Source organism: Euleptes europaea, chromosome 14 (genome assembly GCF_029931775.1).
Source record: "Euleptes europaea isolate rEulEur1 chromosome 14, rEulEur1.hap1, whole genome shotgun sequence".
In the NCBI taxonomy this organism is placed as follows: domain Eukaryota; kingdom Metazoa; phylum Chordata; class Lepidosauria; order Squamata; family Sphaerodactylidae; genus Euleptes; species Euleptes europaea.
Window position 1 is genome coordinate 4,746,658 of NC_079325.1, and position 116,468 is coordinate 4,863,125.

Here is a 116,468-nt window from a genome sequence, read left to right on the forward strand (position 1 = left end):
AGGTGTGTGTATACAGAATGGGTGGGCAGGGTGGAAACCAACATGAATTTTCAGCCTGCCTTTCCCATCTCTTCCCCATCTGTACTTCTAATCTGCTCATGCTGCTAAAAATACGTAAATGCTATTTATAAGCGGCTTTGATTGCCAGCAGGTGAGCACAGGTGCGTTACTACCAGCCAAACTATTTAGCAGAGTTTATCGTAGCATTCTAAGCGCCGCTTCCGGGAATGGAACCAATTTTGTTTTTCACTTCACTGGATGGGACTTTCCTAAGGTTGCCAACCTCCAGGTACTAGCTGGAGATCGCCTGCTATTACAACTGATCTCCATCCGATAGAGATCAGTTCACCTGGAGAAAATGGCCGCTTTGGCCATTGGACTCCATGGCATTGAAGACCCTCCCCTCCCCAAACCCCGCCCTCCTCAGACTCCACCCAAAAAACCTCCCACCCGTGGCGAAGAGAGACCTGGCAACCCTAGACGCTCTGCACCTGTTCTCCTGGCGCCAGGTGGCAGAAAGGGGAGAAGAGGAAGAGGACTTTCCCATTTTTAATTCAGCCTCAGAGCAGATTGCAACCAATCCCATGTAAAGCTTCAGAAACAAAGGTTGCATAGAAGCACCGGCTTGCGCTCTGCATTAATTAATCCAAAGAAATGATCCCTCTCCCATTTCATATGTTCTATTCCTTCGCTGCTGTTTGCAGGGCCAATGAAAAAGGCACTGATGTCCCCATCTGGGATTCAGTTCCCACCCGGCCATTAGAAGAAGAGTCAGTTTTTATACGCCGGCTTCCAAACTGGCTTACGATCACCCTCCCGTCCCCACAACAGACAACCTGTGAGGTAGGTGGGGCTGAGTGTGACTAGCCCAAGGTCACCCAGATGGCGTCAATATGGAGGAGTGGGGAAACAAATCCAGTTCACCAGATTAGTATCTGCCACCCATATGGAGGAGTGGGGGATCAAGCCCTATGGCATTGAAGTCCCTCCCTTCCCCAAACCCCACTCTCCTCAGGCTCCTATCCCAAAAATCTCCCGCCGGCGGTGAAGAGGGACCCTTCAACCCTATTCCACATCCCTAGGTTTACCATCGAAGGATGGAGCAGGCTCAGGGGGCCACCCATGTCCCCACCTCCCTATAGGGGCAATAAAACAATTGTTGTTTTCCACTCTGCATGGATCTCGTTTTGTAATTCTGTCTCCTGAGAACCCCCACCCCACACACCCAATGTCTTCCTCTCCATAATAATCCTGGCACACCTCTGTGGCTGGGACCTGGGAATGAGTGTCAACCACTTCTGCTTCTCTTCTTCCTGCTCTGGAACGCCGCAGAGATGACTGCGTGGACAGTTTGGTAGCTTCTCAAGCAAACCCCCTGCACCCAGAATCTGCTGACCAAGTCCTCCATGGCAAGAGCTACTGGCCTGTCTTCTCCCAGTTGGCAGCAAAAGGCAGAGCAAACCCCGCCAGCTCTTCCCGAGTGCCTCGACAGCTTCTGAATGTGTCAGACCGTGCGCTGGTATGCCTACTTTAATTTTAACCTTGCTGGATTAGGCCTAAGGGTTCCCACCCCGGCCCCCTTTCTGGATTTTTTTTACAAGAAGAAAACCATAATATAGAAGAAGCCAATTGCTATTTGCTACATGCTTCACACAAAGTGGGCAGAGAGAGACCTGGGACCCATTTGGAGGATTTGGAGGAAACCAACCGGGTTGAGAATCGCTGGAGTGCCAGGACCGACGGTGGGTTCTCAGTTTGGGGCCGGGATGCCAGTGGACGTTGGCAGCAGGGCTGGTTTGTGCGGCTTGTTTCAGTGTTATGCCGAGGTCTTCTATATACTGTTGGATTTCACATATTAATAAAAACCTATATTTATACTGTACAATTCTCTGTTGTTTGTGAGTCCTCCTGTCAGGTGAGGGCATCTGTCTTGGAAGGATGTCTGTTTGGATGTGTGATCAGCCAGCACCTAAGAGATAGAAGGTTCTTCGCACAACGCATAGTTAAACGGTGGAACTCCCTGCCCCAGGATGTTGTGATTGCTGCCAACTTGGAAGGCTTTAAGAGGGGAGTGGACATGTTCATGGAGGAGAGGGCTACCCATGGCTACTAGTCAAAATTGATACTAGTCATAATGCATGCCTATTCTCTCCAGGACCAGAGGAGCATGCCGAATATATTAGGTGCTGTGGAAGACAGGCAGGCTAATGCTGCTGCCGTCGTCTTGCTTGTGGGCTTCCTAGAGGCACCTGGTTGGCCACTGTGTGAACAGACTGCTGGACTTGATGGGCTTGGGTCTGATGATCCAGCATGGCCTTATGTTCTTAAGGGTCTGGAATGGAAGCCTTTGACAGGGTCAGTTTTTTCATAAAGAGATTACTGGAGATACATGGCATTTTTCTGCTGATTTTGCAAATAAGTTGGGGTGGGGGAGCAGCCAGGCACCAAGACAGATGAAGAAAGCTATATGCGTCTTGGCCATTAAGTGAAGAGAGGATCTTTTCCTACTAGTCTTTTGTTTCGTCCCCAAATTTCTGACCTCCAGACATCTGAGTGTATGTGCCACAGGGCCCATGAAGCTGTGATGCAAAGCATTCATCAATATCTATCATAATCTACTTCATTTTGCCCCAGCTTTCACCCCAGTAGCAGATTCCACCATTCTCCTCTCTTCAGTTTTATCCTCACAACAACCCTGTGAGGTAGATTAGGCTAAGAGGGTGTAACTGGCCCAAGGTCACCTAGTGATTACCTATGGCAGGAGCTCCCCTGGTGGTTGGCAACCCTAATTGGTAGCCAGAGCAGCTGCCGCAAAGTTGGAGTCATGTGAGCTGACCATGGTGTTCCGGTCACCCAGAGGGACAATGCTGAGGTCCATCTTTCCTGCAGGTAGCCAACACTGCTGGGAATCAAACCAGTTTTAATTGTGGCCCAAACCAGAATGGCTGCAATGAGATCATTTCCAAAGGTCTGGAGTCACCGGCACAATTGTTTTGCAACTCATCATGTTGCAAACACTGGCTACGTATGTGGGTGGGTGGGGTACTGGGCTGAGATGTCGCAAACAAGAGCTGAATCTCCCTGACGATGAGCGAAAGAGGTTCTTTATTGCATGCGCATAGGGTTGTCAACCTCCAGGTGCGGCCTGGTGATCTCCCAGAATTGCAACTGATCTCCCGACAACAGATATCAGGTCCCCTGGAGAAAATGGGCTGCTTTGGAGGATGGACTCTGTGGCATTATACCCTGCTGAGGTCCCTCCTTTCCCCAAGCCCTCGCCTCCCCAGGTTCCACCCCCCCCAAATCTCCAGGAATTTCCCAACCCAGAGTTGGCAAGCCTTCCATGCACATCTGCTCCCTGGCAAACTACGTCCTCTTCTCAACCAGCACTAAACTTTTCTCTGTCTGCATTCAGGACTGCAGATGGAGCAATGCTCGTAATCGCTAAGGATGGAACCTCCATCGTCAGAGGCAGTATACCACTTAGCTTCTAGTTCTAAGGGCAAACTGCAGGGGGTGCCTGTCACCATGAGACCTTCTTGAGAGTTTCTAGAATCCTAGCCTAGAATGAACTTGGGGAGGGGCTGTGGCTCAGTGAGAGAACATCTGCTTGGCATGCAGAAGGTCCCAGGTTCAACCCCCGGCATCTGCAGTTAAAGGGACTAGGCAAGGAGGTGATGTGAAAGTCCTGGAGAGCCGCTGCCGGTCTGAGTAGAAAATACTGACTTTGATGGATTCAGTAGAAGGCAGCTTCATGTGAACTTGTGCTAAACCCAGCAAGATAAGCCTTATTTTTTTTTCTCTTGATAGCCAACACCACCATCTTTTCTGGGCAAAGAGCAGGAAGGAAGCCTTCTGCCACATCCCCTTTTTGTTTGTTAAGGTCCTTCTTCCTGTATTTCCAGTTCAGCGCTCAGCTGCACGGGGAGCTAGGGACGATCTTTTACAGACCTGCCTTAAAGTTGCCTGACTCGTTGTTGGAGTGTTTGTTTATTTATTTACTTCATTTATATCCTGCCTTTCTCTCCAAAGGTGACCCACAGCAGCTTACTTCCTTCTCCATTTTCTCCTCACAACAACCCTGTGAGGTAGGTTAGGCTACAGTGTGTGATTCATCCAAGGCCACCCAGCAAGCTTCCATGGCAGAGTGGGGATTCGAACCTGGGTCTCCCAGACCCTAGCCTGACACTCTTACCACTACACCACACTGTTTCTCTAAAAGTGGAGCTGGGCCTCAGACCTCTATGGCAGCCAGAACCTCTCCTGTAAACCCAGATCTGTGGGAGGGAGACACTGGCTGTGGTGAGAAAAATGCACTCTGCCTATGCTCAGAGGCACTTCAGCAATACATCCCACATCCCAAGATTTTGGCTGAAATTGCACCCGTGGACTATCGATAAAAGAGGCAGGGAGAGAGAGTTACCACTTTTCTTTCCAGGCAATGCCTTTAGCAGCTGCAGGGCAGGCAGAAATTCAACAGGTGCAGACTCCCTAGCATGCAGATGCTCTGATGAGAAAGCTACACCTGTCCCTGTAATCTCAGCCTACCACACATCAGCCACTTCCTACATTTCTAGGATCAGGCTGCTTGCCTTCCAAAGCTGAAAGCTTCACCCACCATCGGAAAAGATTTTGTTTCTGGAGACAGCTCAGCATGATCTCTGACCCCTTTCGGCAGCTGGACCAAAAAATCTGCAAGCCTCAAAAGCCTCGCCTAGCAGCCTTGCTTAAAAGCGATAAGCCATTGCTGCTTTCCCCTAGTAGGGCTCCTGCCCCTTAACTTCAGTGGGACAGGCAGTAATCCAACTGGTGTAGTGCTGACCTCCATGCTTGCATTTGCTGTAACCATGGAGGCGGGGGGGAGGCAAACCCAGAAGGGCTGCAGTCGAGCATTGGTGTGCACCAGAATAGCTGTTTGCCCTGTCATAATTCCCAGCCTGCGTGCTCCCAGACACTCTGAGAGCTCTGCCTTCCCCGCCCGCCTTGTCTGCTTTTTTCCGCCTGTTTTGAAGATCTGCCAGCGGGGAGAGCCAGTGGTAGAGCTGATGGGGAGGGCCAGCCTCGCAGGAAGTTACGGTTGCAGAGAGGCTGTCGGAAGAACAGAGAGATCCCTTGGCCGAGACCGAAATAAACCACTGAAGAGAGCAAAGAGAGCAAAGAGATAAACGTGCTGCAAGAGACAGCTGACAGCCCCAGAGAACCGCCAATGGAGCGCAGGGCCCTGGACTGCCCACTATCAGCTGGGAGCAATTTTCACTGGAGGTAACCTCTGGGGGTGAAAAAAGGGTCCCCACGTCCAGGTTTGGCCATCAGGCTTCCTGGCAAGGGGGTGTTCTCAGGTTTCAGCTCTACCCCGCGGTCTCCAGCGGGCTGCGATTTTCTAGTGTTGTTTTCATCAAGGGCTGGGTGACTTTGTTCAAACAAAATAGGAATGAAAATGCGAACAGACTGGCCAGTCGGCTGGAGTGTGGCTGGAGACATGTCGGTTCTTCTGCCGAGCGGAAAGGGGTAGAGCAAGCTCAGTGGTTACAGTTTTCTTAGGACACTTTCTTGGCAGTTGATAAACCTATGCACAGTAGTTTAGGCCTGGGGGCTCGGGAAGAATTGTAGGATTATAAAAAGATTTTTTTTAAAGCTCTGTATCATTTCTCCCACTGGCATCTTTCAAACTGGAGCATTTTTCGCTTTTTAAAATTATTTTATTATTGTGTGTGTGTTAAGTGCCGTCAAGTCGCTTCCGACTCATGGCGACCCTATGAATGAAAGTCCTCCAAAATGTCCTATCTTTGACAGCCTTGCTCAGATCTTGCAAATTGAAGGCTGTGGCTTCCTTTATTGAGTCAATCCATCTCTTATTTTATTATTATTTATCTGTTATTCCTTGGTAAGGAAGTTGCTCCTATAAACAGTTCCAGTAAGGTATCATTTCAACCATGTCAGGAAACCCAAGCGTGTCTTCTCTGTCATTAATCTGTGCATGCATATTTCTCTAGTTTCACACTCGATAAGATTTTTGTCATACGCTCGCTCTTTGGATCAAGGGCACTTTATTTATTTAATTAATTCATTTGTAATTCTGTGAGATCTCCAGGCCCCACCTGGAGCTTGGCAACCCTAGGTGGGAGAAAGGTTTCCGGGACACAAAATTTCATTCAGTTCCTTTGGCTATGTTCCTGGTCACCAGGACAGGTTTTATTTGGTATTTTATAGGGAGCGGGTAACAACCTACATGCTTTGGATTGTGGTTTTGGGTTTTCTACCTGCCCCCCCCACCCCCAGATCTTGGCATGGGGAAAGCTACAAAATTATTCAGACTCTAACATATCAACACACTGCTTGGCTGCTTGGATTAGCGTGCTTGGGGCCTTTCCTAGGGTTTTGCCAGAGATCCACTTCCTTGTATAGGAACCACTTTGTACTCCAGAGGCTCTGTATGTCTACATTGGAGTAAATTAATCCACCACAAATCTGCTGTCTTCAAAGGACTTCTCTTGCTGTGGTCCTTAACACTCCTTGTTCATTTTAACTCCATGCAAGTTCTACATAACTCAACTCCTTCGGACAGGGTCTAAGTGAAATTGCAAAATTACGAGGGGGTAAAATACAGTTCTTCTTTCGTTTAAAGAGAAGGGAGTTCCAAGTGCAACCCCTGATTTTTAAATCTGGAAATCTGAATTGAGCATCCCGGTGTATATTTTTTGTTAATGTTGAAGTGGTTGGTTTCAACTGATCAGGAGAGTGGTGGAGCCTGAATTGAATTTGAGATAAACACTCCCTCGGCGTTGAGCTCCAGAATCCACTGCCGGTGTTTTGGTTGAGGACTTGAAACTGTGAAGTAAGAATAATTGAGAGGGCCTCTGAACATGTGCAAACTTCATTTTAATCTTGTATCAGGACTGAAGCCTAAGGGGCTAGAATTCCATCTCAAGGGAGTGGCTTCCAAACACCTATGCTTTGAGAAATTAACTATTAACTTCCAATTAATTTTCATCTGATAGTTTTCTTTTGTATTCAGAACAAAGTGCCCATTTAACGCTGCCCATTTTTATGCTGATATTAAATATAAACAATATTTACTGTAGCATATATAGGTCCTGTCCATCTGAATCATATCTAGTACATATCTTGTGTATGCAAAGTGCTGTTAAGTTGCAGACAATTTATGGTGACCCCACAGGGTTTTCAAGGCAAGAGATGTTCAGAGGTGAACACATGAAGCTGCCTTATACTGAATCAGACCCCTGGCCCATCAAGGTCAGTATTGTCTACTCAGACCCGCAGCGGCTGTCCAGGGTCTCAGGCAGAGGTCTTTCACATCACCTACCTGCCTAGTCCCTTTAACTGGAGATGCTGGGGATTGAACCTGGGACCTTCTGCATGCCAAACAGATGCTCTACCGCTGAGCCTCGGCCCCCTCCCCAATGGTTTGCCATTGCCTGCATCTACCTAGTGACCCAGGAATTTTTTGGTGGTCTCCCATCCAAGTATTAACCAGTACCCACGCTGCTTAGCTTCTGAGATCTGACGTGATTGGGCCATCCAGGTTTAGTTCCATGTTTTTCTTCCTTTTTTCATTTTCCTGTGCCATTTTTCTTACAACTTTCTCCTTTAGATGTTTCTGTTTCTAGATAACTTGATCAGTACAATCTAAGTGGTGCAGCGGTTAGATTAGAACCGGGGAGACCGGTCTTTAAATCTCACCACAGCTCTAGGGTTGCCATCTCCGGACTGGAAAATTCCTGGAGATAAGACAGTGGAACGTGGGGAGGGTGGGATTTGGGGAGGGGGGAGACGCCAGGGGGAGGGGAGACACCTCAGCCATTTTCTCAGTGGAACTGATCTCTGTCATTTGAAGATCAGTTGTAAGTCCCGGAGAGCCCCAGGTCCCACCAGGAGGTTGGCAACCCTAGCCAAGAAGCTCACGGAGGAGAACTTGAGTGAGTCACCCTTCCTCAGTCTAACCTGTGTTACAGGTTTAGCTCACCAGAGGTGCTTGGAGAAAGGGTGGGATTACCATGCATAGATGACAGGCTTGGGTAATTATTCATTTAAGCTTCTTTCCTGCCCTATCCAAAGGGCTGAAGGAGAGTTACAATGCCTCACTATCTGTTTTATCTTGACAAATAATCCAGATGTTAGTCAACGTGAGCAACACTGCTTGGTCTAAGGTCACCTGTGATGCTCCATGGCCGCGCTGAGGATTGCAGATACATTTGAGGTGGGCAGATGTACTAAATTGCATTTTGCTCTGGGCCTGTATCTTGTTCTTCGCTGTATCACTAAACTTGTTGTTTGGTTGGAGGTGGAAAGAATCCAGGTAACCAGAAAGCCATTGCCTTGATCTGGCCCAGGTTAGCCCCATCTGATCAGATCTTAGAAGCTAAGCAGGGTTGGCCTGGGTGAGTACTTGGATGGGAGACCACCAAGGAAGACAAGGGTTTTTATGCAGAGGCAGCCAATGGCAAACCACCTCTGTACATCTTAGCCCTAGCCTGAATGGCCACGGCTTGCCCGATCTTGTCAGATCTCTGAAGCTAAGCAGTGTCAGTCCTGAACACATGAAACCGCCTTATACTGAATCAGACCCTTGGCCCAAAGTCAGTATTGTCTACTCAGACTGGAAGTGGCTCTCCAGGGTCTCAGGCAGCGGTCTTTCACATCATCTACCTGCCTAGCCCCTTTAACTGGAGATGCCGGGGATGGAACTTGGAACCTTTTGCATGCCAAGCAGATGCTCTACAACTGAGCCACAGCCCCTCCTGGTTAGTATTTGGATGTCAGATCACCAAGGAAGCCCAGGGTTGCTCCACAGAGGCAGACAATGGCAAACTACCTCTGAACGTGTCTTGCTTTGAAAACCCTACGGGGTCGCCAGAAATAGCCTGTGACTTGACAGCACTTTCCGCCACCGCCACCAAAGAGCCATTAAGAGCAACAGACACAACTCCTTAGAGACGAATCTGAATCTATAGGTAATAACAGGGGTGAAGAGACCATCGATTTGTGCAAGATTCTCTGATCTTAACTCATCAGCGCCTGCTGCCAAAAAATACCTCTGCATTCTTAGCTATAGCCAACAACAATGACGAAGCTCTTCAGATGCTAGGGTGTTGTTTCCATCTAATAAATATCAGAGCTGGGGAGGGGCTGCGGCTCAGTGGAAGAGCCTCTGCTTTGCATGCAGAAGGTCCCAGGTTCACTCCCTGGTACCTCCAGTTAAAAGACCTCTGCCTGGGGTCCCAGAGAGTTCCTAACAGTCTGGGTAGACAAGACTGACTTTGATGGACCAAGAATCAGATTCAGTGTAAGGCAGCTTCATATCCCCTTGGCCAGGGTTAGATGGCGGGGTATAAAATAAACAAACAAACATGCATTCACAGATCTCCCAGTGTTGTGTCCAATTGGGGCTTAATGTGATGGAAGTCATGTGTAGTCCTGAAGTGGTAAACCTGTGTTTGGGTTGTACCATTTCAGATTGTGGGCTAGGGCTCACATGATTCGATGCTACTCTGTTAAAAGAAAATCTCCCTGAGGGCAGAAATCTAGCACCTCAGCAAACCCTTTTCCCTGGCATGCTAGTTTTCCATGTGCAGTCATTTGGGGGGGAGGATACAGAGCAGCATGTTAAACCTTGTGAGTCCTGCAGTCAACAGTTCCTAGACTCAGGCTTATCACCTCTTGAGAGCAACGCCCAGGTTCGCTCTTGGCTATGGGAGGATCCGGTTCTGCGTCTCTTAGATTTTAACCCACATTTCAGTGACGGTGCTGCACTGACCTTCCCTAAAGCCTGGCATGTGCCAATGCTTGTAAAAAAAATTAAAAGCGAGTTTGCCCTACCTTTGCAAGTATTGCCTCGAAACAAAACCTGTACAAAATGTACCAGACCTTGCAGGCACTGATTGCAGGATTAATCATGAGAGCAGGCATTAAGCTTCTGCTGCAGAAATGTGGACTTTTTATTTGGCATGCTGCAGATTTTGAGCACAATGCAATCTGTCCCTGTGCCAGGAATTACTTAGAGGTATTGCTGTTTCTCAGGGTTCCTCCTGGCAAGCCCCAGGCCAGGCCTAGGGTTGCCAACCTCCAGGTGGGACCTCGAGATCTCCTGGAATGACAACTGATCTCAAGACGAGATAGATTAGCTTCCCTGGATAAAAAGGACTGCTTTGGATGGGTTCGACAGCATTATACCCTGCTGAGGTCCTTCTCTTCCCCAAACCCCACTCTCTCCAGGCTGCATCCCCAATCACCAGCAATTTACCAACGCAGAGCTGGCAGCCTTTCCAGGCCTCTGGAGCAAAACTAGCCATCCAAGCCTCACTCTTGCTTGACCAGCAGCGGAAGCTCTTCCCCAGCTTGCAGCTTTAAGGGGAGGAGAGAGGGCTGGATTTGTTTCCTGCCTGCTACGACTTCGCCCACTGCTTGGCAGGGGAAGCACAAAGCAGCGGGCAGAGACTCAAGGGCACGGAACAGCTGGCAGAGTGATGACGCGCCGTGGGGCCGGAGAGGGAAGAGGGATGCTGGAGGAGCTGGTGGGATCTCTGGGGGGGCCAGTGCCCCCCTCAGCCAGGTCAAAACGGCTCTTCTCTTTGCTTGGTGCTCCCAGCTTTGGATGTCAGACTGAAGAAGGGCCATCCGGGAAAATGCTGCGGCCCAAAAGGTATCTGGGCATTGGGGGGGGGGGGAGGTTGCAAAAAGAAGTCCCTCCCCAACTTTGCCCTCTTCTTCCTTCCTTTTATCTCTCCTTCCCTCATTCCCCTCCTCTCTCTCTCTCTCACCTTCCTCCATCATAGGAGGTCTTGCCGGCCTTTGATCCCAGGGCCAAGACTCAGGTTTGGGGGCTCCTTTGCAGCACCAGACATCTCAGGGCTACCTGCCAGCTCAGCTCACCTGATATTTTCTTCTAAGTCCGGGATCCCTGCCCGCTTGTTGCAGCTTCTGCGCATGCAGATAGGAGGAGGAAGCCAATAGCCTGTCACCGACAGCTCAGCTGTTTTATTATTTATTATTAATTAATTATTTTTTCAACCTTATATCCCGCCCTCCCCAGAAGAATAATTTGCATTTAGCACATAGTTGGTGCACATTCATTTCTTTCTTTCTTTTTAATTGTATGTGATAAACAGCCCATTGTCCTGATCTGGATGTAGGGATGCCAACCTCCAGGTGGGGCCTGGGGATCCCCTGGAATTACAGCTCATCATCATACTACAGAGATCAGTTCCCCCTGGAGAAAATGGATGCTTTGGAGGGTGGACTCTATGGCATTGTACTGAGGTCCCTGTCCTCCCCAGCCCCCCCCCCCCAATCTCCAAGTGTTTCCCAACCTGGAGCTGGGAACCCTACCTCTAGGGCTGCCAACCTCCAGGTACTAGCTGGAGATCTCCTGCTATTACAACTGATCTCCAGCCAATAGAGATCAGTTCCCCTGGAGAAAATGGCCGCTTTGGCAATTGGACTCTATGACCTTGAAGTCCCTCCCCTCCCCAAACCCCACTAGGGTTGCCAGGTCCCTCTTGGCAACCGGCGGGAGGTTTTTGGGGTGGAGCCTGAGGAGGGCAGGGTTTGGAGAGGGGAGGGGCTTCAATTCCATAGAGGCCAATGGCCAAAGCGGCCATTTTCTCCAGGTGAACCGATCTCTATCGGCTGGAGACCAGTTGTAATAGCAGGAAATCTCCAGCTAGTACTTCTAGCTTGGCAACCCTAAACCCCACCCAAAAATCTCCATGTATTTCCCAACCTGGAGCTGGCAACCCTAGACCTGTGGACACTATAACATCCACATTTGGCAACTGGACCCTCACCAAACCCCGACCTCTTCAGGCTCCTGCTGGTGGCGAAGAGGGACCTGGCAACCCTACTCCAGCTAGTACCTGGAGGTTGGCAACCCTATGAGCATTCCCCCCCCCCGAGCCTCACAGTTTTAAGGTGGGGAGGCGGCAGGAGAGGGAAGAGCCAGCCCCATCTTCTGACCTTGTGTGTACGTTTCAGTTGAAGGGAAGCATCACCAGCCCCGCCATGCACTGCAGGAGATGTTTGCCCCAAGCGGGGAGCCACTGGAAGAGGCTGAAACGACTGGAACCGAAGATGCAGGTGGATGTTCTGCTAGGTAAGGAAGAGCTTGGTCCTCCTCCGAGGCACCTGACCAGGTGGGTGGAGCAAAGTGCTGGAATATGAAGAGCGCCTCTGAACATGTCTCTTCTCTGTGCTGGCTGTAGGGTTGCCAGCCTTGAGTTGGGAAATATCTAGAGATTTTGGAGATGGAGCCTGGGGAGGGGAGGGGAGGGGAGGGGAGGAACATCAGTGGCATATGATTCCATAGAGTCCACCCTCCAAAGCAGCCATTTTCTCCAGGGGATCTGAATCACTGTTGTCTGGAGATCAACTGTAATACCAGAAGATCTCCAGGCCCCAGCTGGAGATTGGCAGCCCTAGCTGGCTGTAATATTCCTTCTTTCTGCCTCTGGTGCCTGGACTCTGCCCTGGGCCACACTCTTCTTCTCTCTCTTTTCCTCTTTCAAATCCCTTCTCCAAACACAGCTGTGCTGTGACTAGGATTGCCAACCTCCAGGTACTCAGCAAACTAGAAACAGCACTTCACAAGCTAGACACAATGATTATAAAGTAGTGGTATTTAATAACATATCCACCACTGATAGTATATAGGCAAAAACATGTATTGTTGATTATTGCCTTAAAAGTAACACCAAAGAGAGGACTATGCCTTGTTACAAACAAATAGCAGTATTATAGGTAAGTCCATGAAAGGGGGTGCCAACCTCCCTTTCTTCCACAGATATGCTTCTTGAGAGTAGCAATTCAGTAGTGCAGTTGTTCTCAACAGAAGCCCGGTGATCTTTCTGTTTCAGCAATTAATGCCTTCTTCAGGGACCACTATATCATAAATTAGTACATAATGCTAATTAACAAATAATAATTAATATAAATATGCTAGCAATTGGCTTAAACAAGGGAGAAAATAGAGAGAAGATAGAGCATCATACTCACACGCTGGCTGTTATTAACATTCTCTGCGTTGGCAATTTACCAAAGATACTGCCCTTAATTTTAAATGGTGCAGTCACATGTAAGAATTAACCATTAAAGAGACAGTTACATTTTGCATTACAGAAAAACTGAATTCAATTAAAGAGACAGCTGTTACATAAATTATGTTACAAATAGCATGCTAAATCCATCGAGGTGTTCAGTCCTTTAGGATACAAAGTATCAAACATGTGGATGTATTTAGATTCTTGACGCCTTAATATGAGATCCACATCAGACCTATCATATTTCTGTTGATTGAATCGCCATAACACAAAAAATGAAAGATCCTCATCAGTGTGATTATTGTCAAGGAAATGCTGTGTTAGTGGGGCCTCCAATACACGTTGCCTAATCCTGGACCTGTGTTCACTTATGCGATATTTGAGTTGTCTATGGGTTTTTCCAATGTACCAAAAATGGCAAGCACATTTTATCGCATAAATTAAATGTTTGGAATCACAGTTATTAAAACTCTCAATCATGAACTTTTGGCCAGTAGCTGGATTAATGATTTCTTTGACTGTTAGCATGAACCTGCAACTTTGGCAGGAACCGCATTTGAAATTACCCTTAGGTAAGTTGGCAACTGACTCCTCACATGCTTTATTGCTTATTAGAATGTCTCGGAAAGACCTGGTTCTTTTATATGCCATTCGTGGTAAAGACTGGCAGCCAGGCAAATGTTGGACTAAATGCCAATGTTTGTGAATCACCTGTCTAATTAAAGGAGATAATGAAGTGTACTGCAACACACAAGTAACGCGATCCGAACGTTGTGCCATTGATTGAGATAATAGTTGAGTTCTAGATCTATCTCGTGTTCTGGACATGGCTTGCTTAATAATTTTATTCGGGTACCACGTTGTTGTAATTCAACACTAAGCTGATTTGCAGCCTGTGAGAAATCTTCATCATTTGTAGAATTCCTTTTAAGGCGAAGTAACTGGCTGTAAGGTAGGTTATCCCTTAAATGGGGTGGGTGAAAAGATTCATAATGCAACAGAGTGTTGCGTGCCATTTCTTTTTTATAAGGACGGACTCCCAATTTACCGTCCTGTGTCTTAAAGACACGCACGTCCAAAAAGGCTATTTCCAAGCTGTTGTTTTCTCCACTGAATTTAATATTCGGATCACGCTCATTGATCCATATAAGGAATTCTTTGAAGGATTCTGCATCCTGCATCACCAAAAAAACATCGTCAACATACCTAACGAAGAGATGGATCTTATCACTGAATGGGTTATTATGATAGATATAGGTGTTACTTTTAAGGCAATAATCAACAATACATGTTTTTGCCTATATACTATCAGTGGTGGATATGTTATTAAATACCACTACTTTATAATCATTGTGTCTAGCTTGTGAAGTGCTGTTTCTAGTTTGCTGAGTATCCTACAGCACGCTAACCTTTGTTTACCAAACCTCCAGGTACTAGCTGGAGATCTCCCGCTCTTACAATTGATCTCCAGCCGAAAGAGATCAGTTCACCTGGAGAAAATGGCCACTTCGTCAATTGGAGTCTATAGCATTGAAGTCCCTCCCCTCCCCAAAACCCGCCCTTCTCAGGCTGCGCCCCAAAAACCTCCCCTAGGGTTGCCAACCTCCAAGTACTCAACTTTTTAACCTCCTTTCTATTAAATTTAATCATAAATAGACTATCTTTAAGTAGACTATCACGCCAGTCTATGGACTTCTTTTGGAACTGATGAGCGTAAACTTTATGAATTTATGAATTAATAAGTTGACTGTTTTGGTTTGTATATACTGGCAGCATCTGTTGCATATGAATTCTCATTGTTTGGAATTTTGTGGATAAGTACAATGTATGTTATTGGAATGTGGGAATTTTGGAAGTTTAGGCATGATGTTTAATGCCTGAATCCTTAAAGATAGTTTACTTATGATTAAATTTAATAGAAAGGAGCTTAAAGAGTTGTGTAATTTGATACTGAAAATTGTGGAGTCTACGTACTGACTTTTGTCTTGAGTTTATCCTAATTGCAGTACAGGTTGTTGGTTTGCATAACCTCCAGGTACTAGCTGGAGATCTGCTGCTATTACATCTGATCTCCAGCCGATAGAGATCAGTTCCCCTGTAAAAAATGGCCACTTTGGCCATTGGACTCTATGGCATTGAAGTCCCTCCCTTCCCCAAACCCCGCCCTCCTCAGGCTCCGCCCCAAAACCTCCCGCTGGTGGTGAAGAGGGACCTGGCAACACTAGCTATGACCTCTTTGTCCTCTGCTGTAACTAAGGGTAACACCCGTAGACCCCAAGACCAGTTTAGAGCTGAACTCGGCCATTTGAAATGCCACAAGGCCCTGACCCTTAACCCAGATAGCTTCTCTGACTCAGATTTCTTGCATGTCTTATCCCTTTCTTGCTCAGTCAGCCATTAGGATGGTAAATGCCTTGGGGCAGAAGAAACCTGCCTTTGTCAGTGATGAACAGAACAGCTTATGCTTTGCAGACATTAGGTTTACAACAGCAAATGCCATTTAAATAGCAATAGAAGGACGATGCACTTGAAATCAATGCAATACAATAACTGCATCCTCCCTGCTGGATTTCCCAGGTGCGGAGAGCAACCTCATCCTCAAGAGGATCCTCCACATGGACCGGACTTGGAACTCCTTAGCACCACCCCTCAGGTAACACCATGCTGCCCAGGCAAGCAGAAGGCACAAATCTCCAAGCCTGGCAGGAATGTGGCATGCATGCCCACAACTACCAGCTTGGCAAATAAAATCAAGGCTGACTCTTGCCCAGGCAAAGCCCAAACTGGTCCCGGGTGCTTTTCTAGCCCTTCCAGTCAGAGGAAACCTGGGTGGGGTCAGCAGAAACCCAGGAAGAACTCAGCATGAGCCATGGGTATTTGAGGCCTTCGCTCAGAGTTTCTTTCCCCAAGAGTAGGGTTGTCAGCCTTCAGGTATAACAGCCTCCTGCTATTATAACTGATCTCCAGCTGATGTAGATCAGTTCACCTGGAGAAAATGGCCACTGTTTGCAATTGGACTCTATGGCATTGAAGTCCCTCCCCTCCCCAAACCCCACCCTCCTCAGACTCCACCCCAAAAATCTCCCGCCGGTGATGAAGAGGGACCTGGCAACCCTAGCAATTGGACTCTATGGCATTGAAGTCCTTTCCCTCCCCAAAACCCACCCTCCTCAGGCTCTGCCCCAAAAACCTCCTGCCGGTGGCGAAGAGGGACCTGACAACCCTACCCAAGAGGCTCTGCAGCACAGTTCCAGAGCTTCTCAGCTCCAGCTGTTGATCTGCTTGCTAGATATGGGCCCAGGGGTACAAGGACTCTGGATGAATGTCTGATCCCATGCAGAAGCCTGACTTCGGCATGGGCGCTAGCAAGGTGGTCATGTTCTTGGAATCTGAAGACCATTTAGCAGCTCCAAGGGGCCTCAATATATGTCACTAGAGATGGTGGGCCCAAGGTCCTAGCAGTTCCCATGGTTCTGGGAATTTGGCCACGCCCTTCTCTGGCAGTGGGTCACCTACATCAGTTCCCTACCCTAGGCATCTCCCTTTGTTCTCTTGCAGGGGCTTTGTCCGTTGTCAAGGAGGATATCAGGGGGGACCGTCTCAACCCACCTCCGCCCGGCCAAGCCAGATGGCACTGAAGAACGTGGCCACTTCTGGTAAGGCCCTATGGACTTTATGCCTCAAAGGGGTACCTGTTGCTTTGCACGGCCCAGGTTGGTGGTCAGCAACTGAGACCGGCCAGGAGGCCAATATTTTGCACTGCCAGCGGGACTGGAGCCAATGCCCGGTCTGTTTTCTTACCCGGGCATAGGGAGGTCTGTTTCAGCAGTTCTTTGGATGCATGGAATTCGGTACCGGGTGCAGAAGTAAAATCAGCTTTCCTTTTGCTTATTTGTAAAGCAAGTTTCTAGGTCAGGGGTGTTGAACTCAATTATTACATGAGGCATATGTGACATAAATGTCACTTGGTCAGACCAGGACATGCCTTGTCAGCTAGGGTTTCCAGCCTCCAGGTGGTGGATGGAGATCTCCCGCTACTACAACCAATCTCCAGGCAACAGGTAAGAAAAGTGGGGTATAAAAACCAACTCTTCTTCTCCTTCTCTCTCGTCCTCAGAAGCCATTGAGAAACACAAGAAGTATCTGGCCCATTGGTTCCGCCAGCAGCCCAATGAGGAGAGGCAGTTCGGGCCGTCCTTTTCGCTGGACACCACCCACGTGGACCCCGTCATCCGAGAAAGCTCCCTGGAGGAAATCCTGAAGCCCTCTCCTGAGATGACCATCCAGAACCAGCTCCAGGCCCCTTGCACCGACATCATCGGCCTCCAGAACCTCTTTGACGTGGACGCGTGTGGCCGCCAAGTCAAGAATGTGGTCCTGTATGGCACGGTGGGCACTGGAAAGAGCACTCTCATCAAGAAGATGGTGATGGACTGGTGTCACGGGCGACTGCCCCGCTTCGAGCTGCTCATCCCCTTCTCCTGCGAGGACCTGTCCCAGAACAATGCCCCCATCTCTTTACGCCGTTTGATCACCAAGAAGTACCTGCACCTCCGGGAGGTGGTACCTGTGCTGGGCTCTGCCAACCTCCAGGTGCTTTTCATCCTGAACGGCCTGGAACGTCTCAACTTGGACTTCCGCCTGGCCCACACGGAACTCTGCTGCGACCCTAATGAGCCAGTGCTCCCTTCTGCCATTGCGGTCAATTTGCTGAGGAAGTACATGATGCCAGAGGTGTGTGTTGCAGTATTTTAGGAACTGGCAGTTGACAAGGGCAGGTATATCTGCTCCCTGGTCTGCTAGCTCTAGAGAGCCAGCGTGGTGTAGCGGTTAGTTTGGAGCGGTGGACTCTAATCTGGAGAACCTGGTTTGATTCCCCGCTCCTCCACATGAAGCCAGCTGGGTGACCTTGGGCGAGTCACAGCTCTCTCAGCCCCACCTACCTCACAGGGTGTCTGTTGTGGGGAGGGGAAGGGAAGGTGATTGGAAGCTGGTTTGATTCTTCCTTAAGTGGTAGAGAAAGTCAGCATATAAAAACCAACTCTTCTTCTTCTCTGAGTATGCAAGAGGCAGACCAAATATTATCCTTGAGAGGCACAAGAGTTTGTTGACTCAATGTGGAATTTAGATGGTTTCGACAGCAGGAAGGTTGCCCTTCATTCAGTGAAAAAATCTGTTTCTATTTGCATGTGTGAATCTGTTAAATGAATATGCAAATTTATAATAGCATACTGGCTATTGTTGTCAGGCCTAGCCTGGTAACCAGTGGGAGACCAGGTGGGGTGGGGACAAGGGGGTGGTCGTCAACAACCCAGAAGTGATGTCATGCCTCTATAGATATTGTCAGAAACTCCTTGGTTTTTACCTCCCCTCGCCATGCACATGGCAACCCTACTACTGGCTAGCATTGGGGCAAAATAAAAAACTGATTAGCTAACTAGCTACAGCTGTGTAGGGGGCTTGCATAATAGGAATCTGGAATCTGGTATTGAATTAAGCAGCCTGAGAATTAAAGCTCTAATTTCCTTCCTTTCTTGTTTCTAGTCCCTATTACTGTAAAGAAAAAATGTGGAGATGTGTAGGCAATACTCTCAGAAGCTGAAACTAGATTGGAAATGAGTCCATACCTTTGTGGTCTGTCCTACACAGCTGGTGTTTCTTAACGTTACTAATCATTTTCAGCCTACCCATCTCCCAATCTCTTTTAATTCTTCTGTTCTCAACATTCTTTGCTCCCCAGATTGCAAACTGGAAACAGAATTAGTTTTTCAAAATATCCAGATACCTGTAGGTTTTCTAAATCTGCAGAATCTGATCTGGCCCTGGCATTGATGGAAGCGTCTTGGGCAGAGGCTCGGCTGATGGCAGGTGCCCTCTTCACAGTGGAAAACTCACAGATTATTATACTGAGCTAGATTCGAGTCCAGTAGCACCTTAGAGACCAAAAAGATTTGGGGGTCTAAGCTTTCGAGAGTCGAAGCTCCCTTCATCACAGAGAGCTTTGACTCTCAAAAGCTTAAACCCCAAAATCTTGTTGGTCTCTAAGGTGCTACTGGACTCGAATCTAGTTGTTCTACTGCAGACCAACATGGCTACCCTCCTGAGATTATTATCCTGTAGTGTGTGTGTGTGTGTGGGGGGGTCTCTGCTCAGTAGCTTCCTCGGTAGAAGGTAAAGGTAGACCCCTGTGCAAGCACTGGGTCATTACTGACCCATGGGGTGACGTCATATCCCTACATTTACTAGGCAGACTATGTTTACAGGGTGGTTTGCCAGTGCCTTCCCCAGTCGTCTACACTTTACCCCCAGCAAGCTGGGGACTCATTTTACTGATCTCGGAAGGATGGAAGGCTGAATCAACCTTGAGCCGGCTACCTGAAACCGACTTCCGTCGGGATCGAACTCGGGCTGTGAGCAGAGCTTTTGACTGCAGTACTACAGCTGACCACTCTGCACCACAGACCTTCCTTGGCTCACTCATTAATCCAGGCCCAATTGGGGTTGTAGGGAATTGCATTCCCCTATTGTGACCATCAACAGTGGACAAGGACCAATGCTTCCCTTGTCTGTCCTTAACCTTCCCTGCCCTTATCTGCTCCCGTTCCCCTAGGCGAGCATCATCGTTACCACCCGCCCCTCCGCTGTGCGCCGGATCCCCAGCAAGTTTGTGGGCCGCTACGTGGAGGTCTGCGGTTTCTCCAATGTCAGCCTTCAGAAGCTATACTTCCAGATGCGGCTGAGCCAACCGGACTGTAGCGGAGCTTCGGGCCCCGCCACAGCAGAAGAGACGAGAGAGAGGGACAACCTGGTGGAGATGCTTTCAAGGAACTTGGAGCGGCACAACCAGATCGCGGTGGCGTGCTTCCTGCCTTCCTACTGCTGGCTGGTCTGCACCACCTTGCACTTCCTCTATTTCACCCGGTCGGTGCCTCCTGCTCAGACTCTCACCGGCATTTACACCAGCTTCTTGCGGCTCAACTTCAGCGGTGAGGTGCTGGACAGCACCGACCCCTCCAACATCTCCATGATGAAGTACGTGGCCAAAACGGTGGGCAAGCTGGCCTACGAAGGGGTGATGTCCCGGCAGACTTCCTTCTCGGAGGAAGACCTGCGCCGCTGCTTTGAGATCGAGATGAAGGTGGAGAGTGAACTCAACCTCCTGAATGTCTTCCGCAGCGACGTCTTCCGCTTCTTCCTCACTCCCTGCGTGCAGCCGGGCAAGGAACACACCTTTGTCTTCACCATCCCGGCCATGCAGGAGTACCTGGCGGCCCTTTACGTCATCCTGGGGGAGAAGAAGACCCTGACGCAACGGGTGGGCAAGGAGGTCTCCGAGGTCATTGGCAAGGTGAGCGAAGACGTTGCAGTGGTCCTCAGCATCGTCTCCAAGTTCCTGCCCTTGCGCATCCTGCCGCTGCTCTTCAACCTCATCAAGATCTTCCCCCGCTACTTCACCCGCTTCAGCAGCAAGGACCGTGACACCATCGCGCGCACCATGGCGGTAGAGATGTTCAAGGAGGAGGACTACTTCAACGATGACGTGCTGGATCAGATCAACTCCAGCATCCTTGGGGTAGAGGGCCCGATGCGCCATCCGGACGAAGCCTCCGACGACGAGGTCTTCGAGCTCTTCCCTGTCTTTATGGGGGGGCTGCTGTCACGGCGGAACAGGGCCATCTTGGACCAGCTGGGTTGCCCCATCAAGAACCTGGCAGCCTTTGAGATCGCCAAGGCCATGAAGAAGACGGTCATCCGCAACAGCCGTAAGGGCCTGCCCCCCTCGGAGCTCATGGACTACCTCTTCTTCCTGCACGAGTTCCAGAACGAGCGCTTCACGGCTGAGGCCGTCCAGTCGTTGAGGACCATCAACCTCTCCTCGGTCAAGATGACCCCACTCAAATGCTCCGTCCTGGCTTCTGTGGTGGGCACCACGAGCCACGAGGTGGAAGAACTGAACCTGACATCTTGCCATCTCGACGTCAGCAGTCTGAGGACTCTTTCCCCTGTCTTCCTACGATGCAAAAAACTCCAGTGAGTGTTGGGGTCTCCTTGGCTTCATCTTGGCACCTGATGGGGGCCATTTTAAACTAGAGGGGCTTAGAGCTGTGCATGCCACCCTGAGGTCCTTGGTAGAAGGGGCAAGAGACCTGTACTAAAGATAGGTAAAACCATGCATACAATACGTACATACTCAGAACGCTATAGCTGAGAGACAGAGCTCATGTGGAACATACAGACACATGATGCAGCCTTATACTGAATCAAGGTCAGTATTGTCTACTTAAACTGGCAGTGACTCCCCAGTGTCAAAGGCGGAGGTCTTTCACATCACCTCCTGCCTGATCTTTTTAGCTGGTGATGCCAGGGATTGAAGCTGGGACCTTTTGCATGCCAAGCAAATGCTTTACTTCTTACATGCCCCGGGTAATGCCGATCACCACTTTGGGGGCAGGAAGCAATTTTCCTTCAGGTCAGATTGGCCAGGGATCTTGGAGGGTTTCCCCTCCATCTTCTGGGCACAGAGTAGGGGGTCACTGGGGGTGGGGGGTGGGGAGGTAGTTGTGAATTTCCTGCATTGTGCAGGGGGGTGGACTAGATGGTCCTGGTGGTCCCTTCCAACTCTGTGATTCTATTATTCTACTGAATTATGAATTCCTGTGAGAGCATTGATGGACGACTCCTGAATCTCCAGGTGCCGGAGTGGGCTTATATTTTGCCCACAATCCATTTGTGAGCTTGTGGAATACACTTTTAAATGCTCCTTGGACTGTTGTCTCTCCTGTCACCAGAGGGTGGCAAACTATGATCAAGAATGGATGAGATGGGACGGGACGGGAAATACAATGTCTGCACTAGTATAAAAACACTGATCTGTTTTCTCCCTCTCCCTCTGCCCCCAGCTTGCAGCTCAATAGTTTGGGGCCAGATGCTTGCAAGGAGATCCGAGACCTGCTCTTGCATGAGAAATGTATGGTGAGCACATTAAGGTAAGTGTCAGAGGGGGCTGTCACTCCCATTTGGGAGGACAAGGTCTGGGCCCTTCCGATGCCATTCAGTTAGCACCCACTCTGATGGCTTTTTAGGTGCCAAATAGAATTGTGTTTAGGCAGGCTTTGGGTGGTAATTAATGGCTCAGGTAGTCGGTTTCACTGCTTTTAATGGCTTGGTTGGTCAGTTTCACTGCTGCAGGGGTTTGTGTGTGCCTGTAGTTGGTTTTCTTTCTTCTTATCAGAGGTTTTGTAGTTGCCATTTTTAGAAAGAGAGAAAGTTTCATGGTAATGTTGGAAGTTAAGATTTCTGTCAAAAACAAGGTAGAAAAGTTTGTAACAAATAAATATATTCATATAGGGTGGGTGAAGTTGGGGGGAATTCTGGCTTGCCACTTGAGTTTGTGGCAGAGAGCACATTTGCAGCCACTACACTGGGCAATTTGTTAAAAATTAAACAAACAGACATCGAGCTCCGCAGCTTGAAACCTCAAACCATGCAACTGCAACGATAATAACTTATGCAGATAAGGCAAACTTTCCTCAAAAAAACTGATATCCTACCAGAAATTTTGTTAGTCTTTAAGCGGCTACTGGACTCTTGCTCTTTTCCTCGAAAAAGTTTCTGTAGCACTATTTAATATGCAAACGTGATAAGTGATGACCTGGAAATCCTACCTGCAGGTTTGCAGCCCTGCCTGATGCTCACGGCCTGCCCTCTTGGCACCTTCTTTAGGCTCGCTGACAACCCCGTGACTGAGCAGGGGGCCCGTTACCTTGCGGAAGCTGTCGCTGGCAACACGTCTCTTAGCCAGCTGTCGCTGCTGCACACCTCGCTGGGGAACCAGGGCGTGGAGGTGATCACTCAGCACCTGGCCCAGAACAAGCACCTGCGGGAACTGGATGTGGCCTACAACTCTGTGACTGACGACACCGCGCTGGCCCTGGTGGAGGAGGCCAAGAGGCACGCGACGCTGGAAAAAGTGCAGTGAGTCTCCGCTTCTCCCCAGTCGTCCTGCATGCTGCCAGCTCTGGGCTGGGAAATTGCTGGGGATTTGGGGGTGGAGTCTGGGGAGGGGAGGGTCCTCAGCAGGGTACCGTGCCATAGAGCCCACCCTCCAAAGCAGCCGTTTTCCCCAGGGGAACTGATCTTGGCCATCTGGAGATTGACTGTAATAGCGGGAGATCTCCAGGCCCTACCTGGAGCTTGGCAGCCCTCTGCTTAATTTTCTTGTGCCTGTGCGCAGGCATTGGGTATGCTGCCAAATTGCACAACCCCGCCATTCCAGCTTGAAAAATCTCTGCTTTCACATGAACACATGAAGCTGACTTATACTGAATCAGACCCTCAGTCCATCGAAGTCAGTATTGTCTACTCAGACCGGCAGGGTCTCAGGCTGAGGTCTTTTACATCACCTACTTGCCTAGTCCCTTTAACTGGAGATGCCGGGGATTGAACCTGGGACCTTTCTGCATGCCAAGCAGATGCTCTACCACTGAGCCACAACCCCTAGCCCATTTGACTCATGCAAATCAACCCCCAGAAGTCTTGTTGCCATGCCAGTTTGTGTTTCCATTAAATGCACATGAATTTTAACAGATTTTTGTCAGCTGTGCATGGGTATAGAGCAACTGCTTAAGTCGGTGCACTGTAAAACCTTCTGTTGTAGTTGTGACTTAAAGACAAAACGCAGGGAGCAGGTTGTTCCTTAGTGGGAGATGCCCCCACCTACAACGGGAGGGGCTGTGGGTCAGTGGCAGAGCATCTGCTTGGCATGCAGAAGGTCCCAGGTTCAATCCCCGGCATTGCCAGTTAAAGGAACTAGGCAGGTAGGTGATGTAAAAGACCTCCGCCTGAGACCCTGGAGAGACGCTGCCAGTCTGAGTAGTCAATGCTGACTTTGATGGACCAAGGGTCTGATTCAGTATAAGGCGGCATCATGTATTCATGTGTTTATTGAGGGATGGTTTGGAGCAGGGCTTGGATACAGACTGTGGGAAACAAACATAGAAATAGAAATACTAGAGTAACAAACACCTCGTGGTTTCTGGTTTGATTTGGGAAATCCCGGTGTCAAAAAGAAGAAATAATAATGGAGGGACCTTAGTGGAGTATAAAGACATATTGTCCATCCCTCAAAGCAGTCATTTTCCCTAGGGGAACTGATCACTGTAGAGTGGAGATCAGTTGTAATGCCGGAGATCTCCAGCCCCCACCTGGAGGTTGGCAAGCCTACACGAGTAGACAATATTGAGTTTGATGGAGCACAGCATTAAAAGGGAGTAAAAGAAACAAACAAATCTGCCACAGAATTGGGCTAAACACAAAGGATCGCTCCAAAAGCTAGGCCTGCTGTTAGTGGTTACTAAGGTTTGCCAGTTCCTCGATCGGGGTGGGGAATCCTCCACCCCCAGCTCCTATTGTCCAGCAACAGGAGGAAAAAAAATTGATGTCATGCATGCTGGTATGTCCCTTCCAGGAACAACCTGGAAGTGATGGAAGGTAGCTCTCAGAATTGCCAGAAACTGTATGGTTTTACCTTAACACCTCTAGCGATTCCTAGAGCTAAGCTTTGTCACTTTGGGCTCGTCCCTGAAAGTGACATAATAGCACACACAATGTTGTGCCCCCATGTCCCCCAAGCACTGCCTGGCAACTACCCCATATCGAAAGAAGGAGGAGGAGGAGGAGAGTTGGTTTTTATATGCCGACTTTCTCTACCACTTCAGGGAGAATCAAACTGGCTGACAATCGCCTTCCCTCCCCTTCCTCACAACAGACACCCTGTGAGGTAGGTGGGGCTGAGAGAGCTGTGACTAGCCCAAGGTCACCCAGATGGCTTCATGTGGAAGAGTGGGGAAACCAACCCAGTTCACCAGATTAGTGTCTGCCGCTCATGTGGAGGAGTGGGGAACCAAACCTGGTTCTCCAGATTAGAGTCCACCACTCCAAACCACTGCTCTGAACCACTACACCACCATAGCTCCTCCCATGGGTTATTTTATCCCCAGTCTTCTTTTGCTTATTGGGCACAAAGGCCTCGGCTGCTGCTTTAACCTTCCTCCTTCCTTTCCCACCAGTTTGTACTTCAACGAGATCAGCGAAGAAGGCAAGCAGGCCCTGCACGGGTTGCGCAAAGACCGCGACGGCGTCAAGGTGCTCATCTTCCTGACGATGGGGGCCGACGTGTCCGACTACTGGGCCATCATCCTGAACGTGGTCCAGAAGAACTTGCCCATCTGGGACCGCGAACGAGTGCAGCAGCATCTGGGCCTGCTCCTGAAGGACCTGGAGAGCAGCCGCCGCCAAACCGCCAACCCTTGGAAGAAGGCCAAGTTCATGCGGGTGGAGAACGAGGTCAAGAGGATGCTAGGCGAAATTCAGCAGGGGGTGCTGTAAGGCCGCGGCAGGCCCTCTGCCCCTTGCAGGGAGCCACGTTCGCCATCGCCATCCACCAAAAGAGCCACGCGGACTTCTATCCAGCCAGTTTGGTGTAGCCAGCTTGGTGTAGTGGTTAAGAGCAGTGGTTTGGAGCGGTGGAGTCTGATCTGGAGAACCGGGTTCGATTCCCCTCTCCTTCACATGAGTGGCAGAGGCTCACCTGGTGAACTGGATTTGTTTCCTGGGTGACCTTGGGATAGTTACAGCTCTTAGAGCTCTCTCAGCCCCACCTACCTCACAAGCTGTGGGGAGGGGAAGGGAAGGTGATTGTAAGCCAGTTTGATTCTGCCTTAAGTGGTAGAGAAAGCCAGCATATAAAAACCAACTCTTCTTCTTATCCCTGATATTAGGCTCTGTAACTCAGGGAGGCTGGAAGCTTACCTGTTCCTTTGGCAGCAGCTGTTTCAAGGTTGTAACCAACCACCAAGTACAGGCCCCACCAGGCAAGGCTCTTGCCTGCTTTCCTGAAACCGGGGTCAGGTGCCATATTGGGAAACCAGAAGAGCCACAGGTGTCTCTCGAACCACCCAATGAATCTCACTGTTCTAACCTTCTGCTCCCTGATCTTCTGGAGATGGCGTATCCCAGTGCCAGCCAGGGAGAGACAATTGGGGAAAGGGGAATAAGCCATAGGGTAGAGGGGTCAAACTCAATTGTCACGAGGGCCGGATATGACATAAATTCCGCTTGGTTGGGCCGGGCCATGTCTCGCCAGAGTGGGGCTGGCTCGCTGGCTAGAAAAGAGCCGTCAAGGGGCCAAATCTGTAGGGTTGCCAGGTCCCTCTTCGCCACCGGTGGGGGTTTTTTGGGGCAGAGCCTGAGGAAGGTGGGGTTTGGGGAGGGGAGAGACCTCAATGCCATAGAGTCCAATTGCCAAAGTGGCCATTTTCTCCGGGGGAACTTATCTCTATCGGCTGGAGATCAGTTGTACTAGCAGGAGATCTCCAGCTACTACTTGGAGGTTGGCATCCCTATAGATCAAGCCTGTGGGCTTTATGTTTGACATCTCTGCCATAGGGTGCAGAGAAAGGGAACTATTGAAAACTGGAGCTGCTGTAGACTTTCTCCTGATCCCTGGGCCTCGCTTCCAGCTGCCTCTGCAAAGGAGAATTGATCATGAATTGAAATGCATTCCTTTGTCCTGCACCTCCCACTGTCCTTCAGGCAAGGTGCCTGAAGCACTGTTCTTTTTTCTTTTCTTTTTTTAATCTGTGAATGCTTGAGGACCCAGGCGCTAGCCAGCCCGTGTTTTGCCCAATTGGCTTCTGCTGAAAGCTCTCCAAATCAGTCTTCCAGGAGCACACTGGGGTGCAGTTCTGCCATGCAAATGATTGGTAACCTGCTTGCACCCATAGACACAGGCTTGGGGGGGCATGGGATAGGGTTGCCAACTCCAGGTTGGGAAATTCCTGGAGGTTTGGAGGTGGAGCCTGGCGAGGGCAGGGTTTGGGGAAAGGAGGACCTCAGCCAGATATGATACCATAGAGTCCCCCCTCTGAAGTTGCTGTTTCCTCCAGGGAGACAGATCTCTGTAGTCATTCTAGGAGATTTCCAGGCCCCACCTGGAGCTGGAAGTTGGCAGCTTGAAGCCTGCTCTCTTATGTGCTCCCTTTGCATTAAGGCAGAAGGACGTTGTATATCACCAGTGAGCAGATATATCACCATCTTGACCTGGAATGAACCAGAACACAGAGCAATGAGATAAATTGGACCATTGAAAAGGGAAAGGTGAGATGGAACTGATGAAGCTGAGATGAAACGGAGGGATCCATCTTGTGGTTCTGTAGCCCAGGCTCACCAAACTGGGTCTCTTCCCCCCTCTCCAATCCAGACACAAATACCTCACAGGGTTTGCCTTGTTCTTCAAACGTTCTTCCCTCACTAGAAGGCCATGTCATCTCCTGCAACCACGTTTGGAGCCAAGAGACCAAACAGCTTCTCTGTATTGCGGAGGACTTCATGTTGGATTTGGTGCTCTGCTGTTTTAGTCCCTTGGCTGGCCATATTTTCTATCTTTGCTATATTTCTAATCGTGGGGAGGGCTGGAGCTCGGTAGTAGAACGTCTGCTTTGCATGCAGAAGGTTCCAAGTTCAATCCCCGGTATCTCTAGTTTAAAAAAAAAAAAAGTAGGAAGTTATGTGAAAGGCCTCCAATTGATACTCCAGAGAGCAGCTTCCAGTCAAAGCAGACAATACTGATCTTGGTAGATAAAGGGTCTGACTCAACAGAAAGCAGCTCCATCACATAATTTGTCATGTCTTACGTTTCCTCCAAGGTATCTTCTGGATAGTTGGTTGCCTTCTCTTGAAAAGGCAGCAGAGAAATTGGGCTGTGTGGTTGAGTTGTCCTTCCTGCCTTGAATTTTAATTATAAGCACTCTAGGGCAAGAGGCTAGTTATTGCTAGGTCTGCATATTTACTCCATACGTTTTTCAAAACCATGAGGATTTTCAGTGCCTTTCTAAACAGAGCTAGTCCACTGAAGTTAAAGGGCTTAGAAGGGTGTAACTTGGCTTAGGGTGGTGCTGGTGGTGGGACGTGCCGTCAAGTTGCAGCTGACTTAGGGTGACCCCATAGAGTTTTCAAGGGAAGAGACTCTCAGAGGTGGTTTGCCATTGCCTGCCTCTGTGTAGCGACCCTGGACTTCCCCAGGTGGTCTCCCATCCCAGTACTAACCAGGGCTGACCCTGCTTAGCTTCTGAGATCTGACAAGATTGAGCTTAGCCTGAGCCATCCAGGCAACGAATGTCTGGGCAAGGATTTGAATTGAGAGCCAGCGTGGTATAGTGGTTACGAGCAGCGGACTCTAATCTGGAGAACCGGGTTCGATTCCCCACTCCTCCACATGAGTGGTGGACTGTAATCTGGTGAACCAGTTGGTTTCCCCACTCCTCCACATGAAGCCTGCTGGGTGACCTTGGGGTAGTCACGGTTCTCTCAGAACTCAGCCCCACCTACCTCACAAGGTGTCTGTTGTGGGGAGAAGAAGGGAAGGAGATTGTAAGCTGCTTTGAGACTCTTTTCGGTAGAGTAAACCGGGGTATAAAAAACCAACTCTTCTTCTTCTTCAAGTCCTTAAAGACAGGAGTAGACTAATTAATTATAAGGGAAGAGAATGGACAGGGAATTTCTTTGCCGCTGTGCCTCCACAATATTAAAAGCACTTTGTTCCAACTTAACACATACAGTTCCTGTGTCTTTCTTTTACTGTCAGAAAAGTTCCTATGGTTGTTTTCTCATATGGGTATATGGAAGCTAGCTTCTAGAGGAGTGGCAGCTTGAGAAACAGCCCCCCAAATGTACTTAATGCAATGCCTAATACATTTTAGGAACTCGCTGCCATGAGACGGCTGGCGTGGATGGCTTTTTTAGAAGGCAAATTCATGGAAGACAGATTCGTCAAGATGGTTAGCTGCGATAACTAAATGGAACCGCCAAGTCCAGAAGCAGTATACCTCAAAATACCAGCTTGTGGGCTTTTATGGTATCCTGCTCTAGGTTGGGGAAAACCTGGTGGTTTGGGGCAGTGGAGCCTGGGGAGGGGACGCACCTCAGTAAGGTTCAATCCCATAGAATCCACCCTCCAAAGCAGCCATTTTCTCCGGGGGAATAGATCTATGTGGTCTGAAGATTAATTGTACTGCTGGGAGAGCCCCAACTGGAGGTTGGCAACCTTAGTGGGCTTCTCAGAGGCGCCTGACTAGCTCTGTTGGAACAAGGATATTGGGCTAGATGGCCTGATCCAGCGGAGCTCTGCTAAGGAAGGAAGGCATGTTTTGCAGACTTAAAAGGTATAGCCCATGCCATCCAGTGTCTTCAGGCAAGTTGCAAATGGAGGGAAAGCTATTTGACCTATGATAAAGATCTGAAAATCTGCATAGGAGAAATTAAAAAAAGAAAAGATAACAGCTCTAGTCCCAGAACCTGTTCTTGGAACTAGCGCTCCACCCTGGGGCATATTTCTTTCTGTTGTTATGTTTTCTTCAGTACCCTTTTTAATCTGGTTTCGTTAAAATTGTGCAAGGCCACAAACCATAAACATGAAGTCAGGGTGGACGCAAGCGTGCCTCTGAGCACGTGCCTGGTGTAGACAACACTTCCCTTGCCAGGCATCGGCCTTCCAGCGCTGCGGGCTGTTGCTTCTCATCGACGTCCCATTTTTAGAACCGTATCCTGCCGATCTCCCTTCCGAGGCTGATGTTTATTTCCTTGATCCGCTCCTGGGATGGGAAGGAGGCAGCCCGGTTGGGCCAAAGACTCCTGTCTTGTTTAAACATTAAACTTCCGCGATCCCTTCAGGAAGGCGGGGTCTGGCCGCCAGTTTAAGCTGCCTCTTCATGCTGGACCTTGTCCCTAGAACACCGAACCTGCCATGAAGCAGAAGGAAGGTAAGCCTCTGGGAGGGGGGGCTCCCAGCCTGGCATGCAGGAGGTCCCAGGTTCAATTGCCAGCAATGAGCAAGGCTTTGGTGGGGAGGGGCTCGATTGCACAGTGGTGCAGGGATTCCAGCAGCAAAGGCATCTTATCTGGGGGGATCTTACCTGCAGCTTCCAGATGTTGGAAGGACCCTTCCAAAGTGAGGCTGTGTGTGTGTGTGTTTTTTTTGGGGGGGGGTCAGGTTATGTGCAAGTGGGGCCCAAGGATTTGAAGGCCTTAATTCTAGGTGTCAAGCGGCTGGAAGAGCTACGCGCTGTACAACATTTACCCCCAAGCCTCTCTAGAGCGCCAACAGTGCGCTAGAAGCTGCCCACAGCCCAAGGGCTGAAGGAGGCTTATTGACTGATTGATTTAAAACATTTCTTCACACAACGCATAGTTAAATTGTGGAACTCCCTGCCCCAGGATGCGGTGATGGCGGCCAGGTTGGAAGGTTTTAAGAGGGGAGTGGACATGTTCATGGAGGAGAGGGCTATTCATGGCTACTAGTCAAAATAGATGCTAGTCATGATGCATACCTATTCTCTCCAGGATCAGAGGAGCATGCCTGTTATTTTGGGTGCGGTGGAACGCAGGCGGGATAAATGCTGCTGCAGTCGTCTTGCTTGTAGGCTTCCTAGAGGGACCTGGTTGGCCACTGTGTGAACGGGCTGCTGGACTTGATGGGCCTGGGTCTCATCCAGCAGGGCCTGTCTTCTTATTTGTTAGCTCCCTTTCTACCTTGCGGAACTCAAGGCAGCTGAAGACATAAATCAAACAACGATAAAAACACATAAAAGCCCACAATTTAAAATTGCCAATCAGGGGCTGCCAATCGATAAAAACCAAAAGTAGTCAAATGCAGTCCTAAATAAAACTGTCTGCAGCGGCCTCCTGAAGATTGACAATGAGTGGGCCAGGCACAACTCCTTGGGGAGGCTGTTCTATAATTGTGGGGCTGCCACAGAAAAGGCCCTCTCTCGTGTGTCCACCAAATGAGCTTCTTTGATTGTAGGACAGTCAGCAGGGTTTCTCCCTGCAATCTTAATTCTCGAGCATATGGGACCGCGCGGTCCCTCAGTACCCCTGTTCCAAGCCAGGGAGGGCTTGCTGCCTTTTGCACCGAATCCTGCCCCCATGCCGCCCGAGAGGAAACTTCCCCCACCGTGGCACCCCGATACCAGGAAGCATCCTGCATGTTGACTTTCTCTGCTGTTGTGCAGGGGGAGAAAGTAATAGGCTGATCGTGAGCCAAACACGTGGAGGTGCGTCCCAGTTCCCCAGCTCTCCTCCCTCCCTTCCTCCCTCCAATCCAGAGGTTGATGATTTTTATAAGAGGGCAAGTGCCGAGACTTGCTCTGGAGTCATTCCAGCTCACCTGGGAAGGCTTGGCCGATTGCAGTGGAAACCCTTCCTGCCATGGGTCCACAACAAAGAACTGCACTGAATGCACTTGAAATGCGTTAACGATGTGCCATTTTTAAGTGTAAACTTTAAGGGTTGAGAGCCAGCGAGGTGTCGTGGTTAAGAGTGGTGGTTTGGAGCGGTGGACTCTGATCTGGAGAACCGGGTTTGATTCCCCCACTCCTCCACATGAGCGGCGGAGGCTAATCTGGTGAACTGGGTTGGTTTCCTACACTCCTGCACACAAAGCCATCTGGGTGACCTTGGGCTAGTCACACACTCTCAGCCCCACCTACCTCACAGGCTGTCTGTTGTGGGGAGGGGAAGGGAAGGGGATTGTAAGCCGGTTTGATACTTCCTTAAGTGGTAAGAGAAAATATAATGTGGTGGAAAGTGCTGTCAAGTACCCGCAATACAATTATTGTCCATTGTGATGATTATTCTAGGTATTATCTTGCTTTTAGTGCATTGTCCTCTATGTGGTGTAGTGGTTAAGAGTGGTGGACTCTAATCTGGAGAACCGGGTTTGATCCCCCACTCCTCCACATGAACGGCAGACTCTAATCTGGTGAACCGGGTTGGTTTCCCCGCTCCTTCACATGAAGCCTGCTGGGTGACCTTGGGCTAATCACAGTTCTCTCCGAACTCTCTCAGCCCCACCTACCTCACAAGGTGTCTGTTGTGGGGAGGGGAAGAGAAGGAGATTGTAAACCGGTTTGAGACTCCTAAGAGAAAAATGAGGTATAAAAACCAACTCTTCTCCTTATTGTACTACTAAACCACAGCCCCTTGCTTGGGTTGCCAACTCCGGGCTGGGAAATTCCTGGAGATTTGGGGTGGAGCCTGGGGAGAGCAGGGTGGGGGGGGAAGCTCAGCAGGAATGTAATGCCACAGAGTCCACCCTCTGAAGCTGCCTTTTTCTCCAGGGGAACTGGAGGGGTCATGGCTCAGTGGTAGATCCTCTGCTTGGCATGCAGAAGGTCCCAGGTTCAATCCCCAGCATCTCCAGTTAAAGGGACTAGGCAAGTAGGTGATGTGAAAGATCCCTGCCTGAGACCCTGGAGGGCTGCTGCCGGTCTGAGTAGACAATACTGACTTTGATGGACCGAGGGTCTGATTCAGCCCAAGGCAGCTTCATGTGATCTCTGTGGTCTGGAAATTCCAGGAGAACTCTGGGCCCCACCTGGAGGTTGGCAACCCTAGCCCCTTCCTAATGTGCAGCCTGGCTGGCTTCACAGCCTCCTGCTTTGGTCAAACTCTCAGTCCCAAACTGGAGTGGGTAATAAATACCCGATTAACCTGGCTGGTTAGAGGAAGGTGAATCTCTGTGCTGCCATTTCAGCCACGCGTCACCGGTTTGTCCACAAAATGCTCTGGAAAGGGTCACTGGGCAGAGTAGGGTCAATGAGTGTAACTGGACCGGGTTCTCCAGCCAAGAAGCTACCCAAGTGAGGGGGAGTGATGCTCCACAGGGGATCAGCTGACGCCCAGCCTTCATTGAAGTGGGAGAGGACTGGTACACTGGGTCCCTCTTCGCCACCGGCGGGTGGTTTTGGTAGGGGGCCTGAGGAGGGCGGGGTTTGGGGAGGGGACTTCAATGCCAGAATGGCCAAAGCAGCCATTTTCTCCAGGTGAACTGAATCTCTGTCAGCAGATCAGTTGTAATAGCAGGAGCTATTACCTGGAGGTTGGCAACACATTGGCACACCCATCTGGGCCCATGCTGCCACCCCCCCAGCTCCAAGTCAAGCCCTGCTTGGACCTGGTAGATTGCAGCTAGGGTTGCCAGCTCCAGGTTGAGTTGTAGGGGGGAGGAGCCTGGAGAGGGACCATAATGCCACCTTCCAAAGTGGCCATTTTCTTCAGGGATGCTTCAGGGATCTCTGTTTCCTGGTGATAAGTTGGCATCACAGGATATCTCCAGCCACCACCTGGAGGCTGGCAACCCTACCAACAGGAATCTTTTAGCTGAAGATGCTGGCTGTTGAACGTGGCATCTGCTGGCCTGCCTGTGAGTGACGTCGGCTCCTCTCTCCTCTATCCCTGTAAGCTTGCTTGAGACTGGAGTCCCCCTGAGCATGCACAGAGAGTGTTTCTCTCACTAATATGTAAGCCTAGGCTGATTGCAGCAGGGTGTCAAAGCCAGACTGAACTCCAAATGCCTCTACTTCTACCATTTACATTCTGGATGCTGGACAGCTACACCCCAGGAGCAAATCAGAGGCGCCTCTGCAGAAAGGGCAGAGAGGATGTGAGTGCCTTTCGGATAAGAGAGAACCTCTGCCTCCTAGGGTGGGTGTTTGCACACTAACCCCCAGGTCCTTTCTTTTACAGGACTTCCAGACACCACAGAGTTTACCCCGTAAGTGCTACGGGCCTTCCTCTCGTCACTGCGCAGAAGATGAGCATGTATGTGTTGCTTTGTCCATTCCAATGCATGCACACGTAACACTAAAATCAGGAAAGGGCCAGCTCATGTACAACGGGCATGTGGGAGAGACGGGTTCATAGCATGACGTGCACGGCACAATAGCGGTGTGCTGAGACTGGGGCAGAAGGGGTTTAATCGGTCCAATGGTTAGAAGGCAGATCATTAACCGGAGCTGTGGGGTTTGGTTTGGTTTGGTTTTGAAACAGCAACCAAAGCTTAATCAGTCAACAGCTCTATGTGATTATGGCATCTTGATAAAGCCTGTCCGGGAAGCAAAACCTTGCCCGCCCCTCCGCCTGGGTGACCCTTCCCCTTTCTTGATCTTGCAGGAAATTTGAATTTAACCCGAAAGATGGGATCGACAACCCGGCCCTGTCACTGGCGGAGGACTCGGGTAACGGGGCCGGCCGGCTGTGTGGGTGGGAAAGGAAGCACCAGCTGTTTCCTTAGTGGTGCCTGTCGAGAGGAAAGGTTGCTCTTTATTCCATGGGGAGGAGGGATTCAAGCACTGTGGGTGTCTTACTTGGCCCGGCACCAGGCTGATTTCTCATCCCAACCTGCCCCCCTTCCTGGTCCATATCAGGGTGGGATTTACAAGAAGCTGGGGCAGTCATTTCCAAACTTGGCTGGGCACAGGACACATGAAGCTCATGTTCATGGAGGAATGGGCTATTCATGGCTACTAGTCAAAATGGATACTTGTCATGATGCATACTGATTCTCTCCAGGATCAGAGGAGCATGCCTATTATAGTAGATGCTTTGGAACACAGGCAGGACAATGCTGCTGCAGTCGTCTCGCTTGGGGGCTTCCTAGAGGCACCTGGTTGGCCACTGTGTGAACAGACTGCTGGACTTGATGGGCTTTGATCTGATCCAGCAGGGCCTTTCTTATGTTCTTACATTTTAAGCTGCCTTATACTGAATCAGACCCTCGGTCCATCAAAGTCAGTAGTGTCTACTCAGATGTGCAGCAGCTCTCCAGAGTCTCAGGCAGAGGCCTTTCACATCACCTACTCGCCTGGTCCTTTTTAACTGGAGATGCTGGGGACTGAACCTGGGACCTTCTGCATGCCAAGCAGGTTTCTACCACTGAGCCACAACCCCTCCCCCAAAGGTTGGCCTTGGTTAGTATTTGGATGGGAGACCACCAAGGAAGTCTTGGGTTGTTTTGCAGAGGCATGCAATGGCAAACCACCTCTGTTTGTCTCTTGCCTTGAAAACCCTGTAGGATGCCATCAATTGGCATGGCAGCACGAATTCTGGCCACAGGATGTCCAATTTTGTCCTCCTCAGAGCCGGAGGGAGCTTTGCAGCTGCGCTTCTGCTTTCTGAAGAAAGAAGAGGGTGAGAGCTTTGGCTTCTGGCTGCGTCAAGAGGCGGGCAACGGCGGGCATCTCATACGGCAAGTGAAACCAGGGAGCCTGGCCCACCGCAAAGGGCTGAGGGAAGGCGACCGGATTCTCGAGGTGAACAGTGTGTATGTGGATGACATGGAACATTTTAAGGTAAGGCTTAGCGATGGGTACATGGGATTCATTTGGGCATTTGCTGCCAGATTGGCATAGACCCCTACAGGGATCTGGCCAAAGACTGGTCTCGGGAAAATTCCAGTCTAAAATATAATGTGGTGGAAAGTGCTGTCAAGTACCTGCAATACAATTATTGTCCATTGTGATGATTATTCTCTCTTGTTTTTAGTGCATTGTCCTCTATGTGGTGTAGTGGTTAAGAGCATGGTGTTGTGGTTAAGAGTGGTGGACTCTAATCTGAAGAACTGGGTTTGATTCCCTACTCCTCCACATGAACGGCAGACTCTAATCTGGTGAACTGGGTTGGTTTCCCCACTCCTCCACATGAAGCCTGCTGGGTGACCTTGGGCTAAACACAGTTCTCTCTGAACACTCTCAGCCTCACCTACCTCACAAGGTCTCTGTTGTGGGGAGAGGAAGGAAAGGTGATTGTAAGCCGGTTTGAGTCTCCCTGAAGTGGTAGAGAAAGTCAGCATATAAAAACCAACTCTTCTTCTTCTGGCTTTTTATTACTAAAAAAAAGGTTTAATAGAAAGTTTAATCTCATGGTGCAACTCTCATTGGCATCCGTCACCACCTGTTTTCACTTTGAGATGAAACCTGGAAGTCTCCCAGGCTTGTGTTTGCATGCTTACAATTTTCGTAAAACACATCCTCAGCATTTCCTCAAAAGGTAAGATAGGCACAGTGACTCACCAGGCAAAGGTGCCAGGAAAACCAGGAGTATCCCTGGGCAGATGGAGCAGTTGCTAAGAAAAGTAATATTTAGCTGTCTCAGCCCCTTTCCACTGAGTGCAGAGTTTGGGTTTGGGTTGCCAACCTCCAGGTTGCACCTGGAGATCTGCTATTACAATTGATCTCCAGGCCATAGAATCATAGGTCTGGAAGGGGCCATACAGGCCATCTAGTCCAACCCCCTGGCCAATGCAGAATCAGCCTGAAGCATCCTTGACAAGTGCTTGTCCAGCCTCTGCTTAAAGACTGCCAGTGAGGGGGAGCTCACCACCTCCCTAGGTAGCTGATTCCCCTGGAGAAAATGGACACTTTGGAAGGTGGACTCTATGGCTTTATACCCCATTGAAGCTCCTCCCCTCCTTAAACCCCACCTTCCCCAGGCACCACCCCCAAAATCTCCAGGTATTTCCCATCCCGGGACTGGCACCCCTATCTGTCATGCTCTGGCTTTCTCTTGCAGGTGGTATGGAAGATCCGGAGCAGCGGCATGCAGATCTTGCTGACCGTTCTGGATGGGAATGCCTACAGCCTGGCCAAAGCCCTTGACTGGAACCTGGCTCAGCTCTTGCCCTCTTACAACAGGCCACGGCTGTGCTGTGTGGCCAAGGACCAAAATGGTTTCGGCTTCAATGTTTCCTCTCCAGAAGGTAGTGGAGGATGCCCTTGCTGTACTTAACAGTCTGTCTTTTTCACCAGAAATAGCAAAATTCAGCGAGAAACTCTCCCCCCAACATTTGGCAATCGGGATGCATTATGTAACATCAAGGAGGTCTGGATGGGTTGCCAACTAGGGTTGGGAAATACCTGGCCATGGCTCAGTGGTAGAACATCTGCTTGGCATACAACGTGTCTTTGGTTCGATCCCCAGCATCCCCAGTTAAGGGTCACATAGTACGTGATGTGAAAGACCTCTGCCTGAGACCCTAGAGAGCCGCTGTCAGTCTGAGAAGACCACTGACCTTGATGGACTGATGGTCTGATTCAGTAGAAGGCAGCTTCATGTGTTCATGTGATGGGAGACCACCAAGGAAGACTGGGGTTGCAGTTCAAGGATCAGATAGAAGGTGTTGTGAAAGACGTCTGCCTGAGACATTCATTCATTCATTAACCTTTAATAGGCATAGTTCAAAAGACATCTCGTACAAATTCTCACGATTAAAATCAAATCACACCAACCCAAGATGAACAAACCAGGGCCCCTATCAGGCTCAGAAATATACAGAATATATAAAATACAAATAAATATGAAATATATAAAATATACCACATTATTGAAATTAGGCAAAAGGTTAAAATAATCTGCCCATCCAGCCGCTGTGATATAATACAATAAACAATAATAGTCATAATCATTGACCATTCATTAGATAAACCGCAATCACAACAGCAACTTAAAATATTAGATAGGCTTCATGGATCCCCGTCTCAATAATGTTACCAAAATTTTTGCAACCGACGCAGTTGTCTTAGTATCAGACAATAGAGCAAATAACATTCGACTTTTATTATTGACTATTTCGGTATCAAGCAGATCTAATAGACAGTCATTACGAGGGCCCTAACCCAGGTGACATATCAATATAATATGCATAAGCGAATCTGGAGATCCTGAACCGCAGGGGCAGAGTCTCTTCTGATACGGAATGTGACTAAATCTACCTAGTAGGACCTTCGATGGAAAGACATTCATACGAGCTAAGAAAAAAGCTCTTCTTTGGTCTGGATCAACTAAATTATGAAAATAATGAACCATAGTGCTTAGCTTGCTAGAAATGCCAAAAAAAGCAGGTGAACATATATACGCCTTAGTAGGGAAAAGGGTTTGCAGCTCATGATCCAGAAGCCTTTGCTTGATTACTCGAAAAGCGGATCTTTCATCAGAAAGTAATAGAGTCAAAATCAATTCCAATACAAGCCAACTTCTGAAGAATAGCTTGGGACCACTGCGGGCTATGAGGATCACTTTTCAAATAGGTTAGAAGACTGTCAGGTACAGATCTAAAATGGATTTTAATCCAATATTTAAAAGTGGCAATCCAAGGCTTGGTATTAATACAGATTTGGCCTAACTCTGCACAAGTAGCTAGGTAGGAAATGCATTTAGGGGCTCCTAGAATTCGTCTTCGAAAAGAGGCTTGAATGCTCTTAATAGTTTGATTGAGAGCTGTGATCCAAATGGGACAACCGTATAAGAGTTGCGGCAGCACCTTGGCATTAAAAATTTTAATTGCCACCGGAACATATTGATTACCATTAGCAAAGAAAAACTGTGATATCTGAACAGCTGAATGTTTGGCCAAATTAATTGCACGAGTTCAATGAGAGTTCCAGCTTAAAATATGCTGAAACGTAACACCTAGATACTTGAAAGTTTTAACCTGTTCAATTTCTATACCTCCAATAGACCATTTCTGTGTGCGCCAACTTCTAGAGAAAACCATTATTTTAATTTTGGCATAATTAATTGCCAGCTTAGCCTGAGACCCTGAAGAGCTGCTGCCAGTCAGAGTGGACAAAACTGACCTTGGTGGACAGATGGCCTGATGCAGAAGGCAGCTTCATGTGGGACAACGGCCCAGGGCAGGCTGCTGGTCAGAGAGCAGCAGGGGCTTGCAGATACTGCCTAGGGCTTGGGCTTTTCCTCGAGACGGCTACCCCTAATGTCATGCTCTCCTTTGGAGGTGTAAAAGGCATCTTCCGAGTATCTGTGGTGAGAAACGGGCCAGCCGATAAGGCAGGAGTGCCGGATGGTTCTTGGCTTCTGGAGCTCAACGGAATGAGCGTGGAGAACTGGACTTATGCCAGGCTGAACAAAAAGGTACCAGAGATCTCACACACTGTTCCACATCCAAGCGGGCCTCATCCAGTTGTCTGATCGATCCAGATAGCTTGGCCCTTAGGGTTGCCAGGTCCTTCCTGGCCACTGGATGGGGGGTAGGGTTCATAGAATCATAGAGTTGGAAGGATCCACCAGGGTCATCTAGTCCAACCCCCTGCACAATGCAGGAAATTCACAACTATCTCCCCCTCCCACACACACACAGTGACCCCTACTCCACTGAGGAGCCGCTCTAACTGTTAGAAAGTTCCTCCTAATGTCTAGACGGAAACTCTTTTGATTTAATTTCAACCCGTTGGTTCTAGTCCCATTTTCTGGGGCAACAAAAAACAACTTGGCACCCTCCTCTCTATGACAGCCCTTCAAGTACTTGAAGATGGTTATCATATCGCCTCTCAGTCTTCTCCTCTTCAGGCTAAAAGGTTGCCAGCTCCAGGTTGGTAAACTCCTGGAAATTTGGGGGTGGAGCCTGGGGAGGACAGGGAACTCAGCAAGGGAATAATGCCATAAATTCCACCCTCCAACGCATCCATTTTCTCCAGGGGAACTGATCTCTGTGATCTGAAGATGGGCTGTAATTCCAGGAGATCCCCAGGTCCCACCTGGAGGCTGGCAACCCTAAGTGGAACTTCAGAAGGGTGTACTGCCATAGAGGCCACCCTCCAAAGCATCCATTTTCTCCAGGGGAACTGATCTCTGTAGTCTGGAGATACGTGTAATTCCAGGAGGTCCCCAGGTCCCACCTGGAGGCTGGCATCCCTACTGGAATTGGAAACCCTAGCTCAGAGCTTTCTGGATGTGGCTTCTTCTTTCCAGAGGAGTACCCCATGGGTCATCTGGGGGCTCGGCCCTTCTTCTCTCATTCAGCGCTCTTCCTTTCTTCTTCATGCTTCTGTGTCTGTCTCGAATCCAGCTCAAACAAAGCAGCAGCCCCATGGGGCTCCTGGTGATAGACGCAGAGTCCGAGGAGTTCTACCGACAACATAACATCAAAATCACAGGCGCCCTGGCTGACAGCTCATGGCTTCCCTTTGAAGTGCGGAAGCTGCAGATGACCAGAGGGCCAAACGGCTACGGGTTCCTGCTGAAAGAAGAAACTTATGGCTCAGGAAAGAGGGGTAAGGCAGCCCTCCGGGCACCTGGGTTGGGACGAGGGTTGTGCATATCGATAAACCCGAACCGAAAATAAACCCCAAATTAGCCATTTTGGCAAGGTATGGGTTTTGGTTTTACCGAATACCAAAACTTGGGAATAAAGCCGAAGCTGGATAGCCGATTGCCGAATCAGACAAATAGGTATTTGCTTCTCTATGGAGGAGGGGGGCAACCCCTTCAAGACCTCATAAAATTGGACCCCCTGACCCAAACTTCACCAAACGTCAGGGTTAATTCAAGGAGAGTCCTTTTATGCCACCCTGAAAATTTGGGAACTCTACCTCTAAAAATGCCCCCACAAGAGCTTTAAAAAAAATCCCCATAGACTATAATGGACCCAATTTTTTTCCAGTAAACCCAGAAATAAAGCTGAAACGCCCCTTTACTAGTATGGGTATTTGGCTTATTCCAGGTTTACAAAAAAAATTGGGCTCAATAAACCCAAACCCGACATTTACCAAATTTTTTTTTTTTTTTTTTTTGTACAACCCTAGTTGGGACTGTTTTACCCTTTCCCCTCCTGCCCTTTGTCTGCTCAAGCATGCCAACTACGGTGGCCAACTCCAGTTTTGCAAGAGAAACAGCAAACCCATTTTTCCTGTGCCCATGTGAATGCAGCCCGCTTGTGATTTGCAGGCCAGTTTCTGAGGGAGGTGGATGCCGGCCTGCCGGCTGAGAAGGCAGGGATGAGCGATGGCGATCGCCTCCTGGGAGTGAATGGAGAGAGTGTCGAAAATGTCGATCACCATGGAACGGTGTCTAAGATCCGTGCCGACAGCAAGCAGGTGACGCTGCTGGTCATCGATGCAGAAGGAAGCAAGTTCTTTGACTTGGTATGTGTCGGCTTGGGAACTGGGGGAGCGCTGAGGGGGTGGGCTCCAAAAGAAAAAATGTCCATTCCCGTTCCCCACCTTCTACTCTGATTCCCTTTTAGGGAGGGGACATGGCTAAGTGGTAGAGCATCTGCTTGACATGCAGAAGGTCCCAGTTTCCATCCCCAGCATCTCTAGTTAAAAGGACCAGGCAGTAGGTGATGTGAAAGACCCCTGCCTGAGACCCTGGAGAGCCACTGCCAGTCTGAGTAGACAATCCTGACCTTGATCGACCAGTGGTCTGATTCAGTATAAGGCAGCTTCATGTGTGTTATGTGTATCCTAAAAAACCCAACCATGCAGAAGATCACAAAGATACCATCACACCTGAGAACTGGGCGGGATTGTCTTGAACTTCTTCCAGCAAATACATACCCTATAGGCAAAGTAGATTAATAGCCATTCCCTCTCCCCATGTAATCATGGCTGCCAGATGTCAGAAGGAAATGGGGTGGGGGTGGGGGGTGGGGAGAGAATCATATAAAATATTCAGGATTTTCTCAGACAAGCTATGGCAGAGTGGAATCCTTTGTGCAGTTACCCCATATGGACCTTAGTGAAATAAATGGGCTTAGATTGGAGTAACTCTGCAATGGGGTTGCCAGCGTGGTGTAGTGGTGAGCAGCGGATGCTAATCTGGTGAACTGGGCTGGTTTCCCCACTCCTACACATGAAGCCAGCTGGGTGACCTTGGGCTAGTCACAGCTGTCTTAGAGCTGTCTCAGCCTCCCCTACCTCACAGAGTGTCTGTTGTGGGGAAGGGAAGGCGATTGTAAGTGGTAGAGAAAGTCGGCATATAAAAACCAACTCTTCTTCTTCATCATCACTGTTGAATGAGTATAAAGCTGATAGAAGTTTGTAGTGTGGATTTGTTTGAATGAGGATGTGTTCAATCGTAAGTTGGCCCCCCAGTAACCTGCAAGTATTGTTTTGGGACCTCTACTTTGGGGCAAGATGTGTTGGTGTGAGATGATAGCTTTATTCCCTGAGAATATTAAGGCATCTGTGGGGGCCTGTTAGATTGCCCAAACGTGTTCCAACCCTGTTGTCTGGGGTTTCTTTTGCTTTCCCAGGTTGGACTATCGCCTCTTGTTTTCTACGATAACCAAGATGCTCTGTCAGGATCGCATGCCACCCATGGCTCCTCTTCTCCCAGCATGCTTCAGGAAAACCGCACTTCCGGTTTCGCTCCTTGTCATCTCGCTATGAACCTCCATTGTAATGCGCGACCACCCAGAGATGATTCACAGGACTCCTCCAAAGAGGTAATTAAGTCCTCTGTGGAATTTAGGGTTGCCAACCTCCAGGAAAAGCCTGGAGATCTCCAAGGATTACAAGTGATCTCTTGGCAACAGAGCTCAGTTCCCCTGGAGAAAACAGCTGCTTTGGAAGGTGGGCACTTTGGCCCCTGATAGAATCCATGCTAGAGTTGGGTTTGACAGGAGATACAAAGACTGAGACTCACAGGCCAACGACGGGGGAGGAAAAGTTATGAAGTTGGACATGCCATCCAACAGTTCTTGTTCTTCCTCAGAAGTTGTATGGGGATTATAGTCTGTGACAGCCATACGGTGTAGTGGTTACAGTGTCAGACTAGGATCTGGGAGACCCAGGTTTGAATCCCCGCTCTGCCATGGGAGAAGAGTTGGTTTTTATATGCCAACTTCCTCTCCCACTTAAGGAAGAATCAAACCAGCTTACAATTGCCTTCCCTTCCCCTCCCCACAACAGACACTCTGTGAGGTAGGTGGGGCCGAGACAGCTCTAAGAGAGCTATGACTAGCCCAAGGTCACCCAGCTGGCTTCTTGTGGAGGAGTGGGGAAACCAACCTGGTTCTCCAGATTAGCCTCCGCCGCTCATGTGAAGGAGAGGGGAATCAAACCCAGTTCTCCAGATCAGAGTTTGCTGTATGACCTTGGGCCTCTCACACACTCTCTGCCCAACCTACCTCACAGGGTTGTTGTGAGGATAAAGTGGAGGAGAGGAGAATGGTGTACTTAACTTTGAATCCCCATTGGGGAGAAAGGTGGAGTATAAATGAATTAAAGAAATCACATAAGATTTGGCAGAGAAATGGATGGTTTTGGGGAGCTGATGTATAACTCAGAACTCCCCCTAGGTAAAAGGTGGTATAAGCACTGTCAAGCATTTCTGCAGCTTCCACTCATGTCATTGGAGCTTAGCCAAGAGACTTTCCTGGCTGGAACCTGGTGTGAAGCTCCATTTGTCCATTTCTTACTCTCCTGCCAAAAATCTATCATCCAAGGTATATGCCTCATCTAGATGCAGGGCAGAAATCTCGCATACGCTCCACCACTCCAAAATATGTGGTGGTGTGCTTACAAAAGTCACTAGTCCACATAATTCTTCACTAGCCTGCCTGCTGCTTACCAATGAGACTTACTTTTGGCACATTGGCGGCCTTAAAATAGAACAAAACTTCCAATGCACAAAAATGTCTGTGCTTGCTCAGTTGGAGACAACTTCTGTGTTGCCACATGCGATCGAGATGAACACATGAAGCTGCCTTATACTGAATCAGACCCTCAGTCCATCAAAGTCAGAATTTTCTACTCAGACCGGCAGTGGCTCTCCAGGGTCTCAGGCCCAGAGGTCTTTCACAAGACCTACTGCCTGGTCCTCTTTAATTGGAGATGCCAGGGATCGAACCTGGGAACTTCTGCGATACCAAGCAGATGCTCTACCACTGAGCTACGGCCCTTCCCCAATTAGAGACTTGAACACATGAACTCATGAAGCTGCCTTATAGTGAATCAGACCCTTGCTCCATCTAAGTCAGCATAGTCTACTCAGACAGGTAGCGGCTCTCAGGCAAGAGCTATCTCCTCTTGGGGGCCATATTCCTCTGCGCCACTTAAAAATGCTTTTCTGCCCTTCTCTTGCCAGCGGTTGGTCTGCAGGTGAGAAGCAGAAAGGCAGTTCCAGAAGTGCTTTCACAGACAGGGTTTGGGATCCACCAATGGTAACACGAGCAAGGTGGATTTAGAGCTGCGTCCCAGCCACCCTGCACTTTGCAATATTTTTCTTTGTTCCACGCAGGAGCAGGATGGACTGAGCCAGCCCTTCTAGGGCCTGTGAGATCATCACGACCACCAGCACCGCCCAGTCTCGGCTCAGCCAAGGCTCCTGATGGTGGGAGAAGCAAGCGACTTTTGCACAGACACTGCCAACTTTGCACTTGGATTCCTCCCCAGCCCCAGCCTGACTTTTCCCATCCCTCTGTCACCTCATAGACGGCTCCATATTCATGCTCTGTAAAAGCTTCATGCGGATTCTTACAACTGGACCCTGGATTGAAGGCGGGTGGGGAGATGGAGTGGAGATCAGTTTAGAGCAGAACCTGCAAGACTCCTTGGAAGCCCATGACATCTGAAGAGGAGGGTGCCCTCTTGGCTGTATTAGGCAGCAAAAACGCTCCAGGTCCCATTTTGCAACACAGAGATGAACTTTCTCTCCTAGAATCATAGAAGGGTTTTAGTCATGAGTTTTAGTGAGAATAGTTATGATTTTTCTCCAGGGATAGCTAATGCCTGTTGTTTGAAACAGAGGTTAAGGGAGATGTCAGTGCTGCTAGATGCAGAAGTATTTCTTCACGCAATGCATAGTGAAATTGTGGAACTCCCTGCCCCAGGATGTGGTGATGGCTGCCAACTTGGAAGGCTTTAAGAGGGGAATGGACATGTTCATGGAGGAGAGGGCTATTAATGGCTCTGCATGGACTGAGCTGTGGAGTTATTGGTGCCAATCAGATGACCTGGCTCAGCTTCCCCCTGGCAGTCAGTGGCTTTCCAGGCCACTGAGAACTTGTCCTTAAGCTGCCAACTTGGAAGGCTTTAAGAGAGGAGTGGACATGTTCATGGAGGAAAGGGCTATCATGGCTACTAGTCAAAATGGATACTAGTCATGATGCATCCCTATTCTCTCCAGGATCAGAGGAGGTGCTGTGTAACACAGGCAGGATGGTGCTGCTGCAGTCGTCTTGCTTGTGAGCTTCCTGGAGGTACCTGGTTGGCCACTGTGTGAACAGACTGCTGGACTTGATAGACCTTGGTCTGATCCAGCATGGCCTTTCTTATGTTCTTATGTTAGACGCTCTTCTCACAAATCTAAGTTATGCAAGGGAGGGGATTTGTTCTCTGCACATGGTTAGAGGCACACCCTTTATTATTGCTTTGTATGGTCCTGAGGCTGAGCACAGTTTAAGCGGCGATGCTAAACTGTACGGATGGTAGTGAGGGCTTGGCAGCACGCTCTGGTGAGTGCCCCTTCTAGATCTCCAGGGGGTTGAGTCCAAACTCTTTCAACTGGTCTTTATACTCCAGGTGGAGGGATGTAGCTTCCTTCTCCCAGCCGAATTTGGCGGCCTCCAGCTTGGACAGCACAAGGTCTAAGCTGCCCTGAGGAAAAGCAAAGCAAAAGGCAGTGAGGGGAAGGCGGTGTGAATTCTGGGACTGCCTAGCAGGAATGCAACATAATTGAGCGGGTGCAGAATGGCTGTCAGGCCGTAACTTTGCAGAATCTGCTGCTTGATGAATGTCTGTTTGCAAACGGCCCTTGGTTGGTCAAACAATTAATGGTCAAAATGCTGGCTGGCTAGCTTTTAAGTTACACAGGGGTCTTTTGCAGGTATATGCACTGAAAGCAAAACCTAGGTTTGCCAGGTCCCTCTTCGCCACCAGCGTGAGATTTTTGGGGAGGGGTTTGGGGAGGGGCTTCAATGCCTGAGAGTCCAATTGCCAAAGCGGCCATTTTCTCCAGGTGAACTGATCTTTATCAGCTGGAGATCAGTTGTAATAACAGAAGATCTCCAGCTAGTACCCTAGCAAAACCCGTTCTGCAAATAAATTTTTTGAAATGGCTGATTAATCTGACCAGCTTGTATGCGTGAGAAGAAATAGTCTGCCGCTAGGGATCCCAAAGACACATCTAGCTTGTGCTTAAGAGATTTCTCCCTAGATGAAATGGATGATTTCTCCCTGACCTGGGCCAAGAAGGTTTGGTGCAGCACACCAAACGTGTCCTGGAGGCAAATATCAGTCACGTGTGGGAATGAGGGTTTCCTCCTTCCGACGCTTCTGAGGATGAGACCTTGCCAGAGGTCTACTTGAAATCTACCCATCCCCAAACTTACATGCAGGATTTTTTCATATTCTGTTTCCATCTCGTCAATCTTGCGTTGCATCTTAGCGATTGCGTCTTCCTTCTCTTCCTGCATCTTTGCCTTATCAGCTCGGCTTTGCCGCACATCCTCTTGGCAAGCGGCTGCCAAGCAGAAGAGGGGGACATATAATACAAGTGAGGAAGGAAGGAAAGCTGCACACGTGACAGAAAATAAGACAGCACATCAGGGTCAACTCAGGTCATTTGTGCATGGGAGCTTTTCCTGAGGTTTGTTTTTCGCTGGACCCACACTTTCCTGTTGGGAATTTATGCACCAGCAGTCTCCAAGCTTGAAAGAAGTCCCCACCCCTTGAAATGCTGCTTCCTAATTTGCTTACTTGTAGTGCTTGCTGTGAGAGAAAATCCCGCCCCCCCGCAAACCCAATTGCCACATAAAAAAGCATTTTAAGAACAACAACAAAAGGAGCAATCTGAAAGGAAGGGGGAAATCCAAGCCTTGGTTTTAAAATAACTTTCTTTTGCTCAGCAAGAGTCCCGGGGAAGCAGGAAGCATTTGAATCCCCGCCTCGTTACACACTGCTTTGTGATTGGCTGTGAGAGAAGGCAAGCTTCTGGGTCCAGTGCTTTGTCTTCTGCATGGAGATTTCAGCCTGGCTTTGTTCAGGGAAGATGGAAGAGTCGGGTTAACAGAGGAATGGGAAGACCCAGACACTGCGAGGGCCGGGCACGAGGTCATCTCTAATGGATGGAAAACTCATGCATAACTCCAAGGAACAACCAATTCAGACTGGGGGTGAACGGGAGTGAATGTACTCATGTATAAACGACCTCAGAAAGAGAGTTATTCTGAGACTCTAAAGACAAGCTTTTGAGAGACCATGGGGGGCAGACCACTACACCACAGAGAGATGCTTTCCTACTGTCTTTAAAGCAAAGCTGGAATGCTTTAGGCAGTGGGGAAAGGGGATAGCTTCCCAGAGCCCACAACCTTCAGAGACCCACTGTGTATGTAAGAGAGAGGGAGACAAACCCTGAGCATGCAACATATCCATGTACAGGCAATGCAAGTAAATGGGAAGTGGGACCACACATGCTGGCCCCATTTGCGACTGAGCACCCTGGCCCTGCTCATCTGAATATGGACACAGGGCCTACTTGTGTATCACTCCGCTTATAGGGGTTCCCATTCCCCTTCTATGCACATTGGCCCATTCATGAATATCGGGCTCCAGTGATCCTCGGGAAAACATTTTGCCCAGCCCCTCTCCTCCAATCTGAGAGCCGGCTCTGCTTCAAAGTGATACAGAGGGCTGAATTCTGTATGGTATATATCCCAATTACATCCCTAGTAAGCCGGGCCAGAATGTCTCGGTACAAACCAAGGCCGGCGTTGGGGGATAAACCAAATCAATTTGCCATCTCACACATCGACAGCGGGGGTTAACTTTACTTCCTCCTGGCAAATCGGACTCATTCCCTCTTCTGCAACCAAGATAATTGTCTGCTGGACAGAGCCCCTGTGAGTTCTGCAATGGGTAAGCAAAAATTCTGCAATTGGAATAAACGTTATGGTTCATGGTTGACAATTTGACAGTTTTTATAATAAATACTGTTGGGTAAGGATCAGTTATGCGGATATCTTTGATGAATAACAGTTGGTGGTGGCATCAACTGTTAACTGCGTGACGGTGTGTGTAAAAATTACCAAGTTGTTCCTGAAGGCTCTGAGTCTCTGCTTCTAGGCGCTGTATTCGAGTATCAGTCTGATGTTGAAGTTGCTGGAACTGACGGATCATCTCTGGAATATATAAGTCAGGGGAGATGGAATAAGGCTACAAGGCCAGGGACAGGGGGAAGCCGTGACCCCCACATTTCTGCCTTGGGCTGAAAGTCCTAAGAAGGGTTTGTTTTGTGCATCATCAGCGCACCTGGCACTGGAAAGCGTAAGCTAAGAAAACAGACAGGTCCCTGCCCCAAGGAATATGCAACCTAAATTTGACAGCGAAGGGAGGCAATGAAGAGACAGGAAAGAAATGGCAAGCCCTTTTTGTAGAATGAAGAGCTGCATTATTGGCACCGCTGGGATTCCTAGCCTCTTTTTCGAAAGCCACTGTTCTGTATTTCTGAGCCCGGGAGAGTGGGAGAAAGGAAATAACGGGGCTCCTTCGTTCACGCCACCTCTAATCAGGGCTGTCCCAAGACCCTTAGGAGCCCACTGCAGAAAATCCAAAAATGCCCCTTCCTTGTGTGATGGCGACCACAAGGATGCTGCTGCCATTTTAAAGTCATTTAAAAACGCCACATGGCAGCCTCTTCTCTCCCCCACCCAATATCAAAGCAGGCACGGAGGGGCAGCTGGTTCCTTTTGGGATTGACATGGTGTGGGGGAGCAAGAGCACCATGCTGTGGGGCCAACCATGATCAGGACTTTGTGGCATTTTGAGATGGCAGCGGCTTCCTTGGGTTGGCCATAGGGTTGCCAACCTCCAGGTAGTAGCTGGAGATCTCTTGCTATTACAACTGATCTCCGGCTGAGAGAGATCAGTTCACCTGGAGAAACTGGCCGCTTTGGCCATTGGACTCTATGGCATTGAAGTCCCACCCCTCCCCAAACCCTGCCCTCCTCAGGCTCCGCCCCAAAAATCTCCCGCTGGTGGTGAAGAGGGACCTGGCAACCCTAGTTAGCCACGAGGACACCGTCTCGGCTAGTTTGGCCCTCGCCTTCCCTAATGATCAGGTTTGCCTCTTCCTCCAGGAGGAGGGTCTGCCCCCCCCACAAACACACCTTCATAAATATCTTGTTTGTCCCCCTGGGCCTCCTCCAGTTCTTGCTCCAGCTCCGCCAGCCTCCGCTTGAGTCCTTCGCTGTGGGCCATCGCCTGCCGGGCGGCATCCCTGCGGAGAACTGCAGGCCGGGAGATACAAAAATAGCTCGGGGGGAACTTTGTTTATTGGACCAGCACTTGTCGAGACAGAAAACATGACAGCTTCCAAGTTACACAGAACCTTTCATCAGATGGAAGAGAAGGAGAAGAGTTGGTTTTTATATGCTGACTTTCTCTACCACTTAAGGAAGAATCAAACTGGCTTACAATCTCACTCCCTTCCTCTCCCCCCAACAGACCCCCTGTGAGGTAGGTGGGGCTGAGAGAGCTCTAAGAGAGCTGTGACTAGCCCAAGGTCACCCAGCTGGCTTCATGTGGAGGAGTGGGGAAAACAACCCGGTTCCCCAGATTAGAGTCCACCGCTCCAAACTACTACACCACACTGGCTCTCTTTCATATTTACTATAAGGAACTCAAGAGCTACAGTACGTGAACATAAAAAGCTGCATCGTACTCTCTGGCCATTGATCTTCCTAACCCAGTACTACCTACTGACAAGGTCTTTGATAGGGGTTTATTTCTAGTCTCATTACTGGGAAGGTGAAAGACCTCTGCCTGAAAGAGCTGCTGCCAGTCTGAGAGAGATGCTGCCAGTCTGAGTAGGCAATACTCACCTTGAAGAACTAAGGGTCTGATTCAGTATAACGCAACTTCATGTGTGTTCTTGTTTTCCTTTAAGTAAAGATGCCATGGATGAAAGCAGAGGCCTGGTGCATGCAAAGCATGTCCTCCACCACTGAATTGTGTCCTCCCCCCAGGGAACCATTTAAAATCATATCCTGCAGATTAGAATACATGGTCCTCTACCCATTAAAACAGGAGTGTCAGACACATTTGTTACTAGGGCCGGATATGACATAACTGTCACTTGGTCTGGCCAGGCCATTCCTCACCAGCCCAGATTGGGAGTGGGAGTGATGCTTCGGTTGGCAAGCCTGCAGCGAGCTCTCCAGCTCAGATCAGGACTGGGGGGTGGGGGCTGCCTTGGCTGGCTCATGGGCCAGATAAGAGCTCTCAAGAGGCCGAATCCGGCCTGCAGGCCGCATGTTTGACACCCCTGAATCAAAACAATCACCCTTCTGCTGTTCATTAAGGCCTAATGAGTCCAAGCCTGCAGTAGGGTGGCTGGAGAGCTCCTGCTATTTCAACTGATCTCCAGGCGACAGAGATCAGCTGCCCTGGAGAAAATGATCACTTTGGCCATTGGACTCTATAGCCTTGAAGTCCCTCCCCTCTCCAAATCCTGCCCTCCTCAGGCTCCGCCCCCCCAAATCTCCCAGTAATTCCCAACCCAGAGCTGGTAACCCTAACCTGCAGCCCATCTGGGCAGAATCATCTGCATTGACAGGATACCCCGAAGCTCGTAAAGGAGTAAGACAGGGGTACGCATAACACACATGGAGCTGCCTTATATTGAATCAGACCATTGGTCCATCAAGGTCAGTATTGTCTACTCTGACTGGCAGAGGCTCTCCAGGGTCTCAGATTGAGGTCTTTCACATCACCTACTGCCTGGTCCTTTCAACTGGAGATGCCGGGGATTGAACCTGGAACCTTCTGCATGCCAAGTAGATGCTCTACCTCTGAGACATGGCCCCTGCCCTGAGTAGGCGACAATCACTCTGCTTGCTCTTGTCCTTGTGGGTTATGCTTTGTTATGCTGATGAGAAAGGGTTGGGTGGGTTGACAGACACTCCTTTTGAGTGCCTCTATGGCTCAGGAAAGAGCAACCAGACCGTCCTTGCCAATTGGCACAGTACCGGTCTCGAGGGCCCAGCAACCCTTCACCCCCACCCTGATGAAAAGTTTCAAGGCTTGCCCCTCCCTTTAAACCCCTCTTCACTATCCAAATAAAGTTCCCTCACCCAGGTGCTGTTTCAGAGTCTCAACCTCCAGCGTTGTCTTTCTGTATTTTTCTTCATCTGTATGGGGAGAGAGAGAAAATGCGAGAAAGAGATCTGGACTGGGGGCTGATTTGTCCCTGGAATGTGTACACAATTCGGAGGGGGAACTTGGGTTCCAGGGGTTGTCATGCTTGCATAAACTGGCCCTTGGCTTGCGAGAGAAATGCAAGGAACCCAGAGAGAGAGATAAGCAACAGCGGGCTAGCAGAATCCCCAGCCCCACTGCCCAAATTGTAGCTGCCACAGCTGTCTTCTTCTGTTTTCCTCCTTTTTTGCCTTTTCCTTTCCTCGTGGGGCTCATTCTGGTATGTTTTTTGCAGCCTGCAAATTGGAAAGGATGTGAAAGATGGCAGTTGACATGTTTGTTTCGCTCTCCCTAGTTCCCAACAGGTACTCGGCCAACACCTGCTGTTTAATCTGCTACCAGCGGAAAGAGACAGGAGGACATTTACCCAGGGGTACCCTAAACTGCCTCTGCCCATCTCTTGAGCTATTTATAGGAACACAAGAAGGCCCTTTTTGCAGAAGAGCAAACTGGAGAAAAGTACCTGGAAGGAAACTGCCGATGTCTTCAGAGGTCGCTGCCAGTTACCCAGCAGGAAATATTAAACTATTTTTGCAGGAGTGTCGTTCCAAGCAGCCAATCGGCAAAGAGGAGGAATAGATGCCTGGGTTTCCAGGAGCCTATCCCAAGCGGCACAAGGCAGGGATCCTTGCATTGCTAGGCAACAAGCCCCGTTTGCTGCCATGGTTACTGAAGGAAGCTTGGCAGACACCAGCTCTGGAAAAAAGCCTGTGAAGAAACTTTGCATCCAAAAAGAAAGCCTGCAAAAAGAAAGGTTTCTTTCCAAATAATTCCAACAGTTTCCCCCACAGACTTGAATCAAAGAGGTTGCATCAGTGTTTGGCTCTCATGGCCCTTTCTTACATGCCTGGGGAAATGCCGATCGCCACTTTGGAGTCAGGAAGCAATTTTCCTCCAGGCCAGTTTGGCCAGGGATCCTGAACGGTTTGTTTTCTTTTTTGCCAACTTCTGGGCATGGAGCATGGGTCACTGGGGGTGTGGGAGGGGAGGTAGTTGTGAATTTCCTGCATTGTGCAGGGGGTTGGACTAGATGACCCTGGAGGTCCCTTCCAATTCTGTGATTCAAATGGCTGCAGAATTCTCTCATTTGCAGAAGTTGTTACAACAAGCCCCCCTTTGGGAGGAAAGTGTGTCTTCCTCCCCAAGTGAAACAGTTCAAATGACATGTTGCCACATGCATGCTGTTTATCCTTCCTTCCTCCCTATCCCTCCTCGTCTTATCTGACATAATGCTGAAATTTGCAGCTTGGAGCACAAATCTGGGGAGTTGTTTTTTGGAGGGGGGGGGGAAACTACTCCCCAGATTGCACTGTATTTTTGAAAGCATAATTGTGGGCTTCCTAGAGGCACCTGGTTGGCCAGTGTGTGAACAGACTGCTGGACTTGATGGGCCTTGGCCTGATCCAGAAGGGCCTTTCTTATGTTCTTATGAGGTTCTTCCGGCTGCAGCTGCTTTTCTCCTTCACAGCTACTGTACCTCAGCTTCCCTGTCCACATAGCCAGCTGTAGAGACCACAGCTAGTACGTGAGAAATAGCAATCGGGATGCTGTTATGCAAAGGACAGGGCATCTCTGTGGCTGCTGGGGAAAAGAAAGTGTAGAGCTCCTGCTAGGATTTTTTGTGTATCTCTAGGCAGAGAGGTTGGGGCAGAGAGGGCAGGAGTGCCTTTGATAAGAGGGTCTCCCACTTAAGGCATGTCCATTAGGCCATCTTTGCTCCGAGTCTTGCAGAAGGACTCCTAATATGTCCATATGCTGTCCAATGCTGACCTCTGACTCTGAGGAAGTTACACCGGCCTGCAGCAAAAAACCAGGCCCCACCACTGAAACCTGTGGGAATGAGTCAGGCTGGCTCCCCGCCACAGAACCTCCTTACTCTGCTTGCCCCAGTCCCTCCATTGGGACTCCTGTGGGCTTAGAGGAGTGTAGTTGCCACGGTTACTCAATGAATTATTTCAAAACAAAAAGCTACCCACCCCCTTCTCCTTTTCAGTTTCCCTATTCAGGGAAATTTCTTTAGCTTCCTTGCCTGCATGGTGGCAGGTCTCTTTTTTATTTTTGTCAGTTCCACTTTTATTTTCAGGCCTTTCTGCGCCTGTTGCAGTAATAAGGGAACATTCTTGAGCATCCCAGATTGCAAAAGAATACATCTGCCCATGCAACTCGATGCCAGGACAAGGAGTTCCAGACCCTCCCCACCAACTCTTTTCTTTGCACCCCTGCCCACTTCTAGCAACGATGCCCCCCCCCCTTCAGTGCTTGGCATTCACCGCTCCCAAAGGCTACGGCTACTTGCAGCTTCCTTGGTTTTGCCACAGTGCCTCTTTCAAAATGCAAGCAGCAGCGCTTGCCAATAGGGACAACTTGATATTTGCATATGCATATACGACAATCCGTGGAGCGCCTTTGCGATGAGCCTTTTGCCCTTTCTCTAGAATAGAGTTCTACCCAGGCTTGCCCCAAACTGTCATGGCCACTGTGGCTGCCTTTCGCCACAATGCGCATGCTTGAGCTCGGCTCCCTCTGGGAGCATGCGCAGCAGGCCAACACGCTGCCCAGCACAGCTAACATGAAGAATTAAAGGAGGAAAAAGGACCAGGGGCGTGGCTATGCTAATGAGAAACCGGCTGGGCGGGGCTTTCTCTTTCTAAGCGAGAGGCTGCTTTTCTTCCTCCCTCAAAGGTTGACAGGCGGGAGCGCGCCTGCGCAACCCTCTTCCCCCATCCAGGCTACCATAGGCGGCGAGGGGAGGGGGGAGAAATAATTTATGCACGCACCCCAAATACGCCAACCAATCCCAGCCGAGCGTGCCGCCTTTTAAAGCCGCCCGTCGGCCGCGCGCGCCTTCGCGCGCTCTCCCGCTCCCCGTCCTTTTCCTCTCCTCGGGCCGAGGGGCCAATGGGAACGCACCTCCCCTCAGGGAGGCCGGCGAGAGCGCGGCCAATCAGAGCGCGTTTCCTCTCCGGGGGGGGGGAAGCCGAGAGCCGCGCGGAGGAGGGCGCCGCCCCTTTCCCCCGCCTCCCCGCCCCTTCCCCCCTTGCCCAGCCAATCGCGACCCTCCGCGGAGGGAGGCTCGCGCGGTCCTGTCACGCGCGGGCGCGCGCCTGCCGCCCCCCTCCCCTCTCCTCCGGCGCGCCCCCGTGGAGCCGCCTCGGCCGCCGCCGCCTCCTCTCGTCAGTCGCTCGGCGAGCCGGCGAAGGAGCGGCCCGGCCTGGCGGAAGGGACACGCCTGGGCTCCCCGCCGCCGCCGCCGCCTCCGGGCCCCCGCCACGGGCCCCGCCGCCCCCCATGTCGGCCCCGCTGAAGAAGGGCCCCGGCGGGCTGATCGGCCTCATGAAGGATGCCTTCCAGCCCCACCACCACCACCTCGGCCCCCACCAGCCCGGCGCCGTCGACAAGAAGATGGTCGACAAGTGCTTCAAGCTCATGGACAAGGTGGGGGGGGGGGCTGTGGGCCGGGAGGCGGTTGAGAGGAGCCCCCCCCTACCACCACCACCTCAATGGGGGGAAGGAAGGGAGGGAGGAGGCGTTGTTGAGGGGGGGGGCTGAGAATTAATAACCACAACATGGAGCCAGACCGTGGGGGCGAGGCTAGGGGCTCCGGGCCGTGCAGGGAGGGGTCCATAGGCTGAGGGGGGGCTGGGCGTCGCGGCCAAGGGTCTGGGAAGGCAGGAGGGAAGCGGAAGTGGGGGGACGGGGGGGGTGGCCCTGGGCTAGGACTGCCGGGGACGTATTTTTTTTGGGGGGGGGGTGATGATCAGGGGACTGGAGCAACTGCCCTGTGGGGAGCGGTTAGGACGCTTAGGGCTGTTTAGCCTGGAAAGAAGGCGGTTCAGGGGAGACCTCTGTAAAATTATGCATGGCGATATGGAGAGAAGGGGACAGGGAGAAGCTTTTCTCCCTCTCTCATAATACTAGGGGTCATGGGCTGAAGCTGGAGGGTGAGAGATTCAAAACAGATGAAAGGAAGTATTTCTTCACGCAACGCATAGTGAAATTGTGGAACTCCCTGCCCCAGGATGTGGTGAAGGCTGCCAACTTGGGAGGCTTGAAGAGGGGAGCCGACATGTTCATGGAGGAGAAGGTTATCCGTGGGTACTAGTCATGATGCATACCTATTCTCTCCAGGATCAGAGGAGCAGGCCTATTCTCTTGGGTGCTGTGGAACACAGGCAGGATAATGCTGCTACAGTTGTCTTGTTTGTGGGCTTCCTAGAGGCACCTGGTTGGCCCCTGTGTGACTCGATGGGCCTTGGTCTGATCCAGCATGGCCTTTCTTATGTTCTTACGGTATTGGGAGGGGCAGAGTTGGTGACCAGGCCTGCTTGTAATGATAGGGCTCTTTGGGATGGGGAGGAAAAGCGATGACTAAAACGGTGAGGGGGGGGGACAGGAATTAGGCTGGATGCTTTGACAAAATCCTGCTGCTGGGGATCTATTTACTAAAACATTTATATCCTGCTTTTCCTCCTGGTTCAAGGTGGCTTGCGATAATAGTTCAAACATCCCCAGTTAAGGCCAAAGGTGGAATCATCAAGTTGGAAGGGGCCATATTGGCCATCTAGCCCAACCCCCTGCTCAATGCAGGATCAGCCTAAATATAGCAAGATAATATATAGATAATATAGCAAGCACCAAATCCCTCCTCCCCTTTAAAAGGACGGAGAAGGTGGGTGAATGGATGAATGAAGACAATATTATTAATATTGTGTATTAATATGACAGTTATCAGCATTAATACCACTCCCCCCCTCCGGAAAATGTTCTGGAGTGCCGGTGACGTACACCATTGATAAACACTATCAGAGAAGGGTAAGTGTGGGTGGAGGCTTTCTGAAATTATTTGAAAAGGCTTAGATGGTTTAAAAATGTTTTGAAGGGTAAGGGTCATTGTTGGTTTCTCGCCACCTTAAGCAAATGGAGCCTCTGAGTGCAGAGGCAGAATGCTTCTGGTAGTCCAGTGTTGAGGAGCAGTTGGCAGGACAGAGGGCACGGCTTATGGGCTCCTCTGGGCCCTCTATCTGGCCACTGTTGGGAGCATGATGCTTATCTAGCACCACTACTCTTACATTCTTGAGACTGAGGCAGGCAGGGTAATCTTGGCTGGGATATGTGAGAGGACGAGGTGGAAAGAGTTTGGGAAGGGGCTGGACAGTAAGGAGTGGGGAAGAGGTGTGTTGACTTGATGGACACAGATATTCAGTATGCTACGGGAAATGAAGTGTATCAGTTGCCACTCTGGAAGGTGTTTGAGATGATCTCCAATGTATTCATATACTACGAAGGGGAGGGGCTGTGGCTCAGCTTGTAGAGCATCTGCTTGGCATGCAAAAGCTCCCAGGTTCAATCCCTGGCATCTCCAGTTAAAGGGACTAGGCAAGTAGGTGATGTGAGAGCCTGGAGAGCCGCTGCCAGTCTGAGTAGACAATACTGACTTCGTTGAACCAACGGTCTGATTCAGTATAAGGCAGCTTCAGGTGTTCATGTGTGTGTACCATCAGCATAGGTTGGTGCTATACATCTATGCCAAGTAAAAGATGGGTCTCTGCCCTGCAGAGCTTGCACTTATTGTATTTATTTATTTACTTCATTTTTTTACCCCATCTTTCTCGCCAATAGGGACTAAAGCTATTGACATCATTTTCCTTTTCTGCATTTTGTCCTCACAACAAGCCTGTGAAGTAGGTCAGGCTGTCAGTGTGTGGCTGAACCATGGTTGCCCAGCAAGCTTCCATAGTGGAGTGGGGATTTGAACCTGAGTCTTTCACATCCTAGTCCAACACTAACCACTACACATGCTGGATCTCAAGTTGGGGTGGGGGACATAGGCAAGCAAAGAGAATACGGCGTGAATACATACAAGTGAACTTAGAGGGTTGATGGGGGCAGGGACTGAATTGGGCAGTCTGGGGGGCAGTCATGGGGAGGCAGATGTCATGGAAAGGTACCCAGGGACTGAGCTAAGTAGCGACTAGAAGTTGGGGTGAATATAAGCTGTTGGGAAGACAGGGTGGGTCAAGACTGGTTAAGGAGGTGGGGGTTTGAGGGAGGGCCTGCTTTGGATTGGAATCTGCAAGACTAATAGGGCTGGCGGTGTGTGGGGTTGATCGCCTTGGTCTGGGCAAGAACTTGAAGACAGTGTGTTTGTCAGTTTTGGAAGGGGAAGAAGTGGGAAGATGGTTTCTTGATCAGGGAGAGCAAAATAATAGTAAATTCCGTAATGATGAAGTGGGACAACTCTTGGAGTACTTCAGATTCAAGTACCTTAGCATCTTTATTATCACGTTACCAAATAGTAAAAAGTGGAGAGGCAGGCTGTCACTGGTATAATCAACCATCACAATCTGGAGGTTGAAACAAAGCTCATAAGCATGTTTGTATTTGCTGAGATATTTGAGAGAGAGTGACATGGGGAGACAAAAATGGAGACGGTCCTAAAAATAGGGTAGGTGGTGGGTGGTGGAGGAGGAGGCAGGTGGAATTAGAGGGACTGGTAACCATGGTGCTGATCTTATTGGATATTAAAGGGAATTGAACAGTAGGAGACTTTGGAAAATGCTGCTTAGAATTATATTTGTAGGAATGAAGGGCAGTGGCAGGAAAAGTGGGACTACCTGTGTAGGTTCTTTGGCGGTGTGTTCCAGCAAGAGCTGTTCTTGCTGTTTTGCTCTTTTTTTTATGAATGTGAAGCCCAAACTCAATGTCTGGCTGGAAGTTGTTTGCAGTGATACCATGGCTTGGAGTACAACTTTGTTACCTTGGATGTTTTCATAATCCTACCTGACAAACATGGATATGTGATACAAGCTAAAGGAAAGTGGAGCCTCAGGATTGTACAGTACTTGGATCAGTTTGCATTCTTCAGCCTTCCAGTCCAAAAGATGGATTCACTGCATGCTTTCTCCATTGAAGCTTCAGTTAATGACTAACTCTGAACTTCAGATGTCGGTGTAGATGAATTGATAGATTGACCCAATGCATCACTCAGTGTTGGTAGATGGAGAACAGAGATTAAAAATAACGTTAAATATATCTTGTAACGAGATAAATGCGATATACTAATTTGAGACTTCCTAGATAGCTGAAAAAGCCAATGATGCTTTTATGTTTAATGTCATGAAGATATAAGACTGACTCATAAGTTAGTATGGTACTCTGTCTCGGGCAGTAAAATAAAAAGTTAGTGGTACTACACTTGCTTCCTTTTAAGAGGACATGGAACCCTGTTATGGAAACATCTGAAACCCCACAAAGTAGTAAGGCATTATTTTACAGCTTGCTTGAGTACATGGGTGAGTGGGACAATCAGATTTATATGGGATTGAGGTAGCTGAATTTAGAAATATCTCAGTGCTGGGTAATCGCGAAAGATAGAAACAGTGGTGGTGTACTTGAGCACTTCCTGTAAATGTTCCTGTTATGTATCATCACTTATTTTTTCCTTCAGGAAAATAACGACATGCATTGCTACATACACACACCATCTTGCTGTTCTTGAAGCTTACGCTCACCATCTCTTCTTCCTCTTTTTTAGCAGCTATATATAGTTTTGCTTTGCTCAGTTAATGTATTTCTTTGGAACTAGAAAGGGAAGTAAACAGTACATAACACTTTCAGGCCATATGAGATCAAGAGGCCATCTAGAAAGCTCTAAAACAGGAGTGGTGATAAGTGTCAGATGCACTCTTCTAGGATTATGAGAGAATGTCACCCATAACCTTAAAATGGCAAGATGATCTGAGATGTTCATAAAATAATAATAAATGGCAGTGGTTTTCAAATAAATGGTATGGTATATAATCCAGCATCATGTATTACTCTGTGTGATGTACCATCTGAATCTGTGCATGTTTGCTTGAATCTATCCCATAGTGTTCAGTGGGACTTACTGCCAAGCAAGTGTGCATAGGATTTGCTGCCTTAGTTACATGGATTTCAGGCTTTCTTAAAGTCTCATGTGCTGGTGGGAAGTGGTGTGTGTTCCCATTGTTTCAGGATTTTTCACCTCACGGAAGCAGTTGTGCATATACATTATATTGGACATACCCATGTTTGCTTACTTAAACTAGGAAAGAGGAATTTGTTCAGCAGGCAGAATGATCACCACCACAGTTGCTTTGCATTGCTTAATAAAAAATGGGAAGTGTGACTGGCAGGTTGACAATTCCCTTGCTAGCTGACTTCTTTTCCATCAAGCTGAAATGACCAAGAGATTTTGCCGTTAATCCAAATATGGCACACTGCTGTCAAATTTCAAGATTGTCTCTATAAACACAAAGGAGTAGGTACTGAAGCATTTCACATGTTAATGAAAAGTACCTCTTTGGCCCTAAGACCACTAGCAGTTACGAAGGAAACAGCAAAAAGGGTACAGAAAAATGGTCATGTTTATACCATAAATAAACTTTGGTCTGGTTTCAATCTAGTTCCACTGCTGTGGCTTTTTCAAGAGAGCCTGGGAATTGTAGTTCTGTCAGAGCAAAGACAATTCTATTAGCGTCCTAGGGCGAAAACGCATGGTCGTTTTATCCTCCTTTAATCCCTGTTTTAGCCAGGATCGAACGCACATTAGGCGAAACGCATGCGTTCGATCCTGGCTGAATCCTGGCTGAAACAGGGATTAAAGGAGGATAAAGTGACCATGCGTTTTCGCCCCTAGTCTCCTCACCTAATTATAATCCCAATGGTACATTGGCGGGATGGCATGACAGAGGGCTGGGACCTGACTTGGAATCTGAACAACTAGATGCGAGGGCTATGCTTGAACTCCCAACTTAGGTTTCTTAGCTGAGTGTTTGTGTGCCAACCCATCACTTTAATGATCTCCAATAGGGTTATGTTCCCCTTCTTTACCATTTGTATTTGTGTGTAGTGCTTGGACCATTGAGGCAACACGCTGTTCTGTAGGTCGTTTTTGCTTTCTTGGAGGGTCTCTGAGCTCAGAGGATGTTGCCGGCCTATGCCCCCCACCCACTTCTTTGATCTGCATATGTTCAAACCTGCAGCAAACATTAGCGGTTGTTTTTGCCCTAATTTTACACTTGGGGAATTATTCCCTGCCTTCCCCTTAGTTGCAATTTGTGCTCCAGGACATTTTATAATCCATTGACCAACTTCCTGGGCTCCTTAAAGATTGAGCATGTTGTTAAAAAGACCTAAGGCTGCACTCTGAACCACTTGCCATGGAAACTAGCTCTCATCTGTATCTATGAAACTTGGAAGTAAACATATTTAGGTTTAAAGTTTTAACACGTTTGTATATTGTGTACTATTTCTTCTATAATAATTCAGGGTTCTTACTTTGGCCTTAAGAAATTATGTATGGATATTTTTGAACTCTACCTTCATGTTCTTGTCCTTGTGTGATGTTAGGGGTCTGAGCAAATTGTTCTGACACAATTGAGAAGTCATTTGCGTTAACATGACATGTTTGTAAGTGGTCTGGGATATGTTTGCTGAAAAAATGCTTGCTTGTATTAGTGTGTCTCACTATGGGTGTAACACGCTCTAGACCACAAGCTCTCTTTGCTTATGAAACTTGGTGAAGTGCCATGTGGGCTTATGAGCTGTATCAGTTAAAAAACCAATTCTTATGTCTGTGGATCAGTCCATATGCATGCAGTACCTGCACACTGGAGCTCTTATTTTTCTCTAGTGGTAGTTGTGTTGGTATATAAATACTGTATGTATTTGGGCTGGCACATGAGCTGAGAGGCTTTTTAAATGTTCCTGCTACATAAAATGCTGATAACAGGAAAGGCCTCTGTGGGGTGCAGGTTATATCCTACTTCTGTGGCTTTGTGCTGATAAATGCTGTTGCACTTTGTCGGCTTGTAGGATGGCATAGTAAGCAAGTTATTTTAATTCTGCCTGTGGCAATTCTATATATTTTATTAAAGGGAATTGTTGTCAAAGGCTTTGTCTTGCCAGTAGTATTTTTCCTGTTAATGTGTAGCAATTAAAGCAGCCTTCTTACTGAAAAAAAATAACCTGCCAATTTGCAGCATTTTGGCTGGAGGTGATGCATGTAACAACAGTTAGGAGTCGAACTATAAATTGCAGAATAATGAAGCAGAAATCTTGCAAGATGTTGATATTCGAGGCTCTGGGTATAGAAAATCTAGGAGGTTCTGAATGGGCAACAATTTGGAGAAATCGCATAATGGTATGGTCAGAATGAGCTTTTGAGCTCAGAAAGTGCATTCTTGTGTGGATTTATGCTAAGTTGTTGGCATTTTAAATTTCTTTTCAGGACACAGTGTAGTTGAAACTAAGCTATGGGTTTATTGGAGACGTAGTGCTGGTTGGTAGTGGTATGCCTGGTCTGGAGAAAGACATTGGTGAGTGCCTTTTTTCTTGACATGGAAACACTCCGAAATTCCCTGTTTCCTAAGAAAAGTTTGAAGCAAATGTAACATGTTTGGAAGTTTACTAGTCACTAGAAAACATGTAGCTGTTCAGATTGTCTGGTTTATTGTGCCATGAACATTTTCAGATAATAGTGAACTTCATGGTATACATGAGGTTGGACTGACATCCCACCTCTGGGCATCTCTTGCTTTGAAAACCCCATGAGGGGTTGCCATGAGTTGGCTGTGACTTGACAGCACTTTGCACACACAAAAGTTATGCAAGCCCTTAGTGGAAGCTTAGGTGGAATCCATCTGTATTAAAAGGTGAAACTGTTGTCTGATCTTATGATTTATTGTGTTCTTGTGGTGGACAGACCACAGACAGCAAATAATTTACTACATGTGGTGTTCACTGCTGTCCACACTAGACAGGTCTCTTGGACTGGCATGCTGGTGTCTTCCAATCTGTGTTTCTGGGTAGATTTTTCTAGTGCGCAGTATAATTTTTGTGGTCATAGGGAGCTGCAAAAATGGGAGAATACACACCTTAGTATTATATGAATATCCTAAAAAAGAAGTTTGAAATCGCTGAAGAAAGTATTGCAGTATTTTGGATGTGAACCAGCACTGTCTGTATAGAACATGAAGTGCTTGTCAGTATTGTGGAGATGCATTTGATATAAATAATATATTTTATATTTCCGCAGATCCATTTCCTCTCTGATAGTTTTGGGTGCCAAGTGCCATTTATACTTACGAGTGAATCACAAGCCTTGCAGTATTTGGCGGACTATTGTTCTGTGGTAGCTTTTTCTTTTAAGCCTCAACATCAATAAAAACATGCTTGAGTGTGTATTGTATCAGCCTGGAAACTTGTGTGCAGTGGTGCACGATTTGGACTATCACTAGACTGTCCACTGTGCCTAGAAGCATTATGTGGTTCCTAAGGATTTCCTGTTTTATTTTTGTCAGTGTTTTAGGGGGGGAGAAAGTCTTATTTATTTTTTTTAGACTCTGAACAATATTGTTTAGCTGTGGTCAAAAACAGCACCTTGCTAATTGTGACCATCAAGATACTTCTGAGCTCTTACGGGGGAGCCCACTGAAGTCGCTGCAAGTGTTAGAGAGAAAGCAGCACCTCACAGTGTTGGTTGAAAGTGCTTGTGGGTCCTAATCTCCCTAATTTGAATCTGTAGGAATAGTTTGCTTTCAGATGTGTACTCTCTCACGTATATGTTGAAGTAACACAGGCACGCTGTTTCAGTGTTGCTTGTGACTGAGAGAGTTGACAGTGAGCTATGTTCTCACCGAGTTTTTGGTCTCTGGACTTGAACGCAGTAAACCTTTTTATATTTCATGTATTTATTTACTTCATTTGTACCCTGCCTTTCTCCTCAACATGTTGAAAGGCTTGCTGTCTTCTTTGGTTGCCAAAATACTACCTTGCAGGGTCATAAATATCCTGCTTTGCTCAGCCGCCATGACTCTCATCTCCAGCCACCCCAGCTTCCACTCCTTTCTTCTCTTCTCCTATGTACTTTAATTTATTCAGCAGCATGGTCAAATGGCTGAACATCACTTTCATGTGGAGCAGTACTTGTCCAAATTTACATGCAGTGTGCCTTCATTCCTCTTCGACCTTAAAAGGCTGCTTGCCCTTTGATGCTAGATGAGGGAAGAATTGCAGATTGCCTGTGCATCTTCCTCAGTCATTCCTCAGTGACTGCAAGGTTGTTTTTTGTTTCCTTCTCCTTGGCTCAAAGAGCCCATAGTACCAGGCTGTGTATGGGAACCCACTAGGAGATCATAGCTGTGGTGGTAGATCGTTGTTGATTGTATGAAGCTAGAGAAATTGTCGACTTCCATCCCCTATTCATGGCTATCATGGCAGCTTTGTGAGTTCATTATGTGTTGTTTGGGGGGGATTAAAGTGTTCTTAGGTTTGTTGTGGAGCTAACATCAGCAGTGCTGTTTCTGATTACTAATTAATATCTTAGGTGAGATAGCAGCTAGGCTATTATGGTTAATATGGTGGATGTCTTAGATTTAAGCCTGTGAAAGGTTAGACTTTCTAAACAAAAATCTGTAATGCTGTAGGTTACGGCATTCAAAGTAGATGATGAGTTTTGTAGCTTCTGATAATTCAGTTAAGCGTGTTGACATCTTGATGGTGAGTCCCTTGCTTACACTTTGGAAGATGCTGGCTTCTAAGTCTTATGCTTACTTAATGTTTGCCTTTACACTTTTTTTCCAGGTTGTACGTTTGTGTCAGAGCCCCAAACTGGCACTGAAGAATAGCCCACCCTATATTCTCGACCTGATCCCTGACACATATCAACATCTGCGAAGCATCATGTCACGCTATGAGGGGAAGATGGAGACTTTAGGAGAGAATGAATACTTCAGGGTGTTCATGGAAAACTTGATGAAAAAGACGAAGCAGACCATCAGCCTCTTCAAAGAAGGGAAAGAGAGAATGTATGAAGAGAATTCCCAGCCTAGGTAAGGCAGTTCTTCACAAACCCCAGATGGACATTGAGGGTCATTCTTGAAACATTATTTAAACACTTCTTGAATTCTTACGTGCTTCTGCTGTCATCCTAAAAGTAATGTCTGTCCTCGGCCAATCATGAATATGAGTTGAGTTCTCTATTTTCACAATGTTACATCACTTTCATTAGTGTAGTGTCTTAAGATTTGGAGCTGAAAGCAAAAAAGTCTTTGACATCAGTGTGTCATGAACTTTTGAACATATTTGCAGAAAAGTATTTGGACACACAGCTTACAAATCTGCTTAATATTGAAAATTGGAAATACAGAAAACTGAAAATTTCTCTGATACTACTTCACATTTAAGTGGTGCTTCAGTGTTTAGACAGTTTCACGTATATTATCTCAGACCTTACAACAACCATGTAAGTTAGGTCAGTTGTCTCCCTTCAGTGAGAACTATTCCCTCATGGGTTCAAAACATTGTATCACAAAGTTTTACATCTCTGTCCGCACTGAATTTGGAATCAAGTAGTAAGTGACTTGGTACAGGGAGGAGAGAAACAAAAATAATGCAAACATTATAGAATGAAGCAAATAAGTGGACGGATGTTGAGTTCCTTTTCCTGCTCTGAAGGAAGGGCATCTTGATCTTTGGGTGTTTCTCGCCCATTGCTAGGGGTAGGCAGGACTACACTAACAACCTCCTGTCTCCTGGAACACCTCCCCTTCCAGTTCTTCTCCTGCCTTCCCTGGGGTGAGAGCGTTGCAGCCATAGCTGCTGCCTAGGTCTAGTGAACTTAGGTTAGAATAGATCATTTTCCTTACCTTGTCGTATCCAATCGCTTTTTAAATTTAAGCTTCCGGCTCTGCTGACTATCAGCTGAGCCGCGGGAGAACAGCTAAGCCGTGGGAAAGAGGCGGCAAACGAAATGGCTACTGGAAAAGCTGCATCGGATGACATTGAGCTCCTTTCCGATACAGATCAAGAATTGGCCTTAAAATCTGATCCCACCGTTAGCCGCCCTGGCGGACTATCGGAGAGGGAGACTGGAAAGTCGCCGCTGCCATCTACTTCGGCTGGAAAATTGCTGAAGAAAAACAAGTCTAATGGCGGGGGAAAAGGCAGCAGCCACAAGCGCCAACTTAAGCAGAGTTCCGCTTCAACCTCTAAGGTCCCCGCCGGATCCTCTGCTGTGCCTTTGGATGTGGAGCCCAGGATACCTACAGAGGGTAAAGTAACCCTGAGGAAGGGGGATCCCACAAGAACCCCATGTTTGAACAGGTATATAATATGATAGAGGGCTCCATGGAAAGACATTTTCAGAGGCTCCAATCTCTTATCCTACCCTTCCAGCAGGGTTACCCTCCTCAAAGTCTCCTTCAGCCACTTCCTCAAGGGTTTTCATATAGGTTGGACATCTTCCCCTGGGTCTTCAGCCATATTTGAACCCATGTAGGAGGAGCCTGGCTACAGCCAAAGCGCCCCCTCTAGGCAGTGGCCCACTAAGGCAGTTATGAAAGCAGTGCCAAATATCCAAGAACAGAGAAATGAAACCTACCCTGTGGATAGGGATTCTGGGGCTGACAATAAGGAGGGAGAGTTAGTTTCAGACGAAGAACTCCCCATTGTTCAGGAACAGCAGCCTTGGCTGTTCTGTTCTGATTATTTCCAGCCTCTTTTGGCCAAGGCACTTTTTGCTTTAGACCTATCTGATGAAGCTGAAGCACCTGAGGAATCTAAGTCTAAATCCAGATGTAAAGGTTCCAAGGAATATTTCCCACAATGGAGGCCCAGACTATTAAGGTCCCCTTACCAGAATACTTTAAGAAAGTTATTAGAGCTGAATGGAACAAACCTCTACATAATAAACAGTTCTCTGGCAATGCCAAGGAACTATATGATATGGCCTCATATGCAATGGATATGTTGGAATTGCCTGTGGTAGATGCTACTAGCTCTGCCCTTCAATCCTCTGACTTCCTGGTGGAGGATGGAGTGGGCTTTATTAAAGATCAGCTCAATAGGAAAATGGAATATATTTCCAGAAAGGTGCATGAGGCAGCTGCACTGTCTATTCAGGCCAATACCACTATAGCACTCATGGCTAGGGCTTCAAATGTCTGGATAAAGAAGCTCACTCAGCTTCTACCCACCACAGATTTTAAAAAAAAATGGCCAAGGGCCTGTCTCGAGTGCTAAAGGCGTCCTCCTTTATGGCAGATGCCTCCTTGGATGTAGTGATCTTCGCTGCTAGAGCGGTCGCCTCTAATACGGCCATTTGCCCTGTGGGTAAGGCCATGGTCGGCTGAGTGCAGGTCCAAGACCATGTTAATGGGTCATCCATACAAGGGTGGAAAGTTATTGAAGAGAGACTAGATAGGATGGTCTCCGAAATTAAGGATAAAATAAGGCTATCCTTAAATCCCATAAAAAGGAACCCCGTCCTGGCCAATACTCTCAGTCCTTTCGATCCTACCATACCTTAACCAGGTTCAGACAGGATCAGAGACGTCCACACTGGGCTTCTCAGAGAGGGTCCTTTCAACGTTTCAACAGATTCAACCGCCCCTCACAACCACAGTCCTTTAGGGCGGACAAACCTGACAAATTCTTCAAAGGAAATAAGCAGTGACGCCAGGGATCCAGTGGTGGGGGGAAGGTTACAACCTTTCCTTCCACAGTGGCGCCACTCCCAGACAGATGCCTGGGTACTACAACTAATTCAGCAGGGATGTCTAGTAGAATTTCATCACAAGCCTCCAGATCGCTTTGTCGCATCGCCATGCTATCACACTGCTGTAAAATGTCAGAGAACAATGGAAGCCATTCCTCACTTGATCCAGATCGGGGCCATAGAGGAAGTACCTGTTCAGGAACGTCTCCAGGGAGTTTACTCTATATTTTTCACAGTCCCCAAAAGAATGGGGACTGGAGGGCTATCCTGGATCTCAAATTTCTCATTCGATTCATCCAGGCCAAACGTTTTCACATGGAGACACTGCGAACCATCATAGAGGCACTGCGTCCAAACACCTTCATGACATCCATAGCTCTCACAGAGGCTTATATGCATATCCCCATCCATCAGTCCCACCGGTGCCTTCTGAGATTCAACTATATGAACCTTCATTTACAGTTCAGGGCACTACCATTTGGGTTGACATCTGCCCCCTGAGTTTTTTTTTTCTCTTTTCCAAAGTGATGGTAGCTATTGTGGCAATGTTAAGGAAGGAAGGAATCCATGTACATTCCTACCTAGACCTACTCATATGCACCACCTCATATAACCTGGCACTTCAGCACTCCACTCGAGTCATCACGGCACTCGAAACACACGGCTATCTTATAATCAAAGCCAAAAGCTTGCTAAGCCCGTCACAGAGGATCCTATATCTGGGAGTGGTCATAGATTCCACCACCAATTCAGTATTTTCCTCCCAACAGACAAGGCCCGCAAAATTGCGGCGATGGCCAAGTCCACGGTAAAGTCGTCACGACATCGACTGAAGGCTCTGACAAGGCTCCTAGGCCTCATGGTATCCTGTCTAGGCCTGATTCCTTGGGCTTATTTCCACTCCCGACCACTTCAAGCAGCACTGCGTCCTTTCCAGCTGCTGTTCACACACAAGATAGACAAGACTCTCCCTCAGTCCGGTGGCCAGGACGAGCCTCTTATGGTGGACCAAAGTCAACAGTCGGACAACTGTATCTACACAAACAGCCGGTCCAGGTGTTTACAGATGCCAGCCTCAAGGGATGGGGAGCCACAGTGGCAGACTCTTTGGTTCAGGGCGTATGGAGCCAGTCAGAAACCACTCTCCACATCAATCTCCTCGAACTCGGGGCAGTATGCCTAGCCCTTATCAAATTCCGCGACCTTGTCAGAAACAAACACGTGCTAATCAGGACAGACAATGTGGCGACCAAGGCCCACATCAACAAGTAGGGTGGGTCTCGCTCCTCTCGCCTGCACCAGGAGTCATTGGCCATCATGATCTGCGCAGAAAAACACCTTTTGTCTCTCAGGGCAAAACATGTACGGGGCATCCACAACATTCAGGCAGATTGGTTAAGCCGTCAGACCAGGAAGGGGAATGGCTGCTGAATACACAAGTCTTTCAAGCCATCACCAGCTGGTTTGGAACACCCACAGTGGATCTGTTCGCCTCAGTCCAGAATCATCGGGTGGATAGGTTCTTCTCCCGGTTCTACCATTCGAAAGCAGAGCAAGTGGACTCTCCTCTGACTCAGTGGTCTCCTATATACCTTTCCACCACTGCCTATCCTTCCAAAGGTCATCAGGAAGATAAGGGCGGAGAGAGCGGAAGTCTTCCTGATCACTCCCAATTGGCCACACAGGCCATGTTTTCCGGCACTCATGGGGTTCTCCACCAGGGCACCTTGGCAGATTCCGACATCCTCGGATCTCCTTCTACAGGGACCAGTGATTCATCCAGATCCAGGATGGTTTCAATTGACCGCTTGGATGTGGAAAGGGCAAGGCTTGGTCTTTCCGTGGAGGTGGTGGGGACCATTCTTAAAGCCAGACGCCCTTCTACTATGAGGATATGTCAATATACCTGGAAAGCCTTCTCCAGGTGGTGTCACCGGAAGACAATCAACCCTGTCTCTCCTAAGCTACCTCAGTTACTGGACCTTTTACAGAATGGTGCACAGCAGGGGCTTAGAGCTGCAACCTTACAAAAGCAAGTGTCTGCTATTGCCTCAGTCTGTCTGGATATTGATGGGATTCCTCTGTCATCGCATCCTCAGGTTAAGGCTTTTATTAAAGGAGTAGCTCAATCTACCCCTCCGGTGACTCACCGCTTCCCTACCTGGAGACTGAACACTGTACTTTCTGCTCTAGCCAAAAGTCCCTTTGAACCTATGAGGAAAGTTCCCTTACGATTAGTAATGATGAAAACCTTATTTTTAGTTGCCATAACCTCTGCCAGGAGGGTTTCGGAATTGGGTGCCCTCTCTATTCGCAAGGATTTATGTATCTTTCACAAAGAAAGTCGTTCTACGTACTGATCCCTCGTTCACCCCCAAAGTGGGTTCCCGGTTTCATCAGTCTCAGGGGCTTCATCTCCCTTCCTTTTGTCCTAATCCTTCTACTCCCAGAGAGCGGAGTTGGCACACCTTGGACTTGCGTAGAGCTATTCATATTTATATATCTAGAACTGAATCCATTAGGAAAACGGAATTATGTTTATCTCAATTTCTGCACCCAACAAGGGACTTCACATGTCCCAACCGTCTATCAGCATATCCATTAGACAATGCATCAGAGAAGCCTACCTAGCCAGTGGTCTCCAAGTTCCGAATGGGATCACAGCCCATTCACTACGAAGCGCAGCTACGTCGGCTGCATTTTTCAAACAAGCCTCGACTAAGAGATCTGTAAAGCGGCTACTTGGTACAACGTGATTACTTTCATTAGACATTATCGAATCAATACTATGGCATCCGCTGAAGCAGCATTCAGCAGACGTATTTTACAGCACGTGGTGGAAAATGATGAGGACTGAGTTCCCACCAGTTATATCATTGCTCTTGGAGATCCCAAAGATCAAGATGCCCTTCCTTCAGAGCGGGAAAGGTACATTGTTTACTCACCGAGAAGGTCCTTTCTGCTCTGAAGTAGAAGGGCATCTTGCCCACCAGGAGATGGCAACATCATCTTATAAGGGTGGACTGAAGCACACCAAACTGGCCTACGGATTTGATTGGCCTAATAATATTGTAGCAATACGTATAGATTGGTTCTAAGTTTATCGATCAGTTTATTGTTGTTTGTACTCCTTGTTTGTGAGTGCTTTTCCCTGTTTCTTTAGCTTGCTGTAGAATAACTGGAAGGGGAGGTGTTCCTCGCCAGGAGATAGGAAGTTGTTAGTTTAGTCCTGCCTACCCCTAGCAATGGGCGAGAAACACCCAAAGATCAAGATGCCCTTCCTTCAGAGCGGAAAGGACCTTCTCGGTGAGTAAACAATGTACCTTTCCCTACTCCACACTTCCTCTTTTCTCTTAGGCCACTGCTATCCTCTAAGTTTGTGACCATCTCGCGCCCCTATTTTGCATATATTTTGAAGATTATGTTCTTTATGTCAACTTTCCCCCACAATCCTGGACTGTTATGAAAAACAGCAGAGGCAGTAGGTTAAGTTAGTTCCCTTTTCATTATGCTTGCTGGTCAAGGTAAGAATTCAAGCTTCTGCTTGTTCTTAGAATAATGGAAGATACTTAGTGCTCTGAAGTAAAGTCTAACAAGATGAGACCAAGGTATGCTTTCAGTCTGCAAACTACTGAGTGCTTGATGCTAGTTATCCCTAATGGGATAGAGGACACATCCCTCATGTTCCAGTGCATATTTGGGAAAACACCATGCTGGTTCTATGTATAGTGTGGGAACCCCATGTGAGTGGTTCTAGGACCATTCCTATAGGGCCAAAGCAACTCCTCCCAGTTTTAGGATCCTGCATCCTTATAACTCTTTGTGGAGGTTAGGAGGAGCCTCTATAGTTATTGCTGTGTGGATGGGTGTTCAGAACATAACTTTTTCTTACAAGGCAATATTTTGATTCAGTGACTGGTAGATATTTTCACAAGTTGAGGTATATCTGGTGGCAGTTCCCTGTTTTGAAAGCGAATAACATCAATGTGAACAAACTTCTATCTTCCCATCCCATAGTAGTAGCGTTCTTGTTGCCTTCTGCTCCTCTGACTTCGAAGGACAGAGGTAGATGGTGTCAGGGCTGCAGGCACATCTGGAATTTATGCATACTAAGCTGTTCTGGTAAGGTCAGCACTTTATTTTGTTTGTCAAGCCAATATGCAGCGTTTTCCCTTGTGTGTTTGCTGAGTACTTTTGCATGAGCAAAAGGAGAAAAAACGAAGTTGCAGGAATGCAGAGAAATTTGATGAGCATTCATTGTACACAAACGTAAGGCAGTTCAAAATTTAGTAGCAGGAAAGCACATTCAGCAAGTTGAGAAAGTGAGGTGTTCTTCAGCTTTGAGCATGTTAGGTCAGTGTTCTTTGCCTGTGTCCTAAGTATAACGTGTGTGCTGCACACAGCCATGGGGGACTTTGTTTCTGTGCTCCTTTTTTAAAGGAAAGGGGCAGGAAGAGATAAAGATTTCATGAAGAGAATAGTTGTATGATTTGGAGGAGCTTCCTTTGTGGGGCAGAACATGGCTATGAAGCGTGCATGTTGAGGAAATGCTTATATGGACAAAGGGGCTTATTGCCTCCTCACCTGGCAGATCCAAGTGGGATCTCTGTCCAAGCTTCAATTGATTGTGGGATTCTGAAACTGTATTCTAAAAAAATAAACTTAGCACATGCCTTAACCTAGCAGCGCAGCATATTTTCTACTTTTCAGTCATCTACCTCCCAGAATCCAGTGTTCAGCAACCGTTTTCTGTGATGGTTAAAGCCATGAATGAGTGCTCTTCAAGGTTACATTTCCTCAAGAGTTTAGTTTGCTTTCTAGGCTCTTATTAGTTTGTGTCACTTGCTGTGATAGAATTGGTGGGAAGAAATTCAGTGGAAATGACAACTGTTTTGGGTTTAGCGTTTGGTATATTCCCCCTTCCCGCCCCATCTTGCTTTGAGACCTTTATCCAAACCGTGCTTCCATCCATATGTCCGTTAATCATGTATCTGTAGCGACATGCCACAGTGGCCTGTAGATTGCTATCTCTGGGTCTTCTGGTCTCTGGTCTAGTGCCGATCACCACCCCAAACAGCTCCAATGGACAGCATAGAGCAGATGCAGCTGGTGTGGAGAAATAAAAAACCTTTGTTGAATTCATCGTGTGGAACATCTGTCGCTTGTGTTCTAGCTTCCTTGCAGCCTCAGTACTTCCAGGTACTGTGTCAATGATGACCTGCTCATCTACTGAGCCTCCATTGTTACCCATGGATTAATCCACCAGAGAGCTACTAGTAAAAATGGAGACTAGTCATGATGCATACCTCTTCTCTCCAGGATCAGAGGAGCATGCCTACTATATGAGGTGCTGTGGAACACAGGCAGGATAATGCTGCTGCCGTCGTCTTGTTTGTGGGCTTACTAGAGGTACCTGGTTGGCCACTGTGTGAACAGACTGCTGGACTTGATGGGCCTTGGTCTGATCAGGGCTTTTCTTATGTTCTTAGAGTTCTGGAAGACAGTTGGATCCATTCACCTCTGCAAAGGTCATTATATTTCTGAGCTGCTGTGTGAGAGAGTCTGAGGGCTAAGAATCTGGCTCTTCACACAACAATTCTGTGACTGGGAAAGGGCATCTTCAACAATGGAATGCTGAAGGAGTTTGTATAACAACAGTATGCTGACCTAGAACTTGTAAATGAAATGTTTTCCTTCCGTTTAGAGAATGTATGACCTGACCTACGTAGAGAGGTTGCTGAAGTGTTTGACACAAATTCTGATTACAGCAAAGGTGCTGCTTGGAACATTTCTTGTCTGCTCAAATCAGGGCTTGTAGGAATGCTGCTTCAGATAGCTTTCATATTTGTCATTTGCTCTAGGATATGGAGGTACAAAACAACAGAGGAAAAAGCTGCAGATTTTAATTCTCTCCGTGTAGGGCATACCAAGGAAGGAAGTTAATACTGTAAAAAGTATGTTTAGAAAAATGTTGCAGTTTTAAAATCAAAATCCATCTCATATTGGGTCTTCCTCTTTTCCTGCTGACTTCAGCTTTGTGCATTATTGTCTTTTCCAGTGACTCTTCTCTTCTCATAATGTGACCAAAGTACAATAGCCTCAGTATGTAAGTGAATGGTTGTCATGTGTTGCAATCAGGGAGGGTTGTGGCTTGATTTGATCTAGAAACAACCTTTTGGCCGTCCATGGTATTTGTAAAACTCTCCTTATCATGGCTGCCCTTCCCAGACTCAATCTCCTTCTGATTTCTTGGTTGCAGTCTCTCTTTTGGTTGATGATTGAGCCAAGGAATAGAAAATCTTTCCACAATTTCAGTTTCTTCATCGTCAACCTTAAAGTTGTGTAATTCTCCAGTAGTCATTACTTTTGCCTTTTTTGATGTTCAGCTGTAATCCTGCAGTGACACTTCCTGCTTTAACCTTCATCAGTAGTCATTTCAAGTCTTCACTGTTTTCTGCCAGTAATGTGGGCTCATCTCCATATCTCAAATTGTTAATATTCCTTCCGCTAATTTTTACTCCACTTTCATCTAAATCTAAACCAGTTTTCCTTATGATACGTTCAGCATATAAATTGAACAGATAGGAAGATAAAATACATCCTTGTCTGACACCTTTGCCAATTAGAAAACATCCTGTTTCTCCATATTCTGCCCTAATAGTAACCTCTTTTCCAAAGTGTAGGTTGCACATTAAGGAAATCAGATGTTGTGGCACTTCCATTTCTTTCAGAACCAATCATAATTTCCATGATCCACACAGTCAAAGGCTTTGCTATAATCTATGAAACACAAGCTGATTTTCTTCTGAAAATTCTCTCATATGCTCCAGTATCCAACATAAATTTGCAATATGATCTCTAGTGTCTCTTCTTTTTCTGAATCCAGCTTGAACATCTGGCATTTCTCATTCCATATATGGTAACAGTCTTTTAAATAAGATTTTGAGTATCATTTTACTCACATGATAAATTAATGTGATGGCCTAATTGTTGCTGTAGTTTTTGATGCCTCCTTTTTTTTTTAATGTGGATTGAGCATTTCTAGTCTGTGGGTCATTTTTTTCTAATATTTGTTGGTATATTCCTGTTAAGATTTTGATGGATTCTGTTTCAGTAGCTTGAAATAGTTCTGTTATACTCTCAACTCCTGGTGATTGATTTTTCCAAATCACTTTCAGGGCAGTGTTCACTTGCCCCAAAAGTACAAAAATAAAATTCTGAACTGATAATTTTGTGCGAAGTAAGAAAAACAGCATAATGCATTGTTCAGGCAACCTGTCATTATCTGATGTAGAAAGCCGCCCGTCACTTCCTTCAACTGAAACTTCTACTTCAGTATGTAGAAAACGTGTGGTGCCTACTTCTGCATTTGAGTAGCTTAGAGGTTTTTAGAGAATATTCAAAGGCTGCCCATAAGACAGGGATCTTGACTGCTAGGTTGTAACATACAAATTCAAAACTGCTTTCTGTTAAAAGATCTGCTGTTATGAAGAAAATAATATTTCAGTTTTGATCTTCAGTGCTTGTTAGGATGATACTAGCAAAGCTCAGCTCTTAAAATCTTAGGAACTCCGGTTTTCCTTCCCAGCATAGTTTCAGAAAGGATTTAAAAATGCGGTGGCAAGACGGTTAACACAGGCAGGTAAAAATAAGCACAAATTCAACTTTCCATAATTTCCGAGCCAAGGTATTTTTTTAAGGGATGACTCGGGTTTGGCACATTTGAGGTAAAAATTTCAGATACCAAATAAACTGTGATCCTGTGCTTTATTATATTTTTCTGGTTCTTGATGTGTAATGCACGTAGGGCCAAACCAGAGGAGAGCAGCAATTCTGTGAACAGAATTCCCTGTGTTTTAATTAAATTTTTAGTTGCACAAAGGCTCCCAATGTTACCACTTTTCCTGGAATAATCTCAAAGCAATTTCTAGGCATACACAAAAATACAGCAGATAATTAAACCGACATCCTACAAAAAATTAAAAGAGCCAAAATAAAAGCCACATCCCACCAAAGGCCTTTATAAAAAGCTGAACAGCTGAAGAGGTGATGTCACTTGGTAGTCCATTCTTACTCAGGCTAAGGCTGTCTCATAAGCAGGCCCTGGGGTGAAGACTGGAAGGTCCTCCTAAGCTTGTATGGGGAGAGGCAGTCACATGAACACATGAAGCTGCCTTAAACTAAACCAGACCCTCGGTCCATCAAAGTCAGTATTGTCTACTCAGATCAGCAGCAGTTCTCCAGGGTCTCAGGCAGAGATCTCTCACATCACCTACTCGTCTAATCCCTTTAACTGGAGATGCCGGGGATTGAACCTGGGACCTTCTGTATGCCAAGCAGATGCTCTACTACTGAGCCACAGCCCCTCCCCGTCCTTTAAATCTATGTATCCTATGCTGTTAAAGAGCTTTAAAGATGAAAACCAGCACCTTGAATTGAACCCAGAACCAGTGCAATTGATCTAAGTCTGCTGTTGTATGGCTAGTCCAGCTGATTTGCGTTGGTGAATGCCCTGCTGAATTCTGTACCATTTGTTGTTTCTGACCCTTCTTCAAGGGCAGCCCCACACAATGTCCTGCAGTAGTCTCAAGGTTATAGAATCATAGAGTTTGAAGGGACCACCAGGGTCATCAAGTCCAACCCGCTGCACAATGCAGGAAATTCACAACTACCTCTCCGCCACACCTAGTGACCAGAAGATGGCCAAGATGCCCTCCATCTCATCATCTGCCTAAGGTCACAGAATCAGCATTGCTGATAGATGGCCATCTAACCTCTTCTTAAAAACCTCCAGGGAAGGAGAGCTTACCACCTCCTGAGGAAGCCTGTTCCGCTGAGGAACCGCTCTAACGGTTAGAAAATTCTTCCTAATGTCTAGACGGAAACTCTTTTGATTTAATTTCAACCCGTTGGCTCTGGTCCGACCTTCTTGGGCAACAGAAAACAACTCAGCACCATCCTCAATATGACAGCCCCTTAAGTACTTGAACATGGTTATCATATCCCCTCTCAGTCTTCTCCTCTTCAGGCTAAACATACCCAGCTCCTTCAGCCTTTCCTCATAGGACTTGGTCTCCAGACCCCTCACCATCTTTGTTGCCCTCCTCTGGACACGTTCCAGGTCGCAGTAGTATGGATCAGTGTGGCCTGGTCAGCTGTGTCTGGGGAAAAAAAGTTTTTGAGCTAAGGATAATTAAAAAAAACACTTCTGGCAACCGTGCTGGCCCATTCTGCCATGTGCATTGTTGGTTCCAAGAACATCCCGGCTCTTAATTGATTCTGATTGCGATTGCAAGAGGAGGTGTGGTTTCAGCCTTGCCCCTGTTCAGTTTTCCTGAACTGTAATGTCCTTGGGGAGTGCTGTTTGCTGTGTTGGGGCAATCATACCGTTCCAGTAGTGACTCCATTTCAAAACAGGAAAAAAACTATACAAGCAGAAGGATTCCCCATTCCTTTGCCACGGTCTCCATTGGAGTTGGAAACACCATGTGCCTGAGCACTGAATTTTCAACACTGGGAACACTTTTCATGGAGCTCCCAGTGTCTCATTGGGGTTGGTTCTTACATTAGTGTTTGCATTGCTTTAAAACATTAGCAATGCAAACGACTTCCCCTTTTTTCCAAAATTCCCCCAGCGCTTTTGTGTGGAGGCCAGTCTCACGTTGTCGTGCAAGAATAAGCATATTGATCCTAGTCCAGAAATCTCTTTATATGTGTATTTGGGCTCATGTATGCAGCAAGCCGAGAGCCAGGGTGCTGTAGGGTTTAAGGTGTTAGACTAGGACCTGGGAAACCCAGGTTCAAATCCCCACTCATGCCATGGAAGCTTGCTGAGTGACCTTGGGCCAGGCAGCCCTGACCCTGGCTAGTATTTGGGTGGGAGACCTCCAAGGAATACCGGGGTTGTGATGTGGAGGCAGGCAATGGCAAACCACCTCCCAAGGTCTCTTGCCTTGAAAAGCCTGTGGGCTCTCTGTCAGTCAGCTGTGACTGGACGGCAAAAAAAAAAAAAAGCAGCAGCAAGCCATATATGTATTTTTAAATTCTAGTGTCCAGCCTTCTCTCTCAGTTCCTTGCCTTTCGTCTTGGGGAATTCACAGTTCAAAACCTTATTATGGTGGTAGTGTAGCTGTGATATTGATGTTTAGACTTGAGACCCTTTTTTGCACTGGCATTTCTACATGTGAACCGATTACATGAATTATTAACACAAGAGTCTTACATGCTGCTGGATCTGTGTGCTTTAGATTGACTTTTCCCTAGTAGGGAGAATGATTTTGTACACCACTTTGTGTCCCCATTGGGGAGAAAAGTAGGGTATAAATATCTAACATAAGTAAAACAAAAATTGACCCAGAAACTTCGTTTTGGCTTTTTAAGCTTTTAATGCATTCTGGGTAGTTTCACATTATAAATATTCTGATTAGATAACCCATCAGAGAATTTTTTGTGGCTGTAATAATGAACAGCCATAGATGATGATCTTGGTCTCTGGTAAAAGAGAATTGAGGAGCTGTTCTATGATCGAAGGTGGCAACCTGTTGTGCTCATGTAAACATGGCAAAGGATTCGTACGTGTTAACTAGACAGATTCCAGCATTCCCTTTCTCTATGACTTGGCTGCAACAATAGTGTCATGAAGGTTTTCAAATTAGGGCTGTTCCCCTGTGTGAGAGAAGTGGGAATACCTTTTTTCAGATAGCCTCAGGCCCTCATGTTTTTATCGCTGTTTGTATTACACATAATTAAAAGTTGAGAACAAATCTGGTACATCTTTTTAAATGACCAAAGATTGTCAATCAGATAATCCCACCATTTCAGCAACTCAGCATTGCACCCCTATAGCCAAGCGTCAAGTGTTCTAGAAAACTGTGAATGTTTCTTAATGTGGTGCTTCTTGAGTGTGTTCTCCTAAATGCTTTGTTGAAATCAATACATCATAAATATTCTGCTCTGAAAAACTTGTGAAGTACTTAGCAGCTCTCTAGTTGGAAGTGCCATAGGGGAACAAATGCATATTTGATGTGATATGCTTGTGGAACTGAGCAGTTTCAAAGAAATTGGCTTAGTTTTTTTGTTGTTCCAACTACAGAACATAAACAACCACAACCAAATGTGCAGTGATTTTTTTAAAGCTTATATTTCTAAAATTTTGATCAGCTACACACAAATTCAAACATTTGCTATAAGAACTCCGCATTTTGTACAGAGAGAATGCTTCATTGTTTAATTTCTTTTATTTTAGAAGATTTTAAACTTACCCTTCCTCCAAAGAGCTGAGAACAATGTTTAGAGCATGATTTTCCTACCTCCATTGTATTGTCACAAAAGCCCTATGAAGTAGGTTAGAGAACATGACTGGCCCAAAGTCACCTAGTGGGCTTCCTGACAGAGTGGGAATTTGAATTCAGGTCTCTGTGCTTAGTGCTTCACTCAGTCTAACCACTATATCACACTGGCTTTCTTTAGATATAGAAGGCTTGAACGAGCACATTATGTTTCATGAATGCTGTTTGCCAACCTTCTGACCTATCATTTGAGCAAGTATTGTGTTCTATTAATATGTATAATTAAGGATTCCGTTGCAGATGCCCAAGAGGGGAGGGGCTGTGGCTCAGTGGTAGAGCATCTGCTTGGCATGCAGAAGGTCCCAGGTTCAATCCCGAGCATCTCCAGTTAAAGAGTCTAGGCAATTAGGTGATGTGAAAGACCTCAGCCTGAGACCCTGGAGTAGACAATACTGACTTTGATGGACCAAGGGTCTGGTTCAGTATAAGGAAGCTTCATGTGTTCATGAATCCTACCGTAAGATTATGATAATGGAGAAGCAACAAATAATTGTAGACTTGTGTTATGCTAGTCACAGAACAAAAATATTCAAGAGAGCAGTGTTAAAAAATGTGAGGGGGAAAAATCACAGTTGCTGTACCTGCCAAAATCATCCGTTCACAGAAACAAAGTGAAAGTGTTTGAGGGCATTCTTTGTCTGAGTTGGACTTCTGTGTCTTTGCTTGCAAGTTTACTGCATCTGATTATGTTGGCTTCTTGATTCATGTCCAGTGCCTTGGTAATTCAGTCCACAAAATCAATGTAATGCTAGCTGACTCTGCAGACAGGCAAAGGCTGGTCATAGAATTTGATGCCTCTAAAATCTGTCTGGATAATTTCCCTCCTAGTAAGCAAAAGACAATGGATGTTTCATTTTGTACGTTGGTTGCTCTTCATTTCTCTTAAAGGTGACTTATGCTGCTGTCAGTAAGAGCTAAGTGGAATTTCATTCACTTCCTGTGTTGAAAGTTTAGTTGAAAGTAGTTCCGTTGCGTATCTATTTTTAAAAGCTGATTACTGTGTGAAGTTGTCTGTGAAGCTGCGCTAAGTTTGTAAATGTTGACATAGGATATTTAAGCTTGGCCATTCAGCACTTATTTGCAGGGGTCAGTTAAACTGATCTGAGCACAACGGTTTCGGCCTACATGGAATATCCTGCTATTATAGGAATGTGGAGCAACTATTCATGTGCCTCGGTGGAGTGTGACATGTTGGATCAGAGGTGGAAAACCCATGGCCATGCAAAATGCAACTTCTGGGATGCCCTTTGTGGGCCAGGGAGCTCTTTCCAGGATGTCCCTGCCAGATTTCTCAGCATTCGTTTTTAAAAAACAAAGATCACTGACTGCACAGTGAAGTAGCAAAGCAGTAATAACTGACGAATTATCTAGCGATTGAAAAGTCCGATTCATTCATCGTCAGTCTCTTCTTCCATAGCAAAGGAAGGTGGACTGAAGGGAAGGGGATTCAGTTTTTTGTTCCTTAACGAACGGGAGAGCTCTTTACAGAAGGCAGATAAGGGGAGAAGGCAGTTAACGGGAGACATGATAGAGGTCTATAAAATTATGCATGGTGTGGAGAGAGTGGACATTTTCTGTTAATATGAAAATGCAGGGTCATCTACTGAAGCTAGAGGGTGAGAGATTCAAAACAGATAAAAGGAAGTATTTCTTCACACAATACAGAGTTAAATTGTGGAACTCCCTGCCCCAGGATATAGTGATGGCTGCCAACTTGGAAGACTTTAAGAGGGGAGTGGACATGTTAATGGGGGAGAGAGCTATCCATGGCTATTAGTAAAAAATTGATACAAGTCATGATGCATACTTGTTCTCTCTAATATCAGAGGAGCATGCCTATTAGGTGCCATGGAACACAGGACAATGCTGCTGCAGTTGTCTTGTTTGTGGGCTTCCTGGAGGCACCTGGTTGGCCACTGTGTGAACAGACTGCTGGACTTGATGGGCCTTGGTCTGATCCAGCATGGCCTTTCTTATGTTCTTATGTTCATATTGCTATTCATCGGCTTATTTGTGCTTACAGCCCACCCCATCCCAAAGACTTACGCTGAATAACTGAAACATTGCTTTTCAAAAGAGTAAAATTTTAAGCAGTTGGAGACAGGAGGGGTATTTGGCCTAGGCTTACACAGGTCCAAACTGTGTCTGCAGAAGAATAGGGAGTCAGCGCAGTCATAGCCCATCTAAGTTAGGAGGCAAGCCGCTCTGAGGCAGAAAGCGGTTACCAGTTCCTTATTTACACTTCCTAGTTCCTGAACTAGTTCCTAGTTCCTGAATCCAACCACAAATATTGAGGACAGTTTAAAAGGCTTTGTACCCCAAAATAAGCTTTGGACCACCAAATGTCATACACTCCCACCTTCAGGGGGTGTGGTTTGTGGTTGGATTCACAAATAAGGAACTAGGAAGTGCAAAGAAGGAACTGGGACCCAACTTCAGTCTCCTCAAGAAATAAACTGTGTAAACAGATACATACGTGATTTCAGCTCTTGAGTCTTCGGTACTGTGCCTCGATGCTTCTTCCTGTTGGAGTATAATTGACAGTCTTGACATTTTTAAACCTTGCAGCATAAAAAAATAAGCCAATTAGAAGTTTGGAGAAGAGAGAGTTCACCTTTGTGTGTCTGTGTACAAACTGAAACGCAGTGGCACTGTTTTACCACACTTCAGAAGAATAGAGTCCTTAGAGATGGACGCTGCCATTTGTTCATATGTTCTAAATTAATTGCACACAGCCAGTTTTTGGAGCTTTTTGGGGGGAAGGGAGGAGTAGAGTTTGTGACTTTAAAAAACATGGTTAGACTCACCCATGATTTGCCAGAGCATACCCAGTTGAGACGAACACAAGATGGGGAGCTGGGATTTCCTGGGCTCTTATTTGTGTTGGTGCTAAATTGGATTTATTTTGGACAGATTAGCCTGTTTACTTTGGATTCTCAGATCTGTATAATTAAGGCCACAGTATTAATTTTTTCCAAATGGGCATTGTCACTTGAAAACAATGTGTTTCTGCAAGTCTTCGAATTGTGGCATCTTAAAGACCAGCAGGTGTATTAACATGCATGCTTTTGTAGGCAAGAACCTGGGCTGTTAGTCTTTAAGGGATCACAAGACTTTTTCGTTTCTCATATCCATAATTTGGCACAAAGCAATTAAAGACTTTCATTGATCATAGTGTAGGTTGCTACACGTACCTTGAGAGATGTAGAGCCTCATCATTAAGATGGGAAAATGTGTGCGCTCTCCCTGGGATCTGAGAAATGTGGCTTTAACTTATAAACGTCATGCGTGTCTCATTTCCCCAACCTTTGAGCAAGCCTTGAGCATTCGAGTGATTTATGAGAAGTTCTGTGTGTATTTTTAACACAAATAACAGAATGGGTTGTGATGAAAGCATGCATTACCTTTCTGCGGCAGGAAAGTTCTGATTCCCATCATCTTTCTTGACGATTGAATCAACAGTGCTTGAAGAGAAATTTGCTTACACAAGTTGTCCCCAGGTACATTTGACAGTATTCCTCACAGAACATAAACAAGGAAGCTGGGTTGTTATATTTTAAGAGGATATTTGTACTTCCAGGAACCTTGTCTGTTTTCCTACCCATTAATAAAAGTATTTATAGAAAATGGGAGTCTTCCAGTATTCTCTCTGTTTGTGAATAGCAGATCAAGGTTGGGTTCTTTTGCAGCCCTTTAGACACAGAATCAGTGGTCTAAGCCTGATGCTTTTAATGTCATTATTTTTAAAGTTACACTCAGTGTGAATTTATATTACATTTGCTAATAGTAATAATGAAGATAATGGCTGGCTTTTAGGGCCAGTACTGGAATAGTGATTGCATGCTTAATTATAATTTTAACTTGAAAATTGCTGTAGGAACATTTTTTCCCTTTTTGAGCAGCTGTTGAATATATAAAGTATATCTTTGTATTCTCAGAGCAGTGTTCCTGCTCTGAGATTTTAACCATTACAAATCTTGGTAATTATGGAAGATTAGGGAAAACTTTATTGGGAGTATTGTGTACCATAAAGACCCTCGCTTTTAGCCCTTTGTATAATTCAGGTGGAGACCTGCAACAAAATGTTGTGGGCTGTGGATGATATTTCTCTGCATAACTTCCACAATGTGGCAACCCTTGCCTTGTATGCAAGTGGCCCTGTTGTATAAGCTTTGCTACCATTAGAGATGACTGTCTCAGTGTGAGAATTCCCAACTCCCTGGGCTAACTTCGCAAAATCACTGCTCAGGCTTGATTCCAGAAACAATAGATTTATTGAAGGCTTCAGACAGATGAGACAGACACTGATTCAAAGTTGCGAGTGACTAACTTATCGGGGTTACAGCATTTATCTACTACAGGGCATGAAGGTTCACACGCAAGGCATGGGAGGGTACAAGGCAAAGCGGTGCAGCACAAAACATCAAACAGACCCGAAGAGGCAGTGAGGGCTATCAGCATTTCAAGGCCGGACTCGGCCCGAGGGAGTGAAGGCAGAGAGCACAGCAGGGGAGGAGAGGTGGCACCTGGGCGCCATGGACGAGGCGGGGGACTCAGGAAGATACATGGAGGTGCGAACTGCTTGTACGAGTTCAAAGGGGTAGAGATGACAACAGATAAGAGCCAGAACCAGATGGCCCTCACATTCTGCCCCCCTTAAGGCCCCCCTCCCGCGAGGTCGGGAGGCCGAGGCTTCTCGGGGTAGGCGCAATGGAATTCGTGTACGAGTCGGGGGGCTGCCATATGGGGGGCTGCGACCCATTCATCGTGTGCAGCGCCCAGATGCTTCCACCGCACAAAGTAAAACAGTTTTCCCTTTTTCCACTTGGAATCTAAGATCTTGGATACTTCCATGTGGGTATCCCCGCCCACAACAGTGGGCACTTCAGGTTTGGAAGGGGGGTGGAACTGGGGAGCGGAAACGAAAGGTTTGAGTAGACTAATGTGGAAAACGGGGTGCACGCCCCGCAGAGTTTTGGGTAGATCCAGCTCCACAGTCACCTCGTTGATTACCCGGGTAATGGGAAAGGGACCCACATAGCGGTCATTAAGCTTTTTACAGGGTCGGAGGGAACGCAGATTTTTTGTAGAAAGGTAAACCTGTTCTCCCACCCGGAGTTCCCATCCCTGCGTTCGGTGTTTGTCGGCCTGTTCCTTGTATTTTCGCTTGGCCCGTTCAAGGTTCTTTTGTAGCCAGGGCCAAGTGGAACTGACCGCCCGTACCCACTCCTGCATCTCAGGCACTGCCTCGAGTTCAGGGGTGACAGGGGCGGCACCGAAAGGGCCGAAATCGGTTCCGTATACCACTCGAAAAGGACTAAACCCTGTGGAGGAGTGGGGGGCATTGTTGTACGCATATTCGGCGAAAGGTAACAAGTCCACCCAGTCATCCTGATGGTAATTGACATAGCATCGGAGGTAGCACTCGACCACGGCATTCACCCGTTCGGTCTGACCATCAGTTTGAGGGTGGTAGGCAGACGAGAGACCTTGTTCCCCCACCCCCATGAGTTTTAAGAAGGCCCGCCAGAATTTGGCGACAAACTGAACCCCCCTGTCGGAGAGGACCTTCCTAGGGATCGAGTGAAGCCTGAGGACATGGGTGACAAACATTTTGGCCAACCCCTGTGCCGACGGGAGTCCCGCGCAGGGGACAAAGTGGACCTGCTTGGAAAAGAGGTCAGTGATAACCCACAGTACGGTTTTGCCCCTGCTGGGAGGTAAATCGGTGATGAAATCCATGGCGATTACCTCCCATGGCCGGGTGGGGGTCTCTAGGGGTTTCAGAAGCCCTGGGGTTTTACCTCCCCTGTTCTTGGCGGTGGCGCATATGGGACAACTGCGCACGTACAGTTCCACGTCCGCCCTCATGCCCGGCCACCAGAATTGTCGTCTTACTAAATGTAACGTCTTGACAAACCCAAAGTGACCGGCCAGCTTGGCTCCGTGGACCAGTCCCAACACCTCCTTGCGAAGGGAGGCTGGGACATAGAGTTTCCCTCCCTGCACCCACCAGGATTCCTGTTGCTCCATACCGGATGGGAGCATCTGCTGCTCCGCTTCCTGCAGGGACGCCTCTCGGAGGCGTTGCTGGAAAGCCTCCGGAATTCCCTTGAGCGAGGGACCACTGGGGTGGCGGGTTTGTGACCGGGTGGAGACCGCCAAACCAAGGATCTCTCCTCTTTGCTCTGGAGTGAATAGCGAGTCCACTGGACGATCAAAATCGTTGCGGTACTGGGGGAGTCGGGATAGGGCATCCGCTAGGGCGTTTTCTTTGCCGGGCACGTGTTTGAGGGTGAACCGGAATTTGGCAAAGAATTGAGCCCAACGTATTTGTTTGGCGTTAAGCTTTCTAGCCCCTTTGAGGGCCTCCAGATTCTTGTGATCGGTGCACACTTCAAACGGGAATTCCGCCCCCTCTAGAAAATGCCTCCACACAGTGAGAGCATGCTTGACTGCCGCGGCTTCTTTCTCCCAGATGGCCCAGTTGATTTCGGACTGGGTAAACTTCTTGGAGAAATAGGCGCATGGCCTCAAGGCGCCGTTTTCGTCCCGCTGCAGAAGTGCCCCTCCCATAGCCACATCGGAGGCGTCCACCTGGACCACAAACGGTTTGGTACAGTCCGGGTGCGCCAGGACCGGCTCGGACGAGAAAAGTAGCTTCAAGTCTTCAAAAGCCTGTTGGCAGGGAGGGGACCACTGCAAGCGGGCCGAAGGCAAAGCGGCATTAGCACCCTTTCCCTTGGTGCGCAGGAGGGAAGTGAGGGGAAGGGCCACCTGTGCGAAGTTGGGGATGAAATTGCGGTAGAAGTTGGCAAACCCCAAGAACTGTTGCAGTTGCTTGCGCGTGGTAGGGGGTTCCCAATCCCGTACTGCCTGAACCTTTCCGGGATCCATTTCTAACCCCTGGTGGGAGATTACATAGCCTAAAAAGGTAATGGAGGGCTGGTGGAATTCACATTTAGACACCTTAGCATATAACTTGTGGTCCCGTAACCGCTGGAGGACCTCTCGCACCAGCCGGACATGCTCTTCCATGGTTTCAGAATAAATGAGTATATCATCCAAAAATACCACCACCCCCCTAAATAACAAATCATGTAACACTTCATTGATTAATTGCATAAACACACTCGGAGCCCCAGAAAGTCCGAACGGCATCACTAAATACTCAGACATGCCAAAACAGCTCGAAAAAGCCGTTTTGGGTTCGTCCCCCTCTTTTATGCGGATGCGGTGATAGGCTTCCACTAAATCCAGTTTGGTGAAAATCCGGCCCTCCTTCAATTGTGCTAGCAGGTCTGGAATGAGAGGGAGGGGGTAAGCGTTAGACTGCGTGACAGCGTTGAGTCTTCGAAAGTCTATACACAGTCTTAGGTCACCCGTTTTCTTTTTGACAAAAAAGGCTGGGGCGGAGTATGGAGCTTTGGAGGGACGGATGAAACCCCTCGCCAAGTTGGTGTCCAAATAGTCCCGTAACACTGCCTTTTCACTGGGTCTCATGGGGTATACCTTCCCCTTGGATAACTTGCCGTCTCCAACAATTTCAATCGCACAGTCAGTCTCCCGGTGCGGGGGCAATTCGTCACACTCCCGCACATCAAAAACATCTGAGTACTGGGAGTATTCCGAGGGCAAGTTAGGGGTATTGGAAACGGGTCCCGGGGAACCCACTAGGGCAGCGGCCGGGGTACCGGGCATACGATCCCTGTCATGCATGGCGCAGGGATTCTCTGGGAAAGTCAGGAGTCGTTTGACCCAATCAATGGAGGGGTTGTGGCCCCGCAGCCAGTTCATCCCCAAAACTACGGGGGCAACTATGGGGGCGATGGTAAAGTACAGTTGTTCCCAATGCTCCCCCACAGTCATGACTACCGCGGTAGTTCGGTGAGTGACGGGCCCCTTCTTAAAGTCACTCCCGTCCATCTGGGAAAAGCGGAGAGGACCCGGGAGACGTTTGCGGCGGACCTGCAACTTCCGGGCCGCCTCCTCACTAATCAAGGTGCGGGCGCATCCCGAGTCCACTAGCGCGGGGAACTCTAAAACTGGACCCCCTTTTGGTAAAGAGAGGTGGACCCGGATATAAACATTGTCCTCTTGGGCGCTTACCATCGGTGGAGCTCCTTGCACAACGGGCGGAGCGGTCTGCTGAGGAGCCCCCCTTACAGCAGACCGACGGCGTTTTTTGCCGGCGTTTCCCACTCTTCCTCCTCGCTGGACGAGGGGGACGAGGTATTTGTAATCCGTGACTCGGCAGAGTCAGAGCTTGCATTGGTAATCCGGGGTCCCGATGGACCCGTCGAGTTGGCGGCCCCATTCAAGGCGTGCGCGTGTAGCGCCGAGGGAGTGCTCCGTCGTCCCGGAGCGTTGCTTCGGCGTCGAGGTTGACCCTCTGCGGGAGCCTTCTCTGGTTCATTCGGGACAGGACGAATGGAAGCAGGGCGTCCGGAGCGGGACGGGCATTGGGAGGCGAAGTGACCTTTTCCTCCACAGACCAAGCACACCCCTGCCTCGAAGCGTTTGCGGCGCTCCGCTGACGTGGGGCCGCTACCGCCTGGGGTACGAGGGTCACGGACCCCACTAGATCTGTCTCCTTTCGGTTTAAAGTCGCGGCCGGAACGTTGCTTAGACAAGGTCAGGAGCTGCTTCCTATTTTCGATGTCGGCGGCGTGGCGCACCCAACCCTCAACATCAGGGGGGTTACCTTGCATAAAGGCCCAATGCTGCAGGTCCGGGTTCAGGCCCTCCCTAAACAACTGCACACGGGTAGCCTCACTCCAGTCCAGGATCCGACTTGATAAGGACTGGAACTCGCTCGCATACTGCGCCACCGACTTAGTCCCTTGGCGCAGTTGCATCAGAGCGGCTTTGGCCCGCTCCCCCAGATTCAGGTCCTCAAACCGGTTTCGGAGTGCGATCATAAAGTCATCCAAACTCCGTAACACAGGGGAGCGGAGCTCGTACTGTAACACCATCCACGCGGCCGCTTCGCCTTGCAGGAGGGAGGCCACATACTGGACCTGGGACTCTTCGGAGGTAAAGGTCCGGCCCTGCTCCCGCATAAAAATGTCCACTTGGACCATGAAAAAGGTCAACTGGTCCCCCGACCCATCATACGTGACTTTCAGGTCCCGGCGGGCCGGAGTGCTGGGAGGAGGTGCGGGGGGAGCCGCCGGTGTCCCATCCGGGGGGTTACCGGGCGGAGGCTGAACCTTCAGCGCGTCCATGGCAGCAGCCATCTCCTGCATCACAATCTGCATGGCATCTATGCGTTCCACCATGGCTTGGCGTTCTTCCTGCCACTGCCTCCGCTCCTCATCCATCAGCGCGTCCCTACGAGCGGGGTCGTCCTCGAATCCCGTACCCGTCAAGGCCAAGCGGCGGTGCTTTGCCTCGGTCCGGGAGAGTGACCAACCTTTCGGGGAATCCAGCCAAGTGTTGAAGGTGTTCTTGGGTCTGGTGCCCGGGCCCGGTCCCGGGTGCGGCATGCCTGGTACCTTCCGCTTGGCTTCCTCATCCTTCGGGTCCGGCTTCTCCGGTACGCCGCTTCCGTCCGGCGAGGCCGGAGGAGTAGTCTTATCCTCGTCGCCTGGCATTGCTGTCCCGTAGGGTACAGGTGCAGAACGAAGAGGCAAGGACTCGCAACTTAATGTGAGAGTTCCCAACTCCCTGGGCTAACTTCGCAAAATCACTGCTCAGGCTTGATTCCAGAAACAATAGATTTATTGAAGGCTTCAGACAGATGAGACAGACACTGATTCAAAGTTGCGAGTGACTAGCTTATCGGGGTTACAGCATTTATCTACTACAGGGCATGAAGGTTCACACGCAAGGCATGGGAGGGTACAAGGCAAAGCGGTGCAGCACAAAACATCAAACAGACCCGAAGAGGCAGTGAGGGCTATCAGCATTTCAAGGCCGGACTCGGCCCGAGGGAGTGAAGGCAGAGAGCACAGCAGGGGAGGAGAGGTGGCACCTGGGCGCCATGGACGAGGCGGGGGACTCAGGAAGATACATGGAGGTGCGAACTGCTTGTACGAGTTCAAAGGGGTAGAGATGACAACAGATAAGAGCCAGAACCAGATGGCCCTCACACTCAGCTGGTAGAAACAATGATTGGCTGGGGAGTCCACAGGGCATCATAAGGTAAGGGATAAACAATTTGGATGTGGCACCCCATTCCCTATAACTTTTATCTTTCAAGATTATCTAAGTATCAGGGACACGAGCAGGCTGCTTTCTCCTTCTCTCCCTTCTCCATTAACTGATTTAGCTGCTGTGAATATTACACTGCTGCTGGAGCATCTTCAGTCCTCATCAAGCTGATGTTTAAGGGTCCCTCCCTTTTGGTTAATTCATAAAGTAATATTTATCTGCATATCTGGAGAGCCCACAAAGCGGGGGGGGGGGGACCTCTGCCTTATCCATGTATTGCCCCATTTTACAGGTTTTATAATCCACACAGGGGACAGGAAGTTTACCATTAAGACATGGTCATTCTGTACCCAGAAGGACTGTATTCTGTGGTGTATACATTATGCAAATTAAGCAAAATTGCATTGTTTTCTTTTGCATAATTTCATTCTTACTATGTGAAGGGGAAACAAACTATACAGGTCATTGAAACTCACTAATTGAACTGTGGAAGATTTCCCAGCACTCCTATACTAAAAAGCATTTTAGCTGTTGGACTTTATGGTCTTTTAAAAATAAACTAAGGATGTTATATTCTCTGCCCTATTCTAACTTCTGCATTATTCTGTAGTCGCCTGTAAGAAGAACACACAGTCCTGCTTTGGCTGTAGTTGTTAGTTTCATTTTGTACAAGGCATTAGCAATTAGTCTTGTGTTGTGTTAGACAGCTGCATAAATTAGTTCTGGTTCAGATTCTTTCTGCTGAATCTGAAATACACAACTACCTAGTTCATTTAGTTAGCTCTAAGTACTGCAAGTTAAGAAGAAGCTATTCCAAGAACAACTCTTGCAAGTGAGGATTTTTTCATTAAGTACTGTAGGTACTGGCTGGATATGAGGCATTGCCTTGACTGGTGATTTTTAAAGGAGGTTTATTGGTACAAATAAAGATGTAAGGGGTTAAAAAGTAACTCTGACTTCTGCAAGGCAGACCCTTACAATGGAAGAATGTTTTTTATCCAGCTAACAGGAAGCAGGAAAGGAACAGCCTGCTTAGGGTCAAAGGGGAACAGCATCTGAAAGTTGAACTAGGGGATGTGTGGGGCCCATTTCAAGGCTGCTTGGTATGGTTTTGGTAGGACTGGAAATACTCGATTGACCCGCTGATTTCCTGGAAGATGCATGGAGCCAAAACAGTGAAGACAGAGGAAGGAAGTAGTACAACCACAGCACAGACGAGAGAGACTGTAGAGGGCAATATCTTTCACAGTCCTCAAAACTGGATCTGGTGTGGCTTGTCTATTTTTAATGTTGTTATCTGATCAAAATACGATGACTACGGGTGGTTGATGCTTGTATGTTATAAGGCTGGGCACTAAAGCAAGAGTGGAAAGCACAGGACCTGAGGGCAGCTTGTGCTCTCTGCCCCACCATCCACTTGTGGTTTACAAACTGTGTTTTACTTAGGATTGAGCTGAAAGTACTCACTGATTTGGGAGGGGTGATCGTGTTAAGCAGTGTTGAAATGAGCCCTTTCCCATTCTCTGTGGTGATCTTTAGCAGGAGTGGGTAGGGTTGCCAACCTCCAGGTACTAGCTGGCGTTCTCTTGCTATTACAACTGATCTCCAGCCGATAGAGATCAGTTCACCTGGAGAAAATGGCAATTGGACTCTATGGCGTTGAAGTCCCTCTTCTCCCCCAAACCCTGCCCTCCTCAGGAGTGGGGAATTCGAACAGTGATCACTTTGAAGCAGGCTTGGGGTACATTTGGCCTTGTTCTTATTTATCTTTGGTTGCCCTCAGTGACCTCACGTGACTGGCCCCAGTGGCCGAATGGCCCATATGACTTCAAGGAAGAAAATGCAATGATTGGACGGGAAGGAATGGCACAGAAACAGTAGTTGGTGGCAGCACGCAGGATGGTTATTAAGATTTTAGTCCAGTATCACCTTAAGACCAACAAGGGTATAAGCTTTTGAGAGTCAAAGCTCCCTTAATCAGGTCAGGGAGCTCTGACTCTTGAAAGCTTATACCCTGGAAAGGTGCTGCTGGACTTGAATCTTGCTCTTCTATTGCAGACCAACATGGCTACCCACCTGAAAATTATCTTCAAGCATGATTATGGTTGTTGTTATTTATAAAACTTCTGCATTAGGGGGTTTGGGAGGAATGCTTCTGTACTCCAAAACATGACTTTCAATCCAGAAGAAGAGGAGCACATGTACTGCAGCCTTACCTTACACTAGATGTAAAATATAGACACTTTAGCATTCTTCAAAATGCCCTAAGGAGCTGCCCCTTCTGGACTGCAGATGTCTCTGGAAAACATCTGATGGACCATTCGTGTTAGGAAATTGTTTAGTAGTAGAATAATAATAATAAAGTTTTATTATATAGCCATAGGCCGTCACAGTATTGTTTAGTAGTAGAATGGGCCTCATGCCCTGCATGTGCTGAACATTGTTTTCTGCATGCTCCTTCATCCACACCACTCTTGCGAAGAGCCTTCTGTGTAAAGAAAAATATGCAGATATGCAGATTAAATACTGCTGATGTTACTGTTGTGCTTCATGCCAAACCATGTGTTTAATCCTCTGTCTAAAAAAAATTAGGAGGAAATGGGCAAGTTGAACCCTGTTACCTGTCCAAATTCAGTCTGTCTTCAAGACTGAGAAAAAGTCACTATGGTGTTAGGAAGCTGTTTTATACCAGATATGACCCTTGGTCCATCAGAGTCAGTATTGTCTACTCAGACTGGCAGCGACTCTCCAGAGTCTCAGACAGAGAGGTCTTCTACATCACCTATTAACTTTTACTGGAGATGCCAGGGATTGAACCTGAGACATTCTATATGCAACAGATGCTCTGCTACTGAGCTGTGGTCCCTCCCCTAAGATGCAGTGACTTGCAGGTGAAACAGATCTTTAAATAATAGATCCTTAAATAATTTCTATTAAAATAGTGCCAATTTCCAGCTTTGGTGTTATACAGAACACGCAAATATCAACATGTTTGCCAAGTTAGGCAAGGTAGGCATATTTTTTTCGTGATAGTTTGAAAGGAGACATCATTTACTTAGACAATTATGCTTATGTAGAAAGATAAGGAATTAATTTTGTGTTTTCAAACATATGCTGTAATGCCCACTTCGGGAAGAACATATCATTGTTCATTTGCTGACTGCTTGCTGTCCTGATTGGTTCCTTTGCAAAACTTTGCCAAGCCCTGCCTGCCCTCCACAGGCACATACAATAATTATACGTGATTTTTACCTTATGTAATTTTATACCCTAGTTTATAGTTGCAAGTAGTGTTTGACTTCATGCTTCTTAAGCGCATGAGAGCAACTGGTAAAAAGTTAGTTTAGCTAATCGTGTTGCTCAGTTATAATTACTTCAGTTTCCTGGGGGGGGGGGGGGAAACACTTTCCATCAACAGAGGCCAGTGAGGCAAGAGATCACTTCCCTTTCCAGACTTCTAAAGAATCTGCCTGTGAGCTTGCAACAACTTTGCAAAACTATTATGCTTCAGTTTTGGATTTTTTTTAAAAATGCTATCCACTTTGTGTATTGCCTTGAGTCTGCTATGCCCAAAATGATCCTGGCTTGATATCTTGGCAATCTAATTAATTGTGGGTTCTTTCAACTCTGTAAGCCTTCCAAAATGTGTTTTGAACAGCTGTCATCCTCAAAAAACATCTACTGGGGAATAGTGTTCAGGAGCTAGTTCAAATTCAGCTTTTATTTTAATGAGAACTGCAGTCTTGTACTTGAATTGGGCTTGGTATCTTCTGGAAAGCTGCCAGTGCCTGGTTTGTTGGAGGTTTTATTTATCTGTGGCCAGTTTTCCATTCTCCAGTGGCAGATAGGCATTCTGTAGTTTCAGCTTTTCAAGCTACTGTTGTGATCCTAATAAAGAGTAAATCTGGAATGTGTGCACAAGCTTACCCAGTGTCCCATGATAGAATTTTATATAATTATGCAGAGCTTCCCCCCTCCTCTCCTGTAATACTGGAACTCAAGAGCATCCAATAAACTGATGGCAATAGGCACAGGATTGATTAAAGGAAATAATACTTTACTAAATGAATAATGAAATTGTAGAATTCACTGACGGTGGATGTAGAGAAGGCCACGAGTATAGGTGGTTTAAAAAGGGGTTGGGTAGATTAATGGAGGAGAGGTCTATCAATGTCTACCAGCCATGGTGAGAAAATGGAACCTTCATATACAGAAGCAGTGCTAGGAGGCAGCATCAGGGGAAGGCCTTGGCTTCTGTTCCCTGCTTCTTGGCCCTCCAGGGCAACTGGTTGGCTGCCATGTTAAACAGGATGCTGGACTAGATGGGCCACCGGTAGGTAGGGTTGCCAGGTCCCTCTTCACTACCAGTGGGAGGTTTTGGGGGTGGAGCCTGAGGAGGGTGGGGTTTGGGGAGGGGAGGGACATCAATGCCATAGAGTCCCAATTGCCAAAGCGACCATTTTTCTCCAGGGGAACTGATCTCTATCAGCTGGAGATCAGTTGTAATAGCAGGAGATCTCCAGCTAGTACCTGGAGGTTGGCAACCCTAACTACCGGTCTGATCCTGCCGAGCTCTTCCAATATTCATAAGTATTGAGGACCCTTTTTATGTTGCTGGTAAACAAAGCAAAACTACATGACTTTGTGTGTTGTGGGGGCATTAGCGGTATTCGCTTGGGAATTTTTGCCTGCTTTTCCAAAAAACTTGTAGGTATCAACCAAGATGAACCCTTCTAATTGCCTCACCGTATTGTTTGGCAAAAACTGCACAGAGCTTTAAGGAAAGTACTGGCTAATGAGATAGGCACAAACTGTAGTCTGGCACTGGAGATTAAGCAAGTTAGGCACAAAAAACAAGCCCCCCCACTCTAAATATCAGTAATGAGCACAGGGCAACAGTAGCTTCTGTGCAGATGCCGATGAGTCCATTGATGGGAGGGAGATGTGGGCTCATGGGTTGTGTGTGGGCGGGGGAGGGGGTTACAGCTTTATCTCATTTTATGTTTCATTTGTACAAGCTGCTTAATGCACAGCATTGTTTCTTAATAAAGACCGCCCCTCCTGGCATTTGGATCTAAATCCTTGCTCTTATTATAAAACTCTGTTTTATGCATGCAGAGTGATTTTCATAGTTGGAGAGGGCGTTGTAAAAGTAGAAACGTATACGTAAAAGGTAACATCCACACACTGAATCTTCACTCTTCCGAGTGCCTTGGGTTTTGGTTTGCGGAAATAATGAACTAGGTCAAAGTTTCCTTGCAAAGGGACGCTTTTGCCTGACTTTGCATCTGCTGTCAAAGTACTAGGTAGTATATAGCCAGTGTGGTGTAACAGATTGTCAGACCAGGATCTAGGAGACCCAGTTTCGAATTCCTGCTGTGCCATGGAAGCTTGCTGGGTGACCTTGAGCCAGTCACACGCTCTCAGTCTAACCTGCCTTACAAGGTTGTTGTGATGTGAATGTGGAGAACAGCATAAGCCACTTTGGGTCCCTCTGGGGGAGAAGAGTCTAGCATAAATGATGCAAAAAATAAATATGTCTCCTGCTGGCTTGGAAACTGGAAACATTATGGATCTCACACAAAAATCCAGCTTGACCATCCATTTACTTTCAGGATTTCTGACTCCACAGGCTTCCTTCCTCCTTCTTTCCTTTTCACTGTCTTTGGGGAGCTGAAGGTGCTTCCTCTGAGTACCCTCGCTTCCTTTGGAACCCTGAATCTTCCTGTACATTTCCTGTGCTTGGCCAGGCACCAGTTAGTAGGAAATGACACTCTGGATTATTCCCCTAATAAAGTATGACTAAATTATAAAATACACACAAACTGGTGTCATGGGAGGAAAAAGTAATGAAATAATGATGACATATTGAGTAGTGCTTTCGCATTCTAGCTTGATCATAGAGTTCCTGCAGGGCCTTGAATGTGTTTCTGATTTTTCTGTTGCGTATCTAAAATTCTCGCCTACAAAGGATTTGTGAGGCAAAGTTACATGTCCAAAGAGCTGTGCGTTTAGGGTGTACTGAGATCCAGTTTTCATCAAAAAAGTCTCACCAAATGTGACATTAAAATCCTACCTTCCTGCTTCTCTCCTACTTTTCTTACGTGTCGCTTGTACACACACAAGTGAAGTAGGAGGGCTGCAGGAAAGTAGGATTTTTGAGTCTCATTTGGAATTTATACACGTTCCCAGTGGCTCCTTGCTTCATATTTTAAGGCAAATATGCATTTGTGATCTTCCAGGCGCAACCTTACAAAACTATCCCTGATCTTCAGCCACATGCTAGCAGAACTGAAAGGCATTTTCCCAAGTGGACTCTTCCAGGGAGACACATTCCGGATCACAAAGGCTGATGCGGCGGAGTTCTGGAGAAAAGCTTTTGGGGAAAAGTAAGTCGAGAAATCTTCTACTCGGGATCTGGCAAGTCTTGAGGACATCTTCACAGCTGCTGAACGTGTCTGACTTACCTGTTTTAACAACCAACTGTGTAATAGGCCCAACAAAGTAAATTGCCAAACAGAGGATGATTAAAATGTATTATTGTATCATTAACGACATAAATACATCAAAGGTATATTGTCGAAGGCTTTCATGGTCAGAGTTCATTGGTTCTTGTAGGTTATCTGGGCTGTGTAACCGTGGTCTTGGTATTTTCTTTCCTGACGTTTCGCCAGCAGCTGTGGCAGGCAGTTGAAGATGCCTGCCACAGCTGCTGGCAAAACGTCAGGAAAGAAAATACCAAGACCACGGTTACACAGCCCGGATAACCTACAAGAACCAACATCAGAGGTATATTTCTCGAGTCTTCAGGATGACTTAAATGAATAACAGGTCTTCTGAGATAGAGAAACCTACACAAACGTACAAATTGTGTTACACAGTTACACAATTGGTTGTTGATACTTTGTTCCTAACATTTGTTACTGTGTAACCCCCCCTTTTGGGGGGATTGATTTTGACTTACCTGTTTTGACATCAGTCAAAACCGTAGGATGGAATCCTGTGGGGAGCCCTCTGGGAGGGCTTTAGGGGAATAGAATTGCTAGCACCACCTTCAGGGACTTTTCCGCTGGCCTCTCTTCTAAGTATTTTCCCAAACACTTTCTAGGGCTCACTGTAACTACCACTAGCTCATGGCTCCATAGTCTTGGATTCTGCTGCAAGAGCCATTCACATCACTAGATGTCGATTTACACATGAGGTTTCCTGTGTTGCTGGCATCTAGATCATGGGGGTTGTACCTGTGTTGCTGCCTTTGAGTCCGCTTTTTGTTTTGTTTTGTTTGTTTTGCTAGGCTGGTGCCAGTGTGATTTTTGGTAGAACCAAAGAGAATCATCAGTACTAACTAGACCAGCCGATCCAGCCCCTTGAAAGCTATTATCCATCCCACGAACCAGCTGAGGCAGCCACTCCCCCATAGTCCCGGTCTGGGCTGGCAAAGCATGGCCCGGCCCAACCAAGTGATATTTGTCATATCTGGCCCTCGTAACAAATGAGTTTGATGCCCCTGACCTAGACAGTCCAGGAGTGCAAAGGTGTGGCTTCTCCCTTTCACTGTTATTAACCTTTACGCTGCATATTATCCACCGAGAATTTCATATTAACAATCAGGATGTTGTATGCCTTCTGTCTTACTGCTGGGTCAGGATTTTGTATTTTCTGTTTTAGTCAGATGGGGGAATTAACACATTTCCAGCTTCAGGGAGCTCAATTGTTGTAATAGTAGATGGTTGTCTCTGTAGAGATTAAGTTAAGTGTAGCTGGAGGCCAGAATCATTAATTCTTCTCATAGAGCTTCTGTTATGCGTTGGAAGTCTATGAAAAAATACTTGAAAGTTGCTGGTTGTCAAAATGCTTGCTTGTAGTCCTTACTCAAATCCAATTGGTTTTCTTCTTGCCTTCCCCCAATGCTCTTGTCATTGGCTTAATGTCAGAGCAGTTAATTAGACTTTTTACAGTGAGATTATCGTAGATGGAAGGCTTTGCTGCTTCCTTTTGTATTTGCCATTCCACAAATAAAGAGGCAGGCACTTGTGGGGAAGGGCCATGGCTCAGTGGTAAAGCATCTGCTTCGCAAGCAGAAGGTCCCAGGTTGAATCCCTGACATGTCCAGTTAAGCAGCTGCCAGTCTGAGTAGAAAATACTGAGGGTGATGTACCAGTGGTCTGCTTCAGTATCAGGCAGCTTCATGTGTTCACTTTGGAAGCCAATTCAATCAGTGCTTTGACAGATTAAAAATTAGAGCTTCTCTTGTCAGCTTGCTTGAACTGTTCCTCTGAGGCAAAAATCTTAGCTGCATTTGCCTTTCCTCTTCCACTCAGGGCTGTGAATCCATATGTGCATGTAGAGCATTGTGGCAGAAAATGTTTGTCAGCCACTTGCGCACTGATTGGTGGTCTGCTCCTTTGTCTCCTGCCAGGACCATTGTCCCCTGGAAGATGTTCCGTCAGGCCCTACATGAAGTGCATCCTATAAGTTCGGGCCTAGAGGCGATGGCGTTGAAATCAACAATTGACTTGACGTGTAACGATTACATTTCTGTGTTTGAATTTGATATCTTTACACGACTGTTCCAGGTAAGAGGAAAAGAACACGGTTTCCTTAAAAACACAGGTGTTGCTTAACAATTGAAATAGCTTCTTTATTCCAAAGTGCTGTTGTATGTCCCTGCTATTGTTATTTCTTATGTGGTGGACTAGTAGGCCTAAGCACGCAGCACCAAAACTAGCTCAGCCCTCTCCTCTAGTGTAGACGGCCCTCTTCTCCTCTGGTAGCCAATTCCTGGTCTTTTGGTCTGCCATTTTAGACTTCCAGAAATATGAGTTTTAAATGCTGACACAAGTCCCTTGGGGCAGCTTTGACACGAAGAGTGCTGTGAAATGGTGGGCTCTCTTTGTCAGAGTTCTTGTACTCCAGTGGTTGAGATTCACTGTGAGTTCAGATCCCAGCTAAATCTGAACTCATGATGGGAAAGCTAGGAACCTTCCAGCCTCTGTTTTGTAGTAGAAAAAGGCTTGTGAGTCTAAATGAGAGAAAAGTTGTAACTGCTGTCACCTTGTGGAAAACCTTGCACTTTTATCCTGCACACCTTTCTTTGGAAATAAGGCCACCTGAACTGAAGTGGGCTACTTCTCACTAATGACACATGGGGCCTGGTTGTATGGGATGCAGTGAAGGAGGCCTAGTCTGATGATGTGAACTGCATTGCAATTTTCTCAGGGTGGTGGTGGTGGGGAGTGGGGGAAGGAGGTCAGCTTTCCTGTTGCTGACTAGTTACTGATGTTGCTCTTTGTCTTCAGCCCTGGTCCTCTTTGCTCAGGAACTGGAACAGCCTGGCAGTGACTCACCCGGGTTACATGGCATTCTTGACGTACGATGAGGTCAAAGCGCGGCTTCAGAAATTCATTCACAAACCTGGCAGGTGAGTGCTTGAAGGCAGAATCCCTTTTGCTGCCTTGACATATTATGTACCATCCGCTGTGGCAGAGGAAGTTTAACATAATGGTTGCCCTGAGCCCAGCTTTGGCCGGGGACTGAGGGTGGGGTAGAAATCTAATTAATTTTTTTTTAAAGCATGGTAATAAATGTTTGTTTTGCATTCAGAAAATGTCTTGTTCACCTCTCAGCCAAAAAGCCTTCTCAGATTGTTTGACGGTTTAGTCCCTCAAGGTCAGTATGGCACACTGTGGTGTTAAATGAATACATGAAGCTGCTTTATGCTGAATCAGACCATTTGGTCCATCTAGGTCAGTGTTGTCTACTCAAAACTGGCAGCGGCTCTCCAGGATCTCAGGCAGAAGTCTCTCCCATTGACCTTACTGCCTCGAGCCTTTTAACTGGAGATGCCAGGCATTGAATCTGGGAACCTTCTGTGTGCTGAGCAAATGCTGTTCCACCGAGCCACGGCCCCTCCCCTTCTGTAGTGTTACTGCAGAGACCTCAAGCAACTCTCCTGCAGTAAGGGTGGTCAGCCATGGCTACTTTCTCCTGTTGCCCCTGGGGTTGAGGGCGGGGAGAGAAACTAGTGCACATTCTCCATAATGCTCTAGTCGATGACTCATCTTTCCTTTTCACTACAGGGCAGCGTGCAGAGTTATGCCACAGTACTCTGCCAGGGAAATGCTATGTAAGCTCTGCTTGAGCCTTTGTGTCTTCTGGCCTTCAAGGGCTACCGGCCTTTAGTTCTCCGAGGCAGGGGAAAGATCTGCCCTGTTTCTCCCTGGAATGGGGAATCGTATTCAAGCTATGATTGTGGGGGTGCGGGCAGGTGCACTTGCCCTCTTGACTAGTCATGTGGGGGCCTTTGCTGCTCACCCCAGTGGCGAGTGCGGCAGACAGCAATACTGGTTTATGGTTGAGATGCACTGCATAATAAGTGCTTATTTTACAGCTTGCAGCATCTGGTCCAGAGTTTCCAGTGCTGCAGAAGGCAATTTGTGTTTGTCAGCAAACCCTCGCTCTGCATTTTAAATTACAGAGGTGGGTGGGGGTCTGTAAACAGAGAGACACATGCCTGGAAGCCAAGAAAAATGTCCAGATTCCAAGGAGGAATGCCGGACTGTGGCAGGACTAGAGTGTGTCTGCTGTGTCTTCCAGTCCTAGAATGAGATTCCTGCCTTTCATTTGGGGTCTTAGGCCTTCCCTTGAGAAATCTCATATAATCCAAAGCTAACTTTGGAGGGGCTGTGGCTCAGTGGAAGAACATCTGCTTGGCATGCAGAAGGTCCCAGGTTCAATCTCCGGCATCTGCTGTTAAAGAGACTAGGCAAGCAGGTGATGTGAAAGACCTCTACCTGAGACCCTGGAGAGCTGCTGCCGGTCTGAGTAGACAATACTGACTTTGATGGACCAAGGGTCTGATTCAGTATAAGGCAGCTTCATGTGTAAATTTTAACATCAAAGAAGTTAAGAGGATCTTTTCAGTGATGGATGAGGCTGAGTTTCATGTTAGGTGGAGCATACATACTGTTTGAATTCCTCCTCTCTGGCTGTGGGTGGTCTCCCTTTGATCTGCAGAAACTGATGTGCCAACTTGAAGGTTTACCTTTCTAATCTGAAAGTAAAGGTTGCACCCATTGGTAATTTGGCGCGTAGCGAAATCTGCATTGAAATCTGTGTTCCCTTTGTTTGCAGTTACATTTTCCGGCTGAGCTGTACACGATTGGGTCAGTGGGCAATCGGTTATGTCACTGCCGACGGAAACATTCTTCAGACAATCCCCCACAACAAACCCCTCTTTCAAGCACTGATTGACGGCTTCAGGGAAGGCTTGTAAGTGGCTCCTCAGCACAGTTCATAGCGACTCCTGCATATTCTGTCAGTCCATGTTCTTCAGATGCAGTCTTGCATTATCATTAAAAGGTGGAGTAGATATTTTCAGTGTTCTGGTGGCAATGCATCAGTGATGACTTTTCCTTGCCCAGGATTTATCAGGCTGCCTTCATTCCATAGCCAAAAGGTAAAGAGTGCCATTGAGTCAAAACCGACTCATGGTGACCCCATGAAGTCCCACCTCCTCTGATCCTGGAGAGAATAGGTATGCATCATGACTAGTATCCATTTTTACTAGTAGCCATGAATATCCCTGTCTTCCATGAACATGTCCACTACCCTCTTAAAGCCTTCCAAGTTGGCAGCCATCACCACATCCTGCTGCAGGGAGTTCCCCAATTTAACTATGCATTGTGTGAAGAAATATTTCCTTTTATCAGTTTTGAATCTCTCACCCTCCCGCTTCAGCAGATGATCTCGTCTTCCTTGGTGGTTTCCCAACCAAGTGCCAACCCTGCTTAGCGTCTGAGCTCTGACAAGATTGGGCTACTCTGGGCTGCTCGGGCTATTACATGTTTGCAAAACCCTTAATCTCGTAGCATACTCAGTTCTAACTCAAGCACCTGCATAATTATTTTGAGAGAGGGCCTGTAATTTAGACGGCTCTTGCAATACATATTGGGTTCAGCTGGTCGTTTCAATTTTGGCTGCCCGGTGGTGCTGCAAAGAGCAGAGTTGTAACACGCCCACACTTGTTGGGGTGAAAGTGTCCCAGTGCAATTGGCTAGGACAGGGGCCTGAGGCTGAGAGCGCTTGTTCTGTTTCAGCACATTTGTGCTAAAGCTTGTATCGTGGTTCACCAGCTGCTATTTTAAGCATTCTGGGTTTTTGTAAGCGTCCCCTTGATAAGAAAGTTCCTCTTTGAAAGGGAACTTCCCACCCAGTAGCCAGTTTCCCAGCTGAGAGTATGTGCTACGATTGTGCTATCCCCAGCTGATCCCACTATAGAGGGTAATTTATTTGTTTATTACTTTATTTATGCCCCACCTTTCTCCCCAGTGGGGACCCCAAGGTGCCTTACATCATTCTCCTCTCCTCCATTTTACCCTCACAACAACCCCTGTGGGGTAGATTAGGTTGAGAGGGTGTGACTGGCCCAAGGTCGCCCAGCAAGCTTCCATGGCAGAGTGGGGATTCGAACTTGGGTCTCCCAGATCCTAGTCTGATGCTCAAACCATTACTCCGCGCTGGCTCAGTTGAACTGTCTTGTCTTTTCCTCTGTAGCTACTTATATCCCGATGGGCGAAATCAGAACCCTGACTTGACTGGTCTCTGTGAGCCCACACCTCAGGATCACATTAAAGTTACACAGGTGAGAACAGAATCCCACCTCCTTCTTGTGCAGGGGGCTGGACTAGTTGACCCTGGTGGTCCCTTCCAACTCTGTGATTCTATGATACTTGTAAATCCGAAAACGTTTTGACTCCTCCATCTGTTATCTCTTCCCCCCCTTACCTGCAGGAACAATATGAACTGTACTGTGAGATGGGCTCCACCTTCCAGCTCTGTAAGATCTGTGCCGAAAATGACAAAGATGTGAAGATCGAACCCTGTGGCCACCTCATGTGCACTTCCTGCCTCACGGCGTGGCAGGTGAGGAACCTGTCCCCTTTGCAGTTTGTCAGCCAGCCTGTGTGTGTTCACTGTGTTTTGGCAGAGCTACTGCTGGTACTTCACGAAAACGTCTGTGTGGGGTGTGCTGAGGCCACCCAGTATTCAATGCAAATCAGCAGCTCTGTGCAGCTGGACGTCTGAATGTGTAGATTTACCCTGGGCCTTGAATTTTGCACAAATATTTGGGTTAACACCCTGAGTCTCAGCTGAACAAGGCATGGCAGAAGTTGTTGGAGTGGTGGACTTTGATCTGGACAACCGGGTTTGATTTGCCACTCCTCCACATGAACGGCGGACGCTAATCTGGTGAACCGGGTTTGATTCCCCACTCCACATGAGCGGCATAGGTTAATCTAGTAAACTAGATTTGTTTCCCTACTCCTACACATTAAGCCATCTGGATGACCTTGGTAGTCACACTCTCTCAGCCCCACCTACCTCACTAGGTGTCTGTTGTGGGGAGAAGGGAAGGTGATTGTAAGCCGGTTTGATTCTTCCTTAAGTGGTAGAGGAAATCAGCATATAAAAACCAACTTTTCTCATTCTTCGGTGTCTCTCTGTACCTGGATAAGGTGGGACATGCACATGTTGGGCAGTGTGTGCCATAGTCTGTCACCCTTTTTTTCTCTTGTGTAGGCACAGGATTATAAATTGTCTGGTACAATGTCAAATTATAATTTGGACAACCACACTGCAGTTGTGTGGGAATGTGGCGTGCCTGCTCTTTCCTCTCTAGTATCAAGGTGCTGCTACTGTCAAAAGTTTCCCGACTCTAATTGTGGACACTCTAGTCTCCCCCTTTTTTACTTCCTGCAGGAATCAGAGGGCCAGGGCTGTCCCTTCTGCCGATGTGAAATTAAAGGCACCGAGCCCATCGTGGTTGACCCATTTGATCCCAGAGGAGGGGGAGGGCTGCTGCGGCAAGGTGCAGAAGGGGCCCCCTCCCCAAACTATGATGACGACGATGACGACAGAGCTGACGAATCTCTGTTCATGATGAAAGAACTAGTTGGTGCCAAGGTAATCGCTGTGTTTAGTTCCAGGTCTAGTGCTCTTTGCGGGGGGGACTGGTAATAAATGTTGGTAGACTTACCAGGTCCCTCTTCTTCGGCGGGAGGTTTTTAGAGTGGAGGTGGGGGGGGGTCGCGTGCGCCCGGAAGTGCTTCATCACTTCTGGTTCACATCTGGAAGTGCTGCATTGCAAAGGGCCGGTTTCCACTCAAACTCCCAGTTTGAATGTAAAACGGCCCCTTGTGATGCATTTTACACCCGGAAGTGTCGCATCGCAAGAGGCCTTTATCACTCAAACTGGGAGTTTGAGTAGAAACCGGCCCTTTGCAATGCGGCACTTCCGGATGTGAACCGGAAGTGACGTTTCTCCGGTTGCACAGATTGCCTGCTAACCCTCAGCTGGTCGGCGGGCAGAGGGGCACTTTACCGGGGGCTTGCCCACCAGCAGCGGGCACCTGACAACCCTAAATGTTGGACATACTTTTGACATTTTTCTAGCACTTCTTGGCAGCATCCATATGTTGGGTACCGAAAGGTTGGGTGGAAAAAGATAAAATAATGTTATATAGACATATATTTATTTTAGGGGGCTTACATCAGGGTTAAAAACATTAAAATTTATAAAACAAAGCACAACAGCAGCTATTAAGGTTGATAAAATTAAACCACACACCATACGCGTTTTGGCCAACTCGCCTTCATCAGTGGTCAGATACAATCCAGAATTATAAAATCCAGGTATTTGTGTAGGGGTGTATATCAATTTTCAAATTTGAAAGCCCACTAAGGTGGAATAACTGCAAGTTGTTCTACTCCGGGCTATATTAGTCTCCCATACAGAGTGTGCATGCTCGTATCAACCTGAAAAAATGAGTATGCACACCCCTACACACATACCCGGGCTGTTATAATTCTGTTTGTATATTGTGATACATTTGTATATTGTTTGTGGATATTGCGTTATATGGGATTGTATCTGACCACTGATGAAGGCCCAGCTTTTGGTTTTTCAGATTGGGTCTTCTCCCCGCCCTTTTCTGTTTATTGACCATTGTGCATGCATATGTTGGCCATCGTAGATAAAAATGCCGTTGGCATTGTCTGAGATAATTGTTGGAACTTCTCCGTGATCGCATCTGCTTTGGATTGAAGGAACACAAATGAGCGCTGTGGGTTAGCTTGGCATTGTGGCAGAGACCTACATTAGGTGGGGGTGTACTGAACACATTGAAGCTGCCATCTAGTGGTAAAAAAGCCTCTGTTGCTGCTCCAGAGCAAGTGTGGCATGCAGATCTATCGATGCAGCAGAACAGTTCCTTTATGTTGGGTGTGAATGGTTACGTTTTTGTTTCTGTGCAGGTGGAGCGTCCTCCTTCTCCGTTTTCAATAGCTCCGCAGGCGTCACTCCCCCCGGTACCCCCACGATTAGATCTTCTGCAGCAGCGAGTATCTAACCCACCTGGAGCTTCGAGTCCAGGGACCACTTCTAAGGTATGAAGCCCGTCTCACTTTCTGTTGTAGGGTGATGAAGTTGGGAGAGCATGAAGCCTTCCTGGCTGTGATCTTATCCTGTCTTTATCTTCCTTCTCAATCTGGTGATGGCAACTCTTCCATTGTCTGGTTAATCTCTTTTCTCCCCTTCACACAATGGGGGTGTTTGCCGAGAGCTTAATTATTAATCCAGCTAAACGTCAGGCACCCTGACCTGGATCGTCCAGGCTTAGCCCAGTATCTTCAGATCTTGGAAGCTGGTTAGTACTTGGATGGGAGACCACCAAGAAAGTACAGGGTTGTTACCCAGAGGCAGGCGATGGCAAACCACCTCTGAGTCTCTCTGGCCTTGAAAACCCTATGGGGGTCGCCATAAATCAGCTGTGACTGGATGGCACCTTACACCATCAAACTTCATGCTTCCTTAAGCATTGGACTGGCATTTTGCCTGATGCTTGGTTTTCAGCAGTATGACTGTGTGGATGGGAACCCGCTTTGTTTTATACCCTTCCTTAACTATGCCGAGGGTGCCTTTGCGGGGCTCCTTTCTCAGTTTCTTCTGTCTTGACTTCTGAAGCAGCTACAAGGATCAAGTTAATCTGAGAATCCAATATCCTGATTACAAGACTCGAGTCCAGTAGCACCTTCGAAACCAACAAGGTGTTTTTGGGGCTTTCTAGAGTCAAAGTTCCCTCCATCAGATAACAAGTCGTTGACTCTCAAAAGCTCATACTTCCAAAAAATCTTGTTGGTCTCTAAGGAGCCACTGGACTTGAATCTAGCTGTTCTGCTGCAGACCAACACGGCTACCCTATGAAACTGGTTACAAGACCCATCCTCAATTGTAATACTTGCTGTTTTCTTATTTGTCGTTTTGCAGGTCATGCCTGGTTCCCTTCACAAAGACAAACCTTTGCCGATCCCCCCGACGCATCGAGATCTCCCGCCGCCGCCACCTCCGGACAGGCCACATTCCATCGCGGCGGCAGACACGCGGCCCCAGAGGCGGCCCCTGCCCTGCACGCCAGGAGACTGCCTTTCCCGGGACAAGTTACCCCTCATGCCTTCTACCCGCCAAGGGGAGCTGTGGCCGTTGCGGCCGATCCCCAAAGCCCCAGGGATAGCGCTAAGTCCCAGCGAGCCTTGGGCAACCAGGGAGCTGACCAACCGCCACTCACTCCCGTTCTCGCTGCCTTCTCAGATGGATGCCAGAGTGGATGCTCATAGACACGGGAGCACCCTCAGCCTAGACACCACCGTGGTGAGTGCATCCTGGACCAACAGACCACCATCTCTTGCTGCCCTGCTCTTGTGTATAGTCCTGAAGGACTTCTTAAAGATGGAGTAAATTTATTAAATGTTTGTTTTTCACCTTAGGGGAGTACAGCCCCATTTGTCTGCCTCTAACCTGGTGAGATCATTCAGAGCAGTTACCGCCTGGTAGCTGGTCTGTACACTCAACTGGCTCTCTTTATATGTTGGGAGAGCTTGTGAATGTGTGTACATGCCTTTCCCCCATGTGTGCAGCATAACATGATGTGGCCAGTAGAAGTGTACATTTGTGTGATCTCTCCCTACTGAGTGACCTGTCTCACCCGTCAAGTAGGTCGATTCCTGGGCCCGAAACTTGTACAAAGTCAGTGACAGAGTGGGTGGCAAGCAGCTTTGGAAGCCCCCTTTGGAAGGAGATGCCTGTTGGAACCATGTGGAGATACCCCCCGCCCCATTCCTATGTCTGCTGTACTCAGTAACACATGAAGAACATATGAAGCAGCCTTATACTGAATCATACCCTTGGTCCATCAAAGTCAGTATTGTCTACTCATAACAGCAGCAGATCTCCAGGGTCTCAAGTAGAGGTCTTTCACATCACATCACCCTTTTATCTGGAGATGTCAGAGGTTGAACCTGGGACCTTCTGCATGCCAAGCAGATGCTCTACCACTGAGCTACTGCCCCTTCCCAAACAGTTTGTAGTGGCATTGCTGTTGGTACCATTTTAACTGCTGTGCTAGGCAGTATCTGGGATTCAGTGAAGTGTCTTCATGGCAGGTTTGCTTACAAATTGTTAACATGTTTTAAGAGCTTTAACTCTGTCTTTAACAGTTACGTAGGCAGCCTCCCCCACCCCCACCCCCCGTCCAGCTTCCTCTGCTTTATACCTTGCAGTGGCTCATATATGTCATCCAAGAGCCTCCTTGAACTCTTCCCCCCCCCAGTCCATATTGGTTGGGGTGTCTTTTTCACTGTACAATAGCTGGTTCAAGGGTGCCAGACAAATAGGCCTGATGGCAAGCATTTGTCTTGCTGTCACGTAGTGGTTTCTTGGAGCAGCTAACAGGTGCTGTCTAGGAACAACCTCTTACAGGAGGGAGATAAGCAAGGTCTTAGTGAGGATGTCTTTTGATCAAACCTCCTGCCAGTGGTGGCATTTGACATGGCGTTTTCTTGCAGGCTCAACCCAGTGGGCTGCCGGCTGGCTCGGACAGTGAGCATTCTAAAATAAAGCCCTCCTCTTCTGCCAATGCCATCTATTCCCTTGCTGTAAGGTATGTTTTCCAGGGGAGGCTTTTGACAGAAATGTCTCAGAATTACAATTAAGCCATCAGGTTGGTTTATATAGTCAGTGGTTGGTGGCTGATCTTTTTTTTCCTCATGTGTTTCATCATTTTACGTGCTGACTTCTGCAGTTCAGACCTGCATTTTTTCTGAACTGCAGAAGCCAAAATAATGGAAAAGTGCACTGCTGGCTTTGTATTGTTTTCTTGTCTCTATCTTGATAACAGTTTTTGTCATTTAAAATGTGGTGGTTTTTTCCCCCTTTGGAGATATATTTTATGCAAGACGATTCACCGAAAGAACTGAGAATCTCTCCATGTGTCAGTTGTAAACAATCAGGCAGATCTTCAGACACAGCGAGGGAGAATTCTGCTAAGAGGAAGCTGTCTCCTCTTTGCGGGTGGGGAAATTGGCTGATTGGGGCTGTTGTTTTGTAATGCCGGAAGAAGCCTTGCCATTAGCACAGTACAGCATTATGGGGGATTTGATTTCTGACTATGGATGTCAGGCCAGTGGCTCATTGGGTACCGTTTTGACTTCACGAAGCTCTGTCTTTGTGAACACTCTCCAATCTGCTCCATCCCGGCAGGCCGTTGGCTGTGTCAAAGCTGCCCCCCGGAGAGCACACGGAGAACGATGAAGACACCGAATACATGTCGCCGTCCTCCCTGCCCCTTGTGCCGCCTGGCTGCGCCGTACCAAAGCAGGAGGCCAAATTGCCTTTGGAGGTGGCTCCGAGTTCACGGTGAGGGGACCTATTCAAGAGAGCGCGTTGGCTCCGTGTTAGGCTCGCCTGCCAGGGATTAACTTGCTTGCTTGCTCCTTTCCAAGGCTGTTAAGCGGGCTCTAATGCTCAGACCCAAAGCCCCACCCAGTTTGCATTCGTATGAACGTGCCATTGAAGACTTCTAAAGCCCCGCCTCCAGAACCCAGGGAGGAGCCTTGTGAAGGTCTTGCTCCTTGCCCAAAAGATGACTCCTTGACAGCAACACTGGCGTGCTTCAGATCCTTTAGATCCTTCTTGATATTGCAAAATCGGCCAGATATGACTCTTACCGAGTCGGTTGCCCGTGCTGAATGTTCGGGATCCAGAGCCCTGAAATGCGACGCTGTGCGTGGAAGCAACCAGAGCTATTCATGCTGGAGAGAATCATTCCAAAGATTACTCCGGTGGAGCAGCCTGCCAGCTCTCCAGTGAGGCACTGTGGCCTTTCAAAAGGAATGAAGCAAAATCTTTTTTAAGAAATATTTATTAAGAGAAAATAAGAATATAACAATAAAACAGAAATATAACATTATAACAATATAACATTACAAATTCTTGAAAATAAACTAAAACCATGCTGCTAATATAACTAAATATTCTTACCAGTGAACTAAGCAATACACTATCTATTTATCTAAAATTTGATGATTATTACATCACTCCCTCGCTGCGATTTAAACATTGGAGTGTTTTTTCCATCCTTGAGATTGTTACATTCCAGCAAACGTCCAGTTCTTCCATATTTTTGTCATTATGATATGTCAACTTAATTAAAGCATAGGTTTCTTTAACCTTATCAAGCCAATTATTTAAATCAGGGAATTTCATGCTTTTCTAAGATCTTGCAAGATTTGTTCTAGCAAGAATGCAGCAAAATCTTTTCATGGTGAATTCTCCCCCACCACCACCCAGGTGTGAAACTGGGGTTTGGAGTTAGGGGTGGTTGACAGTGTTCTGTTAGACAGCTATAGAGCTTTGTGAGCAATGCACGGGATGAAAAGAGCCCCCTTTCATGATGCACCTACATCCCTGCACTTTGTGATGCAGGCCTGAGTACCGTACATCTTGCTTGCCCTGCTGCAGGAGGCAGCCAAGTTACTGAAGCAAATGTCCTTTATGCTTTGTGCAGAGTGTTGGAGTGTGACCAGGAACTGGATGGGTGTACCTATGAAGCCATGTTCAACATACACTCCCAGGCAGTGCCTTCTGGCTCTGAGACTGCCAGCGTTCCTGGTGAGTTTCCTGAAGCAGATTTGGTGTCACCAAGAGGGGAAAAAAATTGTTTTCTTCCAAGCTCTTTTCCCCATGGAAGTTCTCATGACTGCGAACTGAAAAACCAAGGTGCTGATAAAAGGAAACTTTTTTTAAAAATGTATGTGTTTGCATGTGATTCCCACCAGCTCAGCGATATTTTGAAAGCCTTTCCTTGCCTGCTGTTCATTGCTCCGATCCTTTCTGTGCCGCTTCCTCTCCTTCGGGGATTTGAGTGTTCCCCCTTCGAGTCGTTTCCCCTGTGAATGTGTTTTCAGGAAGCGGGGTTGAAGTTAATGGTGTGTGGCTTTTGTCTTTGTTCTTGTTTCAAGAGGGGGGAGACCCAGCAGGCGCCAACGCAAGCAACGGCCCCGAGGAGTCGGAGAACGAAGAAGACGGCTATGACGTGCCCAGGCCGCCCATCCCCTTGACTCTGGCGCGTCGTACACTGTCTGATATTTCCAACGCAGCCTCCGCCTTCAATCGCGTGTCTCTGGATGCAGAGGTTCTGGCAGGTACTTAATCTTGGCCCTTGTCGCTCTGCACGGGGGCGGGTGATAATCCTGAAAGGCAGAAGAGAAAAAGGGAGGTGGATGAGGAGAGGCTGAGGGTGCCTGGCTACATAAGTTTGTGTGTTTGTTACAAAAGGACAAAATCTGTTCACCTTTGAGACAAGGGGACAGAGATCAGCGGGTATCCGCTTCAGGTGCCAAAGAGAACTCCAGTTTTAGGAAACATTTCCAGTCTGCAGGATCCAGTTGCATAATGGGAAGGACTGCCAAGAGAGACTGTGGGATCTGTTTTCTTGGATCCTTCTTGCTGGGGTTCATTGACAGCCTCTGAACTCTCAGCTGGGCTTGGCCCACAAACGCGTGCCCCTCACTTCACAACTGCAGCATCAGTGTTGACTCGCTTGTGCGAATGAGCCAGCCTCCGGCACAGTGTTTGTTTTTATGTGAGTCTGCGTTCACATGCAGCTGATGGAGGCGCACGTGTGGACAAGCTCTCTGCTCCTTTTTTGAATGGCTTCCTGGCCTGTGTAGGGCAGGCCTGTGCCTTCTCGTTGCCTGAGCTGTTCTCAACATTTAGCCGGTCATGTTTGGTTTGGATTGGGGCAAACCTGCGAGCCCCACCTTCTAATCCACAAGAGGACAGATTCAAAAGCAGAAGGGAGAAAGCGAACTAGCAGCGATGAGAAGAGAACTGAATGGGAAGGTGCTCGTTCCTCCCTTTGACTCATGAACACAGGAAGCTGCCGGACAGTGAGTCAGGCCCTTGCTCCGTCAAGGTCGGTCTTATCAGCTCTGACGCCCTGGCTGTCCAGGATCTTGGGCAAAGGTCTTTCACAGCATCTCCTGCCTAATCCTTTTCAACTGGACATACCAGGGACTGACCATACCAGTTACTAGTAAAAATGGATACTACTCATGATCCATCCTATTCTCTCCAGGATCGGAGGAGCATGCCCATTATATTAGGTGCTGTGGAACACAGGCAGGATGGTGCTGCTGCAGTTGTCTTGTTTGTGGGCTCCCTAGAGGTCCCTGGTTGGCCACTGTGTGAATAGACTGCTGGACTTGATGGGCCTTGGTCTGATCCAGCATGGCCTTTCCTATGTTCTTATGACCAAAAGACCTGCATGTGAATCAGAGGCTTTCCTGCTGAACCACAGTCCCTCTCCAGAATCAGAGCTCTTGTCTTAATGGAGGCCGTTTTGGCACCATGTTCACGAGCCAGAGCTCTAGAATGTTCCAGAACTTATTTCTGCATAGGCGCAGAACCCATACATGGGACTGCACGGAGTCCATGGAGAAGGACAGATCCGGAGCCCTTTGTGTTCCTCAGTGAGAGGAGTAACCTTGAAGTTAGGGGAGGGGCTGTGGCTCAGCTTGTAGAGCATCTGCCTGGCATGCAGAAGGTTCCAGGTTCAATCCTTGGCATCTCCAGTTAAAGGGACTAGGCAAGTAGGTGATGTAAAAGACCTCAGCCTGAGACCCTGGAGAGCTGCTGCCAGTCTGAGCAGACAATACTGACTTTGATAAACCAAGGGTCTGAATCAGTATAAGGCAGCTCTATGTGTTCATGTGAAGTTGGAAGTCTTAATAGAAATGTGTGCAAACCCCAGGCTTAAATTAATGTATTCTGGGTCAGGGAGCAGTAAACATGGCTCTCTCTTGTGCCCTTGTCCTCTCTCTGTCTCTCCCTCCCTGCTGTTCCTGTTAATCACATTGGTTCTTTCTCCTTCAGGTTTCTCAGAGAGCTCCCAGGTGCCAGAGAGGCCGCCGAAGCCCTTGCCGCGGAGGATAAACTCCGAGCGGAAAGCAGGCAGCTGCCTGCAGGGGGCCGTGGCGGGGCCCGTTGCTGCAGCCCCCCCTCAGCTTTCCGGCGAGATTGAGAACCTCATGAGCCAAGGCTACTCCTATCAGGACATCCAGAAAGCGCTGCTCATCGCCCATAACAATATTGACATGGCCAAAAATATCCTCCGGGAATTCGTCTCCATTTCCTCCCCTGCCCACGTGGCCACATAGCACACCCCCAGCCCCACCTGGGACACTCCTGTGCATCGACCCACCTGGGTGGTCTCTGCCCAGCTTATAACTAGAGGAGGTAACGGCTCCTTGAGGGACTTCCTGCGAAGTCCTGCCTGCCTCTACAGGGAATCGGTCGTCAGGGTTTTATCCGATTCCAGGTTTCAAAGCAAGCGGAATGCAAGGGAGCAGATAGGTATGTCTTCTACAGTCTGTGTGTCTTTTGGAGTTGTTGTCCTCCCCCCCCCCCCCCGCCACACACACACACTCCTGTTTTCTAGTTTGAGAGGAGAGGGTGTGTTTACGGAAGGTTTCTCTGTCCCAGTGCTGGTGGGCCAGAGGTCAAATGTCGTGTTTTGTGCTGTGAATTCCAAGCAGATGTCAGTGTGTCGAGGGACATCTCTAGGCTGCGTGTGACGTGTCCTCCCCTCCCCCCACCCCTCTGTGGCTCACGGTACTCGATTTGGGCCTTTTCACTATTGTGTTTTTCGGCTCAGGCTTTGCAGAGCATCTGCTGCTGGGTGCAGTTTCTCAGCCAAGGGAGAGGTTTCAGCCGTTTCCTCCTGCTTGGATGTCCTTTCCCCCTTGTCTAAGGTCAGCTGTTATCCACTGCCTTCTTGCTCTTAGTTGGGCCTCTGCTCCAGGTCCTTTGGTCAGCTGTGCCTTCCACCCTCCTGGGATTGGAGGCCTTGGAGAGGCTGAACCCTCCGGCCTGTGTCGGGGTTCTTCTTTCTTGAGAACCGGGCGCTGCTGAGCGCTTGAGTGTTCCCTGCTTTCAGCGCATAGACTGTGGCAGAACTCAGCAACCCCGCCATCGGGGCTCTTTGACGCGGTGCATCGCCTTAGCTGCATTGAGAAGCCTCGTGGCCTTCTGACCTTTTTGAGAGCGTTCGGAGGAAGGAAGGAAGCCTGGTCCCGCTGAGGAAGTAGGTAAGTGCGTTCGTTGTCCACGGAAGTCCTAGGCAGGCTTAGCAGTCATCCTGCACCTTCCTGTGGGGCTTTTGTGTCTTATGACAAAAGCTCCCCCCCTTGTAGCAACCCCAAAAAGTTTGGCTCCTTTGCTAGACAACAGTTCCGAAGAACTATGAAATGATTGCAAAAATTGCTTTTTCGAAAGTGCCGGTTTGAACTCTGCCCTTGTTGATGTGTGACGTGTACTAGGCTCAGAGCAGGTTTTGCGGCGTCTGAGGCGGCAGCGCATTTGAGACGTGGCAGCCCCTGTCTAGTGGAGAGACAGAGCTTCCTGCAGTCAAAGGATACTGCCCACTTTTTTCATCTTCTTACAGGCGGCCTTTAAATAGCCTCCGCTGATGTAGTGTCAACCGCAAGAGTCTTGAAATATTTCTGCATGTTTGGTTTTCCCTGCATTTGCCGGTCCCAGCAGCATCGGCTCGTGGGATCCAGAGGACCACACAAATCTTTTCCACAAAGAGAAGGGGTAGTGGTGTTAAGAGAGAGGCTTAGCTTATGTAGAATGTGTTCCTTACTAAATCTGCAGCCTACAGGCGTTTGTCTGGATCTGGACAGGAAATAACAGAGTGGAATGCAAGAGGAGTTCTGTATGGGGTCGGGGGGGGGGCAGTCGGCCATGTTGCTTTTCAGTGCCAGCTGACGTGATCCAAAGACGGCAAGAGAAGTCGCCGTCTGTGATGCCAGTCACAGTCTGTGATGCCCTGCGACAGAGCCGTTCATGAGATGCTGTCAACCCTCGCCCAGCCAGGAGGGGTTTTGCCCCTGCGTCCCACTCCACATACCAGAAGTTTGTGGGTCAAGTGTTGTAGCATGTATTTCTGATGGACCTTTTCTGCACGTGTCCTTTATTGTCCACTTCTGGTGTCTTAAATTTACATGAGGAGGTTTTTTTTATTTTCAAAGTGGCTTTCTCTTTGAACCAAGTGAATGTCTTTGTTTGCAAGCACAACGGAGGCGGAGCAAAACGCTGAGGTGTGTTTTAGGGTTGTCAGCCCCAGGTTGGGAAATACGTGGTGATTCTGGGAGTGGAGCCTGAGGGCGGGGTTTGGGGAGGGGAGGGACTTCAGCGGGGCATAATGCCATAGAGTCCACCCTCCAAAGTAGTCGTTTTCTCCAGATGAACTGATCTCTGTCGCCTGATCTCTGGATCAGCTGTAATAGCGGGAGCTCTCCGGCCACCACCTGGAAGTTGGCAACCCTAGTTGCCAGCCACCAGGCAGTGGCTGGAGATCTCCCAGAATTATAACTTGTCTCCAAGCAACAGATCAGTTCCCCTGGAGAACTTTGGAGAGTGGAGTCTATGCCATTATACCCCGTGGAAGTCCCTCCCTGCCCCAAACCCCACCCTCCTAAGGCTCCAGCCCCAAAGTCCCAAGGTATTCCCCAGCCTGGAGCTGGCAACCCCAGGTGTGTTTCCTGCTGCTTTTTAAAAGTTTTTGACTCTTCACCCTTCTGCCCAATGCCTCTTAAGCTAAAAAAAAGGGCAATTTGTTTTTATGTAAAGCCAAATGTTTAGTGCCTTTCGATGGGGGAATGCTCTTATTTCCAGGGAGAGGAGATGGGCTGAAATGTCACCAGGCCAAAGCTGCAGAGCTGCCACGAGGGAACAGGGAATGCTTGCCCCAGATAATAGGGTGGTGTCTCCCAGTTCAGCCAGACTATATTTGTCCTGCCATAGCCCTGCGTGGCTTGCTACCCTGAACTTGGCTTGAGGGCAGCGCATCCCTGAGACGAGTTTTCCTTGCTCAGTTGTCCCTCCTTTCAGTTTCCCTTTCCAGAAGGAACACGAACAAAATATAAATGTGGTAAAGGGCAAAGCAGCCATGTTGCCGGGCGCAACCTGGATCTCTCTACAGTGCCACGCTTCCTGCTGTCTCACGGACCCCGGCCTGCCCTGCCAGCAACGTAGGGCCGATGCTCAATCTACCGGGAGCGCCTCTTGCGCAGTGTGCAGCTGCACGGCTCCCAGAGGGGGAGCATAAGGAGCTTTGTGTGGGTTTTGCCCTCCTGTATCCAGCACCCGCTCAGTACGCATCTGTTCTCTCTTGGCACATGAAGCCTCCCCACATCCCGACCTTTGGGGAATCAGGGTGTCACTTCTGCGTTTCACCTGTCTGGTAGCCTGTGTTGGGGTAGAGCTGCTTCCTGCCAAGGGCCATTTTAGCCAGCTAAAGGGGGGAGGGGAGAAGCCGCTGTTTGTGTGGCTAAAACTGCAAAGGAGGAAGAAAGCTGAAATGCCACGTTGGAAATCGCCTCCTGTGGGTGGTTGAGCGGGTCAAAGGGGAGCTTTGTTTGCCCTGAAAGTTGAGAACCGATTTTTAATATCAGTGTTAAAAAAAAAATTCAGATTTTCAGTGACTTATTTTAAAAGTTATAATGTCATTAATATAAAAAAATATATTAGCAGTATTTAATCCTTTGAGACCTGTAAAGAATAAGGACAGAAGGTAAATATTCTTACGGAGTAGCTGAGCTTTAAGGTTCATTTGGTCTAAGAAGTCCTCATTTTTGTTCTGCAAATGCATTGTTAATGTTTTAGAGGTTATACTAATGTTATTTATTTTTTATTTTCCATTCTTGTAAGCTGCCCGACTGAAGAGCTCGGAGGGGAGGGGGAGAGGGTTTTGGGTGTTCCATGTGTGTCAGTAAAAGAAAATCAGAAACAAAGTTTTATTTTTAAATAAATTTCTTTGTTGTAGCATATTGGCCATGTTGTGTCAATTGGAGCTCCAGAGAAGGGGGATGTTTTGTCCCAGTAGGATGCGGTTTCAGCCAAGGTGTGTTTGAGGTTCGCGGTGGCCAGTATATGCCTTTCCAGCATGGTGTAGTGGTTAAGAGCGGTGGTTTGGAGCGGTGGACTCTGATCTGGAGAACCGGGTTTGATTCCCCACTCCTCCACATGAGCGTCGGAGGCTAATCTGGTGAACTGGATTTGTTTCCCCACTCCGACACATGAAGCCAGCTGGGTGACCTTGGGCTAGTCACAGCTCTCTCAGCCCCACCTACCTCTCAGGGTGTCTGTTGTGGGGAGGGGAAGGTGATTGTAAGCCCGCTTGGTTCTTCCTTAAGTGGTAGAGAAAGTTGGCATATAAAAACTAATTCTTCTTCCTCCTTTACAAGTCACAGTCTCTGGATCTAAGCTTTATTAAGATGTACGCACTGACACACCATACTGTCCCAGAGCACACAGAGAAGTGAGGCGTGAAGTTCACCATTCTTGAGAACATAATCTCAGTTTTCTTTCTTCAGTTATCTCTGCTTTGGAGAGGCAAAGATCAGGTCTTTCTATATGTTTGGCACTGTCTGGGAGCTCAGCAAGGCTTCTAGTGCCTGGAAGTGGTGCTTTGCGAGCTACAGCATTGTCCTTCAGCATTGTCTTCCCTGGACTAGTCCTCATTCTGTGAAGCCCTGACCTGTATGGCCCAGGCTAGCCTGATCTTGAAAGCTACGCAGGGTTGGTTTTGGTTACTACTTGGATGGGAGACTACCAAGGAAGCCTGAGGTTGATATGCAGAGGCAGGCAATGGCAAACTGCCTTAGTTCATCTTTCCTTTGAAAACCCTACAGGGTTTTCATAAGTCAACTGTGATTTGGCAGCGTTTTCCACCACCACCACCACCAGTCTTCTAAATGAAGTTTGGGGCCGGGGGTTGTTTGTTTTTAAGAGGAACATTTCTTTTAAAAAAGTACAAAACAGTGCCTCATTTACAATTAAATGGTGGGCAATTAAATGGTGGGCAGCCAAAGATGGACTGGTCTTCTGAACAGGTACATTGTCAGGCAAGATGGCGGGACACACCCACGTAAACTTTTCCCCTCAACGCTACATTAACAAAGGCTAATAAAGGTTAGTTGGGCTGGGGATTTTCCCACCCTCACCAGGCCCTGAACTGTTGGTGTGGGGAGAGCCTTGCCGATAAATAAACCTAGGAAATAAAACGATTTGTCACAAAAACACTCCCTCCCGGCCTAAAGTACAGAGGAAGCTTAACACAAAAGTGTGGAACAATTCTAATGTCTGTGGCGCGTGTTGTGTAGTGTGGCTTAACGAATAAAAGCCGTCCCCCCGCGGTGGCTGGTTCTTCCCCCTTTTGTGGGCGCCACAGAAAAAAGCCAGGGCCTGAAGACCTTTTAAACTTTATTTTCATATACATATATAACATATATAAAAAACCCTGCAACTCAGACACTCTTAAATTTACACACACATCAACAAAAATATATATATAACAAAAGCTTTTTTTGTTTGATAACTTTCGAGCTTACAGGTAAAAGTACAACACTCCCTTCTCTCCCTGGGATTTTTGGTGGGTTGTTTTGTGTGTTAATGAACTTGCTTGTCAATTGGAACAGTACAGGAAACATTGCCTAAAGCACAATCTGCAATTCTTGCAAGGTTTTTTGTTTTGTTTTTTGCACTAGAGGCTACTCCATTGGGGAATTAGAAAAGCAACCTCTACGAAAGTTGACAGGTGCTCTAACTCTGCTTTTGTCTCAGTCCGTTTAAAACTGAAACGGGTGCAAGAGGGGAGAAGAGAAGGAGAGAGGTTTTGGAGCCAGGATAGAAGGGGGACCTAATGCTTCTGGCAAAGCATTATTACGGAGACTGTGTTTGTGACACCGGTTGTGTTCAAGTGCCATCTTCTTTCAAGCTTTCCTCGTGACATCTGCCTGAGTTGTTGAAAAAGGTGGGAAATTCAAGAGAGAGAAAAAACTAGTAGAGATCTCTACTTCTGTTTGGCATCCATTTCAGTGCCTCGTTTTCTGCCACCATGAAGAAAGGTTTTCCAAAGTCTTAACAAGGCTTTTCAGAAGTGAGTCTGGCATTACTTATTTGGAGGGGGGTGGGGGAAACACAGCAAGTACGGATGGAGTTTGGGGGCAAAAAGGAAAAATAAAACATGCCGATGAACAGTTTTGTACAAAAGGGAGACCGTGTTGCTATCATAACTGCTGCAGTGCAGGAAAAGACCCTTTCATGTGCTTGCCTAACCCTACGTACGTTTACCCAGAAATAAGTCCTCCTGCCTTCACCGGG

The 116,468-nt window shown here is 47.8% G+C and overlaps 4 protein-coding genes across 4 annotated transcripts; 3 read left to right on the forward strand and 1 right to left on the reverse strand.

The window, feature by feature from the left end:
• The first annotated feature begins 16,593 nt into the window (after nt 1-16,593).
• Nucleotides 16,594-25,439, forward strand: NLRX1 (NLR family member X1). The gene is made up of 6 exons (XM_056860487.1): nt 16,594-16,708; nt 17,170-17,786; nt 19,663-21,083; nt 21,953-22,039; nt 22,776-23,027; nt 25,121-25,439. Exons 1-6 carry the CDS (start codon nt 16,681-16,683, stop codon nt 25,437-25,439), a joined length of 2,724 nt encoding a protein of 907 aa, XP_056716465.1. The 5' UTR covers nt 16,594-16,680.
• Nucleotides 25,440-29,853: 4,414 nt separating this feature from the next.
• NHERF4 (NHERF family PDZ scaffold protein 4) lies at nt 29,854-43,955 on the forward strand. Its single transcript, XM_056860801.1, has 10 exons — nt 29,854-29,869; nt 33,636-33,663; nt 34,062-34,126; nt 35,028-35,239; nt 36,459-36,645; nt 38,680-38,816; nt 39,751-39,955; nt 40,629-40,825; nt 41,938-42,129; nt 43,926-43,955. The coding sequence occupies exons 1-10, from the start codon at nt 29,854-29,856 to the stop codon at nt 43,953-43,955; spliced, it is 1,269 nt and encodes a 422-aa protein (XP_056716779.1).
• A 1,199-nt stretch (nt 43,956-45,154) lies between these two features.
• CCDC153 (coiled-coil domain containing 153) lies at nt 45,155-54,171 on the reverse strand. Its single transcript, XM_056860853.1, has 6 exons — nt 53,976-54,171; nt 50,758-50,814; nt 48,793-48,912; nt 47,713-47,805; nt 46,018-46,148; nt 45,155-45,283 (listed from the first exon to the last, which is right to left on the reverse strand). The coding sequence occupies exons 1-6, from the start codon at nt 54,169-54,171 to the stop codon at nt 45,155-45,157; spliced, it is 726 nt and encodes a 241-aa protein (XP_056716831.1).
• Nucleotides 54,170-110,697, forward strand: CBL (Cbl proto-oncogene). Its single transcript, XM_056860721.1, has 16 exons — nt 54,170-54,316; nt 63,488-63,735; nt 94,147-94,293; nt 96,324-96,480; nt 97,204-97,325; nt 99,038-99,175; nt 100,460-100,547; nt 100,697-100,828; nt 101,666-101,869; nt 103,220-103,351; nt 104,232-104,612; nt 105,806-105,900; nt 106,500-106,655; nt 107,806-107,909; nt 108,260-108,442; nt 110,175-110,697. Exons 1-16 carry the CDS (start codon nt 54,170-54,172, stop codon nt 110,456-110,458), a joined length of 2,718 nt encoding a protein of 905 aa, XP_056716699.1. The 3' UTR covers nt 110,459-110,697.
• Nucleotides 110,698-116,468: the final 5,771 nt, after the last annotated feature.

What these genes read in the sequence shown, in the direction of transcription:
- NLRX1 (XM_056860487.1), top strand. Translation starts at nt 16,681, where the DNA reads ATGGCACTGAAGAACGTGGCCACTTCTG. An exon ending in GAAGAACGTGGCCACTTCTG is followed by an intron (nt 16,709 to 17,169) that starts GTAAGGCCCTAT and finishes TCTCGTCCTCAG; the next exon opens with AAGCCATTGAGAAACACAAG. An exon ending in GGAAGTACATGATGCCAGAG is followed by an intron (nt 17,787 to 19,662) that starts GTGTGTGTTGCA and finishes CCGTTCCCCTAG; the next exon opens with GCGAGCATCATCGTTACCAC.
- NHERF4 (XM_056860801.1), top strand. An exon ending in TTATGGCTCAGGAAAGAGGG is followed by an intron (nt 39,956 to 40,628) that starts GTAAGGCAGCCC and finishes TGTGATTTGCAG; the next exon opens with GCCAGTTTCTGAGGGAGGTG. An exon ending in CACAGGACTCCTCCAAAGAG is followed by an intron (nt 42,130 to 43,925) that starts GTAATTAAGTCC and finishes TGTTCCACGCAG; the next exon opens with GAGCAGGATGGACTGAGCCA.
- CBL (XM_056860721.1), top strand. Translation starts at nt 54,170, where the DNA reads ATGTCGGCCCCGCTGAAGAAGGGCCCCGGCGGGCTGATCGGCCTCATG. An exon ending in CCTGCCTCACGGCGTGGCAG is followed by an intron (nt 100,829 to 101,665) that starts GTGAGGAACCTG and finishes TACTTCCTGCAG; the next exon opens with GAATCAGAGGGCCAGGGCTG. An exon ending in TCAGCCTAGACACCACCGTG is followed by an intron (nt 104,613 to 105,805) that starts GTGAGTGCATCC and finishes GTTTTCTTGCAG; the next exon opens with GCTCAACCCAGTGGGCTGCC.
- CCDC153 (XM_056860853.1), bottom strand. Translation starts at nt 54,171, where the DNA reads ATGGGGGGCGGCGGGGCCCGTGGCGGGGGCCCGGAGGCGGCGGCGGCG. An exon ending in GGGGCGGCAGGCGCGCGCCC is followed by an intron (nt 50,815 to 53,975) that starts GCGCGTGACAGG and finishes CTCCCCATACAG; the next exon opens with ATGAAGAAAAATACAGAAAG. An exon ending in CAAACAAGATATTTATGAAG is followed by an intron (nt 47,806 to 48,792) that starts GTGTGTTTGTGG and finishes TATATATTCCAG; the next exon opens with AGATGATCCGTCAGTTCCAG.